Source organism: Crocodylus siamensis, chromosome 7 (assembly GCF_052110815.1).
Source record: "Crocodylus siamensis isolate JL-2025a chromosome 7, ASM5211081v1, whole genome shotgun sequence".
NCBI lineage: Eukaryota > Metazoa > Chordata > Crocodylia > Crocodylidae > Crocodylus > Crocodylus siamensis.
In genome coordinates this window covers 9952309-10060697 of record NC_143401.1, presented here as the reverse complement: position 1 = coordinate 10060697, position 108389 = coordinate 9952309, and the positions used below count along the sequence as shown (strand labels likewise).

Sequence of the window (108389 nt, the reverse complement as noted above, 5' to 3'; positions counted from 1 at the left end):
AAGACCTGAAAATCCAAATATTTTTGCATTTCTTTTTGTCTCAGACAACACAGCTACTAAAGACATCTGTGAAACATGGGAGATGCTGAATTTTAGCCAATTTTGGATTTTAAACTCATTACAGAACAAGAAATATTTTTAAACCTCCCACTTTGCCATCAAACACCTCCAGGGAAGGGATCCTACTGATCTACCCAACAAAGAGCAACTCTGAACGGCTCAGAGATCCTCATGGACCCGGAGGGACAGCTTTTTCATCTCCAGCTCCCTCTGTGAAAAAATGAAGTTTATTTCCTACCTATGGGGACGTTTTACCATCTTTAATTTTCCCAAAGCCTGATAAAGGGCCTTTCAGCCTGAAAGCTTGCAGAAAAAGCGATTTGTTTAATTATTATTATATTTTGCAATTTCCTGGTTGGTCTAATAAACGGTATCATTTCTGAACCAAGAGTTCTAGATTTTTGCATTTCTTCATGTATAGGCCAGGTTCGTTGGGTAGATGTGATCTCTTTTATTAGACCAACAGAGTAGTTGGAAACAAAAGTTCCTAGCAAGCTTTTGGGCACAATGGCAAGCCTACAAACTTCATTTCATAAATCTACTGGATACAAAAAAATCATGGACTCAATATAGACATTGGATATATGATACATTACAGCCTGCCTGACATCTGATTCACCAGGGACCTGCCAGACCTGACCTTTTACACATTTGCATTTCTCCCCCTTGCTCCCCTCCTCTTCCGCCCCTTGTCTTCCTAATTCCCAGCTACTTACTTTTTCACAGACTGCCTCTCTTCTACCTTGGAAAACTACTACAGTGGTCTCCCTTACTTACCTTTGGCTCCCCCCGCCCCCATATTCCCCATCCCTTCCCTTCTCTACCCACTATTTTCCTAATTTCCACCTATTTACATCCTCACTGACATCCTGTCACACTTTCAGCTCCTTTCATTCCTTGGAGATCTCACTGCACCCAAAAGCTTGCTAAGAACTTTTTTCTAGCTACTCAGTTGGTCTAATGAAATATATCACATCTGCCCAAAGAACTTGCCTGCCTATGTCCTTAGACCAACATGGCTACAGCCAACAGCCCAGTATACATTTTATCTACATTAGATAGATAGATAGATAGATCGGTCATAGAGGAGTCAGGCTGGCAGGGATTTCCAGAGGTTATCTAGCCCAGCCCCTGCCTGAGCCAGGATCATCTCTATCCAAACCATCCTGTACACTCCATAATCCAACCTCTTAGGAAAGCTACCATCAACCTGGATGCAACACGAGCTTTCATGGCCTGAAGGTCACCTCATCAGATGCTATAACTATGCATTTACTTGGGTTAATCTATAAAGTGCCTTTTATCCTGCCTTCTGTTTGACTTTAGACTAACTGCTAACTATGTCTCTCAATATAGTTTTGGGGGTGTATGTGTGTGTAAAACAAAACTACTTTGGTTAATCTATAGAATATATAAAATATATAATCTATAAAATATGTAATCTAATGCTCATGAACATACCTAACCATGCCTCTGCCTTACAGGCTAATTCATTCAGAGAGGCATAAGTTTTGGCCTTCTTCCTCAGCTTCTATGTATGTTCTATATACATTGGGCAAGGATTGGGGTTGCAGGGAGGGCTTTTATAGGACCAGCAGCCTAGCTGGCATAAAGGTAGACAAGTTTTCCAATGCAAGACCTGAGACCTGAAGAAGAATGCTTTTGCATTGGAAAGCTTATCTAAACCTTTGCCCAACTATGCAATAGGTTCAATAAAATATATTACTTCCAAAAAATCCTTGATTCTCACATACTTCCTGGAACATCACAGCTACAGCATCACTCTAACCCTACTCTATACGTTAGGGTTTGTTGAGAAAAGGGAGATTTCCCATCCTAATAACTATATTTTCCCAAGTCTTCAGAATTTAAGAGCTTATTCTGCTTCCTCTTCTGCTTGGTTGCAAATTCTCAGGGAGTGCATCTACACAAGATGCTTCCTGTGCATTGGACTAATTTTACTGCACATTGCCATGGATGGCAAAATGTGCTAATGCACAGTAGATTGAGTCCAATGCGCATGGTCACGCAAAAAGCATTCATCTGCATTAATGTGCAGTAGTGCTGATTACGGTGCATTAAGTTAGTAACTGTTATATTACAGGTACTAAACTATTAATGAAAGTATAGACACGCCCAGTGATTCCTAGCCTTAGCAATCCTTCTTGCAAATTTTTTTTTAAACTGCTCTTTTCCTCTAAAAATTAATTACATTACAAGGAATATGCCTTGCTGCCAAAATATGAAAAGAATCATTCTCCTTGCTTTTTCTCACCCAGGAAATATATTTAACCCCTATTATTTCATCTGCTTTAGAAAATCACTCCCAAGGCCCTGGTATGTACAGTTTTCTCTGTTTTTTGTGGCTTGAATTATTCTTTGCTCTTTGCAATAAGAGGACTCCTCCTTGCTGTTAGATTTTAATTGGGGCATTATTTGTACTTAAAATACATACCAAGGGGTTAACCAATTTGTCAGCCAGTGTTCTGCTTTCTGTGCACTGTTTTTTTTTCAACCCAGGGCTTTCTCCTGGCAGCACACAGTTACAGTTGGTTTCCATGTTTTCAGTTAAGCTCCTTCTAGATCTTTCCTCCCACTTAAAACATTGCTATGAATGATCATTTGAATCTAAGAGGAAAAGGGAGACTGGTGAAGGGAAAGAGACAGTTATTGCTGCCTTCAAGAGCTGTGATCACTCTTATTTTTATGGTTGGTTATACTGAAGGGCTCTGTGTAATGCATGTACTGCTAACAGCGGGCCAAATGTAGATTGTGTGCGCGCGCGTGTGTGTGTGTATGCATGTGCAAACATGAACACATGCTTAGCCAAGTGGACTGAGTTTCATCATAGGTAGACAGAGAACTTGGATCCTGTAAATACTTGTGTCTTTTAAACACATCTCTTGCAAACATGAAACCTTTTCAGTGTTAAATTGTACTACTTGCAAATAGGCAAGGACAAGTGTTAGTGGAGGGTGCTGAGGGACTGCACGAAGAGGGGAGAAGTGACCCAGGAAACCTTTTCTCCTCTAACTGCTTATCCTGGAGAGTGATGGCAGAGGTGCATCCCAATATACTGATGGCTGTGGGTGGGACCTCTTGGAAGGAAGTCATTTTTGCCAGGTGCACAGCTCCTGAAACCCAGCATATTTTGTATCCAAAAAGGAGAAGCTATTGCATGCCAGGCTGCTGACTTCCACCTTTTTGGCCTCCCAGTTGAGGTCCATGTGACCTAGAGGTCAGAGCAAAGGCTGTGAATTGGGCTTGCGGGTTTTTGGAAAACAGCATGCTGCAGAGGAATGGTGAGAAAGGAAAGAGGAGCAGCTGAGTCCCTTGTGTTGTAAAGAAACTTGCTATTCTGCTGCATGCCTCTGTTTCCTCCCATGTAAGGTAGCTGCAAGGATTCATGGCTTTTTCCCAATAGTGGTGTGAGGACTCATAATGACTGGTCCAATAGTGCCTAGAATCTGTGACATGCAATGTAAATCCAACAGATTAGTCCCCTCTGAGCCCCATGGCTTGAGCATGGAAAGATCACTCATTTGTTAGTCAAACCATATAGCAAAGAAAGAGGCACTTCTCTTTCCGGAAACCTGTTCTGGGTGCAACACACTGCTGGGGATGAGACCTCTGCAGAAGGAGAGTACATTGTCTGGCTCACCCATTGCAACCAGACCCTCCCCTGGCACAAAGCAGCATAGCGCCAAAGAGCAAGGCTGATGTACAGCAGACAAGGGTCCAGCCCATTTGGCTTCAAGGCCCCTGGGCCAGGTGCTTAAGTGAATGTAGTTTTTATTTGGAACTGGCTGACTGCCCTTTGGGAAAATGCAGGTACTTTGATATACAAATCCCCAAGCAATCCTAGTGCATGAGAAGCCCTCCAGAATAGCATCACTGATGTGCTGTCAGTTCAAAAGAGTGGCAGAGTTGTAATGCTGTTAACCTTTTCATGCTCTTAACTGAGAAAACAGGCTGTTGTACCTGTACAGTATCTCCCATGAGACTCAAAAGGACCAATGCCATTCAGGAGATTTCATGTTGCATCCTACATAGGGAAGCTGCTGTACTAAGCCATGGCACTCAGAGCCCTTCCCAAATCCCACCACAGTCAAGGGAAATCTTTCCACTAATTCTAATGGGAGATGGATCAGAGACTTGCCGGCCGCATCTACACAAGATGCTGACTGCACAGTTCTCACTGCGCAGGCATTTAATACTTGCATACACAGTAGCATTCCCGAATGGCTTTTTAGTGACACTGACTGCACAGTAGCTTGTTACTACTGTGCGGCAGAGTTGCGTCATGCTTCGTGCCATGAGATGCTACTGCGCAATACTAACAAGCTACTGCATAGTCCGCATCTTGTGTAGACATGGCCAGCATCCATCCACAATAGCTTATTTCTTCAGAGTCAAGAGCATGAAGGGCTTAACGCTGCAAGGACGATTGCTGGGGGGTTGGTCGTGGGGTCACAAGGGGGATCTTTGGCACAATCCTGTAGTAGATTGTGGTAAAGTGGCTCAGGCGGCGTGTATGCTAAAACCTTATCCTGCTCCGGAGCAGAATCCTCAAGCTGGACCAGATGCAGGACAGCCACGTCCGTGGTGCTTGGAACAGCTAATGAACACTACTGAGTGATCAGGCCACCTACTCCACCCCAAGGTACCATGCACACAAGGTGTGTGTACACGCACACACACCGACTTGACAGTTCCCTTGCCTTGCATGTGCCTGAGGTGTTCTTGCCGAGTGCCATGCTGGATGGGTCTGTGGTGAAACACAACTGAGCCCCATGCCCAGCTTTCTGAATCTGCTTGCTGAGTGTTAACAGAACCCCATGGTGGGCTGAGAGTTGCCTCCAAAGGAACAGGTTTTGTTTCCTCTGCTCTGCCTTGCTGCCAGCATGCAGGGGCGGAGGTGGTCTGTGAATGAGTGGGAGCATTCATATGGAAAAGACCATGCAGAGATCTGTATGGAGCACGTGTGTATCACTGCAGGGGCGTACCTGCATGGCTTTGATGATGAGCACACGCAACACAGGTGTGATCCATTCCCCAGGGGCACATTGTGAGACAGCCCATGGTGGAGTTTGAGGCTTCCCTCCCCACCTACGGGACTGAGCAGCCAGCGAGGCTCCTGGGCCGCAGTTCATTCTGTAGGAACAGCCAGGAAGGATCGATGCTGACAATGAAATGGGGTTAATGCAACCAACTTCCTGGGAGCAGACACTGGAACTTGGGCCCAGACACTCTGCCAACCTCAGAAGCTGTTTATACCACTACTGGTTTCAGTGAGTACAGCTGCCTCAGTGCAGCATTAAGAATGGGCTCATGCTCTGGTGTGTGAATATGACTCCGTTGCTTTTAGCATAGGAAGTAGTCCACGGCTACTTCAGCTGGAAGTGGTACAGGTGCATTCATGCAGAAGCAGGCTGCACCCCTGCAAGACGGATGCAGTAGAGTAGATCCTACCTGGTGCTGCGGGAATGTTTGGGACAAAAATCTCTTTTTCAAGGTGTCTTTGGGGACATCAGGGCATAGCCTCCAAATTCAGGATGGTTGGTTGCTTTTGCATGGGTTCTGCTCATGCATGTGTCTGCCATTACAGAAACAGCTATTAAGCAAATTTCCCCTGTGGGACATACGCTGTCCCTTTTAAGTACCACAGGGATGAGGCCAGGCTGGTACATGGGTCAGAACTGAATACCATGCTCACTGCGGTTTTGTCCCTTCCCCCAGATCCAGGATGGAGTATTGACGCCAGTATCTCAGCCTTGTGATAATGACAGGGAGACAGGCAGAGGTTAGCGGACTGATCACACAGAACAGCTGCAAGTCTGTAACTCACCTTCATAAGCCATGCTCCAAGCTATCACCTTTGCAAGGCTTTTTCCTCCACCACTAGGAACGTTGCCCTATTGATCAATAATGAAGCTGAAGCGTCCCTTAGGAGTACACAAGGGCAATTCTCTTAATCCTAACTCCTCTAACACAGGATCACTGTTTGCCAGGAACACCCAGAGTACTTTTACTTCCTTAAAAACCAATGGGATTACTCAAGGCAAGATAGGATATAAATATTTGCTGGATTGGGCCCTGGGATGGGGAGACCCAGTGGAGAAAGAATAGAGTTTGTTGGGTTTTTTACATATTTTATGTGCCCCTGACATATTTCTGTGCTGTTTCCATTTGCTATTTAAAGAAAAGCAGCCACTGTTTCAGCTCCCCTGTACACACGCATGCACGTATGCACACACACACACCTACGGGAAAGAGAGCGATTCAGCAACTGAAACTAACTAGAAACAAAAAGTGAAACCAATTTAACAAGTTCTACCGTGAATTAGGGTTAAAAAAATAAGTCCACACTGAACGGAGCCTCAGGGCTGACAAGCCACGGGTTTGTGAAGTCCCAGTCCCAGTAAGTGGGAGGGAGGCATTAGTGAGCGGGTGGGGCAGCAGGGGGCGCCCCTCCCCCCGGGTAGTGCCCGTGGCACAGCGCTGGTTATGAAGACAACACTAGTGCCAGCAGCATATGCAAAGGAAATATGCATGTGTATGTGTACGGATATATATATATATATATATTTAATATGATTGTTTTTTCTCTTGACACCATCCTTTCGAGACCTACTTGGAAGGGGAAGATCATCGGGGGCATCTATTACGTTACAGGCAGAAAACAACCCAAACAAAAGAAAACGGTCACAGAGTTAGAGCGGCTTCGTGCAGTTCAGTGCCACCATGTAGCTCTCACGGCTACTGAAATTCCCTTTGCTGGTGATGGGTCGGGCCAGGTCCTTTTGCTCCAAGGACCCTGCGTAGACCTGGTGCTGCTTTCCCAGTGCAGCCAGACCCCCTTTCCCAAGCTACCTGGCGTGTCCCACGCGAGTCCCCTCTCTGCAGCCTTACAGTGGCTCATGGTAAATGTGTGTGAGGGGGGAGTCTCTGAGCTGAAAGCAGTGACCCTCTGGGGAGGCATGGGGTGCAGTGGGGAGGTCTCCCCGCGGGCTGGGAGTCCGTCCAGGCTGGGGCCCTGTGTACACGACACTGGCCTTGTGGGGGTCTGCTGTCGCATCCGTCAGAGTCTCACCGGGCCGCTGAGTGGGAAAGTCGTACGGGGAAGGGACACCTGAGGGTGCTGGCAAGGTGAGGGTCCCCACCCAGCCTTGGGTGTTGGGGACCACTTTGATGACACAGGCGTTCTTCCTGGCAGCAGGGCCCCCAGCCTCAGTCCCCTGCTCCATGAAGGGTGTGGCGTACTCAGGCTCCGGTGGCAGGGGCTCTGCGTACTCGTGGTACTTCCCCGGCACGTCATAGTGGTTCATCACCAGTGGGAGCGTGTAGCCTTCGTCAAGAGCGGGTTTGAAGGTGGACGGGGCTGTCTGGCTGCTGGGGCTGACCTGGACCACATCGGGCTCAGCATATTCTGCAAAGGAAGAGCAGCACAGGCTTGAAGAGTTGCAAGGCTCGAGGTGGATGGCCCTATGCAGCTGGCAGAGGCTGGTCAGACTGAGCTATGAAGGGCTTGCTAGCTGCCCTGGTTTTGCCCCTATCCAGATGCTTGCTGCTCCAGAGAAGAGGCAGCTCGCTGGCCCTTCCAGGCTTCCATCAAGCTGAGAGCTGGCTCAGCTGGTGCAGGCGAGGCCTCAACACTCAGCCACTGTGTTCAGTCAGTGTCCCAGTCCCCTGCCCTCCTTCTGCCTGGCTGCCCCTTTTGTAGGGACAGCGCTGCCATCAGCTGCACCAGCACCCAGATGTTGGCTGCTGGACTTGGGCCTGTTCCCCTCCCCAGCTCTGAGCTTGAGGCTGTTGTTCGCTCCTCGAGGAGGGAAGTCAATGGGCCAAGTGTTTCAGCCCGGCTGTGCTGGGTGGTAATTAATGGGCACTCTCACTCCTTCCTTAGCTATGCTGCACAACCGGCAGCCGCAGCCCTGAACAAAGTGCCAGACAAACAACACCTGCCAGTGGGAATTAACCCTCTGTGCCTCTTGCCCAGAGGCCAGATGAGTGATTATGGGGAGGAGATCAGCTGGGGTTGGACAAAGGGCTGGAAAACCTATGGAGCAGGAGCGGGGGGACCACACACATCCGCACTAACAAAGACACACAGAAGGAGCAGGCATGCACATATACAAGCCCAGAGACGCACTGTTCTGGCTTCTTGGTTCCCCTGCCAGACAAGGCCAGCAGGTGCAGAGGCAAGGGTCCCCAGCTCTCTGTGCCTCAGGCAGAGCAGCCTCTGACGCAGGAGGGAGGGAGGCCTAGTGGAGGGACCCTTGGTTCTGCCCTGCTGCTCGGGCCCTTGGTAGCTGGCACAAGTTAGGGCTGCTGTGAGCTGCACAGGGGAGCTGGCAGGATTGCCAGCTGACACCGGATGGGGAAGGGAGAAAGCTGCTCTTGCTTGATCCCACTATTGAGCAGAGGGCTGCAGTGCAGACCTGAACTAAGACAGAGAAAGGGGCTGGGTTCATAAACCCCCACCCCTGTCACCCAGCATAGGGGTGCACAGAAACACACACACTCTAGCCATGCCTCAAAGGGAAGTTTTGTCCCCTCACAGCTGCCAGAGAAGCTGCCCCGGTGCAACTCCATTATCTGCAGCTGATCTCAATGCCCTCTGACCCCTGGTCAAGGTGTACTTGCACCTGCTAAGCCTCTCTGCAGGAGGAGAGAGCACCAATACAGCTACTCTGAGTGCCAGTCCTGCCTTGCCAGTCTGGGCTTGAAGCATACTTGGACTACCATGGCTACCCCTCCAGGGCCAGCAGATTTCAGCCTCTTTCCTCCCAGCCCCTTAGTTCATCTCCTCTTTGGGTAAATAGCCCTGCCCCCCTGGGATGGAGGTTGTGCCCCTGCCCACTGCCAGCAGCTCTGCATTCTCCACAGACTCCTGTTCTCTCTGCTGGCAAGAGGAAAAACAACTGATCGTAGATCTAGTCCTTGCTGGTTCATGTGTGTGGGTAGTAGACTGCATGGCCTGCATATATGCAGGTTTAGACTAGGTAGGAGGCTGGGAGTTGGGACTTGTGACTTCTATTCCTGCTTCTGGAAACCTGGGATCCATTTAAAGAACTGCCACTGACTCAGTATGTGACTTCGGAAAATCACATTGCATCTCTGGGCCTCAGTCTTCCCACCTGTACAACAGGGCTAATGATGCAGACCCACATGCAGGAACGTGCGAAAAAGACCAGCTGTTGGCCCATAAGTATAAAGAGCTGCTGTGCCAAGGGTTAAGGGAAGGGGGTTCCCTTGGAAATCTCAGTGCATCTGGCTTGTCTTGTCTAGACTGATGCTGTCTGGAGGGGGAGCTCAGGTAGATGGGGTGGTGGCCTGCTGAGGAAGCTCACCTGCTTGAGCTCTATGAAGCCAGAGCAGGCCCTGCAGATGGGGCAAGGGGAGGGCAGGGATGTAGTACCAGACCTCTGATTAAACACCCAGCTTCTCAGTTACCTGGTGAATGAGCCCTGTTGAGGTCCCCCGGGGTCCCCGACATTGGGAATGAAGTCAGCTCCGAGCTGGGTGGCTGCAGGCTCCCCAGGGAACACACTTGGCTGCACTCTGATTTTGGGTACCCTACGGAGAGAAGCACCTCAGGCATGAGCTGCATATGGGTCCGGAAGAAGGATGGGCCAGTGCTCAGGGCATTAGCCTAGGACTTGGGAGGCTTGGGTTTACCTCCCTGCTCTGCCACCCGCTTCCTGTGTGCCCCTGACCAATTCACTTAGTCTCTCTCTGCCTCAGTTTCCCCTCTGTACTATGGGGATTATGGCACTGCATCACCTCACAGGGTTGTTACCAAAATAAGTGCATTAAAGACTGAGGTGTTCAGATCCTGGGGGGTCTGAACAGTTCCTGGGGGGTATCTCATATGGAGAAAAAGCCCTACAACTGCAGGGCTCATCAGGACCCTGGTGGCTCTGTAAAAGGAGACTGCTTCTGAACACTAGCCCAGTGTAGGGTCATGTACTCAGCAGCAGAGAGAGTGAAATTACCCCTGCGCAGGAGACCAGCACAAGACCCAGGCCTCAACTGCACCCAGGGGATTCCCACCCTCATTGAGAAGCAGCCTGGCCGAGGGCTTGAACTGGCTCTGCTTTTGTTGACACCCCTGCTCAGCAGCCTGCCAGCTGCCAGCAGGCTCATTACTCTGGTAACATCATAATAACCCATGCCTGGTGCCCGACCCTCCCGGGTGCTTTGGGAAGTCCCAGGCAGGCTGTTTGCCACCCGACTAACCTCCCAGTGGGTTATTTCACACTGGAACTAAGGCTGCACGTACCTGTCATCAGGCTGCAGTTCAGATCTGCTGTTGTCTTCCTGCCAGAAAAAGAGAAGGGAAACAAGGTAATCGGACAGCTGCTCTGCAGCATCTCAGCATGGAGGGGCTGGACCGTCTCCGTGCCACAGGAAGCCACCACATGCTCCCAGTCATTAATTGCAGCTCAGAGCAGCCCATTCACCCTGAACCAGGCCCAGGTGGAAACTGGCTTTGAACCAACTTTGCCCTGCAAACTAACACCAAGCTTTGTGACAGCCACAGCTTCCCAGGCACTGCCCCTGGGCACCTTGAGGGCAGCTGGGAGCACACAGGTGAATTCACAGCTACTCAAGCGGTGCCCAAAAATCACAGGGTGATCATAGGCCCGGGGAGCCAAGAGTTCCAGCTGCACAGAGCTCTGGTGCCATATTCCTGATCACTTGTTGCAGACAGAAAGTGCCCTGAAAGGCTGAATCTTGCTGCTCCATCTGCAAACTCATGGTATGCAGTAACTGGATCCCAGTTCGCTGGAACTGGCCTGCACACAACTGTCCGAAGTGTTGCTCTCTGCCACATGAGACAAAGACAATTTTCCTCTGGGTGCCCCAGTAGCTGATCTGCTTTCTCCTTGACCTGCAGTGAATGGTCAAGGACTTCTGTGGGGAGCTGTGAAGGATGCAGAGAGAAGATTGCCTTTGAACATCCTTGGGAACGTTGTTGTTGCTATTGGAAAGGAGGGATGTGATAGTCTGATGGCATGGAAACAAATGCAACAGCACGGTGTAGCGGTCATGGCAGGGCACTGGGAGCCAGGACCCCTGCTGGTTTCTATCCCAGACTGTGTCATGGACGTCTATAGTGTGGCGTACCTCACTCTGCCTTTCTGAGCATCACTTTCCCCCTCAATGAAGTGGGGAGAATAATCTAGGTTGTACAGGTTCAGCTGCTTGCTCAAGGTTTGGGTGGGGGGTGGGTGATTTTCTTCTCAGTGGGACAAGAGTCCCAGAGGCTGAAAGGGCTGCAGCCAGGTCACCAGCGGGAAATGCCTGTGCACCTTGGCTGCTGGGTAGCATGGTTTGAGAACACAGGTCCCAGGTGCAACTGTGCTCAGATACTATTACCGCAGGTGAAGTCCTAGGAAAGCAGCTCTTGCATCCCTGAGCTGGACAAAATCCAGACTCCACCTCCTTGTGCAGACATGATCCTCAGAGGCATGTCCTGTGGGGATTGCCTGGTGCTGGAACAGCCCTGCTCTGTTATTTCGGGCAGAGGGCTGCTTATTGGTTTTGGCAAGCCATCGAGGGCCACATGACAGGCAGCCAGGAGCAGATAAGTATTAATTTTCTAAATTTTTTAGGGGCCCCGTGGGCTGGATAGAATGACCTGGCAAGCCGCATCTGGCCCACAGGCCACATTTTGCCCACCCCTGCCATAGAGGCTGGTTACATGGGAGAGTGCCTGACTGCCCCAGGGAGAGGGCTCACTCACTGACTGATGGGGAGGAGGCACGGAGCATGGGAAAGGAGAAAAAAGGCAGCAGGGCAGAGGCCAGGAAAAATGCCACTTACCTTTTTTTGCGGCACAGAAAAGCCAGCAGCAAGAGGCTGGAGGAAAGCAGCACAAATCCCCCGATAAGCAGCATTACCAGTAACAAGGAGCCTGGGGAAGGAAGCAGGAGGTGAGCAAAGAGCTCTGCATTCAAGGCAAAGGGCTACATGATGCCTGTTCCTTGCAGAGCACACACAGGACACAGGCTTCACTCCACCACTGCAGACGCATGGGGTGCTTATACACGAGGCTGCTCCGTTGCACTGTAATTACAGTGTGTCGGAGCAGACATGATTAATGATGTCTGCTGGAACATGGTAATTACCGTGCTCCAGCAGACATCAGCATCCCTGCACTTGAAAATGGCAGCAGGGGCCCTTTAATTAAAGCTCATTTGATGAGCTTTAGTTAAAGCACCCCCACCACCATTTTTAGAGCAGGGACGCTGATACACAAGACAAGACACTTGGGTGCTTAATTAGAACGGCTTTGCACACCCTCCTGGAGTACATGTATAAACACCCACAGAGCTCAGCTGGAGCCCTATTAGAGCTACAGGCTCCCTCAGCTGAGAGTGGGGGTGCAGATCCCTGCTTATTACCAACAAAACATGAAGCCAAATTCTGCTCTTGCACCCACTCAGCATCAGTGCAACCCCACTTTCTTCAGGGGTGGCTCTGAGTTTACCACAGTGTAGTGATACTGGCTTCACTGGGATGACTCCTGAGGTCACCCAATTTGAGAGTTTTGGTGGGGAGCGAGTTAAAAAAACCAACCCCCATGGGGAAATATTCCAGGAACCATGTCACATTAGCAAGAATTGCTTGAGCTTCTCCTTCACATTCTCCTTAGGGCGGCCATCATAGAGGACAGTCTGGTTGTCCTCTGTCCTCTATTGATACAAAATCCAACGCCTCTCTGTCCTATAATTTTCTCTTGAAAGAGAAAAATAGAGGACATAAAGGTGTCAGGTTTCGTATCAATAGAGGACAGAGTAGCAGAAAACCAGAATGTCCACTATGATGGCCACCCTACTCCCCTTCCTATTACAATGCACGTCTTGGGGAAAAGACTCTCAGCTGACCTTTGTTCCCCTGCCCCTTGCAATTAATAAGCAGGTGCTTGCTGTGTAGTTAAGTAAACTCAAGGGGACAAATTCTGGCTGAAGAGGATTGGAACAGAAGGGATACGTCTTAATGACTTGTCCAGAGAGGAAGGGAGCTGTTCATGGCAACCCGTGATCTCAGCTGAGCCATTGTAAATGCAGCATAACTCCACTGAGGCCTCAGCCTTGCTCCAGTGACACTAGTATTACTGGCTGGGGATTCTGGCTAAATACTCATTTATTTAAGGGCCTGAATCTCTTCTGAAAGGGACAAAACTGTGAAAGTGATGCCCTGGACAGGAATTGCACCTTTTGCTGTGGTCAGATTTCTCCCATCTCTTCTCAGTTTATTCCTTTCCCTTCCACATGATGCAAATACTGCTTCCCCTTAGCCCAGCCTGGTAGGCGCTCGGGGAAACTGCCTTTTGGAGCAAGGCTGGGGCTTGTAGTTGTCCCTTGTGTGACTGATCTTGCTCTCAGTGACACTGGTAGATCAGGGATGATTTTAGGGAAGTCAAGGAGTGCCCTGGATCTTCAATGTGCTGCCTGAGCTCTAGTTTATTAGGGAGGGATTTTCAAAGGCCCAGGTGGGATTTGGTTGCCAAAGTTCCAGTGGGAGCTGGAAGCCCTGCTGCCCCTTGAAAACCTCTTCCTTTCCCTCTTATTATTCCCACATTGTTGATGGGGGAAACTGAGCACAGAAGTTGAAAGTCTGCTTTAATGAAAAAAAATAAGTGTGCAAGTGCATGAAATCATCTGTGCATGTGCAATGGCTATGCGAGTCTGCACACCACTAGCCAATGACAGAGTCCTAGCCACCTGGGCTTACCAGGACAGGATCTGGCATGTGAATGTTGGTGTATGAGTCACACTAAATATCTCCTCCAGGTCACACTGAGAGAGTAGCAGAGCTGAGATGACTAATGGCGTCTCTCCCAACACCCCAGCTCAGACCACTAGATCACTCTGCTCCTCTCCCTGTAAATGCTCTGTGCTACACGTACCTGCCTTCTCCGGGTTCATGGCAACTCCAGGGATCGGGGTGTAATTCACAGGGACACTGGTTAGGACAGGCACCTCTTTCGGGGCATTGTGCACTGCAAAGAATGAATAGTCAGCTCCTTACCTTAGGTCTGCGACCTGCATCAGCCTGCTCTATCCTGCCCCTTAGCACACCAGAGAGCTGGTGCGCACACAGCCCTGTGTGGGAGCTGGTGGGGGTGTTGTGCCCTCACTCTCCAGTCTGATTTAAATGTGGCTGATGGTCTCTCATGGGGAGATTTCCCAAGGGGAGCCTGGTCTTTCCAAGCCTGACCCCTTGCTGATGGTCCCAGCACTTGGCTTTGTGGGAACAGGTTACAGGTCCAGAAAAAGAGTCAGGCCTTGCCATAGACTTGGGCTAAAAGCTGTCCCCAGGTGATCCTAGCTGTCAAAAGGTTGCTGCTTGTTCAGGCTAGGGAGTGAATAGCAGCTGGCCATTGAATGATAGTGGCTCCAACCTTCCCTGTTGGCTGTGCAAATGGGTGCACCTTAAACAAGGTGGCCCAACGGGCTGCTAGGCTTGGGAGAGCTTTGGACTTCAATTGTATCTCCCAGGTGTAATGCAGCCATCTCTGGGTGCCAACCCAACTTGTGCAGAGAGACTCTAGGGAGCTGGCTGGGGACATGGACTCTTCAGTCAGGCTGTGCAGCTCCCAGCTGGACTCCAGACTCACCATAGGGCCGAAGGGCCCGTATTCGTGCCATCTGACATCCCAGCAGTGCCACCTTCAAGGCTATCCTCTGATTCCAGCTCTCGGGCATGATGCGTAGGTAGCGAGCCAGGATCGGGGGGATGAACGTGTTGGAGACTTCTTGGTGGCTGTTGGCATTTCCCTCAAAGACCTGGGGTGAGACAGGACAACAAAGGGATCAGCAGGACAAAGCCCCAGGAAGCATCTAGCACAGACATCCTAAAACACCCACTCTCCCTTGGCATGGGAGAGACTGGGCATGGGTCAGTCTGACCAGTCACATTAGGGTCACTTTTGATTGGTGTCTGTAGAGCTCCAGAAAATTCACACCGGTGCAATGAGAGCAGAGTTCAGCCCACAAGCTGGTCTCATCTCCACTCAGGAGAGATCTCATCTCCACTCTCCCCCACAGCTAAGCTCCTTTGGCCCTTTACATCATCTCTCACCACTGGTGCAAACATCTTCTCCTCTGCAGCTCCCACCATCTAGAAAAACCTCCCAGGGCAACAGCTCTCTGCCTTCCTTCAGATCTCAGCTGGAAAAGCCCCCTTTCTCTCTTTCACTGCCAGTAACTGTTATTTAAGTATACTTGGGGATACACAAGGGGTAGGAAGAGAAGTGGCTGGAAGGAAAAGGTCCCAGATCCTTACTCTCCAAGGTGTATTTCTTACTCTTACATACACACACAGAATGGGAAGAGCCCCAGGGGTTTTCTTCTCTTAAGAGGGAGTGGAGAGAACTTTGCTACGATCAGACCTTTTGTGTGCTCAGACAGACAGATTTTCTTGAAAACACACACAGCGCTTTGTATCTTTTTTCAAGTCCTGTTTTTGTTGCCTTTTCAGTGTTAAGTTGATGGGCTGCAATGGGACTAACTGAACGGGGAGACATCGTGTTAGATGGCTGGAGCACAGGGGCTTGCAGAACCAGGATTCATGGGTTCTGTTCTCAGCTCTAATGACAACCTATTGAGCGGCCCCAGGCAAATCACTTAGACTTCTTGTACCTCAGCTTCCCCATCTGTAAAACAGGGATAATACTGTGAGGATTTCACCAGTGTCTGTCTCCACTATTGCCTTCCGATGGATGGAACCAGGGCTAAGTGGCACAGTTCCTGTACTTCTAACAAGCAAAGGGAATTCGCCTTAAGCTCTGCAGGTACTGGCCTGTGATTTCTGGAGCAGGAAGCTCTGGTGCTGTTCTTTCGGTCACTTTGAAATGCCAGGGGGCTGTGATATGCAGCATTTTGACAACCAGAAAGTCCCTATGAGCATTTTTACATGTGCTCTAGGATTGGGGGGGAATGTTTTAATTAGAGCAGCTCTTGGGTACCACTTTAATTAAAGCACCTACAGCGTCTTGTGTATTCAGCATCCTGCGCTTCAAAATGGTAGCAGGGATACTTTAACTAAAGCTTGTTTGATGACCTTTAGTTAAAGCACTCCCACTGCCATTTTGAAGCATGGGGATGCTGAATACATGTGACGCCGAGGCTTCTGGAGCGTGCTAATTAGCATGCTCCAGCAGACATCAGGCACGTGTGTAAATCCCCTATGTGACTACAACCTGTTATGATACTACCCTGAGTGAAGGGATGCTTAATTTATGTTTGCTCATCATATGAGAGCTCCAGCAAGGGAAGGTATCTCTAAGAGCCAGATGCTGATTTAGGTCATCTCAGTGTAAATCTGGAATAACTCTCTGTTTCCACTGGTATCATTTCAAGCTTACAGCAAAGTAAATAAGGCCAGCCAGAATCCGTCCCTAAGCACATACACTGAAATCAAGATTCTGTGGGGAAATAGCCCAGCCTCAGGTACAGGTTCTGTATCAGCCAGGGGGCAGTTTCTTTAATTCCTATCATGCTCTCTGCTCCCTCTCCACTGTCCAGCCACTGCCATCAGTGCAGACAATCTCACCTTGTCCTCCTGCCCACTGGTCGATCTGTAGGCTTTCCAGTTCTTTCCATCTCTGCTGGAGAAAACCCGGTAGGATTTCACATAGTAGTCATACGTATCAGTGGATCCCTTGGTTATAATTCCTGTAAACAGGCACAGTCAGAACAGGGCATGGCAACTGTGGATAGTCTCTAGGGATATGAAGGAGACTACTGACATTCACAGGGCTGAAATGGCTTCTGGGTTCAGCTTTGGGGAACAGAGATATGGGCCTCATGTCTGGTCTGATCGGACTGCACTGAAGGCAAAGGAACTAAACAGGAGGTGGGGTCAGGTTAAGAACAGAGCAATATCCCCTTTTAACAGAGAAATACCCCTCATCCTTAGCACTGGAGCAACGGTGAGTGATAAGGTAGTGGTTGGTACAAGAGCCAGGACTCCTGGGTTCTTTTCTGGGAAGAAGCATGAATAGGTGACTGGGAGATGGGAATTTCAGCCAGTCAATCACATATGATTTTGGACAAATCACCCCCCATGTCTGTGCCTCAGTTTCCCCATCTGTACAATGGGCACAGCGGCACTGCCTCAAGGGTGGGGCTGATGCTTTGCAATCCCTTGAAGAGAGATCCCGTCATGCAGGGCAAAGTCATTACTAAGTTCCTCTCTCCTTCCAGACATCTTCTGCTAGGAATTTAAGAAAAGCCTGACGTCGTGTCTTTTGCCACCTCATGCTACAAGCTGTGGAGACACAGGCCCTGGAAAAGTTTTGAGACCAACAGGTTGAAATATTTAACCCCTCTAGAAGCCAAGTCCCTTCTCTCTGCCCAGGATGATGATCAGATAAGCCCCAAACCCTGCTCCCTGCCTGCATTCCACTCAGCCTCCAGCCGACCGCCTTACAATGCCTCCATTTTCCTCTTTCCAATTAACAAGCACATTCTGGGCCCGCCAGACAAAAGCCCCAATTTTTGTCAAGGCTCTCAAAACAAAAGCCGTTTGCTGGCAGCTGATGCAAGAGCATAATATTAACTTGTTCAGCTGGGAGATGGTCCTACCCTGAGATAGCAGGGGGAGAGGGGCACGGGGGGAGAGAACAGAGCCAGGGATAGAAAAAAGCAAGAGAGAAAAGAATGAGAGAGAAGAGAAAGATCAAAAAACAAAGAGAGAGATAGAGAGGGAAGAAAAGGATGGAGTGAAAGGGAGAGCTGGAGAAATGAATTCTGTGGGCCCTGACACCTTGCATGCAAACTGGCTAGCGTCACAGGCAGGGCAGGAGGGGAAGGATCGGAGACAGAAAAGTCAACCTGGGGCGGATCGTGCTCTTAGTTATATTGGTAGAAATCTGGATTAGTTCCATTGACTCCAGGGTAGTTTCTGTTCCAGCATGACTCCACTGGCTTCAAAGGAGTTAGAGCCAATTTTGTGCAAGCTCCCTTCTTGCTCTGCTTCTGTACAGCACCTAGCACAGTGGAGTCCTGTCCATCATGGTGCTCCCAGGCATGACAGCAATACAGATAGTAAGTAATGATTTACATTGGTCAGAGATCAGAATTGGCTCTGCTGCCGCCCCGCCTTTTCCTATGCTGCTCTGCATCTCATTTCATTTAAGCAGAGAATCCTTCTCTGAAAAATGCCTGTACTCTGGAAACTGGGGACTGCCCAGCCACCGGGGTAGAGGGCTCCCCAAATCCACCACCAGGGATATCTCCATTAAGGAGGTTGGGATCTGTTGGGACTATTGGAAGCAGAAGGAACATCCCACTCTGTGTGTACTAGGGAAGGCCTGTGGCTGTTGAGATGCACCCATTTCAGCAGAGCTCCTCCTAATGTATCCTGGCATAAATGGGGTCAGAATAAGGCCTACAGTGGCTAGATTCTGTCTTCAGTTGTACTAGAGTAAATCTGGAATGACCTTCACTGAGAGTTACAGAGAAGTCCCCCAACTGAAGATCTGCCTCCTCCACAATGTGGACAATGGGGGTAAGGTAATCATTTTTACCCCTGCTGAGAAGTTGGCCCTGTACCCTCTGCTTCAGCCCTGGAGGAAGAGAAAGATTCTGATACTTACTGACCTGTGATGTTCTTCCTTCCCCCCAGGTCTATCTCGAGCCACTGTGTGTCTGCGCTGGGATCAGCAGCCCAGGAGTACCCACTGGTGCTCAGAGCCGCCCGCTCGGCCGTCCAGAGTTTATACTGCCCCATGGCAGTCACCTCATGCCAGGAAGAGGAGGCGTTGAAGCCAGCTGGTTCCAGGGGATCATCACAAGCTGGAATTGGAAAGGGAGAACATGAAAGTCTCCCCAGGAGGCCAGTGCCAACACAGGCTGCCTTTCCTCCTTGTCCTGGGTGGTCCCCGGGGCAGCCGTGGGGAGCAGGGGGTAGTGGCTCAGCATCACGTGCTGGAAGGGAGTGTGGCGAGGCTTAATGAGAAATGTCTGTCTTTGACAGGGCACCAGGTTGGGGGAAGCCTCAGCAAAAGGCTGGCCGATCTGTTTGACTCAGCATTCACTGCTGGGGAAGCTGCCTACTACCTCTTGCTAACTCCTCTCCCACCCTGCTTCCCTCCTCCTCGCTGACAGCTAGCTCCAGCACTGTTATGGGAAGGGAAGGGCTCTGTTCCCAGGCTGTGGGCCCAGAGACACAGTTCTTCCAACCCAAATGCACAGGGAGATTCCTCTACTCCAAATGAGATGGTCAAGCTGTTCACCAGGCTTCAGCAGGCAAAGGTCACTGTGAGGAAAGGATACTGAGGCTGCAAAATGCGCAACCTCCCCACATACGTTCTGGCCTGATTACTGCTTACATCACTTTGAACCCCTGGGCCAAGTGCTCAGCAGGTGTAAATTGGCATGGATCCAAAACCTACAACAGTGAAATGCTGATTCACATCAGTAGCTAAGACCTGATTTACACTCAGGCCAGGAGATCTGCTCTTGTTCCTCACAAAGCAGATGGGGCAGGGGAGTTGGGCTTATCTGAGGACAAAGGGAGACTGACGTACCTTTGTGAAAAACAAGGCGCTTTTCAGACAGGGATCCCCTATTTGAAGAAAAATAGATGGAAGTTATAAAACAGTGGGGAAAGGCGCTGGTCTCACAGTGGAGTCGATCAGCCATCCCACTGCTGACAGGAGCGGAGCCACCCTCCCCTCCTGCCCGGGGTTTGGTATAACATTAGCCCCTACAGTCCCTGAAGCTCTTCCAGATTTGTCTCAGGACAACTAAGGGCAGAAAGGGACAGAGGGGCTAAGGTCTTCTCACACATTGATGCCATCAATGTCAGCGGCTTTCCTCCTGATTTATACCAGTAGGAGCAAGACGAGAGTCAGGCTACGTGCCAGAGGGAGAGACCCAAAGCAACAAGTTTTCCTTCCCGTAACACCACGGCAAGTCAATCTGACCTAAGAAACTTAAGCTACGGGTGGCCAGCCACACTCGGCATGAAGAAGCACAGCTCCCCACTTCCATGGAACTGCATCCACGCTTTGCACGTGCCCCCTCCCGCACTCCAGCCCCGGGCCCGGCCCCGGCCCCGGCCCCGGCCCCGGCCCCAGCTTTCCTGGCCCTTGGCCAGTGATGAACCCTGGCTCATACAAACAAGACTGGACCCCACTGAACTAGTGCAGAAAAGTGCTTGCTCCACTAGGCTCAGTTCTGTGCTCTGCATCTGATGAGACGCAGCTTGGCCCTGTTCACATCAGCAGCCTGACTGGGCTCAGGTAGGGTTGCTGGGGAGAAGAGGCTGTCCCGATGCTGCTGACATATCCCAGAGCAAGTCTCTGTCTTGGCAAAACAGCAGCTAGATTCTACTGGACCACTTCAGTCCGAACTGGCTTCAGTGACTGGTTATGAAAAGCAGCACTCCTGTGCTTTTATATTCATCTGAAGAGCTTTACACTCATTCAGGAGCAGATGAAACCTCACATGCCCTCCAGGCCCATAATATAAATGAGTATCACTATGCCCATTTCAAAGATGGGAAAAGAGCAGCACAGAGATATCCACTGCCTTGCTCATTGCTCATGCTCAGGGTCACACTGCAGGTTAGTAGCTGAGGTGAGAACAGGCCCAGAGTCTTCCAGGGCCCCAGTCACTGGACACTTCAAAGAAAGTACAGGCCAAGTTCTGCAGGCATTGCTTACCTAAACCTGCTAGAGCCTTTAGCCTGAATAAAAGCTGTAAGATTTGGTCTCCTCCCATTTTGATCTGCATTTTGCCCCCCAGGAACAGTGGGCCAGATCATCCCTCAGCATTAATCAGCCTGGTTCCATTGGATTAATTTATTCCAGCTGTAGATTTATCTCTGGAGGACAAACTGGTCCAACTGTGGCTGCTCACTGACTCATCAAGGATGCTGGCTACTCACCTCTTGGAGTGGAGTCCGTTGGCAAAGGCTGATTCATAGAGGGTGATCCCTTTCTGCCGTGACAGAGTGACCTGCCCTCCCAGCTCATCCAGGATCACTCCGGCATGGACAGCTGCTTTGCAGAGAACTGAGGTCTGGCAGGAACAGGGAAGCAGTGAATAGAAGGGAGAAAGAGAAAAAAATCCCCTGTAAAAGAACTCAGCCCCGTCCATCCTGAATGGGACAATTCCCCAGAAGAGAGGGGGACAGATCTCTGGTCACATGGGTGTAAGCCCAGGGCAGCACTATCTATTTCAGTGACTATTACTATTTAATGACCAGTTCTGATCTTATGCCAGTATGAACTGGGAGTAACTTCATGGAAGAGAGATCAGTATCAGGCCCTTTCTCAGGCAAATTTAGTCTGGTTTCAAGAACAGCAGGATGACAGCCCTGGACCTGGGAGGTCTCCATGTAACCACTGATCAGACAGAGCAAGAGGCTTCTCTACACAACCTGCCAACCTGCTGGGGCTAGAGGAACACCTGGAATTCACCCTCCAGGGCCCACTGAGCCCTGTCCTCTCTGCTGAGACACCCGTAAGCAGTGCGTTTGTGCAGCCATGCTGCCCCTGTGGCACGGATGCCTCTCCATCCAGAAAAAGGCTCTTCAACGCCCACGCCACACCAAATCATCTCAAGTCAGTGATGGCCGCAGCACTGAGGTTGGTACTTACATCTCGGTAGCCTTGGTTGGTGTTGCCCCAGATATCACCAGCTATTCCCTTGCAGCCTGCGGGGCAGTAAACACTGAAATACATAACAAATCATTAGTACCTGAATCAAGGTCTTGCTTCTTGGGACTCAGGGCCTTACTTTCCATTTTATTACTTCCTTGTAGCTATATCAGACATGAGTGACCCACAACCCTGCTAGCTGCCAGAACAGATACGGCTGTGCAAGGTCCTCTGAGATATTCAGTTTCCATGGCCCATGAGGCTCTGAGGCTACCAGAAAGGGTGAACTGTAATGATGTGCATTGAGGATCTAGCAGATTTATTCCACATGTCAAAAAGTGCCTCCCCCATGATAATGGGAAGAGCCTACAAACGATCTCCCATTAAAACCAGTCCAGACCTTTACATGCATTTTCACTGGCGCTCTCTGTCCCTGCTGTATTCATACTGTGCAGGCATCCTACCAGTCAAGTCCTCTGGCAGGGAAGGGCCTCACCCTGGGGATTTTAACCACATCCTGTAGAGCATTCACAGGAAGAGAACTGTCAATTTATAATGCAACTATTCCCACCAGAAACCCCCAAACGGGCACAGAAATGAGCATGTGACCCATGAGTCCAATCAAAATGAGCTTGGAGTCTAAATATCAGATACGACAACAGAGCAACAGGTAGAGAATTGCTGGCAGATAGTAGATGGAAGATCCTCTTCACTGGATTTTTCCAAGAAGAAGCTTGTTTGGGAGAGTATAGGAATAGTGCATGCTACATTCACGCAGGGGGGTGGACTACATGACCCCTGAGGTTCCTTTCAGCCCTACAGTTATGATAAATATGGGGGACATCACTGACCAGCTGTTGGGCAAATCTGTACCTAGGAAAGGAGGAAATATTTGTCAGATAAATTATTCACCCATGTAGTGAATCAGCTGGTGGGTGGCTAATAAGCATGAATAACCCCCAATTATTGCATCTTTCATTGGATGAGCTCATAGTGTTGTACAGTGATTAATTAAGCTTCACAATTCCCCTGAGGGAGAGGCATAACCCCTATATGACTGGGTTGAAGGGAGTGAAATGAGGAAAGGGCAGTTGTGGGGTGGGGACGTGACTTCCCAAAAGCCTTTAGTCAATGGCAGAATTTGGCTCAGAATCCAGAAACTCTGCTTCTACCATCCTGTCTGCACTAAGGAAATGCACTGTCTATTGTCCCAGGCTCTCCAGATTTCCTCTTCCCCAGTGTTACTGTGCTGAGGTCAGCAGAGTCACCTTCCCACTGGATTGGATCCACAATAGCTCATTTTGAGAAAAAAGCATCTTTCCCTAGAACCCCACTCACCTGATCTGTTGTTGGCTGTAATGGGTGCCCTTATCCAAACAGGAAATCAGTTCTAGAAGATAGAGAGAGAAGCTAGTGGGTCAGTGAACTCAGCCCAAGCCCACAGGGATCTCCTTGACCCCTGGCAGGCTCCTCTGCTGTTTGCTACAGTGACAATATGGCAAGACAGGCCCTGAATCTGAATCTGAATCGTCATAGAGCAGCTTCACATAAACACTGTCACATTAAGTGCGTCAAGTCTCTCCTGATTTACATCCAGGGTCATTTGGTATAGATCCTAGCACAGGGGGTAGTAAAAAAAACCCCCCTTGTTATTACTATAACCCCCACCCCGTCTCAGAGCTGTCCAACAGCAGTGTACAATCCAGACAGCTCACGTCATGCCCAGGGAGCAATGCCATATTACATGGCAATTGTAACACCACCAGACATTTGCCAAGGGCCACTGTAACTTCTCACTGACTTCAAATCGAGTGGCCTCAACTTTGGTTAGCTTAGTCTGATGGCCATCTACCTGCTTAGGCTGCAGGCTCCTTGGGGCAGGGACCATCTGTTTGTTCAGCATCTAGTGTAGTGGAGGCCAGGTGCATGGCTGGGGTTTTGAGATACTGCTATGACACAGATGATTCTGGATGTGGCCCTCCCCCATCAAATAGTTTATCCTCTCTTACATAGTTTGGTCTTATCCTCTCAACGCTCCTGGAAGGTCTGGAAATAGCTCTATGGAATAGTGGTCCAGAGATATTAAGTGATCTGACCAAGGTCACTTCAAGCAAGGTCTAGAGTTGAACCCAGAGGTTTCTGCCTTAATCACAAAGCCACCCTTCCCAGCAGCCCAAGGTCAGGCGTGGACAGAGGCTTTTGAAGCTGATGTGGGATAGGTTCTTAGGTTCACATCCTATCTGAGTCACATTCGCCTTTTTAGTGTTGGGAGGGAGTTTATCTCCATGAGTTCACCATGTCCTAACAACACAGGAGATTTTCATTTGAAAAAATGTGGGAACTGGGAGAAAAAGACAAGCCTTAAAGCTTCCATGTGGGCTCCAGTCTCCAACCTTTCCCCAGCTTTCAGACTTGTCCTGGATAGGCCAGCATGCTCCCAGCCCCTGCTCTTGTGGGTATCTTCCAGATGCCTGCGTTAATAACCATCCATTTACCCCATCATCCTGCAAGTTAGACACCTCTGCTAAAGTGACTTTTTCTTTCCAGAGTTGTTTTATTCGATGACCCAAGGATTTAAAGAAAAGGTTAATAGTGCCTCCCATATTCTTCTGTCAGGCGAGTATCACGATCCTTCTATTACAGAATGGGAAGCAGCCTGCTTCCTAGGGAAGACATTGGGACACCCAAGTTGTTGTTATTCTCCTCTTAGAAAGGAAGTTGCACACTGAAGCCCAGTGTCTTTGGATTCCCGGCAGTGTAACCCCCGCCACCCACTCTCCCATTCTTCCAGAAACCACAGAGGACTGAAGAAAAAGGTGACTCATGAATGTTTGCGGTGTAAACTCAGCAAACAATGTATGAGCCCTTCTCTTGAAAAATCAGGAGCCTAATTTTCACATAGGCAGCTACTCCTGGCAGCTTAATGTGGCTCTTAAAGGGAACTTGTACCCACCTTAAGGCTCTTTATATTGCCAGAATGGAGCAAAAAGGCTGCAGTGCAGAGGGAAGCAGGTACTCTGTACAAACATGCTTCCACAGAAAGCTCATGATGGCATTGTAAGGGATAGAGGATTCACAAGCCCAGGCGTGGGACAGCTGCAGTATTCCTGAGCGATGAAGGCATGGATCATGCATATCATCCCAAAGAAGAGCTCCTCGAACCTCCCGACCACACCTGGCAGGATTCTGCACAGGCCACCTGTGCCACAGCAAAGGTCTTAGCCACGCTGTTTAATTGGCCACTGCTAGCCTGTGGTTATCTGATCACATGGCACCAGCTTCCTCATCTCCAGCTGCTCAATGCATTTCAACAACAGAGACATTCAATATGTTCCTAAAGTTGCTTTGCCATGGGATCTACTGGTCAGGCTGACAATCCCATAAAGGCGTGATGTGGTCCCCAGTGGGAAAGGAGTTGTCCGTATGTTTCTGAATGGCAAGGGAGGTGCTTTTCACAACAGGACAGGACAACATCCTGAAAACAATCGTTCTCTTTAAATATAGAGCAAGAAGCCGAGACTCCCCTGCTATGCAGAACACCCATGGCACCATCACTGTGAGCATTCAGAAGGGCTGTTTGAATCCTTGGCCATGCTGGGAAAGGAGTTCTGAGTTTTTTAGGTGGGGGAAAATCCATATTTGGAAAGAGGAGGACATTTTTTATGGAAGGTTGGCAATTTTTTCCCCCATGGCAGCTGTTTGAATGTGCCACATCACAGCGAGAGCAACTGTTGGGATTTCCATGCATTGAACAGTATAAGGTGGCCAAAAGTGACTGATAAATGCAAATGTTACCTTATTTATCTATGCTCACATCCCCATATGCAGGGGTGTCCACATGATAAACTGCATTTGGCACATAGCTTTGCTGAAATGTTGCTTACTCAGCTCCTGCAATGTGTTGGAAAATTCCAGCCCCCCAAGCACTTATCAGATTCCAATTTTTTTAAACTACAGATATCTTTCCCCCTCTACACAACTATGGCATCCTCCCCCACACCCATCCCCTCCCATCCCACAGTGCAAAATTACATCTGCCCATGGGCCAGGATGGACTAGTCCAGTCCTGAACTAGGCTTAGGAGCTCATATCTTGGGACTTTGCAGTGTGGAACTGGAAGCTGAATACCACTGAAAAGGGTGTTTTCCACACCTTCGATAAGTTCCCAGTGTTCCCTCCCAGATACAGGATATCTTGTGGTATCGCACTTTAAAACTGTCACATTATTGCACATGGAGAAGCAAATCTTAATTATTTTCAGGGGTCTATTGATTTTAATTGTGCTCTCCCTGTGACCCCTACATGGATGAAGACTAAGACACCTGGCTTTGATGGTGGAATGACATATCAAGTGTTGCCAATATAAGACTGAAAACTCTTTAAATGAAATCCCTAAAACAGATTTGTTCCATGTATGGCAGGTTCATAACTTGTGATACTATGAGGCTAATTAAGGAGTTAATTGGCATAGACTTAGGGTGATCAGTGCTGCTTCATCGCAGCTTCAGCAGACTTGTCTGGCTCAAATGCAGGCCAAGAAACCTTCTGCAGAAGGCCAAAGCTGATGTAAGGAGGCCTGAAGTGTCTGGGCCACACACACAGTGTACTGATTTGTCGTTTAGCTCACTTGAGAGGAAGTTTATGCTCATAGTGCAAAGAGATGCTGGGCAGCATCAGTATCACAAATCCCTGATATGGGGCAGCATCACTGGTGGACTTCAGAGTCCTTTGTCCCCTAGAGAGAGGACTAGAGAAGATAGCCACCGTGATGGGTTCTCTTGGGCTGCCCATCCCAGCTTTCTCTGGAGCTCTCACAAGACTGTGCTGGGGACTATGAACCTCCTGCATGGACTCCAGACATCCTGGCGGCATTTCCCTGGCATGGCCTTCTGGAGCCATTTGGAGTAAGTGAGGAGGATTTGTGTTGAGCCCCCTTCCCCCATCTCAGGATAGCGGGGTCTCCCCTACCTTGGTGCTGGCTGGTGGCATAGGAAAGCAGGAAGCCGCGCCCTGAGCGGTGAGTGGTACTGTTGAACAGGATGGTCAGCGAGGTGGAGTTTGTCACCAGAACCTTTTGCATCGGCCTTGAATTCCTGCAGTATGGACCTGCCGAGGGAGAAGAAACATCTGATATCTGCAGGGACATCCACAGAAACCCTGAGGACAGGATATTCCTCATCCTCTGGGGCAAAGGCTTTTGCTTGCATTAGTTTGGGCCTGATTAACTGGAGTTGCTGCCAACTGTGGCCCCATTCCTGTGATGGTCTGCTCCTTTGTGTACCTATTCCATCTGCTCATCACCAGCCTCAGCAAGCCACAGCCACAGCCACAGCCACAGCCACCACATGCACCTGAAGCTTGCGACCTGAGGCTTCGGTAGAACAGGACTGATCAGAATCTGCCACCATTTTGCACAGAGCAAGAGAAAGGAGCCAAGGCACCTGGGTTAGAGAAAGGCTTGGGAAAAGATAAAAGCAGAGAGGTGGGAGCTGTGCAGAGCTCTACAGGCCAGGAGAACATTTTGGACAGGACAGAGCTGTTTGGGAGGCAGAGGAGGGCAGGGAAGAGGGGAGGGATGTGGTCCAGGCTGGAGGTGAAGGAGACTGGTAGTAAGACTGGAAGAGAGTGAGAGAAGAAGGGTGTGGGGTGGAAGAGGCACAGGCAAGGGAGAGGCCAAAAAAAGGGTAGCAAAGGGAGGAATTGTAGAGGGGTTCCCAAGCAATGACCAGTCTTCTGGCATGTCAGCTCAGAGTTTGGGAAAGCACCTGGTGGAGGCCAGAGCTGGTGTTGCTGCAACTTTGCAGCGGGCTCCTGAAATCAAAATCACCCCAATTGCTCCCATCCACCCATGACTTAGAATTCAGCCTCACTTCCACCAAAACCTAGAGCCAACGTCCTGCTGAGCAGGATTAAGCCCTCACAGAAAGACCAAACAAGAGTTGATTTTAGCTGAGGTGATGCTTAGGAGAGCATCAGCCCAGTGGGAAGCTGCCTGGGCTCAAAGTGCTCGGTTGCTCCTTGCACAGGGGCGGGGAGTGAGAGAGAGGGTGGCAGTGGGAGAGGAAAGGCTGCCTGCGGAGAACTCGTCTGCAGCATCATCTCCGACTGAGGCAGCCTGAAGAGATGGCCCAGCTGGGCAGACTCCTTTTGTAGCAATGAATCTGTTTCCTTCCCCCGAACCTCACGCTGGCTCAATGAGCAAAGGAGGTCTGCAGGGTGAGCTGAGATCCAGCACACTCATCTCTGCTGCAGAGGGTTTTCACAGCATTTGGTGCATTCCTTCATGCTCCAAGCCAGACTGAAAACAGGGCTCTTGGGGGCAGGCTGAGCCCCCATCAGCCTTTGGAAGGGGTCTTACACCCCTGAAGAGCTGGTGTCAGCCATGAGTTCAGGAGAATGCACCAGATGTATCTTCTTTAGTCTGGTGGTTCCAATCTCACCGGTATCACCGATAGACCAGAGGGATGCTGTAGGTTACACATGGGGCTGCAGCTCCCTGCCCCACAGAAGAGCACACCCATATAGCAGCACATCTAAATTGAAGACTCATTCACACCAACCCAGAGCCAAAGCAGCAGGATTATGAATAAGCTCCAAGACGTCTCATCTAGTTGGATCTTGGAAGGTTTTAGGTGGCACTGGTGTTCAGGAATCACTTTGTCCACCACTGAATTGCAGTCTCCTCTGAAGCAGACTGGGAGAGCTGCTGAACAGCGCACAGGTGCTCTGAACAATTTAGGATGGGAGTTGATGAATCTGGAGGTGGGTTCTGGTCCCCAGCATCCTGCAGGGGTTGTAGAAGATGCTTGGGCATTGACGTGCAGGGGCCAAAGAAAATGTTTGGGCACTGGAGGGAAGATATAATTGAACCTATACGGTGGCTGTCCTCAGTGAGGACAGTGAGAAAGGAGGGGAAGGCTAGGAGTCTTTAGTGTGTTTAGTCCTAAAGCTTAGGCTCTGCTCTGTTGATTTGAAAATTAGGCCCTTTATGGAGATCAGGTTTTGAGGGAACTGCCTGTTAGAAATGGAGGGAGCCCTTCACAGCTCTTATTTCAGGCTAAGACAGCTTGTCCCACTTGGAAGCTCTTCACAATCAAAAGGGCTAGAGACTCAGGGCCAAAACCTCTACTGGTGTCGGTCAGATGCACAGAAGTAGCCCGAAGGACACTAGCTGAGCCCTGCCCTTGTTGTTTTAGTGAAATATTTAACTTTGGCAGAATATGAGCCAGATCAATCATGCAAAGCCCAACTCTGTATCATTGGCCCTGGACTAAACAGAAGCTACCCCACATGCTATTGATTTTTCTGAAAGATCCACATCTCAGAGCTGGTGCCTCCGCCTTCAGTATCAGGAGGGGAAATGCCATCAGGTGGACAATGCCTGCAATCTCCAGTGTGTGAATGTGCTTCAGACCAGGCCAGATCCTCAGCCCATTTGACCAGGAGAAGTGCAGATTCCAGGGGGGCTCTTCAAACAGCTTGGCGCCTGCTTGCTCCCAGAGCCAGCAAAATATCCGCTCTCCTCCAGTTGTTCTGGTATGCAAGGCAGAGGCAATACAATTCAACTCCCACAGGGTTCCCAGAATAGCTTCTAATAAGGGCCTCTTAATTACATCATGTCTGCGGATCGGGTGACAGGCAATCCTAACTAACAGCTCTTATCAGGCTCCTACTTGCTGGATCAGCGCTCGCACCTCCCCCTGCCCCCTTCCCTGGGCTGGCCCCAGTGTAAAGTACTCTGTCAATGGAAAGAAAGTCCAGCTCACAAAGACAGATCAACAGATCAATACTGATTCATCTGACACCGCTGGAAGATGGTGGCTGGTGAAGGGGTCATCAGTTCCAGGCCCCCTCCTTTCCTCTTTACGTAAAACAAAGGACCAAGTCCATAAATCCTCCAAGCTTTGAACCGTTTAATCCCAATGAATTCGTAATATCCACCTCCCTGATTAAAACTGCAGCTTAACTAGGAAACAGACACAGAGAAGTGCCTGATGATGATTTCCCTCTGGCTCGTAGCAAGGTCAGTCCACAGCCCATCTGCATCCCCGCAGTCCATCCCCCTTCTGCTGACTGGCTTTGCACAGAGGCCAAACGGGACATTCTGCTTCACTTCATTTGGGTTCATATGTCACACCCATCACCATGGGATCTGGGCCCCTTTCAGAAATGTAGTAACCCATGGTGCCCTGATGAACGACTGAAGCCCACAGATAGACTTCAGCCTATCCTTCCCCTGTGTGAACTGAAGGCTTTGGTCCCCAGTACTGTCAATCCATCCATTGCCAACAGCTCTACCCTGGTCAGAAGCAGAAATCAGGAGCAGCTCTGCCGAACCCACCCCCGATTCTGATCTCACCCAGCCTTTACACTAGTGTTATTCCATTTCTTTCCCTCCTGATTCACTGCTGTTCAGGGAGAGTGGAGTCGAGCCCCTGGTTTGTTTAGAGACTGGATTTCCTCCAGAGTCCTGCCCACGCTAACACACGGGCGGGAGCCTTTGATTACTGTACTTGATGCTGCCTGCCAGGCTCCTTTCCTTTCAGGAGTTTCCAAAATGCTGACTGGGCGTCAAAGTTTTTAAAGTGACACTACCAAGATAAAAGTCCTAGGGCCAGATCTTGAGGCTGGGCGAAGTGCATTGGTTCCTGGGGTCTGAGGGGGAGGGCCACTCACTTCTCCCCAATTCTGCAAGCTGTGGGGGCCAAACTGACCCCAGGACAAATCAGAACAGCCTAAGAGCTGCTGTAATTCACACTGCTTAACAAATCTCCTGGTCTCCCTCTTTCTCTATTGCTGGATAACTGCTTTGCTAGCCAGCACCGCTGGAGCACATCCTGTTCTGACCCCATCCGTCCCTCATGCACCATGATATGCCCCATACTTTCTCTAGCCTATTCTGGAACACCCCCATGCCAGCTGGGGCATCAGGTGCTGCTTTAAGTCTCCCTCACACTCCCAGAATAATGGCAAAGCCCCATCCCTTGCACTTGAATTCAGCATCCTCACTTCTGTTGTGAACAATAGCTTCAGCATACAGAACAGAGAGTTTAAATACCTGGGCTCAGACTTGAGCTGGTGCAAAGTGGTGTAACTCCACTGACTTCAGCTGAGCTGCTTTACACTAGCTGAAGATTGGGCCCAGAGTTTGGAGGAAAGGCCAGGCAGGTTCTGGGAGAAAGCAGGGAGTCTATGCCCATCTAAGAGGATTGGGAAATGATGAAAGGGAATAAAGCTGATGGGCACTTCTCAGGGACTGGAGATGAGGAAGGTTCCAACATGAGACATTACGATTTTAAAATGAGGGAGCACGGGCCCAAGAAGGATGAATTCACACCGAATATATGGCCAGAGAGGGCAACCCAGGCTTAACATTAGAAAGAAGCTGTGAAGTCCAGCTCAGAATCTGTTCTGATTCAGACCCATTGCCACTGACAGGAACTGTGCAGAAGTGGCTTTACTGTGCCTGTTTCCCCACCTGTGAAAAAAAGCAACTTACCCTGAGCCACTTCAGGAGTGGATGCGAGGTGTAGCTGGTGTTTACAGTGTGCCTGGAGCACCACCAAGAATGCTAAGGGCTGTTATTCCTGTTATTCTCAGTGTGCATAACTCTCTAGGTTGCTGGCAATGACTTTTCTGTGTCTGGGTAATTTTTAACTACAGTCACATATCTCTGCTGCTGAAAGACTGGAGTCCAGGGGAAGCATAAGAAGTTGGGCCAAAATAGCTGCCTTCTTCTCTGTAGTATAGTTGGTGGGTCTCAGCTGTATCTCCTCTCACTCCTTCTCCTTGTGTGTATACCACTTCAGTGATACTTGAGAGTTGTTCCAATACATGGCTGGAGAAATTCTCTGATATGCGCTGTTTGGGCGCCTGACCAAATGCTGGCCATACACGGCTGGACAGAGAAGCCTTTAACAGGGAACATCATGTTCCTCCAATGCTGTAAGCAGAGCACTGACGCTTCCTATACAGGGACCAAGATGTCATTGAGAATGACCAGAGGGGACAACTGGTGTCAAGGGAAGAGTGCCAAGACTCCTGGGTCCAATTTTGCCACTGATTCAGTGCGGGACCTCTGGGTTTCAGTTTTCAGAAAACATTTCCCTTCCCCCCTGCCCTTCCATAACTTAACAGTTTTCCAAAAGAGGTTAACAAACCTCCTGGTCTCTATCTCCTAAGATCTAGTCTCTGCATAATTTCACTGTAAAGCCTGTGCTCAGTCTGATTTTGCAGGCAAATCTGCCTGATCGTCTCACTGTAAACTCACACATCTTCAGTGATGTGGTGTCACTGTTTTCTCCTGAATGTTCATTAATCACCAAAGTTAAACAAGGCTAGTTAATGGCCCCTGTCTCAGAAAACTGAATCCTCAGAAGGTGTAGGTCAAGGTAGCTCCACCCAAGTTAACACAGCCTTGTTGATTTACACCAGGTGAAATTTTGACCCAGTGAGTTTTAAACAGGGTCTCAAAACTCGGTCTTTCCCACCAAATGGCTTAAATTTCCCTATCTTGACTCTCGTGATGTCATCCTGTTGCGAGGTCTCTCAGCCCTTTAAAATCTTACAAGGCAAGAAGATCTGAATTTTTAATTAAAGAAAAAAAAGAAAGATCAAGGCAGGAAAAAACCCCCCTTGATTTCCTCCTGGATTGCATTGTGGGGACTCCCAACCCCAGAGCGACCAACTGCGTTCCCTGAACGCTCAGCTCACAAACGGCTCCTGCCGCAGCCTGGGACACTCCCACCAGCTCCAGACCTATTTCCCAACCGCTGACCATTTCCAGCAGATTTCAACGCCCTCCCAGCTCTCTCCCACAAGCTTGGGTTTCCTGCTGATTGCAGCCAGGTGCCACCCCCTCAGCTTCTGAAGAATAAACCCCCGCCCTGGCCTCCGCGGAGTCACTGCCTCTGTCTCACCAGACTCCCAGCACAGTCCCAGCTGTGAGGGACACCAGAGGCTCAAGTGCAGCCTCTCAACACCATGATGGAAGCAGTCAAGCTACAAATAACCCCACTGCAGTGCAGTTACCTGCAGCGGCAGAGACCCAGAGGTATCACTGGGAATGGTGGTGCTCTGGGTGGTGGGGTGGCAGAGATGACATGGGCTCCTTAGAGCTCTAAACTGGTGCCTGGGGCTGATGCCCCTCTCGCTCGCCCCCAGTTATGCTACTGCAGAAAACAAAATGTACCTACTATTTCAGTGCAGAGTACATCTTCCCTCCACTAACTGGGGGCACTGAGGCAGATAAGAGCTTTCTACTGCTACCACTCACATCCTCCATTCAAGGGTCAGTGGCCTGTGTTTTCAGGGATCAGGGATCCTGGTTTTCTCTGATAAAAAAATTGCACATTCTCTGATAAAAAACCCAAAATCTGTGATTAAAATTAAAGGCTCCCCACAGCCTCCCTGGCCCTGCTGGTGCCCCTTACTCCCCCGCTACAGTCTCCCCACCCTCACTCCCCCCTACAGTCTCCCCAGCCCTCCTGGTGCACTTCTTTCATGTGTTCATATGTGTGTGTGCATGTATGTATGCATACCCATGTGCACATCTATGGGTATACATGTGTGTATGCAGCTGTACGTGTATGTGTGCCTGCGTACATGTGTGGACACTGGACATGCTCCCATCGGGAGCTGAAGGAGCAGGGAGGTATGGGGGGAAGATTGGAGTGGCCCTCAGGCTGGCTGCCTGTGGACTGTGAGTCACGTTATCGGCCCTTAAGGGAAGCCGTATATGGAGGAGCCGAGCCCAGTCTGCCCAATAGCGCCTCTCAGGTTCCATGTGCAGCCATTCTGGTGCTCTGGCCAGGAGTGGGAAGGCTGCAAAACCCCTGCTCCCAGATAGCTGCAAACCTCCCAGCTCCCACCCAGCTGCAAACCTCCCAGCTGGCTGCAAATTTCTCCACTCCCTCAGCCCCCAACCAGCTTCCCCCCCAGCCCTGCCAGTCAACCCCCCAACCCCCTACAAGCCCCACTTACCACTTCACAGGCTCCAGAAAGAAAGTGAGCCTGATCTAAAACTTGGGACCAACTAAAAGCCTCAGGCCTTGCCCTTTCCCTTCTCCCTGCCCCTCCAGGAAAAGTTGGGCCTTTCCTGCCCTTTTTGCGATCAGCTCTTGCAGGCTGAAACTCAGCCCACCTGCAGAGCTCTTTGCAAAGGGGAAATCTGTGTTTTCTCTGATAAAAATGGGAAATCCATGGTTTTCTCCATTTTTCCGTGGGAAATGGAAAACCCAGATCCCTGGTCATGATGAGGCTGAAGGTTCCAGGTTCAAAGGGGCATTACATTGGCAATGGGCTTGTAGTCCTTGCAGGAGTTATGGAAGCTATTTCTATGCCTTTGGAGCAGGGCAGAGGGTGTAAGGAGTACTAACAGAGCAAAGGGCAGGACAATTGCCCAATTCAGTCTGTGGCTGAGGAGTGCCCCTGGATTCCACACTGAGGTTAAGCTCTTGTCTCGCAGCATCCATGACTAATGGCTTTGGCCACTGCTGGTTGGCCATGCTATCCTGGCAGACAATGACTTAGTCCTGGTTATTCAAACCTTTGTCACCCCTGGGCACGAAGCCATGAGCCCTCAGGGAACTCCAGCTAGTACAGCACGTCTCTTAAGCAACGCAAGGCTACTGGGAGCATATCAGACCTCTGTTCTTCACAGAGGCTTTCCACAAAATGCCAGGTCATATTCCAGGTCTCAGTGGGTGCATATATATACAGGAGACATTTACTGTGGAGTTGCCTAACTAGCTCTGCAGTGAAGTTCAGCATCCACATGTGTGGCTGTATTAGGCTGCAGGAAACTAATGAACTCCGCCGACGGTTAGTACTTGTAAACCTAGTACTGTCCGCAGTGGTGTTCTTTAGTGTGCAGCAGCACATGTGTAGATGCTGACAGTGACAGGGCTCTCTGGGACACAAGGATGCTTCAGTGTGGGGGCTGCCTGTTGGCTAGTTCCACGCTGGAGCACCCTCATGCCCCAGCCAGCCCCTCTCTGCAGTGTGCTGAGCCAGGTCAGCAGCCCCAAGCTGGCAGACTGACCCTCCAGATCCTCTGTCAGCTGAGGCTGCTCCAGCTTGGCTCCTTGTGCTGCAGCTCTGGGCACACATAAATGTGGCTTCTGGGAGCAAGGAACTCCAGTGCAATATGTGCCGGAGTTTATTGCGTTCCATTATTTTCATGTGTAGACGTAACCAATGTTACCTTCAAAGGCCCCCCTAGGCCTGGGTCCACCATATCTAAAAGCACAAAGCTCTGGCCTGAGGAGGACACTGACAACCCTGGCTGAATGGGTCTGCTCAACTGTGGACAAGCCTGGTCAAGGGTACAAGATGGAAGGGATACTGCTTGACCCATGGCAAGCAATGGAGAGGATGCTGCTGCAATTAATACATAGAAGTTGGAGCTTAGATACTACCGGGGCATGAATCCTCCAAGTTCCTCTGAGGGACATGGAGCCGGTGTGAGTATGATGATGGTGCAGCCGAAGAGGGCTTTATCAGCCTTCTCTTCCCTCTGGAACCAACAGAGCTCAGCAATGCCCAGCAGGAGCTCAGCACTTGGTAAGATGCAACCCATCATCCTTCCTAGGTCTCGATCACTACACAGCCCTGCAGTATACCCTTGACCATCAAAAGTACTGAGTGCCCAGAGCCCCATCCAACACCAAGGGGAGCTGCAGGTGCTTGGTGCCTCTGACAGTCCAGAGGAAGCGGGGGAAACAACCCAAATGTCAGAGACCCTTGGTGTAAATCTATTGCATGCAACAGGCTGGCACTCCAGATGGATTTGGCCCCACTTTCTGGAGGCCATGTGATGCCTGGCAGTGACTGAGTTCTCTGAGCGGAAATGATCACATGCAAGAAATTGTGATTAAAAGCCTGTGGGTAGGACAGATCTGAGCCCTGTAACTTCCCCCTCTCCCTCTCAGGCATTCTTGACCTCATGTTCCAGATGAGTCACCCCAAATTTGCACAGTACAGCATCAGGACCCTATGTCCTGGGGCTATGGAGAAACCTCCAGCTGTGTTTGGAGAGCTCTGGATGTTTCTGTGGGTGTGTGTGTTTGTGTGTCTGTGCACATGGGAAGATCCTGTCTGAAAAAGATGCCCTTCTCCACCAATGCTTGGCCTGCTCTGTGCTACAACCAGATGGTGGCATATGATACATCCCCACACCAGATGTTCTAGCATGACTGACATTTTTGGTATGTGCTGTTCCAAGCCAGAAATGCGAAGCTGCCCCAAAACCCCATCCTTCTTATTCTGTCCAGGCAGCAAAATCAACATAACACCCCCGCACTTGTCTCACTCTCTCTCCCATTACATTCAGCTCCACTGCAATGGGCAACCAGGAGGGTTGTGACCACAGTTCAGTAAATCAGACCCAGAACATTTAATCCTTTTGAAGAATGGCACATTGCCACCTGGGTGGCACTGAGCTGGGGTAATGGGGGCACCCAGGCAGGGCTCACTGTCATACTGAAGAAGAGAGGTTTTGCACTTCGGTGATAGCAGACTTCATGGCAGGATTGCAAGGTGCTCTGCAGATGTTATTCTATCACTGATGTCGCTTCCTTGGGGTTTTACTCACCTACTGAACCCTCCAGTGCTTTCCACACCTACCCTGGGAGCCATGTTAATATGATCTTCCCATTCAAACTGAGCACGGAGAATCTGAAGCACCTTGCCCCTAGCTTCAGCATGAATCAGTGGTAAAGCTGGGCCAGAACCCAGGGACATATTCTGTAATGATGAAGCCCAGTGTGATGGCCAGCTCAGGCTACATGCTTTATACCTTGGTTTTGGGCCACCCACTACAAGCTCCAAACCCCCTTCCTCCAAACTTGCCCCCAGCTTGACCCTCACCCCTTCATCCTCTACTTGCAAACACATGCTGCCTTTCAAAACATAGGGCTGGATTGTCCAGGCTGACCAAGCTGGATTTGGCACAACACCAGAGGTAGCAGAGGAAGACAAACCCACCTATGCAGCCCCCAGATTCTAGGACCAAACTGTAGGGATATGGAGCACTGGCCTAAGTTAAACCAGGCTGTGGGTTGCTCGAATTTATGCCTAGTGCTCATGGCCCACAGGCTGCTTCTAGCAGCTGAGGGCTATCAGCTTGACAGGTGACCCAGATATGTCCCTTTCCCCTGAACCAGCTGCCTGCACTGCAATGGTGTTGCATCAGGATCTGACCTAAAATGTTGACACTGTTCTGATTAGTCAAAAAAACGGTGCCTCTCCATTGCCAAAAACCACGTCTGAGTCAGAGTGCGTCGATCCCACATCCTCATCCTGCCCAAATAATACTGTAAAAGAAGCTCCACATTTTCCCAAGGACAGTGCCAGTGATTATAGCAGCAGGAGGGATTGGACTGCAGCACTGAGCATCAGCCACACTCCCCTTTAAACAAACTTCTTCGTCTGACCCGACCTCTGGAGCCAGACAAGGGCTTTTCCAGCTCTGCAGGCAGGCGGAAAGGCAGGGGAGGATGATGCCTGGGGGAGTTTAACTCTCTGCAACTCCTAGTGATGCTAGTGCTCTAGAGTCTGTACTGGCTCCCAACAGCTTTCTGGATGAACTTCAAACTGCCAGTTTTTAACTACATACCTAAAGTTTTGGCCCTACATACCCAAAGGACTGCTTTCTGTCTTATGCCTTGTCATGGTCCCTGAGGTCAGGTGAGAGCAACCTCCTGCAAGTACAATCAATGCACTGCATCGGCCTGGCAAAAACATGTAGGAGATTTTTCTCAGCAGTTGTTCTTCAGCTCTGGAACTCCTGCCACCTCTAGGCTTACCAGAGTCTGAGCCTGGACACCTTTTGGGAGCGCTGGGGTAGCAACCTACAGCCCAGAGGCTGGATGTGACCAATGGAGCCACTGGCTCCAGCCTACAGAGCTGGGATTTCAGCAGCACTTTGCAGTGTGGGGCCTCAGCAGCACTCAGCAGTGGAGGCTTCGACCATGCCGTGCCATGTCAAACCACGGGATCTTTCCCATGCTGTACTGCAGCCAGGCAGCAGGGAGAAGCAGTAGCAGAAGCTGAGTCCTAGCATCAGCTTGCCTAGGAACTGAGCTGGGCCCTTCTAGTCAGCTGCTGCAAAACATTGCTGACCACCGGTTTAGGGGTTCCTGTTTTATGTTGATACTGTAGTTGCCTTGTAACTTGTTTTGCTCATTCCTGTTTTATAAGTTACTCTGGTCTGTTACTGCAAGACACCCTGAGCCTTTGTTGGGAAGGGCGGTATAAAAATTGAACAAATCAATAAAGCTTTAAGTCATTGGGACCCAGCCTGCCTGTCTGCCTTGGCATATCTAAAGGTATACATCATCCTGATTTTTGAGCACTGGTACTTGGGGCCAAGTTCTGGTGTCATTTACACCTGTCACTAGGGTCATCTACAGATGAAATTAATTCAACGCAATAAACCCTGGAGCTGTTTGTGCTGGAGTCAACTGCTCCCAGGTGCAGCATCTGCACATGCACCCAGGACAGCAGCAGTTTCATGGATTCATAGGTTGTAGGGCTGGAAGGGACCTTGGAAAATCATTGGGTTCACCCCGCTGCATCAAGCAGGAAAGATAACTGAGGGTCAGGTGACCTCCAGCAAGGAACCTGAATCGGTCTTCCAGGAGTTTGTGGCCATCACTCCTGGTTCTCCCCAAGGGTGCCCTGGTGAACAGTTGCTCACCGAGCCCTTGATGTACTCCCCTAGTGTAGCGGTAAGATACTACCAGGTCCTCTCTCAGCCTTCTTTTTTTCAGGCTGAAGAGTCCCAGATCCCTCAGCCTTTCTCATATGGCTTGGAGTGTAAGACTCTGATCATACAGGTGGCTCTTCTTTGGACTCTCTCAGGCTTGTCCATGTCCTTATTAAAGTGCGGTGCCCAGAACTGGATGCAGTGCTCCACTGGGGTCTCACCAGCGCTGAGTAGAGTGGCAGAATCACCTCCTTGGTTTTGCTGGAGATGCATCGATTGATGCATGCTGGAGTACTGTTTGCCATACTGGCTACAGCACCACACTGCCAGCTCATATTCATACTGTGGTCTACTACTACCCCCTGGTCCCTTTCATTCATGGTGCTGGTCAGTTTGGTGCTGTCAAGCCTGTAGGTGTGTTGGGAGTTGTTCATCCCAAGGTGGAGCACTTTATATTTCTTGAGTTTGACCCAGGGTGGAGTAGGCCCAGGCTGGCAGCAGGTTTGGAGGGGCAGCCCCAGGCTCTGGGTGGCAGCAGAGGATAGTGGAGGAGCTGGCTGGGCCATAAGAGTGCTAAAGTGCAGAGCTGTGGGGCAGGTAGCCCCCGCCAGGTCCCCTCTTTAGCCAGCCTGTCACTGACTACACATGCATTTTGTTACACTTAATTACTCCGCTATAAGGTAATGCTGTCCCCAACAGTACTATTTTATGGCAGAGTAGTTTACTGCATCCTAATAGCAGTGCACATGTAGATAGTGACACTTTACTGCAGAGCTAATTAGTTCATCTCTGCAGTAAAGTGCATATGTAGATGCGCCCAATGGTATTACTCCAGAATTTGGGCCTTGGTCTGCATCAGTACAGTATATTCAGATTAGTTGTACCTAACTCCTCTGGCGACAGGATGCATCTCTATGTATGAGTACATGGTTGCACGTGAGCATGTGCAAGTGGATCTGGGGGTATGAGGATAAGTTTGCATACATCAGTGGGAGTATATGCTCAAGACAGCAAGCGTGTATATACATAGCCATGTGCACTGGGGCATGCACTGTGTCTGCGTGCTTGCATGTAACTGGGGGGTGGACAGGAGAGTGCATGAGCATGTGTACAAGCTTTTGTACAGGGGCATGCAGAGTGCACACACCCCAGGATGAATGTCTCATCAATGAAGCAAGTCTAAATAAATGGCTTCCTGCGCTCATGGTTGCCTGGCATACACAGCTCTTCCTGAAACTCCCCTCCATCCAGAATCTTAGTTTGGGAAGCCAAACCTATCAGCTGCCCTAGACCCCATTAACCATTTCTTCTGCTGGTAAAAAGGAAGTGGATGTTGCTAAAAGAAAGCAACACAGCAGCTCTCTTCCTGGACTCTAAAGCAAGCAAAACAATGTCTCTGGGAGCTCCAGGAGAGGCCAGAAATCTCCACGTGTTAGCCACCTACCCTCTCCCCCAAGGGTGACCTTCCAAAGCCACTTTGTCCTCTCCAAGGTCGCTCACTGTTGTTGCTGTACAGGATGAGCCAAGAAAGGAGGCTAGATGTGGAGTTCAGAGCCGTGTGGAGACTCTGTATGTGTGTGGGTGAATGTGGGTGTGGGTGTGTGGCTACCAACCATTCAGGGTCTGGGATACTTTGTGGGACAGAGACTTGTCAGGTGGCAGCAGGTAGTGGTATAGGTGGGATGGAGCTAGGGGCTGCACACAGCTGGTTAACAAGAGCCTCTCTCGCTAGGCCAAGCCTGTTCATTTTGGCTGTGACTTAATTTTTTTCTCTGATTATTCAGATCCAGTTAAGTTCCCCAGAGCTAATGTTAAAGAGCATATTTGGCTTACTGGATATCGGGACACATAATACAAGACACTGCTGAGTGCTCATCCCAGATCTACCACTGGCTCCCTTGGCAACTGTGGACATAGCACCTCATATCTTTGTGCCTCAGTTTCCCCTTTTGTAAGATAGATGCAATAGGCTTGACTCATTTATACTAAGGCTCCTTTCCACCAGCACAAAGAAGCCTTAAGGTGAATGCAGGTGACATTTACCCTCACTTTAAGAGCCATTTTACCCTCCCTGACTGGGATAAAGGGGCTTTGATGTATATAAATAACTCCAACCTCCTTCACAAGGGAAGAGCATGCTCTAGGTAATACTGAATGCTGAAAATCAAAGCACTCTGGGAGTGCTACAGCAAGTACAAGAACCTATTGCATAACTTGAGTTCAGCCTCTCCCCTTATTCCTTTCCACAGACACCCAGCCATATCCATCCTGCTTGCCTCAGCTGTATGTGCCTTCACATCGTGGCAGCCATGCAAGCCATGTTACTGATGCTTCATGAATACACAATGAGGGATCATGGATGAGGGCAGAATCTTCCCCTCAACCATGCACCACTGTTCAGCTCATTGGATGCATTTTGTTTTCCGTCCTTCCTCCCTCTGAATAACCTCAGGCACCGGGCAGTGGCAGGAGCCCAGCCCATGACACCTCCTTATTGCTTCCAGGGGGGTTACACTGTTCCAACGGGGCAGCAGCTTCTCGGACAATCTGGCTCCAAGGACTGTGGTTATCCAACCTCTGCCTTTTGTGGGTGGGTGGCTGAGAGAGATCACCTGGTAGAGCCTCTGTCCTCACACGTTCTCAAACCTGCACTCTTCCTGGCACCTTCAGCCACACCACAACATCCTCCTGGCGTTCAGCCCGGGAAGCGATGGCAAGCACGGATCCTCCAAGAGGGCTGAGAAGATCGGCAGTAAGGCCAGATCAGCACTGGTGCTGGGAAAGACTGATCTTTTCCAGCCCCTGGAACCAGCCTGCCTCTCTGCTGAAGTCCCAGTCCCTGCAGGAGTGACCTTCTCCCCTCTGCCAGAGTGCTGCAGCGTGAAATCTCTCATTCCATCCCGCTTGCCTCAGCCCCGCGGAGGTTGCTAGCTGTGTCATTTCCCACAGAAAACAAAGCAAGACAATGCTAGGAGACCAGGGCCAGAAGCTGTGCCCCATCCCAGCAGATACAGGTCCCGTCAGCCCGAACTCAGGCTCTGTCAGAGCTTCCACTGGGGAGAAAGCCCTGCTTTTAGTGGGTGACAAAGACACCCTCTCCACCCCAAAGAAACCTCAACCACAACAACTCAGCTCCAGGGTAAAACTTGGCAAAAAGGCACCAGCTGGGGAGCAAGGATCTGTTTATAGCATTTGAGCCAGTAAAGAGAGAGAGAAAAAACCTCATGGGGTGAGTTATACGTACAAAAATAAACCCAAACACAATTTGTGCTCTTGTAACTGGGGAAAAAAAAAAAACAGCTTCAGTGTAAAGTCTGCTAGGGCGGTTTGGAGAAGAAATTTTCCATTGCTGTGTAAATTAGCGCCACTCCGGTTCTAAGTGACAGCGAAGCAGCTAGCCACAGCGTGCACCTTCAGGCCTCATGAACAACCCTATTGCCACAAGCCAGAGCATGCCCCCCAGAGTAACCCTACAATGGTGGTGGGCAGGGTGCAGCCTGGACAGTGCTTATGGGCAGGCATCACAAACCAGCTTGCCAAGGTGTGGAAGGGAGGGAAGGGAAGAGTGAAATCAGGAAGGAAACTGAGCTCCGTTTCAAAAATGTTACCATGAACATCTGTGCTAAGTGGGGAGAGATCCCCTGACAGCATCTCTCCCAGAGAAAGGCCTGTGGAGAGCAATCACTGGAGTGTGACCCAAGCCCTCTTGGCATTGCAGTCAATGGATCAGGCCAAGATGCATTAAAAATATACTGGCCAACAAAGCACATCCTCCACAGTTCCCAGGATTGTTACCATATATAGGCAGAAGGGGGGAGCAGAAGGCAGCTGAGGGAGGCTCAGTGGGGTCTCACTAAAAGCCAGAAAAGTGTCAGTAGAAATGGCAAGGTGGTTTCATTGTCTGAAAAGGAAAGGGCTCTCTTTAATTCTCCTCTTGGTGCAACACAGGGCTAGAGAATGCCCCCAGGTGCCTGCAAGCCTGTACCATGGCCAGATCTAGGCAGGGTGCACTTAATGGGCCAGCACCTGTGGCCATACACCATTCTTTTGCACCCCCACAAGCCCACAACCTCTGGAGTGACTAGAGGCTGCATGGATGCTCCAGTAAATACTGATCGGAAATAGGCTGCATAGAGCCATAGCAGCAGCTGAGGATGACTTGAGAGGTCTGCTCCAGCCAGGCCACCTTCTTAGCATATCCCACAGGCTGGGCTGGAGGAGGGGAGGGGAGGGGGCACCTCAGGGCATCTCCCACTGCCACTTATGTGGTCTCTGTCTCCTGTGTAGTTGAAAGTACTGACCAGGGGCACCTTCAGGGCAGCTTCGCTGCTTCTTTTCCAGGTTGGGCAAATGTGGAGCAGGCACAGGTGCAGGACATGTGGTTTTCAGCAGCCTTGTCAGGAGCAGCACAGAAGTGATCTAGATTAACCCTAAGATCAGCTTGTCCAGGGTCACCAAGGGAGTCTGGGACAGAGCAAAGACTTGAAACTACGTCTCCTGAGCTGCAGGCTGGTGACCCAAAGATTTTCTGTTCCATTCCCTCCTGTTTCCATGTCACTGTTGCCTTTTAAACAAGGAGATAGGGAGGCTGGCCCAGTGGGGCCCAAGAGAATTACATTGTGTTCTGCCACCAATTCCCTTGGTGACCCTGGGAAAATCACTTGGCCTATTAGTGCCTCAGTTTACCTCTATACAGGGAGAGGAGCAACCATGCCCAGGCTCAAAAGGATGTCAGGAGGATAAATTCATTAATTTTTGTCAAGCAATCAGGTACTAAGATAACTATGGGTGAGAGAAGCACTGAAAACACATGGACTTTCATAAAGAAGGGAACCACAGGGGACTTTAAAAGAGGTCTAGGTGGGAAACGTAAGTACAGGTCATAACTCTGCCTGCTGCATGACCTGCAGCGATGGGAGCGAAGGTGTTACTGAGTTCAGCCTTCTGAATTTCACAGAAGGCAGGAACCTCCAAGCTGAGCCGAGCTTGGGAGAAATGGACTTTTTTGGGAGTGAAAGAGGCTCTTGGCAATGGGTTCAGAGCCAGGTCCTAAATATTTACTTTGTGTGAGTCAAATGGAGCAAAATACTTGGTGCCAAGATAAACGCAGCCTCGGGAATGACCTGCAAAGGGAGAGAGACTTGGCTTGGGCCCTGTTCTGTTCCTTTATTGTGCATGAAGGGGCTGAAAAGGGCTTTCCCTTCTACTTGGCTCCCCCTTACCTTGGAAATGCAGGGCTTTGTTGCATGATAATATAACCAAAGAGGGATTTTTGCTCCAGACCCAGGAAATGGCCTGTCTTGGCCTCACTAAGCTTCATTATGGTGCAGGGGGCTGCTGCTTCATTGGCACTTCCCAGAACAGCAACTGTTTGGTTCACACAGCATTACATGCACCTGCAAAACTGTGAGTGAAAATGGCCAGTTCAGAGCAAGTCCTGTGTCTCTCCAGGCAGGGGAGCTGGGCAGCAACCCCAGCAACAGTGGGAGTGGAGAAGACTGGGTATGGGGTGGGAAGGTATATGGGGTGTGCAAGCTTCATATATCATGTAGCAAGCGGTAGTTGGATGGGATGTGGCCCTGGTCATGGAAAAGACGGGACAATGTCAAAATATCTGCTGCATGGGGCCTTCCATTTCAGCCTCCCTGCAGGAGATCTCAGGGGCTACCCCAGCAAGTGGGATGCAGCAGCCTGCCCCAGACAATCCCGCCAGGGGATATCCCACCAAAGACACCTCCTGCCCCCTTCATGAATTCCACAGCAGGCTGGTCAGGGTAGTTTGCCTGCTGGGTGCTGTGATGTCACGCACCAGATCTACTGAGTCAAATCCAGCGCTGGTGAAAACTGCAGTAGCTCCATGGATGCTGATAGAACCGCCGATTTACAGATGGGTGGTTTGCCCCAGGTCCTAATTTGGGGACCCAACTGAGGGCTGCCACATATGAACCAGAATCCCACCCCATTGGGTTGCCTTTCCTCTAGTCATTGTTTTGCCTAACATAGTTTAGCAGTATGCAAGGTTACTGGCACAGCAGACAGATAAGGATTGCTCACAATGGGCCAAGGAAGCCCCAGAGAATAGGCTGGAGGAAACAATCCCAGCCCCAGGGGACTGATTCAGTGATTTCATTGGCCTTTCTCATCTGACTACTAGTGTTATTCAGAGACACAGCTGATGATTTCCCCCTCGTGCGTCCCTTGGCCCAAGCACAATGGAGCCCTCTCTTTGCTGAATGCCACACTTCCTGGATGCTTGGCATGCAGCGCCTGTGTGTCGCGTGATCCCCTCGCTGCCTCCGCTTGACCCACTCTGTGTTTACCTCCACTTCCTCTTGGCTCAGGGCTGCTTCCCACCCCCTCTGTGCTTCTCTCCCTGCCATTGCCAGGGCAGCCTGTAGCAGGAGGGAGCAGATTCCAGGAAAACATCCCCAGCAGGGACAGCCAAAGGTCAGCGCCCCATTGAGTCCACAGGCGGCTGAAAGCTGCTTGTGCTGTCACATCCCTCGAGTCCATTCAACCCTCCCAGAAAATCCTAGAAACATTTGGGCAACTGCTCCAGGGACAATATTAACTCATTGTGACCACTTCTGTTCCCACCCTGTAGGTCTTCCCTCTCTCAGGAGTCCTGCCACACACTACACAACCTTATTTCCACCGTAAAAAAAAATAAAAAGCCAGTTTCTTCACCCTCTTCCCTAAGATTTTTTGCAAACCATGATCCTGCAGTGTATTCCACACAGACCTAACCCATCCCCCCAGATGCATGAGCAAACCCTCAGATACCAGGCCTCGGATCTAAAATAGAACAAAACCAGCACTATTTCACTGCACAGGGTGTCAGGTGGGTCAAGGCACAGGAAGCCTATGCAATGAGTTTGTTCTCCCCATGGGTGGTTGAGTACTGCTTCTTGGGGGATTCTTGGGCATTGGGATGTTCTGGGCATGATCAACAGGGGTGGGTGACTGGGATGAAAGGCAGCAGACAGAGACACTACACAGACCAGGGGCTTCCACTCTGATCAAACAATGCTGCCTGGCACAAAGCAAGTGCTGGCTGATTGCTCTCTCCAAAGCCCTGGAGCTCATGGGCCAGTGGTGGCTTCAGTGACAGACCCCCTAGAGCAGAAGCTGCCATTCCCAACAGGAGCTTCATACATGTAAAACCATTGTGGCTGATGCCTTGCCAAGTACCCATATAGGCAGAACTGGGGAGGGACAGGCTCCCTCTGGGTTTGCTAACACTAAACCAGTGGTTCTCAACTTTTTTAGACTCAAGGCACCTCTTGTTAGACTCCAAACACCCCTCAGAAAATGCCAGGTCTTCGTTTTCACTTATATTTTGACTATGGAAAAATAATACAGCCATTTTTCTGTTGTAAAGAACTCACCACAACAGTGCAGAATGTTTTTAACGCTACTGATTCCTATTTGCAATCTCTGGGTTTGTTCCGTGAATCAGGTATGCATGCTTAATAGTGCTAACATTGCATTGTACCCCGCAGCACCTCTGAAAGGATCTGATGGCACCCCAGGGTTGAGAGTCACCACAATAGACACAGTAGTGACGGTAACACCCTGAGAGCATGAACTGAGACCAAGTGCTACAATTTTCCTATAAAAGTAGCATCTCACCATACAGACTCCTGAGCCCATGATACATCGTCCATCCCATGTTCCTGTCCCTGCGTGGCACTGCATCATGCCCAGACTTTCCTTGTGCAGCTGTGCCTCTGCCTTTTAAAGGGCTGATTTTGCTCTACTTTAGTCCCCCCATGGGACTGAGACATCTTCAACTTCCAAACAGGAGAACACTAAGAAGGCAATCAACCATGCCCTGCCACCCCCTGTTTGCAGCACACTGGCTCCACCAAGCTAGAGCCCTACCCTCACCAAAGGATGGAAGTAGGTAGGAAGGCATCAATCCCCTTCCCTACAGGGTCTTCTTTGGCACTTGTCCCTGCCATTGCAGGGATTGTAAAGGGATGCCAGGATGTAGGGAGCCCTTACCATAGCTGATGCCATCAGAAGAGGACAAGAGCAGCAAGAAGCTGGAGGTGCAGTGTTCAGAGGACTCGATGTCCACATCCCCGAAGGCCAGCAGGAGAGAGGTCCCGTCAGCTGCCTGGATCCTCCACTCGCAGGCTGTGTGGTTGGGATAGGTGCCAGGGTAGTTCTTGGAGGTCAGCGTCCCGCTGTGTGGCGTCAGCACCGTATGGCCACATCCATCCCCTGGAATACAACAGGGCTGGGCTTAGTTCAGACACCAGTAGTATGCTGGCCTTTCAGCCAGGACGTAACTCAACTAGACATGCCCAGCAGGTCTGAGTGCTAACAGATATGTTAAAACAGAGGGAGCAGTGATAGTGAAGGAGTTTTCATGGTACTGACTTCATGGTGGCATCCCTATATCTGTTACTGACTCACCGAGCAGCCTGGGGCATGTCTGTGACCAACCCACCTCTGACACTGAGGACACTTCTGATTTCTCAAGCATGGCATCTGCAACTTCAACTGAAGGCAGAGGAAGCTGGGACTTGACTCTGGCTCCCTGTAGCGCAGGCTGAGCTGCTAAAACCCAAGCTTCCAAAAATAGGGGGAAGCTTATTTTTCTGTGCCTTGGTTTCCCCATTTTTAATGGGGGAGAATAACTGGGCTCCTGTAAGCATTGATTAATAGCTTCTACAGAGTGATCAAAGGCATCCTTGATGGCAAATGCTACAGAAAGAGACCATCTGTATTATGCTGATGAAAAGTGTACATTATTGCATCAGAATTACTATTAACCTTGAAGGAATACATGCTGAGGTGTGACAGAGCTTTGTCCATGTCAAATGAGCTCAGCTAGTTTCCAGGGTTTTACAAACAGCTTGAAAAAATGAAGTCTGGAAAGGGGGCATGCAAACAAGAAGAGATGCAAATCTGGCAACTTCTGTCTTACTGTTTCTATCTGAGCACCTCTCCCACAGAGAGGCCAGTACAGAAGTGCTGTGTCCTTTCCTAGAGCTGATTTGTTATTTCATTTCTCCCTAGCTGTGTGCATGACTTCATCTTCTTTTTTTCTAATAGTTTTTCATTGTGTGGCAGTGTTGAATCACAGGCCAGATCCAAAAGGTGTCCGACTCTGATCTAGGTGTCCAAATGCCTAATGAGTTCAATGAAATTAGATTCCTAAATCTTTTTAGGGGTCTGGTCCAGTGTTTCCTTTTAATTGCCCTTTTAATCTATAATTTGCATCAGAAGAGCACATAGAGTCATAAACCAAAAGAAAGCCCCATTGTGCCCGGTGCTATATAGGCACATATTGTGCAAGGTGCTTGCTTCAGAGAGTTTACAACCTAAACAGACAAATGGTAGTGGGAAACAGGTATGGGAAAGTAAAAGGTGTTGTCCAAGGTCACATGACAGTGGCAGAGGCAGGAAGAAAATCCAAGTCTTTCATCCCAAAGGACTATCTGCAGGTGGTGTTGTGCCTGCCTGACCTCAGACCTCTGGCCTAAGATGCAGGGTCTGATTCTCTTTTCTCTTACGCTGGTTTTGTACTAGGGAGTTACTCCTGATTTACACCAGCGGAAGTGAGAACACAATGAGACCCTTGGGCTTTTATGGGAGTGCAGTCAAGATCTCAGGATTTTCCTTACTGGCATAACTCAGTGCTCAGCACAATGGGCCTCAGTTTTGGTTGGGGACTTTCTAAGTGCTACTTGAATGCCAGTAATAAGTAGTGAAAATAAACCATGTGGCCATGTGACATGGTTAAGTGGGTACAACACAAGCCTAGGAGTCAGAGCACCTGGGGTCCATTCCTGACTCTGCCACTGACTTGCTGTGTGACCTTGGGCCTGTCACAACTCCTCTTTCCCTTCCTGCCTTTGGTCTCCCTTGTCTATTTAGCTTGTAAACTCTTCAGGATAGTGTCTGCCTCTCACTGTGCAGCACCCACCACAAAGGGCCTTTTATCTTGGTCAGAGCCTCTGGGTACTGCTCTGATGTAATGATTAAGCTGATCTGAGCTGTTTGAGAAGCTCTGGACTGACAGTTATTTGTTTTCACCACAAGCCTGAAAAAGCTTAAACCAAACCACATCTCCTGCCAGTTTGCCTTCTGGTAGCATCAACTTGCGGTTAACCAGAACCAAGGATTCAGCCCCCTGTGCCTTCAGAAATCACAGCTCCCTCTATCCACTGCTAACAAAGGGCTTTTCTGTTCTCAGTACAGGTATAATACCCATGACAACAAAGCCAGATCCTACTGTACTTTGCAAATACAGCTGGCCTAGTGAAAGGCAACTGGTTGGCTTCCAGTCAGGTTCACTTTCCTGGCTGTAGCTAGCAGCTGTGTTTCATTACCTATCATGGTAGAGACATGCTTCCTCCATTTAGAGTGAAAAGCTTGACTGAATTTCGATAATATTTTTACATAGTATTGCTCTTCATATCAGCTTTTCAGACCTGACTCAAAGTCAAGTTCAATCACTGGGAATCTCCCTTTGGACTCTAATGGGCTTCAGCTAAGCCACCTTGTCCCTTTAAAAAAGGAGCAGTAAATTTGGGACTTAAACTAAACTGGCAGGTCCCTTAAAAATGAAATGTCAGGAAGGATGGGGAAGGTCACCCCGGTTCTGCCCCACCTGGGCTCTATTAATTGACCAGTGCTTCTAGGTCAAGGTAGATCCTGGCCAGTGCTGTGGCCGAGCATGATCTGTCTCACCTGTCCTTCAGGAGGGTGTGAACTGCCCATGCCCACCAGGTGACCAGCATGGGTGGCACCAGCGCAAACTGGAGGATTTGCTGTTTGTTTCAATGACTCCAAGACCATGAGCCAGGGTTCTGTCCCCGCTGATACACCTGCTCTTCCACCCCATAAAGCCCCCTTTTTCACCAGCCGCCCCCTCAGCAGCACGTGGTCCGTAGTTGCTATAGCACGCGCTCGCTGGGCGAAAGCCTTTAACAGAAGAGGCACTGTGAGGCCAAATATCAATTAGGCTCCTTCTCTTGCTTTTCAGCCTTTGTGCAGCTTGCATTTCAAATGAATGAGGCTGTCTCCCAAACCGTCCCCCCCCCATCCCTGGCCCAGCTCTCCTGCAGTCGGACAAAAAAGGAACATTGAAGGCCTCCATTTTTCCTGCTGCTTTTGCTTCTCTCTCTGGGAGATGAAACCATAGCACTGAAAGCTTCAGAGAAACCAGCCAGCAAGAGCTGACAGCCGGAGGCAAAATTGTTTCCCTCCACTGCTCTCCAAATGCACAGGCACACACTCACCTCGCTTCTGCCAAGCCAGGAAGCTACCGTGGCCCTGCTGCCCTTCTAACACTGACCTACTGAGGAGGAAGCTGTGGGGAGGAAGGGGAGGTGAGAGGTTTGTGTCAAGCCCGGCTACTGCCTGCAAGCGCATCCAAAAGTAGCTGCCAGGGGTTTGATTCCAGTCTCACAGTGTAAATCAGGAAAAAATAATAATCCCTAGCTCTTATCTAGTGCTTTCCATCAGTAGGGCTTAGCATCCTCCCAGCTTTACAGAGGGAGAAAGGGAGGTTCAGGGAGGTGAACAGACCTGCCCGAGGTCACCCAGCGAGCCAGTGGTAAAATAAAGCCCAAGATTCCCGAGTCCCACTCTGATGCTGTATCCACTAGGCCATACCCCCTCCCCATGGGTGTCATGCTGGTATAATCCAAGCACTTAAAGGATCAGACTGGGAAGCCACTGAAATTGGTTCTTCTTCGCACCGTTGAGAAGGGCAGTGCAAGCTGCCAGACACAAGCTGCCCCAGGCCCTCAGCACGGTGTCCAGCAGCACCAGGTCTGGAGTCACATTCAGTCTCAGTGCCTGGTTCAAACCAAGTTTCTTCCTCACTCCTCCAACAACAGGTCCTGCGCTGCTTCCACTGAAACCACTGAGGTTTTGCCACTGACTGGCAGAGGAGCAGGTCCCCACTTAGTATCTGCCACGGACCACTGAATGGCAGCAATGTTCAGTGTGCTTAGTGAGACCACATCTGTCTCGGATCCCTGCTGGGGCCTGGAAGCCTCTGGGTAGGTCAGCTGCATCTATGTACAAAATCTGTAAATCCCAGACTAGCTCCAAGCCTGTGGACAGGCCCCATGGGGCCCTGCAACACATGCAGAATCACCAGCACAGCCCAGATAACAGATGACCTACCGTCTTCCACTGAGGCTGGCCGCTGACTTCAACGGGACCAAGCTGAGGCCCTAAACAAAGGCCCAGATGCTACAGAGTGCCCCCACCCCTTCTAACCTGACGCCAGCCACCAGCTCTTAGATGAGACCCAGTATTTCCAAACCGCATCGGGGCGGCACTGACCTGCATTGTACAGAAGAAGGAAAAGGAGCAAAGGTGAGTGTTTTTCCTTGAGAAAGAAAGAGTTTGCTAAGTTTTATGGTTAAACTGGTGCTGGTATGAACAGCAAGAGGGGGGAAATTCCAGACGTACGCACAGAATGGGACAACCCCAAGACAAGCCCTTCCCCTGTCCTCCAACTTCCCCAGGATTGTCCCCTGGGATTGATAGATCTTCAGCCTCCATGATTTACTTTGCCCCTCTCTCCAAGGGGGCTGCCACGGATGGCTGCTTATGGCAGTGGTTCTCAAACTTTTTTGTACTTGGACCCATTTGTAAACATCAATGGCCAAGTCCTGACCCAGTGCCCCTCAGTTTCGACCTGTTGCCCACCACCCTCGGGCCCCAGTCCCCCAGTGTCAGCCTGCAGCCAACAAAGAAAAAGCCACAGCTTCCCACATTTTTCTCCTTTATAGGAGAATCCATTTTTAAAGTTTGTTTGTGACCCTTTCATATATTTAGCAACCCACAACCCATGGGTTGAGAAACACTGGTTTATGGGGTGTGCATTCCTGTCCACTAGAAGCTGTGCTTAAGCCGCCAGTTCTGCTCACAGAAGCCAGTCCTGGTTGCCAGACAGGAGTGAGTTTTGGTGCCATCCAATCTAGTGGGAGACTCCTCACCAGTGATCACAAGGATCTTACTAGTGATCACAAGGAGCTCATCAGTGATCACAAAACAGCCACTATGAAATGTGCTCTGTCCTAGGAGTGCAGGTGCTGCAGAGAGATGGGTGTTGCAAGACTGGGAAAAAACGGGGCAGTATCCAGGCCAGGAGACTCTGACACGAGCTGGGCTGTGCTGGCAACATTCACCCCGTGTCCCCAAGGGGCTACACCCTGAGCCGGTGTTAGCCAACATCACTCCTTGAAGCTCCACTGATGGATACCCCAGAAGGATCTGGCCAGGACCAGCCTGGTGATAATCTAAACAATGCTCAGCTCGTTTCATTTTTGGGAGAAGCAAAGGGCTCTGGAGGAACTGCACTAGGGCAATGCTTGGGACATGAAAGGGGAGCTTTCCCAAGCTGTGACTCACACTCCCCAGCTGCCTTTGCACAGCTTGGCACTGGGGCCAATCCCCTCCCTGCCCTGAACTCCATGTCAGACATTTACAACTGTGCAAAGAACTAGTAATGACCTCTGATTCAGTAGGATTTCTACCCCCGTGGAATGAGTGCCAATGACTACCCCACGCTAAGAGGTGCTGGGAAGTCAGGCGCTTCCTATCCACCCCTTGGGGAACACTTATCTCTCTCTACAGCCCTGGGTTTGCTGTCCTGGAGAGGGAGGGTTCTTCATGCTCTGAGAGAGCTTCAGAGATAAGGATGTGGACAAAAGTGAGAAGGCCTATGACATACCCACCAGCCAGCCAGGCTTGCATGAGGAACCAGGATGGCCAGGATGGCTTAACAGAAATCAGAGATTTAGGGAAGGGAGACATGGGGCAAGATTACTCCACAATAACCAGGGAAATGACTTTAGAATTATGATCTGGATCAAAAGCAGCACCCTGGATGGGACAGTTGTTGGCCCATTCCCAACCCCCTGACCTACAGTGCCATTCCCAACATTACTATTGGAATTAACCAAAAAAGAAAAAAAAAAAAATTCAGTGTAATTTCCTGCCTCCAGGGAGTGCCCTATGCATAGGAGTTGCTTTCCAGGCACGGCTGCTGCACAGATTGAAGATGCAGATGAATGGGATTAATAGCACAAGGTTAGCATTTAATCAGGACTCACGGGGTAGCAGAGAGTAATCGGCTTGGCCGGTGTATGTTTTCTGATTCTGTACGTGCCCGTGTGGCTCTGTTATCTTTTGATTTCTCTAGAATAAGAAGGCTTCCTGCTGCAGGAGTTGGAAAAAACACATGGAGGGGATTTAAAATCTAGTAAAGACAATGGTGGGGGGAGGGGCAGAGGGAATAGAAAGCAGTGGTGGCAAGATACACCCACCTTCAATGTGCATGCAGGGTCTGCCCAGGTTTATGCTACACCCCTGGGTGGGACAGACAAGAGTGGTGGTACATGGGGCTTTACTGCTATCTGAGTGAGACCTGGTCTGAACAAACCCACTTCAGCAGAAGATCAGAGACAGGCCAAAAAGAAGCAACTTCACAGCCTCGCTCTTTTAAAATCTACTCCCCTCTTACAGCGCTCCTCAAAGAAACCCTATATATACCACTGCTCTGATTTTCTCCGGTCAGCATCACAGAACGAGTCAGCGTTAGAGCTCAAGTCCCGGTTTCCATAGCCATGACTTAGCCAGGAGATCATGTCTTGCTGCCCATGTCCAGACAGCAGAGTAGGGATGGAGAAGTCATCTAAGTGGAGTTTCTCTTTGTACAGGCTTGAGGTGTGAGGGACCAGAGAGGAGATGGCTTCTCAGTAAGCTGGAAGAGGCATAATTCCTCTGCCCTGGAGATTCCACAACCGCAGGTCTGAGAAAGGCTGCAGGGCGAGCCAAGAAGAGATTGCCCTGGGAAATGGTGCCCTTGATAAAACATCCCAGCCCTCCCTAATGCACATGCCAAGCTCACATGCCAGAGATAAACTGAGCGCCACACATGCGGCCAGGGATTTAATTTCAGGCTTTCACTGCTTATGAAGATGCTATCGGGTGTCTGATAATTGAAAAGTGAAAAGTAATAAGGTATTTAACACTTGGTGCCTGGGAAGCTGTTATTATGAATTACCCCCCACACCCTCCCAGGGTCTGTTGTAACTGGAGCTGGGTGAACACCACTAAATGGTAATAAGAAACATTCCTTCTCCTGTTCCCCCACAAACAGCTGTTCAGTTCCCCCAGGCTCAGACCCTTTTGCCTTCAAAAGAAGCACTCGGAGGACTGGGGTGTTAGTTCTGGCTCTGCCACTGGCCTGCTGGGTGGCCCTGGGCAAGTCACTAATTTCATCACCACTTATGCTAAGGTCATAGCAGGGACTCTCTCTCACTAAGTGTCTACAGAACCTAACATGCTGAGGCTTATAGGTGCCCCTATAAGATAAATAATATTCCATTTCCTCAAAGGACTTTTACTCATACACATAATTGGGATGATGACTGTTCCACTCTGCTTCATGTCTGGCAGTGGGGATCCAGATACTAGCCAGATCCTACATTATTTATTCTCCAGTAACAGAGCAGAAACAATGCCCCACCTCTTTCCAGCCACAATTCCCATCTATCCTAAGTAAGTAGTTGGTAACCAGTCCTCAGGATGCAGTATCTTCTCCCAGACTGATTGCTGGAGGTTATCAATATTAATAAGAACCCAAACTTACTCATGGATAATTCAGGAACAGAAGAAAAGAGTTATGTCTGTGTCTTATTCTCCCTATCAATCCCTGCACCTAATGCACCTCTCCAGCACTGATGTAGCTCCACTGACTTTAGCAAAGTCACTCTGGGCTTATGATGGCTGATTCCAACTCTCTGTTCTCACCCTGTCTATATGGTAGAACATGTCTGCGGAAAACGGCCCCAGCCAGTGGCTCAACATCAGTCTTAGCTGAGACCAAACTGTACCTCAACTGTGGTCCCCACTTGCACTACAACTCTGGGGCAAGATTTTCAAACATGATTCAAACACTACCACTATGCCTGCAGGCATTGATGACAATACAGTGATTTCTTATGAATGCTTAGTGATACTCGGAATATCAGAGCCCTGGGGAAGATGCACAGTATGTCCCATCTGGTGCACAGCTGCCACTTTAGAATAACTCTCAGTGACCTAATGTCATTGCAAATGAAGCCTCCATCTGAGACGCCTACCCCACAGCTGCTTTGGAGGAGGGACACTGAGCAAAGCTCTGATGACAGGTTCCCAATTACAAGTTTATTTAGCTCCATCTGGGACAGCGGTGGGCTAAATATGGCCCCTGGGCTATACCCAGCCTGTCAAGTGATTCCATCCAGCATGCGACAGGTCCAAATGCCCCACCCGGCCAAGGTGCTTGGGGCACCCTGGGCCATGGTGCACGTGGCTGGTCCTGCCACCCCCAAGCATGGAGGTACTGCCTGGCACAGCTCACCCTATCCCCTCACATGGCTCTCAGGCACTCCTGGAGCTACAGTCCACAGAGCTGAGCAGCACCGCAGTGGGGTAGGGACAGCACGGCAGTCGGATCTGATTTCCTGGCAGCCTCACCATTGCTGCCTAGGAGCAGGTATGTGCCCTGCTACCGCCACCGTGGCAAGCCCCTAGCCCCGATTCCCATTGCCTGGGCATCCTGGGCCCATTTACCCTGCACCCACTGCCAGGGGCATCAGACAGAGGGGGGCAGGGTCTCCATGGACACCAGCCTGGGACCCCCATGGGCAGGGCACACTTGGCCAGAGGGATGGGATGGGGGCATAGGCAGACAGGGAGCAATGTCCAGGAGCAAGATGGGTGGGCAGGGCTGGGGCCAGGATTGCATGGTGGTGACAGTAGGGGCCAGGGCCTGGGGCAGAGCTGCAATCCACTCCCCGCTTATCTCTGCAACAGGTGCCAGTTTCCTGCCCTGTGGTTCCTTGTGCAACTGGCACCAGTCGCGGGGATGTGCGGGGAGCTGATCACAGCTCTGTATTCTCATTGCCCCAAGATCCCAGCACCAGCTGCCCACCCCACTCCCAGACACTGCACCCCACCTGCCTGCAGCCCCGTAGGGGTCCTGGGCCAGTCTCCATGGAAACCCTGCCTGTCCTCTCTCTCCAGCACTCCTTGCAGGGGTGCAGGGCGGAAGAGTCCAGGGTAGGATAGGATAAATTGGCATCTCCCTGTCCCGTGTCCCCCCCCCATGCCAGGCAATATAAACAGCTGTGACAGGGGGCTGGGGCCAGTTCAGCATCCTTTCCCACCCCCACTCCCTATGCCCTCGTGAGCTCACCAAAACTCCTTAAGCAGCCTTCTAACCCAATGCCAATAAAACATCACCTCATTTGTAGCCATTGATGGCAGAAAGTGAAAGCTTTAATTCAATGGCATCTCTGAAATGTGCTTGGAGGGGCTCAGCCAAGTTCTCTGGGATGGTTTGGGGGCACATCTGTGTCCAGCTTGGGAATCTGTTTGATGCTGGGGACTCTGTAATGCAGTGGCTCTCAACCTGTTTTAGGCTTGCAACTCCCCCGAACAGACTCAAGGCCTCCCCAGAAAATGCTAGCTCTGGGTTTCCAATGGTTTTTTGATAACAAACTTAATAGAAGAACTCTTCTGTTGCAAAGAACTCAGAAAGATCACAATAGGTCAGACTGTTTTTTAATGCTACGGATTCCTATTGGAAATCTCTGGGTTCGTCATGTGAATCATGCTTGCACATCTAGCAGTGCTCAATTTGCATGACACCCCATGGCACCCCTAAAATGATCTCAAAGCACCCTAAGCAGCTATAGCACCCTGGTTGAGAATCACTCTAAAGTCTAAAGTATCTGTCTGTGATTACAATTACCATACTAAATGTCGTACTTATCTGCCAGCTCTACTATCTTCTGTCTCTGAAAAGCAAAAGGATGTAAGGAGCCTTGCACCTGCTATAAATGTGGAGCATGCTTGGATAAAGAGATGCTGCTGTCTTGGACAGCACAGCAGCTTCAGAGGCATGAGACAAAGACTCTGCCTCCCAAAAGGGTGTTTAAGGACCCAAACCCAGCACTGCCATTTCAGGAAGCTGAAAAAATCCTGGGCCCAATGAGCGAGGCCAGGTGAGCAGCCAGCATGGGGGACCTTCCAGGCTGCGGTAGTCTCCATCACAAAACCCCAACAGTCCCAGCAGAGAGATCAAGGTCCCCTTTTACTTCTACAGGTCAGGGATGAGGGGAAATTGTGGGACAGCTTGGGGAATTCCAACCTTGACAGAGGAGTCAATGCTGGAGTCTGATAACTGGTGCTGATAACTGTGCTAATTACTTCCTGAAGTAAAAGTTTCATTAGGAACAACAACTGAACTACCAATATGTCTCTCCCCCCGCCCCGCGAACACAGGGATTTGCAATACAGAAACCTGCAAACCTCACTGGCCATTCATGCGTAATCACTTCCAGTGCCCCTCAGCTGCCCTGGTCCCTGAGCTACACGGTGCCTTGATCAGCTTGGGCGAGTCTGCCCAGGAACAGCCGAGCAAGTGCATCCATTAGCCTTCAACAAACTGAGGAAAGGAGTAGTTGCATTTTCAAGAACCAGACGTACTTTTTTCTCCTTGGAAAGGGCCTTTTCCCCCAGGATCCAAGCCCTTAGTTTCTGTCAAATCTCTGTCAGACCATCTTTCCCCCTCTCAACAAAAGACATCTCTTCATACCTCAAATGCCACATCTCCTCAAGTCCCTGCCCCTTGTCCCCACTTCCAACAAGTGGTTCACAAAGAGACGGTGAAAGCCATGAAAACTCCCATCTTTTTCAAGGAATCCTCACCCCCCAATTTTGGTATTTTGTCCTGATACTTCCTGGCAGAAATGTTTTAAAAAACCCTGTAAATGAACCTTTTGCTTTTCCAGCACAAGTCACTTGCATCATTCTAGACATATTCAGCAGGAAACAAAACACACAAAAAACTTTCACCACATTCAGCAGATTCCTGACAGGGTATTTCTACAGGATGCAGGAAAGACAAAAGATAACAGATGCTGCAGGAGAAATATCGGAGCTCAGAGCGGTAGACCTGAAAAGAGCACAAGCGCTGGCATGTTCCATGGCCAGGGCTAGAAGTACATCAGTGCTGTGGGGATATGAGTGTTGATAGGTTAATATCTAATTTATTTGGAGCCAGTGCTTCCTTCCTAGAAACCAGTTCCTGTCACAAAAATTTAACGCTGGAAAGAGCCTAAAGTTTTAAAGAGGAAAAAAAAAGGAAACTTAACGGAAAACCTACAAGACGAAATGTCCTGCTATTCTTAACTTGCTCCTATTTGTAATAATCCCAAGAATCTTTCACCGAAACATGGAACCACCAGGGATAGAAAGGACTTCAGTTGCTACTATTTAGTTGGTCTAATAAAAGATATCGCCTCTGACCCAAGAGCTTTTGTGTATACTTAACTCTAGACAGGTGAAATTAAATCGACTAGTCTTTCAGGAATTACAGGGTCTCATGCTGTAATCTACTTGACAGACCACATCAGGAAGAGACCAGAAAGCTCCTTCTAGTCCCAGCTCCGTCTCTAGCCCTCTGTGTGACTTGAGGCAAGTCATATCCCACGCTGTGCACTGGTTTCCTGCTCTGTGAATGGGTCTTTGGTATTGACCTGCCTACCTGAAGTGAATTTATGATCTCTTTATACTGTGCAATTGAAAGCATTTCTTGCCAGAACGAGCATAAGGGTGGAATCATTTGAAACTGCCTTGCTCTGTGTGAGTTCAGGCCCAAATTCAGTAGCTGGAAGCTGAATGTCACTGGAAGCATTTCTGGGCTGATTCAGCTCCCAAGCCAAGCCACAGTGGGTGCAAAAAGCTTCATGAACTGAAGCACAAGGGAGGAAAAAAAGTGGGGGTTGTAGGAATCATTGCAAAATGAAGCCTCGCAGATTTATGCAGCTGTTAAGCTGCATATATCCTCCTAAAGCTGAATTCAGAGTTAGGCCTCAGATTAGAAGACTACAGTCATGACTCCCATAGGAAAAGCTGCAAGAGCCATGTCTCACTTCCAGGAGGATGGTGGAGTTACAGTTAAAAGAGTCTTATTGAGAGGTATTCCTGGCCTCAGCCTTGAAGAGCAGTTGGTATGTGTGGAGGGTGTGCGGGGCAGGGGCCTTCAGCTGATCCTGATGAGGCTTCCTGCTAGGACGCTAAGGCTAAGACTTTGGGGCATGGGAGGGAAGATGATCATTGTTACAGGCTGTTGCAGACAGCAGGAAATCTTCTTGTCTTGCTCCTTGATTTGCTTCCTTTTCATGTGCGTTCCTTCCATCATGCCATTCATGTTGTCCCAGTTTCCCTAGAGGTGTTACACGTCTTGCGGTTATATTTAGGCTCACTCTGCCAGCACTGGTTTCAGTCAGTATAAGTACAAAGCATTCTGTCAGTCATCAGTGTTATGCACGGTAGCATCATTATCACAGTACAGAAAGGGCATGTGCTGTTAACTTTATTATTCAACCAAGTCGATTTCTCCCCCTCCTAAGGAAAGATGTTAAGCATTTCCCTTCTACATCACTCTTGGGTCTGCAGCCCATTGGAGTCTACTTTAGACCTTGAATCATGCCAATGGAAAACATTTAGGTCATTTATATTAGGTTTGGACCCGGTCTCGGTCGCTAATGAGCACAGCTACTTCCAAAACCTACCAGCAGTTGGTATACACTTGTATGACAGCTGCTAATTTAGCCAAGACACTTAGGACTGAACCACAGACCTTCAGAATGTGACCCTCGAAGCGGCAGTAGACAGACACTGAAGAACTCGGCCACCATGGGTGCTGATGTATCAGACCCGGATCCTCTGTGGATCAAGCATAGCAAGAGACCCGTGCTACCATCCCGATTAGTGGGCTACAGTGATCCACACCAGCCCAGAAGGAAAGGGCGCCTGGATTATCTGGACACCCGATACAGGTGGGATTTCCACAGGGGGAGTGTGCTGTAAAGCAGATCTCAGAGCACTTTGCAAACACTCAGTGTTAGGAACTGTGCTTTGACAACATGAGGCACAAAACTGAGAGGACCTGCATCCCAAGGATTTTACCATCTCAGAGATGAGCCCAGACAAGACAGGGCACAATGGGAGATGCACTCTTTCTCCCCTTCTGTATAATGTTCATGGGGAGTTGGGGTGTTGAGGGGGAGAGGCGACGGCAGAAAGGAGCTTTTAGGAAGAGGAGAGGGCAAGGCCTGACACTGTGAGATTTGGAAGCTGATCCCACACACGGGACAGAATGACAGCAGATTGATCAAGCATCCGCTATACAATTAAACTACAAAGCCTCCTCTCGCTGGTGTAAGTCAGGAGTAAGTGTATGGAAGTCAAAGCCATCCCACTGCTTTAAAATTGTGGTGAATGGGATCAGAAGCAGGGCCCTGATGAAGCGTGCTTAGAAAACAGAGGGAAGAATGCGCAAGATAAACTGCTCTGTGCTGTACACAGCTGGGAGACCAGGGAGTCACAGGATTCATTCCTGTGTCCTTATCTAGCTCGTCATTCATAAACACGCTACCGCCAAGAAGCTTCTGGCAAAAGCAGCATCCTAAACAATCAAGTTAGGCTTGAGGCTACTTCGTCTAATAAAAGGCACCATGTCTGAACCGAGAGCTGTGCACACAATACATAGGAAGTCACCCCTTTGTATCCTAGACCGGGCATCGCACAAAACTCCTGGCGGAGGCAGCAGGAGCGATTTTGAGAAACGGCTCCGTCAAGCCACCTCGCCCTCCGCGCTCATCTCTAATGACACGGTGACACACGCACAGGTCTCCCAAGCCGGTGCTGCCACCCACCCCAGGCATGTGTCTCGGCTCCCTGACTTCTCTCGGGCAAAGCACCCCGGGGTGGCCAAAAGGCCTCGCAGGAGCAATGGCACGGGAACCGCGAGGGCTGCCGGGGCCGGGGATGCTCTGCCCGGGGCTCCTCCGCACCCACCTGCGCCCCTGCCCGGGGCAGCTCCCCCGGGCACACCGACTTGGGAACGGGGCTGGGACTCACCTGCCTGCGCCCTCACCGGGGGCCCCAACAGCTGGAACAGCTGCAGCAGCAGCAGCAGCGGCGGCGGCGCCCGGCGCCGGGAGCGCATCGCAGCCGCCCCGGGAGGCTCCGGCTCCGGCCCCGGCTCCGGCCCCGCCGCTCTGCAGCCCCCGGGCGCCGCGGCCAGGCTGGGCGCCGCGCTGCCGTCCCCACCCCCGCCCCGCCTATCGGCGGGAGGCGCCGACCCTCCCCCGCCACTGGCCCCGGGAGCTGCCAGTCAGCGGGCGGGGAGGCTGCCCCGGCCGGGGCAGGTGCGGGCGAGGGGCGGCCCTGGAGGAGGACGCCGAGCTGCGGGGCTGCGGTTTAGGCTAGAAGCTTCCCACGCCGGCACCACCTCCGAGGGCACCCCATGGCACGGATGCCACCCAAGGGATGGAGGAGAGGGGCATCGGGAGCTACTGAGCATGGGAGAGAGGGGCAGGCGTTTGAATCAGAATCTTTCTTTGTTTCTTTTGGTAATGAACATTTTTCGTGTTCCAAGTCAAGTTAGCCAAATCCATCCCAAAACCATGACTCAGTAGCTGTACTACTGGCAAACATCCTCCATCCTCCCTGGGGCTTCAGGTGTTTGCAAATCCTTTGGCAGGCATCCTATGTGCAGGCCCAGGCCTGGAGGCTTGGGTGCCCCCAAGTTTTGCTTGACCTTAGCCAAAAGGCCCCAGGAACAAGCCAGGGAAGTGTCTCCCATTTCCATCAAGTGGGCTTAAAGCTAAAGTTAACTATACACCAATACCCCCATGCCAGCAGAGCGGTTTTCCCTGGGCGTGCTTACAGAAAACCTCCTTGGTGGTCATGGTGTTTTCCCTGCCAGGTAAGAACTTCCCTAGACCATCAGTGCTGGAGGCTGCGAGTGAGAGAGGAGCAGTGGGGAAAAGCCCTTGCAGACCCAGCTGGCCCTCCCTTTCAGCTGCTTCTGTCTGCCCCTGTGTGGCACAGGAGACTGGGCAAGGCAGACTGGATCTGACCCAGTCAGTGACAGCTGTTCTGTTCTGTTCTCTAGCCCAACCACCTTTGGGAAGGCACCAGGATCCAAGCCCAAATTTTGCAACCGAAGCCTATGCCCCCACTAGGAAAGTAATAGTGCCTTCCCATCCCAGCACACACCTGCATCAGATGTCTGCAGCCTGCAGAGAGCATTGGCAACACACAGATACAGTGCTTTAGTGAAAGAGGGATAAAAGACACACTGTGGAAATCTGAGGGGGCCAGGGCCTGGAGCATGTGATTGGGAACTGGGAAACTCTGGCCACTTCCACACAAGCAGCAGATTCTGTGGATGCATAAGCAAGGACTACATCTACTGTGCAGTGACAGGCATTACTGCACAGTACCATCACCACATTTTTGTTTTTCAGATGCTACTGCACAGTAGCAATGAGCTTGTTTCTACTGTACAGTATCATTGCCACACAGTTAGTGCCTGCCAATACTACTGCATGGTAGCTTGTTGCTACTGTCCAGTAGCATCTTGTGCAGATGCATCAGGTCCTAATCCTGATTCTAGCACTGCCTTCTTTTGTGTGGCACTGCTTTTGGATGACCCTGCTGTTGGGAACTCAGTGTGAGACATCTGAAACTCAAATTTTAAAGCTTCTGAGCATCCACAAGACTTTGAAAGTAAATGGGAGCAGTGAGGGCACCACATTGCTGAAAGGCAAGGTACCCAAAAAATGGAGCTACTCAAAATTTGTGGCCAAATAACTTGCCTGAAATGGCCCACAAGAGTCTGCAGCACAGCTAGATACACAGCCTGGCTTTGTGTGAGATGGGAGCGGGGAAGGGTTCAGTGGCACATGGCCCTAGCTCATTCTTGAAGGAGCATAGTGATGACTGCCCCTTGCAGATTGCCTGTGCAAAAGAAGAGATTCCCTACTGATTTGTGTCCCCTTCACATAAAGAGCTTGAGTCTGGGTTTATTTGCTTATTCCAGTAACACTTCAGCTGTCAAAGGACACCTAGGTACTCTTTCTAAAGCCACCTCTGATCAGTTATGGGTAAAGTTCACATCGCCCTCATATACCCAAGGCAGGTTCGCAGGGCCAGCACGGATACATGGATTGCACTAGTCAGGGTGGTGGCTCTCTGCCTGTGTATCTGCCTGCATTCTGTCCCCTGTGCTCCTCCAATGCATGGTGTAAGCGTGGCACCGATCCTCTGGACCAGCACCAATTTCTTCTACTGTTTCTCATGCTAAAATCTCTTTCTCTCTTCCATGATAGAAGCAGAGTCAAATTTAAACCAGAAGAAATGTCCAGAATCTGGCACTTGTTTAAAAAAGATCAAAAACTGGGTAGTCAAAATTTCACCCTCCCCTGCTCCCACCCCCTTGTATTCAGTATTTAGCGCTTTACATCTGTTGAAACAGCAGCTCCTGGGTTCACTATCAGCTGCAAAGTTCTCTACTTGGACAGATTTTTGTTTATTAATATATTTTGTGTTCCAGGTCAAATCAGCCAAAATCAGTTCCAAGTCATATCAACTGAGCAGAACTCAACTCTCTGCTTGGACAGAGGCTTGGCCTGGCACCAGGATCATCACACCAACAGGCCTAGCCCTTGGTGCCATCGTGTGCTCACAGGCGGTACAACAACATGGATCTATATTTTCAGGAAAACCCTTGACTGGTTTCTGGGGTGTAGGTTGTAGCCGTGTCGGGCTAAGGACAGGGGCAGACAAAGTTCTTTGGGTAAATCTTGTATCTTTTATTAGACCAACTAAAAAAGTTGGAAACATTCATCCTAGCAAGCTTTCAGGCATAAGCACCCTTTGTCAGGCTGAGGAAGCGTCTGCAGATGGTCTGCTCTCTTCCTGATGGAGGGGCAAAGCAGCCAGAGATCAGTCCATGTACACTGGTTTCTGCCACTTTCTGCAGCTCTGGACCCAAATGTGTTGCATGACCTTTAATACATGTAACCCAGCTGCCAAAATGAAGTCAGAGAGCACAAAAGGAAAGTCTTTTTTTATAAGGGGAGGAAATGGTCTCACTGTCCAAATGGCGAGAGAAGTGGTTAGGCGTGTTAGTCTGCACCAAGGCGGCAGGCAGGGCAGGGCAGCATCGTCCAGACTATTCAGGTCCCTTCCATCCCTACCTTCCTAGGAGCCTGTGAAAGGGATAAGCTTTTGTAGACGCGGACCTACTTCATCAGATGCCAGGAACATCCCCATTGTGCATGCCCCAGGGCTACTGCCATCCATCCCAGAGGCAGTAGAGGCCTTAGGGGAGGGCAAACCGGGTGGCCACCCACACTTTAGAGGGCTTAAAGATTTTGCAATAGGTTTTTTGTTTGTTTTTGTTTTTTTTGGGGGGGTGGTATTAAAAACGTTGTTCTTTCTTCAACTTGTGAATAAGTTTCCTGGACAGGGCAAAGTGAAATTTAAATCGAAAATGGTGTGAGGTAGGAGATCCACGGTGGGAAACGCACGTTTTGCTCCAGTTGAGCACCAATCAGACGCTTTTCTGCTGTGCCCGGGCCTAGCACGTGCCATTCAGCTACGGAGGGAAGCCAAAACCTCGGGGACCCCAGCTGCAGAGCGAAGCAAGGGGGCAGCGCAGCAGGCGGGAGAAGGAGAGCCCCACGGTGGGGTGCAGACACCTGTGCCACCCCAGCCGCCAGATGGCAGCACTGAGCGCCCAGCCCGGGCGGGCAGGAGCCCTCGGTCCGCGGCCCCTTTAAGGCAAGCGGCGGCCGGAAGTGCTGGCGGGAGAGCTGTCGCGGCTGCTGCGCATGCTCACTCTTCCCCTCCCCCAGCCCCGGACTCGGGCGTTCGGAGACGGTAAGAGACGGAGGCTGCCGCGCTACGGGAGCCGGGAGGGGCCAGGCCCGGACGCGGAGCGCGCGGGGGGGTGGTCCGGCCGCAGGGGGAGGGGGCGCCCCAGAGCGCGTCGCCGCGTACGTGCCGCCGCCGGGAGAGCGGACGTCGCGCCGCTGCGGGTGGGGAAGGAGGAGGAGGAGGAGGAGGAGGAGTGGGGGGGGGTTGAGTCGACTGTGTCCGCCCGCTTGCCTAGCGCGAGGGGGAGGGCGGGAGCAGGGGAGGCCACGCCCCTTCCCTCCGGGGAACCCCTCCCATTGGCTGCTGCGTGCCGCGGGGGGGGGGGGTCCTTCAGCGCCCCGCCTCCACTGCCTGCGGGGGGGAGGGGGGGGTGCCGTGAGGGGCCTGGGGCCCTGTTCTTGCTCGCAGATCACCAGCCTGGGCATGGGCCCGGGTGCAGGAGCCTGGCAAAGCAGAGGGGCGCTGGGCTGGGGGATGCCCAGACCACGCAGAAGCCAAGGGTTGCTAATGCCTAGGGAATAAGCATCGGGTAGACGGCAACGAGCCACTGACTCCCTTGGCATGGGGATGAGTTTAGGAGCACCTCCGTCAGGCGCGGGACAGAGGAAGGGTGCGGCCCCTGTTGCGCTGACTGCAGGGAGTCCCAGGGATGCCCTCCCTGTGGGTGTTAGAGGAAGGCGAAAGTGACAGGGGTTTGCACGCAGAGGAGTAAAGGCGCGTGAGGCGTTTTCACTTCTATGCAGCGAGGCGGGAGAACAACTTGTGAGATGGCGGGAGCGGGTTCTGCTGAGTTTCGTCAGCCTGCCCAAAAAGCTTCCGAATGTGGCGATCGTGAGAATATGGACTTGGGCGTGCCATAGGTGAACTGAGCTGTCACGTCCCCCTGGGACTGAATCCGCTTATGTTGCAGTCACATAAATTCAGGGAGAACAAAAATCGCTGTCTTTTGACAATGCTGATTCTCAGGTTTTTCCGGTGCTTAGTGGGGATTGCAGGTGTAGTTCTGCCAGTTGCCAAAGGAAGTGAATTTGGACGTATCAGGAGACCTTACCCAAGACGTGTGCTCAAAAGGACGGCTCTTCCTGGTTGTGCCTGATCCTAGGGCAGCGGGGGCCAATCTGCAGCTCCAGAGCCACCTGCAGCTCTTCAGAAGTTAGTATGCATCTCCTCGAATCTTTGCACAAGCACGTGGTGACCAGCTTCCAGAGCCGTCATGTCATGTCACATTGTGCACTTGTGCAAAGATTTGAGGAGATGCATGTTTGCTTCTGAAGAACCACCTGTGGCTCCGGAGCCACAAGTTGGCCACCCCTGTCCTAGAGACTTTGATAAACCATAAAGTTCCTGGAATTCCCTTGTACAAGGTCTTTCAGGCTTTGTCTCCCCTAGGCACATATAAGACCCACTTAGACAATAAAAAGCTTGAAAGCAAAAGAGGACCAACCTGGTGCTGATCAGTTTGGTTTTTTTAATTTTTTTTTTAGCTTTTATCCGAGGCCAAATTACCCAAAAACTAATTCCAAATCCAAGAGTCCAGAACCATAAGTGGCCCTACTACTTCCTCCACCCACAGCTGGGGCTTCAGATGTTTCCAAAACCTATGGCGGGCATCCTACTTGCAGGCCCAAGCCCAGAGGCTTGGTGTTCGGATGTCCCCAAGTTTTGCTTGCCCTTAGCCATAAGGTCCTTAAAGCTGGGTCTGATCAGATACTGATGCATTTTTGAGCGGGTCTGCGTTGAGCATCTTGATGGTCCCCATCATGGTGGGCCACTAGTTGATGGCCACCTGGAGATCTATAGTCAGGTTATATTGATCCAAAGACACCATATCAATTTGAAATGACTAATCCAGTTTCCTGAAATGGGGGTATATGTTTTTTTCAGTTGTGCATTATGTTTGGGCCTAAACGGATTTGGCTTAGTCTTGGCTTACTCTCTCCTAACAAGAAATGCCGCAGCTGGAGATCTGTCACTGAAAAAGCCCTACCTCCAGCAATCCATTAATGTCAGCATGGGTCTCTCCAGCTGCATCGTTCCTGGGGAGAGTTAATGATGTAGAGGCCTTTGTGGAAGCTGTTCCACGTGTCAGTGCTTGCAAAGGAGAAGACTCAGGTCATGCATGATGAGACTGTAGAAGACCAGGGGGAAAGCCAGCCAGTCTGGGACAAATTTGTGAAAGACTGAATTAAAGCCTGGACCACAATATACAAATAATTTGTTTTCCTCTCTCCATAATTTTTCAAGGCAAGGATAATGAAACAAAATCAGTCCCTTTGCTAATCAAATTATGTTTATATTTTTTTGTGTGAGCCCTGGAGAAAATTCCAGTCAAGCGCAGCCAATACCAAAGGTGTTTTCAGCAAAACGCTTTCCTTTATCAGTTTTTTTCTCTGATGGCAGAAACACAGGCCTATGCTACTACTTACATGCAGCACAAATGGTCTGGGCCAAGTATTTTACTGATAGGAAAAGACAATATCATCAGAATACCTGTTAGGAATCTTGCAACTAGGGGAAAATAAAGTGACCTCATCTTAAAACCCACTCTCTCTGCACTTCTGCATCTGTCGCCAAAACTCAACCTGTGTACACTAACTCTGACCTAGCTGGCATTTTTTTTTGCAATGACTGGTCCAGAAACCAGACACTACAGGCAGTTTAATTTTGTGTTCCATCTGCTGTATGTATGGTTCAGTGTGTTTACTGTATCTTCGTGATTCCAGATTAAACATTCCCAAAACTTGATTGGTAAGATGGAAGGTGTTCTCTGCAGTCTGCTTATTTCTTTCAGCAAAAGCCCAAGATCCCTACTCTTCCTGGTAACTAGTGCTTCCCTTCCTTCACCTTCAGATTGAGACTCTGCCTCTCAGCTTGTGCTAGTCTAGTCAAATTTTAATAGCTTTGGGATGATTGGCAATAAACCCAGAAATTGTTGCTCTTTCATTCTGGCACCCAAGATGGTACAGTGAGTTTGGAGGTTTTAGTTCTTTTTGGTGCTATCTCAGACCTGAGGAAGGACAGTTTTATATCTCTCCCATCCATACAGCTGGTCTAATCAAAAATCTTGCCAAACAAAAAAACCCCAGGAACTAAACTTCTTGCATATTTCCTGGACCATCACAGCCACAACAATACTCCAGAGATGGTGGCATTCTCATTCTTCCTATGAGATCAGGATAAATAGCCCCTTTGCTTGCCTGTTTACAGCTCAATCCAACCCTTCGACTTCATGTGAGAGATGGCAAATGCCGAAGTGAGCGTCCCTGTTGGGGACGTGGTGGTCGTGCCAAGTGAAGGAAATGGAGGGCAGAACCCAGAAGATACCAAAACGCAAGTGATACTGCAGCTTCAGCCCGTGCAGCAAGGGTAAGTGCTCCATGTAACTTTGCATGTTCTAAAAGGGGCATGTACATGTGTGTGCACATACATACAAGAGCAAAAAGGGGTGGGTTTGCAATGTGCAGTTTGGAGTTTGTTTTTTAAACTGTAATTCTCATGAGGACTTACTGTAACTGCACTTCTGGAAGGGTTATACTTTTATTAGTATTGTTCTGAAAGCCACAGAGGAAGGGAGAAATTAGACTGAGTACAATATGAAATCTCTAGCAGTGATTTAAAATAGCATTCCAACATAATAATATAGTGAGTTTAAGATCTAATGTGAGACATTTGATTAGAATCATTTTTTGATGGTATCCTTTATGTAGGTGAGGATGTAGCTACATCTATAATATTATTGCATTGATATCACCACCTATATGGTGGATTCTACCATGTAACATGCAGGGTTGGAATATTAAACTACAATATTCAGAGAGACGAAATATAAGTATGAACTGAACATAGATGCATAATCCACATGACGGGCGGTATTTATCCTGCCCTTTGATCCAGTTTACTTTTACACTCTGCTAATTAATCCATTTCTCTAGGTGTTATTTTTAAAAATTCCCACTCCCATATAGTAATATATCTGTACATCTGCTTGGATGTATCCTATTGTGAAAAAAACCATGGTGCTACAGTTTGACTGCTACAGTCAGTGGCAATGTTCTGTTGTCCATTCACTGGCAACTTATTTCAAGTTATTTGCTTTCTAAGCAAGATCTGTATTACAAAAAATAATTAAAGAAAGCAATCCATTGAGGGTGTTTACATGCATAGAAGGGGAAGTTGGCCAGTTCACACAGAAACAGTAACTCAGCTGGATGACATATGGATAATGACAGATGCTTCCTGTGTTCATGAAGGGCAAGTATGCAGTGATACAGGATGCTACATATGTGTATCTGAGGTTGTAGGGGAAGCTGCATTGTAAATCTAAAGCCAAGAATTTACAGGTTCACTACTGGACTAATATTAAGGGTCTGGAGTAGAGTAGCATCCAGGCTTGTTTCAATGCTGCTTATATTTTATATATGATTCTGGGTGGTGGGAAGAGTTGGGGGGGGAAATTTATGAAAACAAGATTTTGTCCCTAAGGGACAGGCAAGAAAAAATGAACTGAGTTTTTTTAACCCTGTGCTATGAATCTTAATTTCTCCGTGATTTATATAGTTTGTTTATCGATGGACACTTTTACAACAGGATTTATGAAGAGGGCTCTGAGACCAGCGCTGCTGTAGTAGCTGTAGAAACACACACCATCCACAAACTTGAGGAAGGGATTGGTAAGTTGTTTTCTGTGTGGAATCCTTCAGAGTTATAGGAAGTTGGGCTTGCATCTTTATGCCACTGGTGTCCTCACTCTGTCCCTCTGGGGTTGTCAGGGCTGTGTTGTATAGTGTCTTGGAGTGTGCCCATAGGGATAACGGATGCCATAGTTGCCACTTGAATGCATGATTCTGGGGATGAATTACTGGCCACATTGAAGTCAATAGCAAGATTCCCATTGACCTCAGTGGAGCCAGGATTTCACCCTGGGGGGGTCTAGCTTTGTTATACAGATGTCAATATTCACATGCTGTAGGGGAATCTTATTAGTAAGTGAATATTAGTGCTAGTCAGTCTTAAAGACTTGGCACATTTCTTTGTATGAATTGACACTTGTGATGGACGTTGGGTGATTATCAGCAGGAGCTGAGCAGGCTGGCTTTGTGTCCCCCTGCTATGTCAAGGAATTTCATAATATGTGAGGAAGTTCTCCCCTCCCAGTTGCAGGACAGATCTTAATGCTAGTTTTGTGTTTTCTGTATGTATCTAGAGGGAACAGATTATTGAGGTCTGGAACACAGGGTTGTGTTCTACTTTTTGCCCCTTTGTGACTTCTTCATGGACAGTGCTGATTGATTCTACTAGAACTCATCACAGATTCCGCTTTTACATAAGCTTTTGTTTAGAGGGAAGTCACCTGCTGTGAGAGAATGGAGCCTTTGTTGCACATTAAGAGGAACATCCCTCAGCTTGTGCCCTGCATCTCTGCCTTTGGGAGTCAAAGTTCCAAAAAAAAAAAAAAGGGAAGTTTAATTTTCTCCCTGCTTTTGCCTGCAGACCCAAGCACCATTGAAACTAATGAGGAAATTGAGATTGCTTATCCCATCACCTGTGGTGAGAGCAAAGCCATCCTCCTTTGGAAGAAGTTTGTCTGTCCAGGAATTAACGTCAAGTGTGTTAAGGTAACTTGTCTGCTATAATGGGGCATAATTTCTTTGCTGGATCACCCCAGTGCTCTGAGGCTAGGAGTGTGGTAGGCCAACCTTTTCCTTCCAACGAATTTTTCTCACTGCCTCCATTTTGCCTGGGTCAGTGCACTGGATGTTATTTGGAGCTGGCAACATGACAATTTTGGTCAGTTTGCTCACTGGGAGAGGCAGTGTCAATAATAGAAACAGTGGCATCAGGAAGGTTTTCACCCACCCTGTCTGCCTTGTTTCCTGTTGAATGTCCTACCTTTCTTTGTCCCTCTTGTTACCTTGAAGCACTGTTATTGGGAATAGTCCTGAAGATGTGTACGCCCCCTTCTTCCTCCTGGGTACTGAGATCACTTTTACTGGCACACCCTGCTGTCAGGCAAAGAGAGATCCCTCTGGCAGGTCCCTCAATGCTGTTGCTGCTGAGTTTGATCCCAGTACACTCTTCTGTATGTTCTAGGAAGCTCTGCAAGTCAGAAATGCCAGATGCAGAGCTCCTTGATTCCTCTAGCTGATGTGCTCTTTGTGGCTTGATGATTTTCCTCCAGAGCTATAGGAGGGCATATCTTAATTATTCCTGGGAGGTAAAATAGAGGGCACCCTCCAAGGGTAACACGCATGTCACATGGACATGGAAAGCCATCTGATGCAAAGGCCTGGTTTAGGGAGTAAGTGCCACTGATTTCAAAGGCACCAACTTATGGTAGCCTTGAATTTGGTTTGTAGGTGATAAAGCTGTATCCAGAATGTGAAAAAAAGTGTTAAGATTAAGAGGCTCATTTGAATGGTCCACTGGTTGCCAAGCCACAAATAGTCCCTGTGAATGTATTGAATTGTGTTCTGTGGTGGAGTCAAATCATGTACAGAGAAGAGTGATCTCCTGGAAGGAGATCAAAAGGAACACTTCCCTGATCACTCCCAATATAGCATGGTTGGCTAAATCCAATAATGGAAAGGTGGGCTAGGGCATTGCCTTCAGTAGAAATATCTGTTAGAAACAAGATTGTGGATTAAGTTAAGTGAGCAGTGCTCTGTTTGTAGAATGGCCAAATGTCATGCCCAAGAGAGATTGTTCTCTCCTGGTTTCTGATCCTTCCTTCTTTCCCTCTGGCTAGCTAACTTCTCTGTACTTGTCTATCTGTTAGTTCAATGACCAGCTGATCAGCCCTAAGCACTTTGTTCACCTGGCTGGCAAGTCCACCCTGAAGGACTGGAAGAGAGCCATTCGCCTTGGAGGAATCATGTTGAGGTACTGACCATCCCCCAGCTTTCTCACTGCAGCAGTAGAATCCTGGGATGGAATTTCACCTGCCTCTGTATCTTCAGTGTTTTCCATTTACATTTTTTACCAAGACAAAATCATACCATTCCTGTTACTGAACCAATAGGTTGCAGGACATTCAGCACAAAATCATGTTTTGCCACTGTGGCCAGGAATTCACCCTGTGTCCCAGAGGTAGCATGGTGAAGATCCAAATGTGGCTGTGGGAGTGCAGCATGCCATTTGGGTCAGAACAGGGGGGTGGTCCCAGTGCCAAAACTTTACACAATTTGACATTGTGGTCATTGTTTCTTACTTCAGATCTCTTTGGAGGAAGGGGGTGTACTACATGGGGAGAAGAAATGGGTTTCCTCTTCTTCCCTTTTCTCCCCACTGTTACAGCCATGCCTGAACCTGTCAGTATCTTTAGGCGAGATCCAAGCCAACCTCATTATATGGTCCTCTCCCTATTTCCTGTACAGGAAGATGATGGACTGTGGGCAAATCGACTTCTATCAGCATGACAAGGTTTGCACCAACACCTGCCGAAGCACCAAATTTGATCTCTTGATCAGCAGTGCCAGAGCACCAGTGCCAGGGCAACAGACGAGCGTGGTGCAAACTCCCACATCAGCGGATGGTAGGGGACATAACGCCAGCTAGAGGTGTCACATGCTACCCTGCAGCATTTTCTTCCTGCCTCCTTCCATGCCTTGCATGCTGAGTGAGATCATCCAGTGTTCTCCGTTTTCATTCTGTCCCCTCTGTCCTAAAGCAATGCAACACCAGTTCTCTCCTGTAGCAATCCCACACCTGAGACTATTTTCTACGAGCATTGGAGGTGTTACAAAAAGTTTCTGAGTGTTAAATGTTCTTGTGTCTGCCTGGAGTGAAGACGAATGGTATCTGTTAGAGAGGTGCACTGAAAAATGACAGCAGTGCACAATGGTGAACAGAGATGGCTTTGAGAAACCTACTGGTAACCCATCTCTTTTGAATATCAGTTTTGAAGTATGAGTAAAGTGTTGAGAGAGGCCTACTTCTAGGGGTTTTCCAGAGAGGTGTTATATTTGAGGGCCTCTCTACAATGCCACATGAAAGGATTAGCTACTGAGTGGGTCTTTTATCTTGCAATATAAGCAAGCATAACCATTCAGTTATGATCTGACTCCTAGTTCATTCTTTGGCAATATGTTTCCACCTGTAATAGTACCATCTTGATTTGCTTTCCACGCAGTACATGTGGCACCCCTGCACCCTGGCTTTTGGTGCCATTGACAAATATGATGCACTGCACTGGTGATGCCATTAACTGGTTCTCAAATCAGGGGCGACATGTAGGTGGTGCACACAGGTACACGTTCACCCCCTGCAAAAAACGGCACCCTCTGCAGGGAGTCCATGATTGCCCCTGGCCGCTGCTGGTGCCTGCAGGTGGTCACCACCCCGTGGTCGGCACTCGCTGCCACCCCCCTACCACTGACAGTGCCGGCGGCGTCTGCGGGAGCTCCCTGCTCTCTGCTGCCGGGCTTCCATCACCGCTGCCGGGCTCCTGCTGGTGCCAGCACAGCCGTTTCTCACCAGTCGCTGGGGGCACGTGCCATTCATGACTCAAAGTAAAAATAACATCTGAGGGCTCCTTCAGAGTCAGATGGTTAATGTTATCTGGAAGGTCAAAGATTCAAATCCTGTGGCTGGAGACTTTACATGATGAATAGCGTTTTTAACAGGAAATGCTAAGGGAATTTAGCATGAGTTGCTGCATAAGCCATTTTCTTTGCAGAGATCAGTAAGGAAGCCCATCAGCACTGCTGCTGTTTTGGTTACTTTCCTGTCTATCTCAAGTGAGGGCTGGTATGTGAGATGTGATGCCAGGCTAGATAGGCCATGGTCTGATTTGATGCAGAGAAACTATTTTACAACTGTGGTGAGCAGAGAAATCTCTAGGCTACTTGCCAGTTTTCTCCTTAGGTGTGTCTTATTTTCTCTGTTCCCCTGTGTTTCTCATCAGAAAACATCTCTGGTTTATTCTTTGGTGAGTGACTTTCCATCTAAGAACCCTAGTGACTTTCCTTCTGAAATCATGTTTGTGAATAAACAACTTCTGCTGTTAACAAGTTTGATATATAGGCACCAGATACAAATAGTCTGAATTAGGAGAGTGAAAAACACTAGGAGACTACACATGAAGCTAAGGATTTGCAAGTGAAAGACTTGGTGCTGCTGAGACAGCTGACATTTCTTTTCCTGCAGGGAGCATCACCCAGATTGCACTTTCTGAGGAGAGCATGGAGGAGGGGATTGAGTGGAACTCTGCCCTGACAGCTGCTGTCACCATGGCCACTGAGGAGAGCATGAAGAAAGACAACGATGAGATTTCGGGTAAGGTCACCTTGTCTGTCTCTCTGCCACTTGTTTCCATTCCCCCTCCCACTCTTGGAGACTAAAGTCCCAAGGCCAGGTATGCTACAGGCAATGGTAGTGCAAATTTCCCCCTCACCCTGCCATGTACGCCTGTAATGCCTGCCAGAATAGATCTCCCCAGCCACTCTGAGTTGGCAGGGTGAGTTCATTCTTTCAAGCCCATTCTGCTATTGGTCTCTGCTGAAATGACTGACCCGGTTGGCTAGTGTTGGATATGATATGGTGATATTTTTTTCTCTTTAATGGGGCAGACATCTGTCTCCCAGAAACAAGACTGAGACCAACTCATTTCCCCCAGTGCAGCCTGAATTAAGAGAGTGTAAAGTGCTGGAGGGACAACATCAGACAAGCACCATTTTCAGTCCCTGTTGGCCTCAGCTGGATTCAAGCTAGGGATCTAGAGGCAGGACATTTTGCCACTTGTTACCAGTCCTCTGAACCATCCAGTTTTTCCCTGCACTCTTGTTATAGGTGCTTCATTGGCCCTCCTGATACCAGTCCAGAAGCTTAGATAGAGTTCCCTCATGCCAGCAAGTGAAGACTATAAGCTCTGTGTCTTGTGCAGAGAAGCAGAGGTAGTGAAGTGCTGCTTTTAAAGTCGTAAGCTGTATGAAAGTCCTCATTAGTGATGTTGACCTCCCAGTTCCATTTTTTTATTTTTATTTTTTTATTTATTTTTTTGCATGTCATATCCACCCTGATGGCCAGATTAGAAGCCGGCTCCCCAAGTTACTGCTGCATGACAGCTCGCTGCTCTTGGAATGGTTTTAATGTAGCCTTGCGGGAAAATACCAAATGCTTGTACGTGTCGAATTCTTCCCCCTCCTGTCTCTTCCTCTTCCTGTGCCAGAGGACACGCTGATGTTCTGGAAAGGCATAGCTGATGTGGGGCTGATGGAGGAGGTGGTCTGCAACATCCAGAAGGAGATTGAAGAAGTGCTGAAAGGAGTTCAGCAGCGGCTTGGCCAGTCTTCCTTCCCGATCACAGGTGAGTTGAAGGCTGGTAGCCTCCCTGCTAACATAGTACTCTGGACCTTTGAGAGAGCATAGTGTAGTTATCTGTGGGAGGTAGACCAAAGGGAGTTCCCCAGGTGTGAAACACTGGTGCTGCCTGGGTGGCAGAGCACTGTTGAACACATGGGGCTGGTTCAGGATTGCTTGAAATGTGGATGTGATCAGAAAAATGACTGAGTACAAATGGCCTTTTTTACTCATCCTTGAGTCAGATTCTATTTTATTTTACAACAACAATTGATTTCTGTCTGTGAGATGAGCATTCCAGGAAGCACTAAATGATTGGAAACAGTGGTTGATTTTAAAAAAACAAAAACAAAAAACAAAGCAAAACATGCTACCACCTTCTCTGTAGCAACTAATGACAGTGCCAGCATTGCGGGCAGAGAGCTGATGGATTTGCGTAAGCAAACCATGCTTACTTTATAGGAATTCTGAGCTGTTGCCACAATGCATCTCTTTCTTATCTATTATGTAATGAATGGGATTGTTCCATCATTGGGAACTGATGGGGGTCAGTGTTATGGGGAGAAGGCAGTGGGAAGTCTTTTGCCACCCAGGACTTCTGGAATTGCACTCCTGGAAGAAGTAAGCCCTTTCTATAGAAAGCCCCAGAAAATGTGAAGTCCAATAAGTAAATCTCAAAAAGGATCTCTCACCTTCTGAACTCCTTGATTGGACTCTCAGGCCATGTAAGGAATTGGATAGTAATCCATGTGAGGTTTCTTTGCAGATGCTGCAGTCCTAAATAATGTGGCTCACACTTTTGGCTTGATGGACACTGTCAAGAAAGTTTTGGACAACAGGAAAAGCCAGACGGATCAGGGAGAAGAGCAGTTTCTTTATACTCTAGCAGGTACAACCAGTATGTGGGAATTGCTTATTAGTGAAACCCCTTGCTGCTTTCTACAGCTGACATGACTTGTCCTTCTTGTGACATTTGAACACATGCAAAGCAATGTGTTGTTCCTTTTTATTTAAAACCTTAAGTTATCCTTATCCTACAAACAGCTGGTGCTTTCATGCAGCGCTGTAAATTGATGTTACAAACGTTGTATCATGAAACTTCTGTATTTGACTCCCCTTTTATCCTGAAGATAAATTATGAGTCTCTCAGAATCCCTAGCTCAGCGATGAGCAGTTGGTCAGAGGAAGTAGGGTGTGCATGTCCACCGTGGACATCAGCATATTAGCTGTGCTGGACCTTTGGTCTAATCCTGCACAACTGATACTAGGCTGGTGTTTTCTATTCATTGAGGAAATTTAATCCAGGGTTGTTTAAGATGCTTCCTTCTCTGTTTTTCTTAATTTTACCTCAGCTGAGAATCCATGGGTGATACATTTTGTATTGAGCCACTGAGGTCTGAGGGAGACTTTGGCATTTCCATCCCCTGTGGCAGCATACAGATGCTGTCTGTTCTGAGCTGGCATCCAGCAAAGGCTAGGAGCTGGCACTCACTGTCTCTGGAGAGGTTGTCTGCTCTTCAGCTGGAATAGACTTGGGCTGCAATGGCATCCATTTCCCACACAGTGGAATTGGGGGATGTGAGCAGATAAGCAAAGGTTGATGTTTCCGGAAAGGAAAGGAAGGCCCAGGCTCTTGGTTTGGATCTTTCTTTGCCTTGTGGCTTTTGCAGACGTTTGCATCGGCTCAAAGCAGGTGCCGAGGGGACGTGAGGCATTAGCAAACCTGGGTAAATGTTTGCATAAGCTGAGGGCAGTGATCAGTTGTGCCTTGTGCTTCAAGGGAGATTTTTGTCCCTACTGGTTTGCAGTAGGGTTGGGGGGAGCCCCACTGTAAAATTTAAAAAAGTACATGCCTGCAGCTATTCCTGGTGGCCTCAAGTATCTCTCAGCGATCTCGGTGATCCCAGCTTTATCTGAATATGCTTTGTAACTGGGTTTATTTGCAGACCTGGAACGTCAGCTGGAGGAGCAGAAGAAGCTTGCCAAGGATCAGAAGGCAAAGTCTCAGACTATCCAGAATGTGGTGCTGATGCCTGTCAGTGCTCCAAAGCCCCCTAAAAGACCCCGCCTGCAGCGCCCTGCTTCAGCCACGGTCTTGAGTCCTTCTACCCCCATCCAGCAGCCTCAGTTTACGGTCATATCACCTATTGCCATTGCACCCATGGGACAACAGTTCTCAGTAGGCAACATCCCAGTGGCAACCATCAGCCAGGGCTCCAGCCCGATGACTGTTCACACCTTGCCATCTGGCTCGCAGCTTTTCCGGTATACCACTGTGGTGTCATCCTCCAAGACTAACTCATCTGACACTGTGACCCTTCATCCATCTTCCAGCCTGGCACTGCTGAGCTCAGCTGCTATGCAGGACAGCAGTGCCATAGCTAACATGGCTGCAGTGGTGAACCCGGTAGAACTGGTGGCCATGGAGTCTGGCCTGACCTCTGCCATCCAAGCTGTTGAGGGTACCTCAGAAGATGGACAGACCATCATAGAGATAGATCCAGCACCAGATCCTGAAGCAGAGACTGAGGAGTCAGAAGCCAAAGCTGTGATTCTGGAAACAGAGCTGAGGACTGAGGAGAAAGTGGTGGCAGAGGTTGAGGACCATCAGCACCAGGTCCACAATGTAGAGATTGTGGTCTTGGAGGACTAGCCAGGAAAGCAAATCTCATGGTTAAGGGGAGGATTGCTTTCTTTGTTGTTGTCGAACTAATTTTTACAGCCACCCTGTCAGTTCCCATGGGTTTTGTTCTTTCTTTCCTTTTTTTTAAACAATTATTTAAAAAAAAAAAAAAAAGCTGGAGAAACATGTATACCCAAGGAAAAGGCTCCTTTTCTGCAGAGCCATGGACAAAACCTACTGCTTGCAGGGAGGAGGAAGAATTTCTTTGCCTAAACTCCCCACAGACCCCAGGAAGGGGAGCAAAGGCTTCCTCTTCCTGAGAATGCACAATGGGACAGTCTGCATGCTTGGGTTTAGGGGGTTGGGGGGGAGGGGGTTCTTTTCTTGTCCAGACCTGATCATTGCTAGGACAATTTTAATGTGGGAAGACTGTTCCCAGAGTAACTGGAGCATTGATCTGCCTGGGAAGGGGGTGCTTCTTGCTTTGGGGGAAACCAGTACCTCATCTTCATTTTTTCCCCAGGGAAGGGAATTCTGTCTAACTCTTCATTATCAACTATGCTGGTAATTTGCTTTGGTGGAGAAAGCAACAACCCTTGTTCTCGTGTTCCTAGTCTTCTTCCTACCCCACAGGAGGTGGGGTTTGGGGGTTTTTTTTGTTTGTTTGTTTTGGTTTGTTCTCCCTTCCAGATCTGCCAGGTGCAAAAACCCTTGAGCTGCTCTTATCCGTTTTGGGTTATTTAACCCAAATCCTGACTCTTCCTTTTCCCCTCCCTCACCCCTTAGGTTTTTTTTATTGCAGATGCTTTTGTAAGACACTGAGATTGCTTAAGCCTTGTGCATAAAAGAAAAAAATTAACTTGAGTAAGAAAAAAGAAAGAAAGAAAAGAAAATGCAGCCTTCCCTTTAGCCTAATGCTGACCTCCTGGATGTATAAAGTGTGTGTTGTGCTGTTGCTTCCTGGGAGAGCTGGACTCTGGGCCCAGGAGCACCTTCTGTTTACGCTGCACACTGGGAACTGTACCATGCTAGTTGCTATGTTTGGTGTTTTTTTTTTTTAACTCCCTTTAATTTGCAGGATTAGGACTGGCTTGCTACTTTAGCTGTGTGACTGCCTCTCCCCCCCATTTCTTTCACAGATTTCTTTTGTTCGGCTGTGAGGTGAAGGAGGAAAGCTCAGTTCAGCTGTTGAATTGCAGAGAATTGGGAGGGGTAGGGGAATATCTGCTTGTTTGGAAATATTAAACAAGATGACAACAAATTAAATAGACCCAGGGGTGGGGACAGTGGAGGAAGATGTGTTTTGGTTATTTTTTTTCATTAAAAAGAAAAAAACTACATGCAAGTGGATTGCTTCTTAACACAAAGGACAACAGTGGATTTCTTACGAGTATTTTAATAGCACCATGGGCCAGATCAGGGACCTGTTTTACAAGATGCTATACTTGTGCAGAGTAGATGTTTCCTGTAAGAGCTCATGCTCTGTGCAGAGAAAACATAGGAGGTAGGAAATGCTGTTTTATCCCCATCTTATTGACTGGAGATCTAAGACAGATACTCATTGCATCCCATCACATCTGTGCAAACTGAATGTCACTCTGCCATTCTGAGTCAGTACCATGTTATACCCATGTTCCATATATGTAAGTATCAGGGTGCAGAGGGAAATTTAAGCCCTTTACGTTGCCTCTGCTCACAGATAGTTTTTGATGAAGCTGACAGCTGAACTTAGATCTTTGTCTCCATCCTGACCTTTAACTCCCGTACAGTTCTTTCTTTCAAGTGTTGCCTTTATCCCCTTCTCTAGAGCCTTGTCTCTCCAGGAGTCTTAATTGGATTTCCTCCTCTACCTTTTGCAAGATACAAACAGCAGAATCTTGAGCATGGAGCAGACATAGGTCCTTTATTGGAAACGATACCTAGAATTCTCTGCCTTCAGGAGCAGACAGCTGGACTGGGTTTTCTGCTTACTGAAGATTCCTTCCAGGCCTTTTCAAAACTGTAGTTTGTTTGTTTATTAACCTGTTGTGCACTGGATCCTACATTAGTAATGTTCACAGCCACTCCAGGACTAGAGGAGGAATTTTGGACCAGATGCCATGCATGGTATTGGAAGGTGACCAACAAGGTTGAACCAATTTGTGCTATGCTGTGTTTCATTCCTGCAGTCCCACAGAAGACAACCAGCATCTACTGTTGACCAGGAGAAGAACCAGGTTCCTGGCAAGCTTTGCTTCCGTCAGTATAGTTTAAAGTCTCCTCAGAATGCACTGAAAGAGGAGTTGTCATGTGTTTGGTTTCTCTAACCAGCCAGGTCTTTAGAGGTGGGGTTTGGATCAAGATGATAGGAACAGTGTCTTCTGGTGAAAGCAGGCCCTTTAAAAGCTACAGCTCTGACATCCCTTACACACTTGTGACTTTAACTTAACTATAGTGATTTTCTAGGTTCTTGGGCTTTTATTTCCTTCTCTGGGGAATTAACTGCCTTTCTAGTATACTGCTATATAAGGCAAGACTACAGAGACAAGCCCCATTAACTTTCTTTGGTTGTTCAAAATACTGTGGAGACCTGAGGCCTATTCTTGCTCCCACTGAAGTTGATGGCAATATTTTACAGTGAAAGTTGGATCAGGTTTATTAGAGCAGAGTGAGCTCGACTATAAGGGAAAGGCTCAGAACCACTGTGGGGCACTCTTTGGAATGGAAAATCAGCATGGCATTAGGGTTTACCACATGTCCACAGCTTTTATTCATTCATGTTTACAGCTTATCATTAACATAGAAAAAAAGAAACTGGACTGAGCACCGGCAGGCAAAGGGTTGACGGGCAAGTAATGCCTGCTGGCAAAATCCAGAAAGAATAAAAAGGATATAGGTGTTGAAAACTGAAACTGAACATGATCAGCCTGACCATGGTAGGGAATTAATACAGCAGCCATGGTCAGAAATCTGTTGTTAGGGACATGCAGCATGCTACTATATCCATGTTTACCTTTGCACAATGTTGAAAATGCTGCATGTTGGTGAATTCAGCATGTGGCCTCTTCTTTTTGGTTGTTTTTGTTTTGGAAATACAACACACCCTTTCCCATTCCTTTCCAAAAGTGTCAGGAAAGACAAATAACTGGCCAGACTGGAAAGCAGCTGTGCTTAAATCTGCTCCTTTCAAAGCTATTGCAAAAGTGTAGAGTCTCTATTGGACATATAGGACGAGTAGGCAGTAACTAGCAATGCCAAAACCTTGATGGGGGATGAGACAGGGAACAGATCAATTAAAGAGGGGAGCATGTTAAGGTGATGAGTGGCTTGCAGTGGTAGGTGAGGGAACACATTTCTAAGGGAGAGACCCCATTTCTGAGTGATGGTTATTGTTGCCATTGAGAAGAGCTGGCTTTCTGTGGGTGGTTATTGTAATCAGAAAAGATTTAGTCCTCTGGAAGGACATTCCTTTAGGCCTTTATAAGGTGTCTGTCCTGCTAAGGAGCAAGATATGAGCCTAGCCCTGTTACATTAAAGGCTGCCTTCTCAGTCTGCCTCTGACACATTGAGGCATTGCTGGCTAGAAAGGATGGAGCAGAGATGGAACCAGACCTTTAAAGGCTAGGGCCTGGGGGTGTGGGACCCACCTGGCTCACTGTCATGGGCATGGAAGCCTCCTTTTTGTCTTATTTCTCAGGTTAGTTTACTCCTGCTTCTCCAGTGAGAAGCTCCCCTCTCTGCACAGCACCAAGAGAGCATATGGCTTGTCCATAGAGCGTCAGTCCCTTGGGGGTGGTTCCAGTGCCTCAAAGTCTGTCAATTGGTTCCAAAAGAGTGGAGAAGAGCTAGTGCTCCTGGCTCCAAACATCAAGTACTGAGCTGTCAGAAAAGGGGCAAGCCATCCTGACCTGACTAAAAGTTGGAATGCAAGAGGGAATATATTAAGAGCATGAGTCGGAGTAGGGCCAAGGACAACAGACAACACCCTCGAGGAAAAGACTTTGACAGCCTCGTTTCCAGAAGGTTATTTCCCCATGGACTCGGGGGTAGTGCATCTTTTAAAAAGAATTCTCTTTTCAGGAATTTATCCTGAACACCCCAAAACATTCTTCACTGAACCAATTTTTGATACATCTGCTGATCTTCATCATCTTGTCACGCCGCCTTCACTTTTCTCTAGGGACCGAAGGAATTCTACTGCAGATTAACTGAGCCTTTGCTCGTTAGAACACGTGCAACCTGGCATGGTCATCGCTAATCCATTTGGGCAGGAATCTGCTAGTGTTTGTCCTGGCATGCAGACCACTGGTGCATTTTTCTCTTCTCACATCAGCATCATTTCAGGCTCAGGTGCATATCTTGTGTTCTTGTTCTGGTCTACTCTGGTGATGGACCTGCAGATTCATCTTACTGCAAAGTTCTCAATTGTGATTTCACACTTTCTTGGTGGTGGTGAGTCTCTGGTTCTCTCCCTTTTGCACTTTTCTGTCAGCAGGTCACTCCATCTTCTGTTATCTTTCCCAATCACCTGTGTAACATCCTCTTTGCTCTTGGGCTCTGGTTCTCAGCTGTCTGCATTACCTCTTTCTTTGATCTGTGGAGACTGGCTTGCTTTCTCCTCTGTCTCAACCTGCTTTGCAGGAAACTTCATCAATTCTGCGTTTTCTCGGCTAGCATATTTTTTTGTCTTGTCCTTGTGACCACGTTCAACCTGTATTTAGTGGGTTGCTTTCTGGGTCCTATTGTTCTCAAGCTGTAGACAAATCACAGTTTGTAGACCATCCCCTCTTCTCCTCCTTCAGGTCCTCATCCAGACTCCCACCACTGCCTCCAGCTGCATGGCTAGTCCTCGTTATCATCTCTCCCGCTCGCTCTAAAAGGTAACATTTCATATTGATGGCAGCTTCCATAACTAATCCTCTCCGGCGTGCGTCCTCCTGCCTTTGTGTCCAGTTGCTGTTGTCTCTTCAGGTCACTTCGCTGGCAGCCTTGGGCATCTTTTGGTCCTTCTAGGCCTTAGAGAAGAAGTGTCCCCGACTCTCCCCTCTGTACGTGCCCACCCAGCACCCGCACTCCCCTGCTGGCAGGGGCAGCCCGTGCGGGGGGGGGGGGGGGGGGGGGGTGACGATGCCGCAGGGGCTGGGGAGAGCCGGGGGAGGAAGCCCGGCGGGGGAAGCCTTTGGGCGTTGCACAAGGTCAAGTCGGGGGGGCGCGGCTTTGGTGGGGTACAGAGACGGTGGGCGGAAAGGCCGCCGCGGCTCCCAGGACAGCGGGCAGCGCGGAGGCTGCCCGGGAAAGCAGCGAGTCGGAAGCCCGTTCTCCGGGGGCGGGGCGGAACCTACGACCGCTTGCTCCGCGGGGAGGCTTTTTACCAACGCACCCGGAAATCTGCCAGGAGCGGGATGCGTGGGGGCGGGACTTCCGGCGCGGGGCTCCTGGCGGGGGTTCGAGATGGCGGGGGCGCCCCTCAGAGTGTGAGCAGTGCCGGGCCGAGCAGGGGGCGAGGCTGCGGGAAGCGCCGCGGAGCCCGCTCCCCCGGCTTCGTGTCGCGAGTCACTCACTCTGTTGGAGGGAATTGGCCTCAGGCGGCGGCGGGACCCGGGGGAGTGGGGTGTGGGGCCTGTCGTCGTCTTGGATGTTGCCACCTCGGGCTGTAAACACGCACCTTTGCTGGAGCTGCCTTGTTTGTGCTTCTCTCCCTAGCCTGGCCTGTGGGGACGTGGAAGGGAAACTGGACACATTGTTCAGCAGGGTGCGAGCCGTGCAGAAGAAAAGCGGCGCGTTTGAGGTAAGGTTTGTAGGTCTGCTGCTCCTGCACCGCACTCCGGCACAGAGGTGCTGAGCGACCAGCCCTGGAGGTGGATTCTGCAGCCGGCAGGGCTTCTAGCGAGCTGGGCTGTCCGCATCCCTGGGCCTGTTTGGTCCCACAGGGCTCATTGCTGCAGCTGTCAGCAGCCCCTGCCATGCCACCTTCATCTCCTGACCTGCTGAAGCTGCTGTTTCAGTGTGGCTTTGGCACCCTGGGAGTTAACACTGTCCACCACCCCCTGGCGCAGGGATTATAAAGTGACCTTCCTCCCTCCCTCCCTCCCAGGTAGTAGTGATGTCCAAAAAAGGCAACAGTTTTGCTGCAGCCTAAGCAGGCAATTTTAGAATTTGGTCAACAAAATCAGTAATACTTTAGCATCCTAAGCGCCTTTTAATTAATTGGTATGACAGCCTTGATAACCCCCTAATATGGTTCCTTTATTGGAAGCACATTCAGGAAACTAGGGCTGGAAGGGACCTGCCAAGGTCATCTAGTCCAGCCCAAACAATAACCCAGCATATATCCTTTCTGATGAGCCTTTATACATAAAGAGGGAAATTCATAGATGTTAGGGGCTGGAAGGGACCTCAGAGATCATTGGGTCCAACTCCCCACTCTAGGCAGGAAGACAACTGGGGTTAGGTGACCCCAGCGAGGTGACTGTCCAGTCTCCTCTTGAAAACCACCAAGGTAGGTGACTGTACCACCTTTGGAGGGAGTTTATTCCACAGTCTGGACACCCTGACTGTGAAGGAGTTTTTCATGGTATTATGCCTGAGGTGGCCTTCCAGAAGTTTGTATCATTGGTCCTGGTTTTCCCTGGGGTTGCCCTAGTGTATGGTTGTTCACCAAGCTCCTAATACACTACTCTGATTATAGCGGTAAGCCACGATCGAGTCCTTTCTCAACCTTCTTTTCTTCAGGCTAAAGAGGCCCAGGTCCTTCAGCCTTTCCTTGTATGGCTTGCCTTGCAAGTGTCCCTGATCATACGGGTGGCTCTTTTCTGGACTGTCTCAACTTTTTCCACTTCCTTATTGAAGTGTAGCATCCAGAACTGGATGCACTACTCCAACTGCAATCTTACCAGTGCGAAGTACAGCAGGAGTATCGCTTCCTTAGTTTTACATGAGATGCATTGGTTGTTGCATGCCAGCATGCTGTTTGCTGTGCTGGCCACTGCATCGCACTGACAGCTCATATTCATGTGAGGGTCAATTAAAGGATCTTTATTTAATCTCTTAATTTGAAATGTGGTGTAGTCTGTCTCCTGCTTAATAAATGTTAAGGATTTTTTTTAATTATGTATATCAAATTAAATGAAATCCCAAGTAATTAATCCTTGAACTCAAATGCTTGTCAATAAGGCAGAATATCTAGGCAGCCATATTTTATAATTTAACACCATAAAGAATTCTTCCATTTTTTTTTAATGATTTTAGATGCTCTTGTGCGTTGGAAATTTCTTCGGCTCTACTTCAGAAACAGAGTGGAAGGAGTACCAGACAGGTGTCAAGAAAGGTAAGGATGAGTACAAGGCCCTGGGATGTTGCTGGACACAGCCTCAGATATTTACTGAACAGGGTCTTCAATGTACATCTAATTCCTGTATTGCATTGCTTGTTTGATTGGTGAATGTTTCTGATCTTACTCCTATGAATAAGGAGTCCATATTGTCGGGGGGGGGTGGCATATATGCTATTTAACTGTTGCTTGTGGAAACCTGATGGCACTGTGGTTAGTGGTGCTGAAAGGATGAGGGTTTGCATTTGTACCTGCTTCCCATTGCAGCCCCTTGTTGCCTGCTTCCAGTGACAACATGCATATAGATGGGATGTGGATTGCTGTGAGAAATATTCACTAGTCCCTCTTGCATACCAGTCCATGTAATGTTTGGTTTGTATCTTTTGCTGTTCCCGGTCAGTTTATTGCTCTCTGTATAATTTCTTTGCCAGTCAGCAAGGCTGGGTTGTTTCTTCCTTAACACTGATCGATGGGTAGCTCAGGCTGATGATGAATAATAGCAAGCCATACTGATTTCATATTGTTGAGTGGTCTCCTCCTAGCAGCATTATCAAAGTGTGTGTGATGGTGTTTCTTTAAAATTAACTATTGGTAAAAAATCGGAGGTAGAGCATTTTCCCTTTTGACTTTCCATCTTGGAGGTGCTCATTGGTTTATTTTACCTGTGCAGGCATCTATCAGGTCCAAAAATACTTTTTAAGTAATCTATAGCCAGAACAGGAGAGGCACGGGAGGACCGTTTCCATGCAGCTGTGCTATCACTCAGTTCTATGAGTATAAGTGACAATTCTCTCCCTCTGTGGAATTCTGTATGACTTACTGCCTTGATGGCTTGCCTGTCTGCTTCTCCCTGATTTCCCCTTTTGGTGTGCTTTCTAGCTCTACCTCATTTAGGAAAGAAGCTACCTGGGGAAAACTTGTAAACCCTATCACCTTTATCTTGTGAAATTTCTCATTGGAGCCTACCTGTGGCATTGGTTAGTAAACAGAGTGCTGTGAATTGTTTTCCTGCTAAGCTTTGTTAACTCGGCCTCCCGATTCCCCTCACTCTGTCTCTTTTATCCTGCCTAGTGTATAGGGGTTGTTTCCAAACTGTTTATTATCTGTACAGGTCCATCAAAATGTGGCTGTTTTTGATGGGGTTTTTGTGTGGTATTACAAACAATTTTCTTTTATAAGCTGGAGAAGAAAAATCTTGGTTTGAATTGACCTAGTTGTTGGGTCTCTGGGAAAACTGTCCCGAGTACAAAATGGGAAATAGGTGCAGGGCCAAGTTCTCTCCTGGATGGTTGCAGAAAGGAAAGACAGGAACACACATCCAATACTTATTAATTTAGATGTGGGGATGTATAACTACAGTCCATTGTTTTTTTTTCTGTAATGAATCTTTACTTGGGAAACATAGGATTTAAAGGGATTTCCTTAGGAACTGCAAGATAAAATAATTGTTATGCTTCTGAAATAACTGGATTCTAATCTTGTGTATTTCTTCCTCAGCACCTATTCAGACTTATGTGTTGGGAGCCAATAATCAAGAGACTGTACATTATTTTCCAGATGTCAGTGGATGTGAATTAGCTGAAAACATTACTTACTTAGGTAATGATACAGATATTCTGTGATGTAAATCTGATATGAATTTATTTCTGCTGAAATGTTCAAATTAAAGTTTTGCTGTAGTTAACTGCCTTTTTGTTCCAAACCTCTTTTCTCCAGAAATTGTTTCAACTAATATTTCTGAGACTTGGTTTTTAAGTCCAAGATGAATTGATTTTTGGAAAGTTTGAGTAAAATCCTTTTCTGTACTTTAAGGTGATCAACTATGAATCTTGTGCTCCATTATGCTTCCCAGCCTATTGGCACTAACTCAGATAGCTCAGGGAGAAGTTTTGATGAAGTTGCCAACTCTGGGAGGAACCCCTTTTTGTGCTAATAAATATTCAGTTCTGCACTTTCTAATTCAGTTATACATTTATTGCATTTGGAGTCGCTGAACCCTCTCCCATATCCCACATGCACAGTTTGTACTGAAGTGTTAAGGCCCACCTCTGCCTAAGTATCCTACCCACCCCAAGATAAGCATTCCTCCCTTTTATCTTTGGAATGTCCCCTCAGTTCGCACATCATTGTCTGTCCTCCCCAAACCTAACTTGCTGGTGGCAGTCAGCAGGTCAGATGTTTTCTTGCTTTCTTAGCTTTGCTGTCTTCTGCACTGAAGTGTAGAATCTGACAGGTAATGCATTTGAAGGTGCAGTCAAACAGCTCACTCTGTCATACGTTATTGAGCCAGGACAGTGTTTGCTTTAAACTTGTCTGAGACCCCAACCTGTATTTGCCTTCCTCAGATGTGTTTGATTTTTTGCCTCCTGTAGGGGAAAGTGACAGTTTTCCATATGACATCTAGGATTTTAGCTAAGCCAAATAAACACTTTGTTCTGTTTGAGTTGACAGCATACTTTTCCTCTGCCTAGTCTAACAGGTTTATTCATTGTTTTTCTTAAACTCTTGCTGAGGCACTGTGCAGACTTAGGTTGTAACAGGGTAAAATGGTCCTAAAATATCGATGCTACCATTAAAATAATTTATCACAATTGGGATAATTTTAAGGAGTATCTGTAGCACTTCTATTTTGTATTGCCACAGTAGAAAGTGTCATAATAAAGCCTTTTTATATAAACATATGCTGTTAGTGTACTAAAAAATGCTTCAGGCCAAATTTAACAGCCAAAAATGTGGGAACTCACTGATTTAAAGCTATTTTTTTGGTTTAAATTCATACCTTAATGTACTGCTCATAAAGCCTTTGGCATATGAAGTCTTGCAGATTGAAGGGTTAAACAATAACTTTAACATTTTTGCACGCCTTTGGAGCCTGTCAGAGTATCTTACTTGCCAGTCTTTAGCTAATGTAGATTTCTATTTTGACTTTATCTAATGTTTACCCTTTGTGTGTTCCTTATAGTGAGGTCCTTCAATTTGTGATCATGCTCATTGTATTATGCCATCATATTTGGTAAATAGTATATTTAGATAGAGTGGAAAGGAACTGCACCTTTTCATTTGCCTCTTTTTTTAGATGTACAAGGGTAGCACTGAACTTTGTATATAATGACATACTTATATTAAGGTATGTGTTTAAAGCAGAGTTATGATTCTTTGGGAACCCTGGGTCTGAATTCCTGATTTCACAATTAAACTGTCAACCATAAGCCCCATATTCTTGTATTATAATTTCGTTGATAATCTGCTATACTGGGCATTTGATGGCAACATTACTGTGGGAGGGGAGAGTGGAATAATTAAAAATAAATAAATTGGGAGGACTGCCTCAATGTTTTTTATGGAGAAGAAGGTCAAGTCCCTGAGTTGCATCATTTGAGTCCTGACCACAATTTAATAGATTACCAGAGTTTCCTATAATCAGAGATTTGTTAGAATGACACAAGATAAATCCTTCTTATGCACTTAATAGTGAATATTTTATATGTATGTTTGTTTAATACAGGTCGTAAAGGTATCTTCAGTGGCACGTCAGGATTGCAGATTGCCTACTTGAGTGGTACAGAATCATTGAGTGAGCCAACCCCTGCATACAGTTTTAGCTCCAAGGATGTGATGGAATTACAAACATCTTTGTTATCAACTCCAAAATTCAAAGGTGTGGATATTTTGCTGACCTCTCCTTGGCCCAGGGACGTAGGGAATTTTGGAAATAGTTCTGTAAGTATTCAGTTGAAATGGATTGAGCATGTAATTAATTATTACTCAGACTTCTGCTTGCTTTAGCAATTTGCAGCCAGAACTACCACTGCAAGTTTAGATTTTTATAAAAGCTTTAGGGGATATCTTAGCAGACTGGCTTCTCTCCTGAGTGTGCTTGACATTTCCCACTGTGTACATGAGCTCTCAGATATGTGAGGTCTGTGGTGTGTTCTTGGATCCAGACAGTGAATTATCACTCACTCAAGGAGCTGTTTTTCTTTTGGACTAATTCTTTTTCACTAGGCTTATTTCAGGGTTACAGATTTGAACCACATTCATGCCTGCCTAATGTTTTGAATCTTGATTAGCTCTCTTGCAGATCTTGTACATATTGTTAGTTCCACACTTGTGTATGAAGTGCTGAATAATTTGATTTTGGTCACAGCCCTTCAGCAGAATGTTTGGAAACATCAGCTTATCTTTCTGTTATGTCAAGGCATATCTGCTGCCATTGGTTTCCTACTGCTGGTAATCTTTTTATTGTTCACTGTAGGTCTGTTTCTGAACCTCTGATTAAAAGCTGAAATTCTCCCTTTGTAAGGGTCCTTTCAGCCTCTTGAGTAGTTCCTTGACTTCTTGTAGAGCTCATACATCCATAATTTTTCTTTATCCTTCTTAGGACTCTGTTATAATTTTTGTCCTGAGTAGCTGGGGCTGTAGTAGAACCTGAGCCCATGTTCTGGCCAGGGAACAGTTATAGCACAGGGAGGGACATATTGATAAAATCAAGTCCCCTGCAGTTAGAGGCAACCACATTGGGTAAATCCCATTCATAAAATGACCAAGCTCTGTCTTATAATATATGAACTCATGAGAACCTATCCCTCTTTCAGAGAGATCTAAAATGTTGTGTTTTAGCTTCCACTTACCACAGGGTAAAAGTAATGCATATAGTTAATGCAGAGCAGTTGATGTATGACAAAGCCCTGGCCTCTTTTGCTATACATTGTTCCTTGTTCCAAACCTAGGTTAGGCCTTTATCCCCCCAGCTCCTATGGGAATCAGTTTCAAGTCTTCACTTCTGTGATGGTTGGAAACATTTTTCTAATTTCCAGTCTCAGTTTATTCATGAATAGTTTATGTAGTCTTGTCCTTTTACTAGCATTGTCCTTGAGCTTAAATAGCTGACCTGGCTTCCTGTTGTTTAGTGTCCTGGTGGGTTTATAGATAAAAATCATGTCTTTTCTCACTCTTACTAGTCCAAACAAGCCAAGCTCTTGTAAGTTTAGGTTTTCTGTTTCCCTGATCATCTTAGCATCCCTTCTGTACGTTTCTTATGCTCTGATATCCTTGCAGACTAGCAGCTCTCTTTCTGATGATACCCTAGTCATGCTTCTTACAATGGTACTGAAATATTGTGACTATATGCTAAACCCAGTGCTTTGCTTTTGCTGAGCCAATTCCTATGCAGCCTGTTTGTCATGTTATCTTTAAAGATCCTTTCTCATGGGTGGTTCTGCTGCCAGCTTTCACTTCACTCTGTGTAAGCAGCCTATGGCAACTCTAGGCAAACTAGCTGTCAGTTGTCTCCTCTTTGGACTCTGTCAATTGATCTGGGGTAAACTGGGCACATGAGATGGTTTACCAAAAGTCTTTTATTGGGCTGATTCACCCCAAGACAGTATTGACACATATACCTGCTAACAAACGTTATTCTGGGCAAGTGTTGCTCAGTACCTTTTTTCAATGTTGCTGACCCATATGAAGTTTTCTCCTACATGTCAGTTGATTCGAGTCAGTGCAGGTAGCACCAGATATAATGTTCAGTTTGTTTCCTGTCAAGTTGCCTCTCCCTCCTCCCAGTTTTTAGTTCTTAAATTTCTCAGATAGAGGTGTACCGATATATTGGTCCATATTGTATCAGCATCAATAAAAGGAAAATTGACATTATCAGCAATCAGCTTTTTGTGGCCGATGTGGCTGATAACGTTCACAATAAATGCCATCTGCATGCACACACAAATCTGGGGCGGAAGGACACCCCAGTGTGCGCCCCACCCCACCCCCTGGATCAGCTGACCACAGCTCCGCTCCATGCCCTGCTCCAGCCCCATTCCCTCCCTCACTGTGGGGGCCTCGATCTGTCCCTCCCTCCCTTTCCCTCCTAGACTTACCAGCTGGACACTGCTCTCCAAGCTGCCTGGCTGTATTGGCAATCGGATTGGTATCTGTGGGTCTGGCTAATAAACGGCCATTGGTATCAGCCAAAAAAAATTGTATTGTTGCATCCCTATTTTCAAACCTTTTCCTTGCTTCAATATTTCTGTTTTGCTCTTGGTCAAAGATAGGGTAGGTATGGGTTGCTTTGTGACGTTGAGAAAAACACTTTAGCTTTAAAGTTTGTATTTTTAATCTGCAGGCCAATTTTTTCTTGGCCGAGAATCTCCATCTGCTGCATACAGATGATGATTCACAGGGCCCATACTTGTAGCAGTGAGGCCTTGGAGTATAGGACAGAGTCATTTGTGGAGACTAAGGGGAATTCACATGGAGGACCTGGGTGAATCAAGAAGGATCACAGCTATTCCTCAAGCTCATGTTCTCTTACCAGTGAAGCAGGAATTGTGAACCAGCGGGGATGGGAAGGGCCTGGAGACTATACCAAGTGGGCCAGTGATGCTCTCTTTCCTACTTACAATGCTGTCTGGCTACTGTGTCTGAGGTTCTCTGTTGTTGAACCCTGGTATTTAAACTTTTAAATTATTTTTAATGTATTGTCCTTTGTTATCTTACTCTGTGTGTGTATGTTTAGAACTCTCCTTTTCTTGTTCCTTTAGCCATGTGTTCTTAAATTGCATAATAGAACTTCTTAACATTTCCAGTGTCATTTTGCTGTTAGACCCCTCGCCCTCTATTACATTATACTTCATGTGAAAAACTGACTTAAATAGTCTCTGTTGAAAATATGTTATAACAAGAGCATTGTACCCTGAGCACCCTTGATGTTACTTGAGAATAGCTGTTCTTTGCCAAACTTTTAAAAATTTGTGGTTATTTTTGTAAGCAGAAGTCTGACTTACAATGTTGTCTGTTTCTTGCTGTGTGAATTCTGAGGATAAATTTTTGTTTGTGCCATTGTTTTTAACCAAAAGTATTCCAAACCGAACTGAGGCTCCCAGCCAGAAGGGCTGGAAAATTTGAAATTACTTCCCAAATTTTGAAAGCCTGGAATCGGCACGAGAGATTTTTGTTTTTTTGGTCTCGATACCCATGAGCATTGAAAGTACATCCCAAATCGTGACATGTGATCACTGCTCCAAGCAGCCTAGGAAATAAGCAGGAATGTATCAAGATGATAAGTGGCTGGAAATTAAAGGATTCACTTATAGTTCCATGGTGATAAATACATTGATACTGCAGAGTACCTGACAAAATAACTAGTGCATATTGGTAAATTTGCCCTTAAATATTAACATAAAAAATGAGGCTTCAAAATATTAGACTTCGCGTGGTAATATTCTCTCTGGCTCTTTTTTATTAACAATTCTAATACTAGATTTAATTTTAAAAAATCCATGGTGACTTTGACACACACATTGAATTAATATGGAATTAAAATTGAGGAAATTGTACATAATCTTAGGATAAAAGTCACTATAGGGATGCTATTCAAGTGCATCATAGGGGTATTGTAAGTATTCCAAAACTAGATGCTATAAACCCAGAAAATTGAGCTGAAGAACTATATCATAAGCCAATCATAGGAATTGTATAGGTAAGACATCCAAGCAAATTTAACTTTGTTATAAAGTTGCATTGTAGAATCAAAATTAAAACATTAAAGTCTCTAAAACCTGTTTAATCTGGGATTTCAAACAGTATTGCGTGTAAATTGTAATTGTTTATCATGATACCATTGCAGGACAGAGTTGGTTATCTGGGTGTATTTCCATATTTTTGGAATAATATTGCCATATCCATAATGTATTTTGGGGAATCAATAAAGCTACGTAGAGAAGTTCAAGAAGGGCTAGAGTATAGCATGGTAGAATAAAGATTATTTAAATTACGCTCATCCTGACTGGATTACTTTTTGTAGATGTCTGAGCTGGGCTAGGTCTAAAGGATTCCAATGAAAGAAGGATCCATTCAATATAGAAGTTTTCTGACTTTTTGCTCCTCTGTTCCTTGCCATGCTGAGTTCTGATATGTCATGGTTACCAATTTTGTGTTCTCTTCTCTTTCCTGTCTATATATAAGGATAGCTTCTCTTAGCTTGTGTTCTTTGCTTTCTGAAACATGACATTTCTCCAGTTACAGAAGGAACAATGTTTTGGTCCTTGTTTAGCTGTGTGCATTGCAAAATATCCAGGCATACAATATTTTGAGCACCTCAGAAACGTGAAGTCCTTTCTTTCCTTCTGTGCTGAGGGCCTGTAGCAAATGCTTGTTTGTTCCCCTTTCAGTTTTTGTTCCTTGTTCATTTACTGCAGATGATTAGTTTAGCAAAAAGCAGTGTTTACTGTTTCTCTGCCTCCTGTCCCCATCTTTCTTTTGTCATGCTGTATAACATTTCTTAGTTTAAAGCAGATGGATTAGAGAGATGAAAGAAGAGCTTTCACTAAAGGAAAACAGTTTGCATCATTTTTCCTTTTTTTTTTTTTTTCCTTTCAGGAATGGGTAAAAAAAGGGCCATATTTTCTCAGGACACTCCAAAAACTTTTGCTCTACCCAAATATGCATCCCCAAATCACAGCTCCTATCCTAAGTATGAAAAGCTAGGCTTGCTTTGTCAAAAGCCTGTACCCTGTTTTGTGGTTCCGTAATCCTGGTAACTAAGAAAGCAGATGTTACATGTACTCCGAATGTTAGTAGTCATCTGCTTACAGAAGTGACTGTAAAATGGCATCATGGGTTTTGTGAATTCTGACTATTTTTTCATTTAAGGCTTAAAATACTTTATTTGGACTCTTTTTTCCTCCCTTGTCCTCCTGCTTACTGTTAATAGTACAAAACACAGAGTGATTTTAAACGTAAGCCTCTCTTTCTGGTTTGAAGTCCCTGTAGTGAAGACTCTATCTATATCCAGTTCCCTATCTGCAACCCAGTAGTTTTTATAAAGGGGAGTGGTGGATGCGCACAACATTTGAAGCACCTCAGATGCCTTTGAAGTGCTTCAAATGCAAATGGACAGATATACATACCATTTAAAGTGCTCTGAAAATGATAGAAGTGCTCCATAAGTAGCTGTGGAGGAAACAACTCCCTGCAGTGGGAGGAGGGGGAGGGAGCAGAGCTGCATGTTGCAGCAGCCTTCTGTTGCACATCCTGCCTGAAAAGCATGCTGCTGCACGTAGCCGTAGTGATTGGGTGGTTGTTTTTTTTAAAGCACTCTGGTCAGTGGTGTGGCGCAGGGGCTTATATATCTGTCTGTGGCTGAAGTGCTTCAAGTGCGGCTGCATTTGGAGCATTTCAAATGTTACATATGTCTACACCTTAAGTATGTGCTTTGTCCACTTAAGTGTGCAGTACAGTGGTAGAGCAGTGTCTGGGGAGTTTAGGATGTGCAGTTAAAACTCTTTTTAGAAGTAATACCTGAGGAGAAGCAGACTCTGGCTGACTTCCACAGCTGTGTTTGGCTTCACAGGACTGGAAGACATGAAAAGCAGAAACTCGTTTTTGCTGTTACATCTCTGAATCTATGCAAGGAACAGATGTGGGACTCAATCACCAGGTGTTTATTTCAGTGGGGGTAGGTTTGACCCCTTGATTAGGAAAAAGATATCATTATTATGTAGGTATTTTTCAGCTACTCTACAGTGGCTATCTAGGCAGGCTCTAACATGCACAGGACACAATTCCATGCTGAACCACTTTTCTTTGCGTTGCAAACCCACAAGATTTTAGAATAAAACTTTATTTGCATTTTGTAGGGAGAAATAGATACTAAGAGATGTGGCTCTGTGTTAGTATCTAATCTAGCCACAAGTCTGAAGCCAAGGTATCACTTTGCTGCATTGGAGAAGACCTATTATGAAAGACTTCCTTATAGGTATGTCGGAACTTGTGAAACCACTGTTATTTCATAATAGAAGTTAGTTTTCTAGTAGGTATGGGAAGAAACTCTAAAATTATTTGCTACGGTCACATTGTAATTCAGTACTTTAAAAATATATAACTGGTTAGAATGATTACCCATGGTGCATCTTGGAGACTATGACCATGATCTGCTTCCAACCAACTCTTATCAAGAAACAGAGCTACTGCTGATAGCAGCTGTTAACAGTGAACTGGGGGTGAAAAATCTTGTAACTGCTGGTATGGACTTAACAGAACTCTTTTTATCACTATTACACAAATCCTGAGGCACTCAAGTGCTGAGAATGACTTGGTTCCAGCTATGTTAGCAGTTGAACTATTTGCAGCCTCAGTTCAAGGGCATGTGTTTCAGACTGCTATTGACAGCAGCCAATAGAGCTTTTAGTGTTAACAGAACGTTAATGTTGTCACAACCGTAACTAATGGCATAATTATTTTGGTAGTTTGAATTTAATGATGAAATGATATTTGAGGCCATTTTTATGGAGTGTGATAAGATCTTTTAAGTAAAAATAGGACTAAAGTCTAAGACTCTTGTGTTGACCCCACATATGAATAACCTGTCTTAAGTGTAATGTCTGCCAAGGGCCTAAAATATTAAATCTCCTCTCACCCCTGCACTTAAACTTGCTGTTGTTAGTTTATCTGGTCTCACTAGCTACTGCCATCAGAAGTCCTGCACGATGGACTAAATTTGGTATGGCCGTGAGAACTTTGGTCTCCATTCAACAGAGGACCTAAGTATATGCTTAACGTGAGCTGGTGAGTTTTATTGCTGACTTCAGTGGAAGGACTTGCTTACAATTAAGCATAGGCTTAAGTGTTCTGGATCTGAGCCAGAGAGCTCCAAACCCTGTAGAACTGAGACCTGAATACCCAGATTGTGCCTTGTTTGGGCAACATGTTTTGAAGGAAATCCTACTACAGTTACAACATGCTGTATATCTTCTTCCCTACTGACTACTTCCACTGATCAGCCAAACATTTGTTTGTGCTAAGAGTTGTTCTAAATGTTGTCAAAAATGCATTTAAAATATCTGATTTCCCACAGAAACCATGTCGTCCTGCAGGAGACTGCGCAGCATGTGAGCAGATTTATAGCGCTTGCCAATGTTGGCAATGCAGATAAGAAGAAGGTAATGACAAATACTTAATTCTATTCTTCTATTAAATGCAGACATTGTGGTACTGGGCACATCTTTGGATGCATAATTTACTGATTGAATAGAGCTAGGGTTGCTGGGTGGTAGGTCTTACCAGATATTAGTTACATGTCAAGTTGCATTGGAGCAAAGTTGGAACCTCCTCACTCAAGTAATAAATCCTTTGAGTTTGAGGTGAGGGTTAAAAATAAAATATAAAAACACATCTGTTCTCCTAGTTAAAGTAATTTTTAGCTGCATAGGAAATTAAACTTATAACCACTTTCCACTTCCTTGTTGTCTTTTTTATGACTTCTTCAAAATGGCTCTACTCTTCTGTGGCATACCTCCTTTAGGCTCTAAAGAATTATGGAAACTTTTACAATTAACTTAAAATGTTCAGGGCAGGGTGGAGAGAGAGAAAATAGATATAGTGTTAACTCAGGCATGTGTGGTTAAAGCCTAGGGATGGGATTTTTGGAAGTGCTCAGTTTTGGGGAGTTTCAGCATTGACTTTATTAGAGACAAAGTTAGATCAGTGCTGAGCCCATTTGAAAATTCCACAGTAGGTGTTTGAATAGCACTGCAGATTTTTGATTGGGACAGGAGTGTATCTTGCAAATGCATGTGGAGAACAAGCTCAAACATCCCTTCAGTTGGAAATGGAAAGAAGGGTTTTTTTAAAGAAAAAAGGATTAGTCGTTGTCTTGTCTTGGAGCAGACCCCTTTAAGTTACTGAAGGGCTGTTTTAACCCCCACCATTCACCCGCACCTTTTTTTACTCTACTGCAGTTGTGGATACATTTCCATTTGGCTGCTAGGGCTGTGAGCAGCATTTAGTACTTCTTGGTTGCTTCCTCAGCCAGGAAAGTCAGAAGCATGCACTATAGCATTAGACAGACAGACATACACACTGCACAAAGCTGGATACATTCTGCCAACCCAGCTGACCTGCATATGGGCAGATGTCTGGAAGAGGCTCTGGGTTGGGGTGACCCAAATAGTGAAAAATCATACTGTAATTGTTCTAACTCCCATGTATAATTTTAACAAAGTGCCTTGTGGAGGCAAGAGTGAAGAGGGGCAGTTGGTAGGTTTTTAAGAATAATGATGGGGGCGGAGTTAAACGGCCTCAAAGCATAAAGCTGCAGCAACGGGTGACTTAGCTTCACTTTTCTACATAAAAAGCAGAACTGAAGGCTGGTTGATACTTCATATGTACTTGCATAGAAGAGCAGGCTAAAATTTTCAGCAGGGGGCAGACTGCTGCTGAAAGAGCATCTGGTCTTCTGGAGGAAGAAGCAGGGGCAGGAAAAATCATTGTGGGAGAAATAAGCAAGCAACAAATATCAAAATAGGGAAAATTGAAAAATGTTTTTTCTATATTCTTTTACACATTTTGGCCACTGCTTTTTGTAGTAGAAAGTCTGGACACCGCTGCTGTTCAGAAAGGTTCTTAAAAAATAATGGTAATGTAAAATGAATGAGTCACTTAAGCATGTTGAGTCAGCTTTTGGTTCTTTGTTTTCTGGCACAAGTGACCCGTTTCATTTGCCTTCTAATATATGTCCTGTTCTGGCCTGATTTAATATTCTATGTCTTCATTGCATTTTTATTTGCATAGCAGGCCACACATTGCGAGGCCAGCATTTTATTTTCGGAGCTGACTTTATAAAGCCTTTTGGCTTGGCTGAATCTCTGGTCCTTTAAGCTGTTTTTATTTTTTCCCAGTATCTCTATGCATTTAGCATTCTCCCAATGAACTCAATGGACTCTGCAGAATTGGTGAAACAACCGCAGGATGTCACTGAAAACCCATATCGAAAATCTAGGAAGGAGGCACAAAAGGCAAAGTTCCTCCTAGGTGCAGAGGTACTGTATGTTCTACCTTTTGTATACATGATCTCCTTTTTGCCTTTAGGGAAAAAAGGCCTAGAACTAGCACCAGGCAGAAAATGGAAAATAGCATCTGAATAATCCATAAAACAAAGAGGAAGCAGGGAAGGAATAGCAGTTGTAGAAAACATTTCAAAACCCCCTTCATAGAACTTGTGGTAACTAGGTGGACAGAGGCTTCATTGATTAGAGGAAGTTAAAGTATTTAGTATTCGATATATTTACTCAGCAAATGAGTGAATATCTTCTCTAAGTCTCCGATTTATAGATAATCTTAGAGATGATCAGCTTTGGTTTTATTTTTCTTAACAGGAAGCACCAGCTTGTCAATTTTTCTTTGATTTGAGCAAACAGCAAGGAAAGAAGCGGCCCTCAGATGGGAAGGAGGGAAGACATTTCCAGCCCAAACAGGCTAGGAAACATCGTGAGTATAGAACCTTTATGCTTTTTAGGAGCTCCCTTCAAACTATTGTTAGAAAAATTGAGAGCAAAATATGGGGTGGTGGTGGCAACTGAGCACTCAGCTGGAAGGAGAAAGCCATTGCGGGTAGGTTCTGTGCAAGCATAAAGGAAAAACTGGTCCCTTGCCCCACAAAATTTTATGCTTTAAACGCAAGATACAAACAGTAGTGATGTGAGCTACAGAAAAGTGATCAGTGACGATAGAACCTTAGTGCTGCTTAAAACAAAATAATTGCATCCTATGGCAGTGAGCCTTTTTGGCAGGTGTTCCACAAGGTAAACTATGCGTCTTCCCTGAGTGCCACTTTGATTCCCTTCCCTTGCTGTCTGAATGGCAACACAGTTGCTGCATTATGGAGTAGGAATCAAAGCAGGGTGCTACTATCCCAGGCAGAAAATTAGCTTCCTTGATTAATACTGGTGACACCAAACTCTGGGGTAAAGCATCCACACCTGAGGATAGGATCCAGGTGTATCTGGACAGACTTGAGAAATGGGCGTATGAGAACCTGATGGTGTTCAGTACTGAAAAATGCAAGGTTCTCCACCTTGGGAGGAAAAACCTACACCATGCTTATAGGCTCAGCAGTGCTATGCTGGTTAGCACTACAGATGAAAGGGACTTGGGGGTCATGGTTGACCATAAGATGAACATGAGCCTTCAGTGTGATGCTGTGGCTAGTAAAGCAAGCGAAACACTGGCTTGCATCCATAGATGCTTCTCAAGCAGATCCCGGGATGTCATTCTCCCGCTGTACTGGGCCTTGGTGAGGCTGCAGCTGGAGCATTGCATCCAGTTTTGGGCTCTGCAATTCAAAAAGGATGTGGAGAAGCTTCAGAGGGTGCAGAGGAGAGACATGCGCATGATCAGAGGTCAGGAAAACAGATGTTATGATAAGAGGCTGAAAGCAATGGGGCTATTCAGCCTGGAAAAGTGCAGGTTCAGGGGTGATCTGGTGACCACCTATAGGTATATCGGGGTGCTTATCAGGATCTGGGGGAACAGCTGTTCACCAGAGGCCCCCAAGGAATGACAAGATCGAACGGTCACAAACACCACTGTGACCGGTTCAGGCTGGCCATAAGAAAGAACTTCTTCACTGTCCGAGCCCCCAAGGTTTGGAACAGACTGTCACTGGAGGCGGTTCAAGCACCCACTTTGAACACCTTCAAAACATGTTTGGATGCTTATCTTGCTGGGATCCTGTGATCCCTGCTGACTTCTTGCCCTTGGGGCAGGGGGCTGGATTCAATGATCCTTTGAGGTCCCTTCCAGCCCAAATGTCTTGAAATCTATGAAATACAAATACCCCAATTAGCAGCGGTGGCTGGCTGATTTGAAGGAAAAAGTATGTGCCGTAAGTGAGAAACTCGCATTTAAATTTAGTGTCTGAGGCGAAGTCTGAGCTGGGTCTAGCTGGCAGTGAACTCCATTTCCCAGCAGCCCCATACCCATGTCTCTGGGGCTTATTTCCATGGAGACTCCAGCAACAGCTGTGCTGGCAGGCAGCAGCAGTGCCAGCCTCTTGCTGGGGGAGGGCTGTGCTGTGGGCGGAAGTGGGGTGGGCTCAGCTGCTGCCACCTGTGCAGGACAGGCAGTGGCAGCAGCACTGCTAGGAGGGGGGGCTACAGAGAACTTTGGGGTGGCTGTAGCCCTCCCAAGACCTCCCATAGCACCACCCCTGCTGGTAGGCTGTGTGGCAGGGTGCAGAGCTGCTCTGGAGCCTGCCTGGGATCTTGCATTGGTGACAGTGTGATCCAGAGCCAGAGCAGCACCACAATCTGCAGCCTGCACACTCTGGGCAGGGGCATGCAGGCGGAAGGTTGTGGCTCTGCCCTGGCTCTGGACCATACTATCACCACTGCAAGGAGCCGGGGCTGAGATCTGCTTCCTGCACACCCCTGCCTAGAGCATGCAGGCTGCAGATCATGGCTCTGCCCTCGCTCTGGATCATGCTGTCACTGCTGCAAGATCCCAGCTGGGCTCTAGAGCATATCTGCACTCTGCCACACGCCCTGCCAGTGCTGCTGGGGCCAGTCTCCATGGAAACTGGTCCCGGCCACACAGGCAGGGGCTGCTGGGAAATGAAATCCGGCTGCTGGCCAGATTCGCCATTTTGCCCACCCCGGTCTAAAGGGGCTGGTGGGGACTTCAGAGGGAAAGCTATCTTGGTTCTGCCTGTTTCCCCAAAGTGCACTTGTCCATTCTTAAGGGGCAAGTCCTAAGAAGCAGAATAGGGTGTTTCAGCCCTATTCAGAGCCCTAATCTATTGATGTAATTAGCTTTAAATTAGAGATGGTCACAAGTTTCAGAATTGCAAAAAAACAAAAAAAAAAAGCTGTTTTATTTAAGTTTCAAAAGGTGCCATTAACATGGAAACAAAGTGGGTTTTCACATTTTGCAATTCACATACTTATAAAAGATTACATCCTAAATTACATGCAGGAAGCTAATTTCTTCACACTTTACAAAACGGGTCTCAAGTATAATTAAATAAAGTGATTGTACATGACACTTACATTAGAAAGAGTACTCTAACAAGGCTGGCCTCCAGAAATAGTTTAATCTTTTAGCCAAAAGCAGCCCCTCAATTTGGGCATCTTTGCTGCCTTAATGCAAGACAGAACAGGTTTCCAGTTGGAAAGAATATGGTGGGCTCACGTGATGTGGCTCCTGGTGGTGCAGGCCTCAAGTTTAAAAGTTTGGGTCTGGCTCTAGAAGATACTTGTATGGACAAATATTACCTTTTAGCTGTGTTTAAAGGGGAGGGGAAGCTGCCACTCAGGAACACAGTGTTAGCTGTTCGTGATCCTGTAGTTAGCTAAAGCACTTTCATTTTGATCCTGAATGAAACAGGGTTAAAGGAGCTGTGGTTTTGCTCTGCTCTTATTGCTAGACTCCTGTAGACATAGCTATTATATTGTAACCACTTATGTCAGCATCCTTTGTTATCAAATCAAGTGTTACATCTATCTCTCTATACCCTAAAACTATTGATGATAGGCCTGAACTGGTGTATGAGTTCACCAGTGTACCAGTAACCTCAGATCTTGCACTCCTGTGCAGTAAATAATGTAACCTCTTCTGTTTGCATAAGAATTTGGTGCATTTTCTGATATCCTGTGAGCTGTAATACTTCCAGATATGGGATTGTCAGCTGGAACTCGCTTCTGGATTCTTCCTGAAATATTATTATTAAAGACACAGACCCAGCTGGCTTAAAAACGCTGCTGCTGGCTAGTTGAACAGTAGCACCAGTTCTCTTGTGACCATACCATGTTTATCATAATTGTGTCCCTTGACATCAGCAGCAATGTTACATTCCTTACATGGACAGGATGTTGGCCAGCAGCCATAGCACACTTTTTCCAGTTGTTAATCAAAAAGAGTACTTTTATGTTAATATAAGCATTTTAACTGTTGAGTGTTGCACTGTGACTCACACTTAGAATGAAATATTCACACTAAGAATTATGGGTTTGTTTCTTCTTTTTCCCCTTTTAAAGCCCAGCCAACGGGTCCTTGCTGGTTTTGTCTTGCCAGCCCTGAGGTTGAGAAGCATTTGGTAGTTAGTATTGGCACGCATGTAAGTACCTTCTGGCACACACGTTTTACATAAAAATGCAGTGCCCTACTGAAGCTTGTGATAGAACATATCTTGCTGTGTAACAACTGACTTGAAACTGCAGTCTGATGTCCTAAATTATGCAGTAAAGGGGTGTTAGGCAGCAAAAAGGTCACAGAAACCTGATTATTTTTTCAAAACTTGCATTCTCCTCCTTGACACAATAGGCACTGAGTCTGCTTGAACGAAGGATGCCATTAGCATGTGGCATCAGCTTGCACTTCTGTGATTAGAGTTCCGTGTCATCTTCAAAAAAATTTTAAAAAACCATGTCCCTAACTAAGTGAAGAGAAGCCCAGGAGGATGGCTTACTAGTTTACTATTTATTCATCCAGGATTGCTTTATCTTGGTTTATACTTGGAGGATCACTGCAAAATCAGGTCTGCGGTAGATCTTTTATCAATGTATAGTAATGTTCATTAGGTGTGATATGTGGTTATCATGCTTCAGCACTAGCAGAAGTCTTAGTGTAGATAGGTATGTGAGCAGATAATGTAGATGGGTATGTGAGCATATCTAAGCATACAACTGACAGTATACCTCAGGCCATGTCCATATTATGAGTGCTTTTGTGGTATTTCTGTCCAAAAATTGTATTGGAGCAAAGTGTTGTTCATGCGAGTCTGCCTATCCTTGGGAAGCTTGGCTCTGTATCAGTAGAACAGGGGCCTGCAGTGTATGGCCCACAGGCTGTGGATCCATCACATAGAGCCACTGGATCCGGCCCATGGACATAGAGCTTTGGCAATGAGGTGCTCTTGCACCTGGCCACCTCTGACCTGGGGTGAGTTGTTCTGGCTTGCAGCTGGAAAAGGTTGCCTACCCCTGCAGTAGAGTAATGTGGTTCTCTCAAAAACAAAACAAGCAATGGCAGTGAGAGTGCAGTTCTACTAGTATAACTTCATCTGTACAGTTGTATTAACAGAAGTCTACAATGAAGAAATGTCTTGGTTCCCTGCGTGAAATAAGGTTAAACTAGACTGATGACTTATTTTTTGCTGATTTATGATATAAGCTATGAGTACAATAGAAGGGCCTCCTTGTATTGCTATACTAACAACCTTTCTAGCATAGGCTCAGCCTAAGGTGGTCTTGGTTAAGAATCTGTTTTGTTAGGGAAATATTTTGATTTTCAGCAGAAATTCAGCTCAAGTAATTAATTGTTTTGATTCTCTGGGTTTAAGGAGTAAATCTTCTACTTCATACTCTGTGTTGATATTTTTCTTTAAGTCACTTTATCTCTTGATAGAGGATCACCCAAATCCTGATTTGTTAACTGAGCTGAATTAGTGCTAATAGTTGGCTTTTCTATTTTGCCTAAAGTTGACTCAGTTGAATTATAACTCAATCGTGAACTGAATATTAGTGTTTGTACAATCAGACTCTTTTATTGTTTACTTTAAATTCAAATATGAATGTCCAAGGGGATGCTCTTTTCCATGCTGCATCATATCCAGAAATCCTATTTGTTGTCACTTCAGTGAGGCCTAATTCAGTCGTGCTGTCTGCGTAACAGCTTTCCCATTCATCTGCAGTATTTTTTTTCAATTCTTTATCCTTTTCTAAGTCAGCTAATAATTGATAGATTGCTACAAAATGGTTTCTTAAGTAGGACATAGAGTTTTTTTGAATCTTCATGCTCTGAGCCACAGCATGGTTCTCTGAATGTATTTTGTCCTGAGGAGCAAATGAACTATAGCATGGTAATATTCTGCTGTGAAAAGCTGCTTATGTGTTTCTGACCCTCTGTTTTGTTTCAGTGCTATCTTGCCCTTGCCAAAGGTGGCTTGTCCAATGATCATGTTCTGATTTTACCTATTGGGCATTATCAGTCTGTAGTTGAACTTTCTTCAGAGGTAGTAGAAGAAGTAGAGAAATACAAATCTGCTCTAAAGAAGTTTTTTCAAAGCAAAGGAAAAAGATATGTGTTGTTTGAAAGAAATTACAGAAGTCAACACCTACAATTGCAGGTAAGGTTACAACCTAACACAGTGTATGCTTAGGTTTATATGTAACCTGTTCCTTTTAAAACTTGCCTCTTTTTCTCCCTCAACCCCTTCAATGGCGTCCCAGGTTGTGGGTAGAAGTCCACCTATCAAAAGATAAGAGCGGGCCAAAAGTAAAACATTTGTAACATTGTTATTTATTAGAAAGCAGGGGCTTGACCATACCTAATGTTTCCTATTACAGCAGATGCAGAGATCTGAGTTTGAGGGGCAGTGTATGGGCAATTGATAAAAGCCAAAAGAACTCCATATAAGACTTTCCTTCTCTTTTAGTTTTATTAGCTTTACATTGGCATGTGTACTGCTACTGTTTGTGTAACTGAACAGACTGGAAGCCTCAAGTGCCTGCTGTAACATACAGATTTTTTGCCAACATCTTCAGATAGCGATGCTCGATTAGTTTCTGCTGCATTGGATACCGAAGGATGCATTGTGGTAGTCTTCCTGTGGCGGATCAGTTACAGTATCAGATCAGCCTTGAACTACCACATAGAGTATTGAGGAGGAGGACTGTCTTGAAAACTGTTCTAGGACTTTCAGTTTTCTGTTAGGCTTCTAACTCCCACAGAAAATAGATCTGTCTCATAAGTTTAAGTCTGTAGAGATAGGTGATCACCTATTTTGCATGATGATGAGCAATACTGAGGGGTGTTCAAACCCCAGTGATGGATTTACTGCCTTTTTTAAGTCAATAGTATGTTTTGTTTACTTGTCTTGTTATGAAAATGGCATCTGTGTGCTCTAGGTGATTCCTGTATCACTCACCTGCTGTGCTTCTGAAGATATTAAAGAGTCCTTTATTGTACAAGCACAGGAACAACAGATTGAATTATTAGAACTCCCAGAGCACTCGGACATCAAGCAAGTAAGAAATAAGACTTTCACTGGTCATTTTCTCTGCCTCAGCATTTTTCTGCTTTGGCAATTCATCTAAAAGTAGCTTTGCGTGATAAAGTTAAGCTGCTGTAAAAGTGACTGTAAGCTTGATTTTTCAGGTGGCTTCAACTGGAATAGCAGATACTTGGCATATTGCAATATGCTGGTATTCTGTAGCTCTGAAAGTAATAGGCGTAGGCATACTGTCTTAAGGAGCCATTAACATTGCCCATGTGACTTTCTCTTCCTTTTACTTGAGGCAGATCCCTTGAGGTTCTTGTAGATAGGTGCTCTCAGCAGTTTCCCTCAAAACGCAGTTTGCTGGGAGTTCCCCTGTGTTTTTTACAGGATAATTATTGCTGTTCTACTGAGTGTCTAGAAATTAAAGCTTAGAGGCATGGGAAAACCAGAAATGAGGCTTCAGCCATCAGTGAGATGAATTTCCTCTTGTTCTGGTGTCCTGCAGAATTTCAGGGTTAACAAATACTGTAAAGACCTTTTCCAAATTTTTTTTTGCTTGCCATAATGACAAGCACATTGAGGCAGGTGGGCAATTTTAGGCAAAATCGCAAATGCTATCATGCTAGGGTTAACATTCACCTGATATAAAATGTTAACTTGTTAGATCTGTCACAAATAAAAATTGCTAAAAGCTAAGGTGGTGATTGTGGTGGTGTGTGTGTGTGCACACGTGTGGGCAGGCATGCTGCAGGTTTCTCATAGGAACTGGATAAAAAAAATGGCTTTTAGAAAAATGAATCATCTGGTGGCTTAAGGTTTTTATTTTTGCCTACTGATCCTTCTAGCTTCTCCTGTCAGTTACCACCGTTTTTTTACTATATTCATTACATAGTTTATACAAGTTTTTTCCAGGTACTACTTTGGATGGAATTATAGTTTTACTATTTAGTAAACGGTATGTGGTTAAAGATCAGCTACTTGCTTCACTCACAGGAAATGATCAACAGCTACGTAATTGGCACCTTTCACATTTTTCTCAGAGTCCAAGCTTTGTCAGTCTCTTAAATGCAGATTGTTTCAGAATTTCTTTCCTTTCCCTATTCTAGATTGCACAGCCAGGAACACCATATTTTTATGTTGAACTTGATACAGGGGAGAAGCTTTTTCATCGTATTAAGAAAAATTTTCCCTTGCAGTTTGGAAGGTTTGTTTTCTCCCTTCTTAATTCTGTTGTTTAAAATATGTACATATACATATGTATTTAATATGCTCCCCATACTTTTTTTTTTCCTTACCAATAACCATTGAGAAGGAATCTGGGGATACTTAGAACCAGGAATTACCAGCTACTTCTGTCTTATTTACAGTAAGCTATTAAGCTTAATCTTTGTTTTAGATCTCAGGCACTCACAAGTGGGATAAGTATTATCCTTATTTAAGAACTTACCCAATATCATAGAGCAGTATGATGACAAAGAATGAATATACATCTCTTGACTCCCATATTTGTGCTTACTACCAGAAGACCCTCTGTTTAAAGAATGAGGCTTGCATTTTCTTGCCCTCTGCAAAAATTCTGTACACCTGCTACTTTGATATTCTGACCTGTCCCTGCATTCAAATCATTTTAAAATGTTTGAACTGGAAAAGTTCAGTGTGGAGATTAAGAATCGTGTTTGTACAGAGTACCAGAAAATTGTCCTTTTTAGCAAAGAAGCAGGTAATGCCTCTATATTGACTTATTTCTAAGTTAATAATAAGAATTGCTTCCTTTCAGATGCAATTCGGATGTGCTCCCTGTGAATTCAATGGGAGTTTTTCTATTTAAATTCAACATGAGTGTTTAGCTAGCCCCCACAGTACTTGATTTTGTAGTCTTTTTATTTCTAGCAGTGTGTTTGCACTTCAAAGATTGCAACAGTTCTGCAGCTGATTATTTTGGTTACAGGGAAGTCCTAGCCAGTGAAGCTATCCTGAATATTCCAGATCGGGCAGACTGGAGGCAGTGCAAGTCCACCAAGGAAGAGGAGGAGGCATTGTCCAAAGCCTTTCGAGAGGACTTTGAACCTTTTGACTTTTCTCTGCTGTAGTAACTTTGCTTTTCCAATGGGAAGCACTCAGTGGTTGGACTGTCTTGCCAAGAGCACCGCTGTCCTGTCCTGTTCATCACCATCATTCATTTTAACACTGTACTTGTTGCTGAGTTTTGCTCTGGTATGACTCAACTCTTGTGCAGAACTGAAGTTAAAAGGAACTGTTCAACTGCAAGGCATACTGGGGCAAAGGATTTCCCTTCTTAGGTCTATTTAACAGCAGGAGGACCAAAGCCCGGGTGCTGGAACAGGCTGTACTCTTTGCTGAGATTTTTAATCAAAGGAATAAACTCTATTTCTCTCTGTGGTCTGGTTGGTTGGTTTCCTAGGCAAGCTTCAAGCAGTGCTGGATACAGCTGAGGCCCTGGAGTGGTGTTGATGGTACACAAGCAGTGTGGGACCTGTCTGGGGGGCTGGGGCAAGGCTGGTCCTGCCACAGTCAGATAAATTTCGGATCAGTTGTCAGGGGTGGGCACATGGTCCAGGAAAGGACATTATCAGGAGGGAGCTGGTCTCAGGCCATGTGTGGGCGTGGCAAGGTTGCTGCAGTGGCCTAAGCAGACCTAACATCTGCAATGCTGCAGTGGCCCAGACAGTGCTGTCCTAAGGGTGGAAACAGATGATGCAGTTGTGGCGGCTCAGGTTGTACTGCAACATGTCTCGCAACAAAGAAATTGCACCAGGTATCTTGTTTCTAAAGTGGCTTACAAGGTGGCTGGGTATACTGCTGCCCTTCTGTTGCAGGGGGCCCGAGAGAACTGGCAGACTATGGCCAGCAAGCACAACGCCTGGTCCTTCTGGGCTGCTCTACTGGTGCAGGTAAGGGTGCAGTGGGATCTAATGTACAATCACATGTCCAGCCATGCTACATGTGCATTTGCAGGAGGCGTGATTGTGGTATGGATAAAATTCCATCATGCCTTATTGCTGGTGCAGGGGGAATCCAATCCCAGGCTCCCCCTGCATGGGCAAGAAGCAAGCTTGCAGCAAGGAGCCCCCTCAGCTGACAGGGCTCCAAGCCAGGGGGCTACACATGGCTCCTTGCAGCTGGGAGCTTTGCTCAGCTGACGGGGCTCCCAGTCACAGGGGCCCCTGGCTACACATTTAAGTAATCGCACGATGGGTGCAGCTGCAAAGTTACTACAAATTTTGTAGAATAACATCATAGCTCTTTTTTTTTTTTTAAATCATGCCAGTAACTGATTGGACATATGGCTGGGTGACCACTTAAGTCATGACTTAGCTGATTAATCATGTCTTAAGTGGACCAGACGGGGCCTCTCCACTGGTTGTTCACAGTGGTGGGTGGTGAAATTTTAAGTGGGTGGGTGGAGAATGGTAAAATCATTGCAGGAGGGATTGTGCTTCAATATCCTTCACATTTGTGCTGCTGCTCTGACTCATGCTCCCCCTCTCCCCATGCCCCGCCCCACCTTCAGCTCATCACAGCACATGGTGCTGGGAGCAGTTCTGTGGTGCAGAACCCAAGGACTAAGAGACCCTGCCATTCTGCACATCCTTCAGTTCTTGTCTGTTGTCACAAACACTTGATATGTTTGTAATGAAGTACCAGATCCCAGTAAACAGTATAATCTGAATGCGGTGGTTCATGTAGTCTTTTTCAGCTCATGCGGGCTGGGGGATGCTGGAGGGGCATTTATAAGGAGGTCTCTCTTGGGTGGCAAGAGGATTGGGGCAAATCGTTGGCTGAGTGCTTCTGGGCTAGCACTGTAAGGGGTTGGGAATGAGGCTGGAGTTGGGAAGTGCTGGCAGGGGGATCATTTCTACTCAAGGCAGCTGGACTTGGCCTGCAGCTTGCCCTGCTAGCCCCCTGCATTCCCTGTGCTGGGGTGGGGCGGGTTAGTGGGGTTTGTTGCCCCGGCCCCACTTTAACTTCCCAGCCTCCGCTCCCCTCCCTTCACACACTAGCATGGGGAGGTAGAGACCTGATTCTTCTGGAGTACCTGGTCTGTCTAGCGCAGTGGTTCTCAACCGTGGACCATCACTTAATGGACTTGAGGCGTACCTCAGAAAATGCCAGTTCTAATTTTTCATTTGTTTTTGACAACATAGAAATTTTTTTTTTTTTCCTGCTTTTTTTGCACCGGTCCTGGAAGCACTGCAATACTAG

At 47.7% G+C, this 108389-nt stretch overlaps 3 protein-coding genes and 1 non-coding gene across 6 annotated transcripts; 3 read left to right on the top strand and 1 right to left on the bottom strand.

The window, feature by feature from the left end:
* Positions 1–6249: 6249 nt before the first annotated feature.
* LOC149859472 (discoidin, CUB and LCCL domain-containing protein 1-like) lies at positions 6250–60527 on the bottom strand. The gene is made up of 15 exons (XM_090058182.1): positions 60357–60527; positions 46404–46625; positions 26657–26794; positions 23027–23078; positions 21689–21761; positions 20974–21107; positions 19610–19647; positions 18681–18875; positions 16630–16751; positions 14693–14861; positions 13982–14074; positions 11893–11983; positions 10346–10383; positions 9517–9639; positions 6250–7489 (listed from the first exon to the last, which is right to left on the bottom strand). Exons 1-15 carry the CDS (start codon positions 60442–60444, stop codon positions 6969–6971), a joined length of 2097 nt encoding a protein of 698 aa, XP_089914308.1. The 5' UTR covers positions 60445–60527; the 3' UTR covers positions 6250–6968.
* A 3488-nt stretch (positions 60528–64015) lies between these two features.
* Positions 64016–81936, top strand: GMEB1 (glucocorticoid modulatory element binding protein 1). Of its 3 annotated transcripts, none has more exons than XM_090056679.1 (10): positions 64016–64169; positions 67374–67532; positions 68724–68836; positions 69657–69781; positions 70942–71045; positions 71540–71697; positions 73311–73439; positions 74332–74469; positions 75229–75351; positions 76409–81885. In XM_090056679.1, exons 2-10 carry the CDS (start codon positions 67405–67407, stop codon positions 77113–77115), a joined length of 1725 nt encoding a protein of 574 aa, XP_089912805.1. In that variant the 5' UTR covers positions 64016–64169; positions 67374–67404; the 3' UTR covers positions 77116–81885. The 3 variants fall into 3 exon arrangements, 2 of the variants coding, with proteins under 2 accessions (XP_089912805.1, XP_089912806.1); XR_016443431.1 differs by lacking the exon at positions 64016–64169 and having other exon boundaries at positions 64581–67532; positions 76409–81414; positions 81867–81936; XM_090056680.1 differs by lacking the exon at positions 64016–64169 and having other exon boundaries at positions 64581–67532; positions 68754–68836.
* Positions 81937–82467: 531 nt separating this feature from the next.
* Positions 82468–106563, top strand: CWF19L1 (CWF19 like cell cycle control factor 1). Its single transcript, XM_090056678.1, has 14 exons — positions 82468–82538; positions 82768–82852; positions 84313–84391; positions 85892–85993; positions 87900–88114; positions 94030–94148; positions 95247–95331; positions 97069–97209; positions 97546–97657; positions 101203–101282; positions 103083–103292; positions 104074–104193; positions 105272–105369; positions 106114–106563. The coding sequence occupies exons 1-14, from the start codon at positions 82516–82518 to the stop codon at positions 106253–106255; spliced, it is 1611 nt and encodes a 536-aa protein (XP_089912804.1). The 5' UTR covers positions 82468–82515; the 3' UTR covers positions 106256–106563.
* LOC149859470 (small nucleolar RNA SNORA12) lies at positions 103757–103898 on the top strand. Its single transcript, XR_016443695.1, has one exon. It is a non-coding gene; the product is annotated as a small nucleolar RNA SNORA12 (small nucleolar RNA).
* Positions 106564–108389: the final 1826 nt, after the last annotated feature.

Bases quoted from the DNA above. Each gene is read 5' to 3' on its own strand.
- LOC149859472 (XM_090058182.1), bottom strand. From the start codon at position 60,444: ATGCGCTCCCGGCGCCGGGCGCCGCCGCCGCTGCTGCTGCTGCTGCAG. The intron at 16,752-18,680 runs GTCAGTAAGTAT...GCCTGTTTACAG, and splicing joins GGGAAGGAAGAACATCACAG to GAATTATAACCAAGGGATCC. The intron at 10,384-11,892 runs GTAAGTGGCATT...TTTTTCTGGCAG, and splicing joins TTTCTGTGCCGCAAAAAAAG to GAAGACAACAGCAGATCTGA.
- CWF19L1 (XM_090056678.1), top strand. From the start codon at position 82,516: ATGGCGGGGGCGCCCCTCAGAGT. The intron at 94,149-95,246 runs GTATGTCGGAAC...GATTTCCCACAG, and splicing joins TATGAAAGACTTCCTTATAG to AAACCATGTCGTCCTGCAGG. The intron at 105,370-106,113 runs GTTTGTTTTCTC...TTTTGGTTACAG, and splicing joins TTTCCCTTGCAGTTTGGAAG to GGAAGTCCTAGCCAGTGAAG.
- GMEB1 (XM_090056679.1), top strand. From the start codon at position 67,405: ATGGCAAATGCCGAAGTGAGCGTCCCTGTTGGGGACGTGGTGGTCGTG. The intron at 69,782-70,941 runs GTAACTTGTCTG...TCTATCTGTTAG, and splicing joins TTAACGTCAAGTGTGTTAAG to TTCAATGACCAGCTGATCAG. The intron at 75,352-76,408 runs GTACAACCAGTA...GTTTATTTGCAG, and splicing joins GTTTCTTTATACTCTAGCAG to ACCTGGAACGTCAGCTGGAG.